Source organism: Ursus maritimus, unplaced genomic scaffold, assembly GCF_017311325.1.
Source record: "Ursus maritimus isolate PB19 unplaced genomic scaffold, ASM1731132v1 scaffold_26, whole genome shotgun sequence".
Lineage (NCBI taxonomy): Eukaryota > Metazoa > Chordata > Mammalia > Carnivora > Ursidae > Ursus > Ursus maritimus.
This window is the reverse complement of record NW_024425119.1, coordinates 38,108,463-38,235,394: the sequence shown is the minus strand read 5'-3', so window position 1 is coordinate 38,235,394 and position 126,932 is coordinate 38,108,463. Positions and strand designations below refer to the sequence as shown.

Here is a 126,932-nt window from a genome sequence, read left to right as displayed (position 1 = left end):
CCCCCCCCCCCGAAAATAAGTGGTCCCCTTTGGCAACCAAACCAAGTGCGCTAGACAGTGTGACTCACAGAGTCATCCCCCCCCAACTGGGAAATAAAAAAGTGAAATGCTTGAACATACACAAAAGCACATCACATTCTTAAAATATAAATTTGGTTTTGGAATTATAAAAAGGCATCACATTATGAAGAGTTTAGAGAAACTGCCACTTTCTCATGCTTCCTGTCTTAAATGTCATTTTTTCACGGAGGCTTCCATAACCATCCTGTCCAAGTTAGGTCTTTTGTAGGCCCGCTTTTTTATTTTTAATTGAGGCATAATTAATGTACAGTGTTATATTAGTTTCAAGTGCACAATATAATGATTCAGCAATTCTATACATTACCCAGTGCTCATGATGGTAAGTGCACGCTTTAATCCCCAACCCCCATGCCCCTCTTCCCCCACCCACCTCCTCTCTGCTAACCATCAGTTAGTTCTCTGTATTTAAGTGTCTGGTTTTTTTGTTTGTCTCTTTTTTCTTTGTTCATTTGTTTTGTTTCTTAAATTCCACACATGAGTGAAATCATATGGTATTTGTCTTTCTCTGTTTGACTTATTTCACTTAGCATAATACCCTCTAGATCCATCCATGTTGTTACTAATGGCAAGATTTCATTCTTTTTTTTAAGGCTGAGTAATAGTCCGATATCTATCTATCTATATATATCTCCAACATATGTATATATATCGTGCTTCTTCTTTCTTCATCCAGTCATCTATCGATGGGCACTTAGGCTGCTTCCATATGTTGACTATTATAAAATGCTGCAATCAACATAGGGGTGCATATATCTTTTTGAGTTAGTTTTTGTTAGGTACCCAGTAGTGGAGTACTAGGGCATGTGTAATTTTATTAGAAAAATTTTGAAGACCCTCCATCCACAAAAATAAATTCAGTTTCATTCACTTGCATGTGGTTGTCCAGTTTTTCCCAGCACCATTTATTGAGGAGATAGTCTTTTCCCCATTGTATATTCTTGCTTCCTTTGTCATAGATTAATTGACCATAGATTTCTGGGCTCTCTATTCTGTTCCATTGATCTATGTGTCTGTTTTTGCGCCCGTACCATGCTGTTCTGATTACCACAGCTTTGTGGTGTGTCTTGAAATCTGGGAGTGTAGTACTTCTGGCTTTGATCTTCTTTCTCAAGATTGCCTTGGCTGGCCCCGTTCTTTTTAAACACACCCTATGCTGGTCTTGTTAAGTTCCAGGCACTGTTCAAGGCGCTTTGCAAGTATTAACTCATTCAATCTGCACAAGAGCCTTGTCAGGTACTCTTACTTGCTCTATTTTACAATTATGGGGGAAACCGAGGCACAGAGAGGTCAGGAAAACTGCTCAGGGTTGCATAGCTGGTGAGTGGCAGAATTGGGACTTGGACCCGGGCAGCTTGGCTCTAGAACCAGTAGTCTCAGCATTGGGTTCTGCTCCCCCAATCACAGCTTTCAATGTGCTTGTCCATCGCCTCCCTCCCTCTTCGGAGGCTGAGCTCCTCGTCCTCTCATCCATTTTGCTCAGCAAAGTCAGGCGAATGAACAAATGCTGAGAAAGGGGGAAATTGGCCCGACTACTTTAGACACTAATTATGACAATTGTGAAAGACGGTAGGTCCTCACACCCTGGGTAGGAACCGCTCCTGCCAGTTCCACTGTTGTCTCTGGGAGGGCAGAGCAGCTGGCTGTGCCGACACACCTGGGGCAAGAGGCTGGTGAGAGACCTGGTGCCAGTGCCCGGCCCCTGCTCGGCTGCTCCCAGCCCTCCCTCCTGCCCTTGCCCTTGCTCACTCCCTTGCCGCCTCTCCGAACCTCCTTCTCTCTGTCTGCTTCTCTCATCCGCTTCTCTTTGCTTCCAGCTAGGCCTCCAGACCCTCCCCAAAACTACTGGGGTTACGAGACAGAAATGTTATTTGATAAACACTGTTAGGTAGCGTAAAACAAACATAAGTGCAGCTAGAAAAAAAATCTAGGCAGGTGGTTACTTTGGGATCCCAATAAGATTGAGTTATCTGTTACATTGTGGATTCAGAAGCTGCTGGAATCCTGGGTCCTGTCTGATCCCTGCGTTGGCTGCCCCTGGCAGGGGTGGTGCCAAGGGGGTTGCTTGGGGGGTTAGATGCCCCTGCATTTCCATTAGTTCCAAACAAACATGCAATATTGCCCCAAACGGTGTGTTTGCTATGAAAACATAACTACACAGTGAATGCCTAGACCCCATTTCCACCCACTGCCCATAAGTCCCCCGCTCGGAAACCTCCAAATCTCAAAGAGGGACCCATCTGCTCTCTCTTGGGCTCATCATCTTCCGTCGAGCCTTTATAACAAGTAGGGCTGGGAGGTTTAGTTTGCGCATTCATTCGTTCTTGGCCCCTTGTACATGTTGATGGCTATTTAACACATTCAGTGACAATACAAGGCAGTAGAGGGGACCCGGGAAGCAGAGCTGTGGAGGAAACGTTCAATGGCAGTGCAAGGTTAGGCGACACCACGCTGGCAACAATACCAGAGGGGCTGTGACATGGCAAAGGCACCCAGGACGGATATCAAGAACTGAGGCCACAGGCAGGAGGGATTCCTCTGGCTGGAGGGCTGAAGTCAGGCTTCACAGGAGGGTGGGCTTGCCCTGGGCCTGGAGGTGAGTGGGAGGTGGACAGTCCAGGGGAGGGCATCGCTGGCGGAAGACTGGCCTGGGGTTTGGCCAACAGAACCAGAAGCGCAGCCCGGGACTCCGGTGAGTGGCCTCGGTGGCATGTCTGACTCGTGTATCCAGGGCGGGTAGCGAGTGCGACGCTGAGTATCAGGGCTGCCCACAGACTTAAAAAGAAATGCCTGGACACCCAACGGTGGTACACAACCTACAGACCACTGTGAAAGAAAACCACACGTGGAGCCATTCTAAAACACGTTCAGCAAGAGGGAACTTGACTGAGGCAGGTCACAAGGGACCAGATGTGGGTGACTGTCTCGGGTCTCTCTCCCGGGGCACTTCTGGGCCACGATGGTATGGAGGCTGGAGGTGTGACTTCAGGGGCCAGAGGTCCTCTCGGGAGGTGACTCTAAGCCTCATCTGTGCTGGGCCAGCCGCAGGGCCCGTCCAGTTCTGGTCTTGTGCTGAAGTGACTCAGCCTTGGTTTCCCAGAGGACAAGGACAGTGGAGAGGCTGGCCTCGGCGTATGTCCCCTTCAGCAGTTCCCTGGGCCAGTCTCTCCCATTGCCTGTGGGTCCTGACAGAGCCCTCACCACCCTGGTAGCCCAGAGATGTGTGGGATCTACTTCAAACAGCAGTCTAATGCTGACGCTTCTCTGTCCTCTGTCCCACTAGAGGCCAACAGGTCTAAGAGCCGTCTGCCAGCCCGGCCTGAATCCTGCTGGTCCAGTAACAACACAGCACCAGACGTACTAGCCAGTGCTCAGTAAACACCTGCTCACGGAATTCCCATCCCCCACACTGCTGATGGCCTGCCGGCCTCCTGGATCCTTGCCCACGTGACTTCGCCCTCCATGGCCGCACTCTGGCCTCACTCCTGATCAGAGGAGGCATCTCTGCTGGTGTTCTCGTCGTGGGAATACCATCAGCCATGCACCTGTCACCGCCCCCTCCTGGGCCCAAGTCTCCAGGATCCAGCCTCCTGGGACTCCCACCTTGCTGGCTGGCCCCCTGGGAAGACTTTTAATCAAGGGTGGAAAGCCCACGTGAAAACCGAACTGGGGGAGAACCTGGAAAGAGGAGCAGCCGAGTTTTCTGTCCAGACCAGGCCAGCTGCTGTCTAAAATACCCGTTCGTGAGTTTATCTCTACATACGCATATGTGCATCTAATTTATCCGTGAGGCGTCTTTGCGGGAGTGTACAGATGTGTGTTCATACATTGGCTCGCTGGATTTTTTCACACTGTCTTATCTCCTTTCCTCCATGTCAGGGTGTCGTGGGTTACACAGTCCTGGGGTTTGGGAATCAGACCTGGGAAGCGGGGATGAGCGGCCCCTAGAGGCACGGAGGCATCAGGTGGAGGCAGGACAGCCTCTTCAGATCGTGCCGGGCTTGCAACTTCATCTGAGCAGCGGAGCCCGGTGACCGCTGAGGTCCCTTCAATTCCACCATCTGAGTGCAGACCACTTCGCATCGTAACCCGGTGTGAGGAAGTGGTTGTTGACGCGTTGTGTGCGACAACGTGGCATCAGTGCCCATTAGGTCGGCGTCTGGTGGGAAGCCCTGCCGCATAACTTACTGATGCGCTCCTGGGTGTACCTCCCAACCTTTCTGTGCCTCGGTTTCCTCCTCTGTGAATGAGGATAACAATAGTACTATTACGGGTTGTAGTGAGAGAGAAGGAGAGAGCGCATAGCAAGTTCTAGCATGTGACACCCCGGCACACCCTTAAAGTTGGCATTGCGGTTCTTGTTGGAGGACCCAGTTGGAAAGACCTGGCTCCTCAGATGTGCCCTCTGGCTCTATGGGGTCAGTGTCGACCGTCCCCTAGCTCCCAGCCTTGCTCCTGACCTAAAATTCCCCTGTTGGAGGGAGGCGCTCCTGCCCAGAAGCCCCACCCACAGGTAGCTCAGCTGGACAGTGGGGCCGCTGGGGGCCGGACTCCACACCTGTGGCCTGAGTGGGGGTCCCCCCAGTCGGGGCCTTGGAAGGCACTGTCCATCCCAAATTCTGAGGCGTTGTTCTCCTGGCCCAGCCAGTGACTGTCTCCTTTAGTCCCTAAACTAACCAGAGCCTGAGATCGGGGTGTGCGCCGCCAGCCCCCAGAGGCTGCAGGCTCCTGCTGGCCGCGGTCGCAGCCCGCCCTCCACTTGGACTTGGCCGCTGGAGCAGCACAAGCAGCCTTTCTGCTCCTACTCCTCCAACCAGCTTCCCTCCATGAAAGGGCCAGGTTGACGCATCAGCTGTGCACCTGCTGTGAGTCTCTTGCAAGGTGGCTCGCCGCAGGCTGCCCTGTCCACCCCGGAGCTCCGTGTGGGGTCTCATCTCCACACACAGACGGGGGGGGGGGAGTATTTTCCCCAACCTACTGCAACGGCTCACCCTGGGCGTGGGCGGGAAGCCCTGAAATGAACTTGGCAGGGATTGTCAGGTTCAACCCCGTCATTTCGGAGATGGGGAAACTGAGGTCAGAGAGAGGAAGCATCCCACTTTTCAGGCACACTGGCTGAGGAGGATAGCCCCCCCCACTTCACCCCTAGAGAAAAGTCACTATAGAGTAGTCTCGATGGTTCATCAATTTTGCCTTTTTATGCGAGGGTTTTCTTTTTTTGAGAGAGCGGAATCTCCATGCAGTACTCTTTCTGCAAAGGGCAATTTACTTAGCAGATTTTACCTTTAATAGGAGGGGGATCCTGGCAGCCCCACGTTGCTGTGCTTCTGCTCTCGGACTTGGGGAGGAAGGAGCATCAAGAAGCCTCACCTCCCTGGGGAGGATCCTTGGGAAGACGAGTGTAAGTAGGGGATGAAGGGAGTGGGCTCCTGGGCCCCCAGGAGAGGAAGGGTGGGTCCTCTGGCTGTCTCTAAGCCTCTCGGCCACCGCTGACCTTGTAAACCTGGAACCTCTGAGAACCTGAACCATGAAAAGCTGAGACGCTGACTCAGCAAGAGTTAGAGACTACTTGCCTACTATTTGTGGGGTGCTTCAGCGACATGCGGCTTGCTGCTAATAAGAGCGGCCCTTGTTCCTGACCCACACCTCCCCTCTCTCTCCGTGCGCTGACACTAACGCTTGCCTGAGCACTTCCCTGCTGGTCAGATTTGGAACGATCACCTTACTCTGTTCCTCATGCTAGCATCAGGAACTCAAAGACGAAGCCAGCCTGTAGCTCCTTGGAAGGTCAGGACAGTGGCCTGCAGGTAGGTGGGTGTTTGAGGGGAGCACCCAGAGACAAGTCCATCAGTGCTCCCACTTGGGACAGAGAACCCCCCAAACCAGGACCATCTTGCTGTGCCTGCGTACATGACCTATTTTCTGGCTACAGCTAGTATTACCTGTTCTAAACATCTGGAATTACCTGCCTGCTTAGTCACCTTCCCTCTGGCTTCAAACAGCTGTAGGGCCCCACCCCCTCTCCCCCTCCTATCCATCTAGGGTCCCTCCCTCCCCTTTTTCTTCCTGGAAGGATCTGGAGGTACCAGATCCACAAGTTCTGATGTCTTTAAAAGGATCAGCCTGGGCAATAAGGCTCATTTGAGAGCTGTGACATTCACCTTGACTAGTGAAAGTCCAACAGCCAATCCCCTTTTGGCTTCCAACTGGGCACCATGAGGGCCTGCGTGCCCCTGATAGTGGCCATACTCTGCAGCCTGGCCTGGGCCGGTAAGTCACTCTCTGGTGGGGGTGAAAGGGTCCTGCATAAAGAAGCAGAGAGTTAGGGAACTTGGTAGAGGGACAGCAGAGTGGGACAAGGGAGGGTCAGCTCGGTCCTAGAGCCACGGAGCACCTTAGACCTATCCCTATTAGAGTATAGTTGTCGTCTCTGGGGTGGAGGGGACTGTGTGAAGGGGGTTGCAGGGCTGATGGACTAATGTCATGGAAGCCCCTTCCTGAGTCCTTGGAGGACCAGACCCAAACATTCCTTAGTCCAACCTGACTTTTGATCTCACCAAGGTTTGTCTGTGGGACGGCTGTATGATATAATGCCGGGGCTGTGGCCTGCTGGGTTTGAGGGGCCTGGCTGCCCTTGGTCGCTCCCTCCACTGCCCTGGGGGTGGGTCGGCTTGTTTGGGATGGGACCTTGCTCTGGACAAAGCCTCAGGAGATGGGCAGGCTCAGGGGGAAACCGGAAAAGCCCCTGGCCAAGAGGGGGGTCATGCGCTCTCTGGGCTGTAGAAGTGGTCAGCGGAAGGGGCCCTCGACCCAGTGTTCGAGGAGCTAGAGCCCAGAGAAGGGTCCTGGCCCACAGTTACTAGCTGGGCGGGGGTGGGACCGGCAGGCGGACAGCAATGTTTTCTTCGGTAGCTGTGTAAGATGCTGATGCTGATGTGTTCATTGGTCGTTGGTTAATGGGCGCGGAGGAACGAGTGCCAAGGGAGGGGGCTGAGCCGAGAGGTGTGGGGAGAGTTCTCCTCTGCCCAGAGGAGAAAGAATCAGAACTTGATACCCACCCCACCGAACCCAGGTTATTCCTAAATAAAACTGCCGTAAGGATGAATTAAGATAACGTATAAGAAGCACCTCACGTGGACTGAGAGCTCGAGGAACTGGGGTTTTGGTCACGATTCTGCTTATACATATTCCTGGGAGAAACTTCCTCCTTTCCAGTCAGGTTATGTGTAAGGAGACCCGTAATGGGATTCCCAGATGGAAAACCTTGGAGGAAGAAGCTGCTCCCAGGCCCCCCTGTGCTGGGAGGGACCATGTGCCTCTACTTCGGCAGCAACTGAGGGCAGCTGGGACTCGGCTCTGTCGGGGCCCTGGGTGGTGGACAGCCAGCAGGGAGGCCGTGGGAACTTCTCGCTTAATGTGAGCGAGTGGCCGCTGGGTTGGCACATCCCACTCTCAGGAGAGGAGAGCGACTTGAGACATTGGGTCCCGGGGCAGACCTTGCCGGGGGCAGTGGCAACACTGGCTCTAGAAGTGCCAGGTGGGGCCCTTGCACCTGGGGGTGATCTGATCTGGCTGTGGGATGGATGGGGGGTGCGGGTCCCGTGGGCAATGCCTCCTTCTTCCTAACGTGGGTGGGCAGAGGCTCAGCTCTTGTCCAGCCTAGTGCCAACGTCTCAGAACTTAGATGCAAGACTATGAATCATACGGAGGAGTCACTGCCAGCCTTTGGACCTTGGTTGTTTCAGGGGAATGGGGGCAGGAAGCATGAATCTTCTTGGTCGACTCGGTCTCCAGGGAAACAACATTTGGGGCGCCTGGACAGGCACGGATGTAGGATGGTGACCCCATCCTCCGAGGGGCTGAGTGCTGGTGTAAGGGGGACATCCAGGCTTGGGACCAGCCTCTCTTGGTGGGCAGCATGGCTAGGGAGTGGGCCTTCTGGCATATCGAAGTCCTGGAGAGTGCAGAGAAATGGAGCGTCTCATGAAACAGGGGGGCCCTAAGCTTTTCAAGGGGAAATGGAGGGAAAGCCTGAGTCTGAGACAGGCAAGGCCAAAATGAAGAAGGCAGAGGCTCAGAGAGATGAGGCAGGTGGTCACTGGGACAGTGACTCAGCGCCTGGCCATTGAGCGAGGCTCACACAGAGCCTTGTGTGGCCCACAGGCACAGGGCGGGGACACCGGAGTGAGGAGTCAGGGTGACTAGTCCGCTGAGTGTCCCCAGGACAGCACAGTGAGGCGCCCACGAGGAAAAGTCCCTCCTACCTCTCCCCTCCACCCTCAAATCCCAAGGTCGTCTTGAAGCAGACCAAGTTTACAGGGGAACCCCTGGAAGGGGGTTCTTACTGGGGACAGAGTTCTTGAACAGAGATGAAAAAGTCCACTCAGTCAGGGCCGTGGGGGTGTTCTCCTGAGCTCCACAGAGCTGACTATTCCCTTGGAGCCCTTCTCAGCTGGTGCCAGCAGCCGGAACGAAGTGAATTCTTCCCTGGGGCTCTGCTGATCTGGCCCATTGTGAACGCTGCCTTGATTTGTCCGAATTTTCTCCTTTCGGATTCTGGGTGTTCTGCCAGGCTGACCGGGCAGGCAGCTGACCGAGCCTTCCTCCTGGCCTAAAAAGTTCTCCTCGAGGTCTTCGCATTCAGGTTCCAAGGGAGCATCATTTAAGATTCAAGAGGAGTTCCCCTGAGCCTGAAAGGACCAGAGGCCTTGGGCCTGGTTGTTTTTCAGGACAATCCACTGGATCAAAGGCCTGCCTCGCTGGCCACGTGGGAGGCCCTGGATGCAACTTGAGGCTGCCTCAGGACCTGCTTAACCTTGACCTGACACCTCGCTCATGTAAATACAGGCTCCCAGCAATGACGTCAGCTAGGAAACTGTGGGCAGCATAGATGCACTGACACCCCAGTCCAAGGGATGGCACGGCTGAAACCCAGGAGGGAGTCAGCTAGATGGACTGCGTGGACACGGAAGCCTGCTCCAGCCCGTCTGCACACTTGCCACACCGCAGCTGGGCATGCCCCGTGATCCCTGTCTATTTCTCTAAGCCACACACGTGCTACTATGTATCGTGCGCTGTACTGAGCACTTTACAAATACCAACTCATTTAATTCTTACACATATTCTAGGAGACGGACTCCATGGTCATGACACTTTCACAGATAAGGAAACCGAGGCACAGAAGGTCCAATAACTTGTCCAAGATCTCAGAGCTTGAAAGCAGCAGAACCAGAATTCCAGCCCCATGCAGTTTTGGCCCAAAGTCCAGGTTCTCAAGCTCTTTGCTACGCCACCCGTGTGAACACAACAGTATAAACCCTAATCCCAGAATCCAAACCAGTAACTAAGCCCACATCCTTACTACTCACCTCCCACCCCATCCAGGCTTCAGTTGAGATACTGTGCCGGTGTGGGATCACCCCCAGAAGCAAACCCCAAATCTAGTCTCAGGCAAACGTGGGATAATTTCTCTTCTGTTAATCTTGACACACTCTTCAGCTGTGAAGTGGTGTTAAACCTATTCCCTCATTCCTCAGCCCAACAGTAATACAAAATTGTTATTTTATCAGTAAATTTAACTCAAGCCCAAATCCAACCGTAGCTGTTAATCTAAATCTAACTAATCCTAACTCTGGCCCCGATTAGGTTTCAGTTTCTTCATTCGTACAAATTCCGATGCTAATGGCAACCCTGACTCTGATCTTGACATCCGCCGTCGCCCACAGCCTGGCCCCTAAACCCAGCCTTCGCGAAATCCAAACCTCAGGAACCTCAAGTGGAAACAAAGACTCTGTAATTACTCTGAAAGCTCAAAGTGGAAGGAAAGGGCCCCTGAAGCTGGCTGTCACCCTGGTGTGCTCCCCACCCTGTCTTTGCTGGGGTGGGCATGGCGGGGGTTGTGTTTTTAGGAGTGGTAGTGGGTTTGTACCATTTCTTTCAAAGTTTTTGTCTATGCCCCTTGTGACCAAAAGTTTGCTTCTGCAAGCCATGTGGCTGGAGTAAGGGATGTGGTCTGTGGTTACACAACGGATCCTATTCCAGAATCCAATTCTCACCCATACTCGCCTCGCTCCCCACCCGAGTGTAAACTAATTCAAACGCATTCCAAGGACTAGAAGAAACAGAAAGACAGGACCCGGGGGAAACAGGATGCAGGGGAGACCAGGCGAAGGGAACAACGAACAAAGCAGCAGAAGACATAAAAGGGACAGGATGAGAGGAAGGGGGTGTCACAGGGGAGAGGGCCGGCGGGATCCCTGGGGCAGCAGTGTCTCACCTTCATCTATGGGAGAGGTAAACAGTGGCCTGTGGGTCACAACCAGCCCACAGACCTCTTTCGTTGGTCTGCCTGAATTTTTTAAAAATTGGAAAACTTCACATAAAAATGAAGGCTCCTCTGGAGAAACTAGAGGCTGTAGCGACACTGCGCCTGTACCCCAACATGGCAGGAGCGGCCGGAGCTGACAGTGGCTGTCAGTTTCAGGCCGAGCATCACTTCCAAGCTTGTCACGGTCCCCACCGATTCTTACGGCCTCCTTGCTTCTTTACTTGCTTCTATTAGGGGTCTCGCCTCACTCAGCAGTTGAGTCTGTGACCCTCATCTATGTTATGAGCCCCGCAATGTAGGGTGGGGGTGGGGGTGGCGACGAGGCTTCTGCCGGCGCGTGGGAGGCTGTGTGTGTATTTCCCCCTTGCAGAGAGCAACGGTCTTTCCTGCAAGGACAGGCCCGTGCCCTGTCTGTCCGCAAACCCTACTGCAGGGGGCACCTTGATGAGGAGAAGAGGATTCTCACAGAGCTGAGTTTGTGACCTTTACTGCCCGTAGGAAAACTGGAGTCCTGTGCATCTCGCTGTAACGAGAAATTTCACCGGGACGCTGCCTGCCAGTGCGACCACCAGTGTCCCCGGCATGGGGACTGCTGTGAAGACTATGAGCACCTGTGTACTGGTGAGGCTCCTTGTGGGGTGAAGGGTCTGGGAGGCATGGCGGGCCAGGCTGTGTCCTCACCCAGACTGCCTGACGGGACGCTGGTTCGGGTGTCCAGCAGTTCAGAGTAGGGGTTGAGACTGATGACAGGGCTCCAGGGGCCCGAATGAGGACACTGAGGGGCAGCACAAAGGTCAGGGATTTAGCCACTACTTGTCCCAGGTAGTCTAGGATGTCCCCAGTGTAAAACCCCAACTTAAAAGAAAATAGATGTTATTTACCTGGAATATCTATCTGAACTTTCGGGCTTAACAATACTATTTTGGAAATTTAAGTAATTCCCCAGACAGCAGAATGGTAACAAACAATAATATAGCATGTATCCCATTACCAATTGTAATTCAACACTTTACATCACAAAAGTGTAAGAATGGAGTCGAACTTTCCAACTTGCTTGCCACCAGGAAGCCTGCACGACATCACAGTGACTGTCGTGATTTACACCACTCTTCCTATAATGAGTGGACCGAGCGGCTGTGGCATCTTCAATCTGTCATTCCCTGTCCAGTGATTAAATGGGACATGCACTGCTCTCAGAAGCCTCTCAGAAACAATTGTTTCTCTGCTACTCTAACAACATAGTTTTAAAGGAATCATTTGAAAAAATTATTTTGAATAATCCCCTTGTTTGGATGCTTCCAGTGTTTCAGACTGCCAGATAAATGGTCTTCTCCTTTGTGACATGAAGGCTTGTTAAGTTCACTGTCAAACCAGGTGCCCCGACTCTCACTTTGGAAAACATGATCACTAAAGCCATGGTAGGTAATGGCCAGCAAGACCATGGCATATATGGTGGTGCAGGTTGTGCACTGCGCAAGGGCACCTGGCTGAGAAGGCAAGTTGACCAAAATTGAGTCCATACCCTTCTGGCCAATCCATGTGCCTTGCTGAAGAGTTAGGAGAAAGGAGTCCCTTTTCCTAATTTTCCCGAAGGTGGTATCTGCTGACCCAGCCATGTGCCCACTGTGCTGCTTCTACCCAGAAGGAGCCCGCATTCAATTTACATGAAAACACCATCTATACCAGCAGAAGTTCTGCTGACCAGGCCCAGGGAGGGAAACTCGGGTCCGGAGCTCAGTGCCAGAATCAGAGCCTGCCCTTTCCCCCTGCCTTGTGCCCTGTTCAGCAGACACAGGAGAGCCTGTTCACCCTGGACCATCGGTCTGGTGTTTCATAGCACCGACAATACTTGGCTTAGGAGCCAGTCCATCTCCAAGTCTCTGATTTGCACCTCAGAATCCTTTTCCCACAGAAAAATCCAGATGATGCTTGAGACTCTAAATCAGCCCTTGAAAGTCTATTTAGCATAACATTGGCGGAGTTAAGAACCCTGTGGATTGTCGGCAGCACAAGTGAGTGATCAGAAGATGTGTGTTGGCTGAAGGAACCACCTGCCCTGTGGTTCTGACGGCAATAACACAACACAATCCAGCAAACTCACTAACGGATTCTGAATCACTTTGGAAGTGTTATTCCTTGGGGGAAATTACCCCCTCTGTTCCTTGGGGGAAATTACCCCCTCTGCGTGCCAGAGAGGAGCTCAAAGTCCCTAGGAGCACCCTGCCTCTTCCTCCCCACCCCCACTCCACCCCCGCTGCTCTGCGCAGAGTCCGGGCCGGGCCGCAGTCACACAGCGGGCAGGCCAAGGGCACAGGGCAGCACCATGAACGTGCTTTTCTGAACACTCCCCTCCCCCTCCCGGTCTCTGTGGCCATTGCCAAGTGTAAAGAAAGAAGGGAAGTTGGTATCTCAGGAAACAGCTCTTAGTCCCAGAGAGCCTGGGTGGAGTTCACCCTTGACTGTGACTGGGAGCTGGTATAGGTAAGGGATGTTCCTAAGTGAGGGCCTTGTCATTTGGAGAAGGGCAAGCTTGTCCCTCTACCAACGTACATTAAAGAAAAGTCATACCCAAATCAGGGTTTGCAATCCAGGGAGGCACACTGAGTACCAGAATGCTGAAGTGGCAAGGAGAGTTGTCACCTGGGGAAATTCTTGCACTTTCTGTAGCAGTTTTCAGTCCTGTTCCCTGCTGTCTTCCATTTTCAGTCTGTCCCCGTGTTCATTGTGCCTTAGCCCCTGTTTTGTATTTTCTTCCACCGCACTGCTTGTCCCAGAGGCTGGGGGACCTGAGAATCAGACATGAGGGGAAGGGAGCCCTCGGGGGTGGCTGGTGACTGCTTCTCTGACCTACAGTGGAAGAGGACCCCGAAGAGCCAGAGCCATTCCCGGAGCTGGAGGAAGAGGTGTTGGAGGCCCCAGCTAGCAGTGAGTCTGCCTTTCTAAAGGGGGGCCTGCAGGCTACAGGAGGAGGGACGCGAGAGGTGACAAGGAGGAGGCAGCCGTCCCAGTGGCAGCAGGCACAGGCCTGAGCCAGACGGACCCCAACCCCAGCACCGGGAGGCGTACGAGGGCCTGGCCTCGGCAGCCTGGGGAGTAGGCAGGAAAGGGAGTCTGAGGCCTATGGAGGGAAGTGGAAGAGATTTTATTTTTAGAGTGGGAAGATTATAAAAACAACAGGCCAGAAAGTAGAGTTTGGCCTCTCGGAAAGGGCTTCCTGACCGTGGAGGGTGTGCACCAACCCAGCCTGTTTGTTTTCCTTCCCCAGAGATCTTCAATAGGAGTGCGGAGGACGAGGCTGGGGGGAGGGGGGACCCAGCCGGCGGCGGCCCAAGTGACCTCTAGGGGTCTGCCCTGGACACACCTCTCCCTGTCCTCTTAGACCTGTACTCGGCACCCAGCTCCTGCCGGGACCGCTGCCACGAGGCCTTCGACAGGCACCAGCCATGCCACTGCAATGCCCGCTGCCCAGAGTTTGGGAACTGCTGCAAGGACTTCGAGAGCCTGTGTGGCCACGGTCAGTCTCCTGCTCCCTTTAGCACAGCCCCAGAGATGGAGGAACTCTCCAGAGCAATAGTTCTCCAGCTGCGGTCTCTGGAGCAGTAACATCAGTTACCATCTGGGGATATAGGAGAACAGGAAGCTCTAGGGCTTGCCCCCAGACCCACTGAATCAGAAACTCGGGGGGGGGGCCCACTAACCTGTTTCAACAAGCCCCCCCAGGGGATTCTGGTGCATGCCAAAGTTTGAGAACCTTCCCAGATGGGGGGGCAGTGTGGACATTCTACGGGCAGAGCCCTGTGCCAATTTTAAGTATCCTTTAGGCCCGAGGCCCCTGCCTTCCAACCACTAGGGTGATGAATTGCAGCCTCTTTCCCTGGCTGTTGGCTTCTGGAAGGTGCCCAGGGGAGGGGGCACACAGACTGCTCTCCCGTGCTCAGGCCTTCCTTAGGCTGAGAAACCCCTCCCCCATTCCTCCTAGAGGGCTTCTCGTACAGCAGGGACGCCATAACCAAGGAGGAGCTACAGAGCATCTCGGAGAAGATCTACAGGGCAGACATCAACAAAGCCCAGAAGGAAGACATCATTCTCAATAGCCAAAACCGCATCTCGCCCTCAGAGACCAGAGACCAAGTGGACCGCTGCCCAGAGCCGTGAGTCCCCTTCACTCTTCCTGCACAGGGCCCCTCACCCCTGCTCCCGCCCCCAGCTCCCCCCAGCTCCGCTTCTTTCCAAGCCTCAGCTCTTTTCTCCTCAGGGCAGGCAGGATCAAAGGGAGAGAAGAAAATAGGTCTCCTAAGACAAAGAAAGCCATCTTGAGGGACTGTGGGTGTCCAGCTGGGAGGGTTTCTGTGATTGACTGGGCTGCGAATAGAACTGACCTTCCAAGAGCTGGAGCAGGAGAAAAGAGCGACCTCACACACACCCTCCCAGAGGCTCTGAAGCCCCCACGCTGCTCCTGACCCCACTTTCACATGCCTGCCCTGGCCTGTCTGGCTGTCCCTGGAGGGGGTGGGGGGTTCTGCTCCTCATTCAGGCCTCCCTCGGGCCTCCCTCTGCCTCCCCCAGCCTCTTCACATATGTCAACGAGAAGCTGTTCTCCAAGCCGACCTACGCGGCCTTCATCAGCCTCCTCAACAACTACCAGCGGGCCACGGGCCGCGGGGAGCACTTCGACGGCCAGCAGCTGGCCGAGCAGGATGCCTTCCTCAGAGAGGTCATGAAGACTGCGGTCATGAAGGAACTCTATGGCTTCCTCCGTCACCAGAGTGAGTGAGCCTCCCAAGCCCCCCGAGGCAGTGCTGAGGACTCGGTGTGTCTGCAGGAGAGCCTGGCCCCCCGGGGGCTCCCAGGTGGGGAGGTGAAGAGAGCCGGTGGGGGCTGTGTGGGTGCCAGCGGACTTCTGCGAGGGGCCGGGAGGGGGCCAGAGAGGAGCCCGGGAGAGACCATGGGCCTAAGGAGCGGCGGAAGCCTCCGTCTGGCTTGGAAGTCACCCCTCTTTTGCTTTACTCTGAGCTGCCTGGTGTATCCCCGCCACTCACTGCTGCAGTCTCAGGGTCTCTGCAGGTCGGGGAGTCACCCTGCTCCACCCCACTTCACCCCTCCCGCCTGCTCCAGGTCCAGGAAGGATTGTTGGCTCACTCCACATTTTTGCTGGGGAAACAGCAACAGAAAATCACCAAAAGCTCCGAGAGGGACGTTCTCCCGGGAGGGGTTCTGGCTAGCGGGGCTCCAGAGAGGGATACATTTGAATCAGACCGAAGAAGGTTGGAGCGGCAGGAGTTTTTGGCGGAGGCTTGTGTTCCTTCTTGTCCTGCAGATTCCTCTCCTGAGCTCCAGGCAGCTGGGCTGGGCCTCATGGGCAGCTCTGGCCAGGTCTCCCCCCTGCCCGGAGTGGCTGCCTTCCATCTGCCTGCCTTCCCTTACCAGTGAGTTTTTAGGGGTTTTTAGGTAAAGTGGGTGACGTGCAGGCAGCCCCTGTAAAGAGAGCGCGATCCCGCACCGCCCCCTGGCGGCCTCTGCAGCAAACACAAGCGAGAATCTTGTGAGGACAGCCCCCCAGCTTTCCAGACAGAAGCGGAGGTCCGCACAGGCTGGCTGACTTGTCTGACACCAGGCAAGTTGTGAGCCGAGCCGGGTCTGGGACCCAGGGGTCCGATACTGAGCGTGGGCTGTTCCTTCTCCTGTCCTCACCTCTCTCCCTGTCCGAATCCAGACTGTCCCCCAAGTTCTAGCTCACGTCCCACATGGCTGACGCTGCCCCTGCCCCAGCTCACCGCAGGCTTTCAGCATCTCCTCAGAGGTCAAGGGTTGGGGGTGGGTAACCCCAAGTAGCCTCGGGCCAGAGAGCCTCTGCCACTTGTTGGTGCAACCATGGGCAAATTATCTTAGCTGCCAGAGCCTTATCTGTGAAATGGGGTCTTGGAGAATGAATGCACGAGAAACACTCAGTGGGAAGCCTAGCACCGGGTAAGTGGCAGCCGTTCAGGCTGAGAACCCATTCTCTGTTATTTTGTGTACATTTTGTCTCGTTTTCTGACTGTGTTTTAAGTCCTCGAAAGGATGGAAATGTCTGGTATCTTTTTGGTACCCACACACGATTCTGAGCGGCGGACAGCCAGTATCCGACGGCTCCCTCAATTAGAGCTCGAGCCCCGACTTTCCCGTTGGGTCCCTCTCCAACATCTCATGCAGCCGTCTCATAGCATCTACTCAGAGAACTCATGATTCCCACCCCTTCCTCCTCCCTCGGTCCTCCCCGCCCCATCAATGACGTCATAGTCGATCTCATTGCTCAGGCCCACACCCCAGGAGGTCCATTCGATTCTTCTCTTTACCTCATGGCTCCCCACCTCCAACTCCTCCATCAGTAACGTCTGCCACGCCCGCCTTCAAAATCTATCCCTGATCTGCCCGCTTCTCACCCCTCGTCCACGGCTGCCACCCCTGCTTCTGACCTGGACAAAGTGTTAGCCTCAAAACTGGTCTCTCTGCTGTGCCTACACACCTGTGCCTACACACCACTGCCTTTTTATAAACACGACCAGAGTGAGCCTTTAAGAACAAAGCTATCACATAATTCCCCTGCTTAAAGCCCATCGGTGGCTCTCTCACCTCTAGGAAACTATATAAAGTCGTTAGGAGACCAGTTACCGTGTGTCATGGTCACATGGGCTTGAGTGCCGTTTCTACCTCTTATTAACTGTGTGATCTTGTGTGAGTTACAGAACCCTGGTCTGCCTCAATTTCCTCATTTCTAAATTGGGGATAATTAGGATTGACCTTACATGAAGATTCAATGTGAGGACTGAAAGCACTTAAAACAGTCTGGGCACATAGAATGTAGTCAGTAAATCTAAAATATTTTTGTATTACTACTTTTTGACTGACACCCAACTTTCTTGCCTTGGCTTATGAGGCCTGGCCGCTGCCTACCCCTCCGACCTCCTGTCCAGATACTACCCCCCGCGCTCACTGTGCTCCAGCCACACTGACTTTCCCTTAGCTCTTTGAACACGAAGGCCAGGTCATCTTAGAGCCTTGCACTTGATGTTCCCCCTGCATGGAATAATCTTTCCCCCAGATTTTGTGTGGCTGACTCCTTATCCTTCAGGTCTCTGATTAGTGCTACCTTCTCAGAGAGGTCTTTCTGATCTTCTTTTCTAGAAGAGCCCAACCCCATCCCAACCCCACCTCCAGTCATCTTGGGATACTTTCCTTATTTTCTTCATAGCACTTATCTGCAATCATATTGTTTATTATTTGTCTTTTCCCCTGGAATGGAAACCGTGAAAGCAGGATCCTGTCCTTGCTATGTCCGTAGATCGGGCTAGTTATTGAATGGAAAACTGAACACATTCGTTGGTTGAAGCCCTGTGTCTCTTGATGTGCTGGAGCAGGCCGCCCTTCCCTGCTTCCCAGGACCTGGCCTCGCCTTCCCCTCTCTCAGGTGCTCCGTGTTCCTCCCCACAGACCGCTACAGCTCAGAACAAGAGTTTGTCAGTGACTTGAAGAACATGTGGTTTGGGCTCTATTCAAGAGGCAATGAAGAGGAGGACTCAAGTGGCTTTGAACACGTCTTTTCAGGTGGGATCATTCTGCGTGGAAAGAAGGAGTTGGACGAATGAAGAGAGACAGCCTCCCTCAGGAGTAGGGCAGCATCAGGCGCCAATGAATCGGCAGCCAAGCCAACTGGCAGGGACGGACATGTCCACTCCCTAGCCAAGACGGAGGGGTCCAAGGAGCCGTTTTTGAGGAACAGTCTCCTCTGGAGTATCTAAAGGGGAAAGGAGATCAGACACTGGGGCTCCCAAAGGGCACACATAGGAAGGGAGATGTGTTTGGGGGCAGGGCTGGCTACTTCTGAATGGTCCTCTGCTTTCCAAGAGGGCCATGGTCTTTCTCCCCACTACCCCCCCCCCAAAGCTCCACCAAGGGTGGCTTGCTACTGGAGAAATGGCTGAGAGGAATATCCCAGATTGGTCATCCGGAGCCAACCGGAAGGAGGAATTCTCCCAAGGGCTTGAGCTGAAAGGGGGTGGGGAGGGCTTTCTTAGGTGAGAGTTGGGGATGTGTGGGATGCTGGGGAGTTGGTGTAAGAGGCTAAGCGGGTATGCATTCTACGAGCCAAAGTCTGCAGAAGGGGGACAGCCTTGGCATGGGAGGGGCAAAAGGGGCTGGAGGGGAGGCCCAGATCACCCACCTTGAACTCTTTATTATAGGTGAAATCAAAAAAGGCAAGGTCACCGGCTTCCATAACTGGATCCGCTTCTACATGCAGGAGAAGGAGGGCCTGGTTGACTATTACAGTCACATCTATGACGGCCCTGTGAGTACTGAGTGCTGACCCGTGGGCTGGAGCAGCTTATTAGTACCCAGACTTCCTGCCCTCCCCCTACACTCCCGGCAGCCGGACTTGCCTCCTACCCTGACCCTCGTTGGCCGTCTAGTGGAGATGGTGAAGATGACTTCCCTATCTGCTGGAGAGTGGGTTCAGGCAGCCAGGACCCCGAGAGTCCCTTCTAAAGAGCGAAGGCTCCAGAGCCGCAGAGGGCAGGAGGCAGAGAGCACTTTCTCTGGAGGAGAGGTGGGGCGCAGGGGAGGAGCCTAGAGGGGAAGACAAGACTCAAAGATGTGTAATGACCCCTGCCCAAACTTCCTTAGAATGTGGCCTTGGCTGGAAGTTTCAGCCTGGCTAGTCTGAGTTCAACTCCTTACGTTTTATAAAAAAGAAACGTTTGCTGCCCTGTGCCAGTTAATAATTTGGGTACAAAACTGTCCTTCTGCTCCACGACTGGTGGCCACAGGAAACAGGCATGGTCCCCGCTGCCCTGGTGTCAGTCACAGGAATGCTGGCTCTGGCCTCTCGGGGAGATGCTCACCCGCAGCTCCACACCGAGGGTCCAAGGAGGGCTCAGGCACCTTAGCAGGGCAGACCGCTTCCTCGGTCCATGTAAGGAATCCAGGCTCCCCACAAAACTCACACAGGCCCCTAATGGGCCATCAGCAAATCTTGGCTGAGGGCTACCACGTGCCACCTCTCTGTCAGACTCCGCTCAGTATTCACCAGGCCCCCTTTGCTACGCTCCGCAGTGGGATTCTTACCCCGACGTGTTAGCCATGCAGTTCAACTGGGACGGCTACTATAAAGAAGTGGGCTCAGCTTTCATCGGCAGCAGCCCTGAATTCGAGTTTGCGCTCTACTCCCTCTGCTTCATTGCCAGGCCGGGCAAAGTGTAAGTACTGGGCCAGCCAGGCCTGGGGAGCAGGCTGGGGCCACAGGCTGTCCTAGGCCAGGACAGCAGGAGAGCTGGATTCTGCAACACAGTGGCTTTGACAAATCACCCTTCTGGACCTCAGTTTTCTCACTTGGGAAATGAGGTTGTTAGATAAGACTGGTGGTTGTCAAACTTTATCTTAGCGGCAGAACCACCACCTGAAATCTTATGCAGAACCTTCGTATATAAAACAGTTAGAAATGGAGTTGCCCTTGTGCTCCAAGCCTCTCTCTTGGGTCCCTAAGGCTGCTGGGGGAACCCCAAAGCCTCAGAGAGTATAGCCAGAAACCACTGGGCTTCATCTCCTCTAACATTTCAGGACTTTGGGTCCTACTACTTCTGTAACCCGAAGCAGACATTTAATTTCCGGGGGTTCAGCTCTAGAATCTGAGATTTTAGAATATTGCTCTGGGAACTATGAAGAGCAGTGTTCTTTAGGAAGACAGAAAATAAGGCGTAGGTTTTGAAGGGCTGCCTGTGCATGGGGAGCAGGAGGCAATGGCTGAAGAAAGCTGTGGCGGTTCTCTTGGGGGCTCTTCAAGTCCGAGTGGAGCCCTCCTGCATGGCTTGGGCTTCATCTTCCCAGTCAGGGGACAGACAAGGAGAGACGTGGTGGGCCCCTATGACTTGGGCATCTTTCCCCACAGGTGCCAGTTAAGCCTGGGTGGTTATCCCTTGGCCATCCAGACCTATCCCTGGGACAAGTCCAGCTACGGAAACGGCAAGAAATACATCGCCACAGCCTACGTGGTGTCTTCCACCCGATAGAGCTTGGAGCCGGAGAGAGCCATGAGGGCAGTGAGAGTTTCTGCAGGACTCAGGGGCTATCTGCTCGGGGCTGGAGGGGGCTGGAGGAGACTGGGAGGGATTCTCAAGTCTAGAAATGCCCTTATGGTTAAGAGAGAAAAGACACACATAAGACAAATGCAGAGAAACAGTCAAATCTTTGTGCTCCAGCATTTTGGAAATAGAGTCCAGACAGAGAAGATGGGAGCCCTCCGTAGCCCTTTGCCCTGATGGGAAGTGAAACCATAGACAAGCCCTTGACCTCTCCAGGCCTCATGTTTCCTTTTAATGTAAAGGGAAGGGGTTTGCCCCCTTTCTTCTTTTTGGAGTTGGTGAGAGGGCAAACCTGATGATATCATTACTGTGAAGGTGTTTTCAATTGTTCTTAAAAAGAACAGCAGATAAAAATTCAAGGTTTCTATAACGGCTGTTATCATACACAGCTTTGCAAACTGCAATTCAGCCCTATGTTGGGGCCCCAAAGAACTCTGGTCATGGAAATCAAGCAGTGGGTATTTGGTCTTTTCTAGGGTTATATCCTCTCAGAACAGGGTCTGGGAGAACCCTGAGGCTTGAAGGAGAGGATAGTGGGTTGACACAGTGAGTGAGCTTGGGAGGGAGTGAACTTCTCCAGGCCCGAGTGTTTTTGCACCCAGCTCAGTGAACGCATCAAGAAGCTTCCTGCTTGTAGATGTTTAGTGCATGTACAGAGGTGCATTTTGATCCCACATAGTTTGTGAAAGGGTTTCCCAAAATAGGAGGAAGATTTTGCACCTGAAGAAAGGACCTTATAGCTTGGTGACATTAACAATTACAAGGCTTATCCAGCAGCCATAATCTGCTGGAATTACTCTGGAATTAAAGACCAGGGAGAGTGAGGATCCCCGTTCCAACCTCAATTATGCATTTCTCCTCCTGTGACCTCGGGGAGAACCAGACACTGTTCCACAGAACTAGGCTTGAACTATGGTTTACAGGGTTCAAGTCTCTAATTAAAGTCATTAAGAAAACTTGGACTCTATCTCCTCTTTGTATATGACCGCCCTCAACTCTCTGCCTCCCTCCCTGCCTTTTCCCTGGAGCTGAGAGTGATGTCGCTGGCTTCAGATGCTCTTCAGGATGGTGTGCAGAATGTGGTAACTCCAAGTCCTGAGGACTCATCAAGTCTCTCTAGCCAAGAGGGGAAGAGAATTCTTGCTGGTTGATTTGTAATGTGAAGAGTAGAAGGAGGGTACATCCGACTTCTGGTTCCACATATAAGGAGCTTGGAAGTCACTATTCCATCCTAACAACAAGTGAAAAACTGAACAGACTGAAAAATCAACAACTCTTCTTGGATCTGCAAGAGAGGAGAGGATGCAGGCCAACCATGGCCCTGAAGACTGGAAAGTCAGGCAACTATAGATTGGAATAAGCTTGGAAAGATAAGCTTATTGGAGCAGAGACTCTCAAGCAGAAAGCCGTTGTAGAAACCAGTGCCAGGAGAGGAAAATCTGAGCTGCAATTGATGAATTGCCGGAAGGAGAGGCAGGCAGACTACTCTGAGTTCCAAACTCCAGGGGACCCTGGCATAGGGGGTGCCACCGTATTGTGAGACTGATCTCTAGCTCCACCAGGTTCCCATAGTGTGTATTAGAAAAACCCTCTTGGGCTTCTGGCACAGGGAGGAGAGTTGGAACCATTTTGAAATAGCCAGAGCACGTTGTCCTCGTTAACAAAGCCTGCCCTTGGGGGAAACTTGTTAGCCGGTGGCTAACCTGCCAGAATATTATCAGAGCCTAACTGACCTGGGGAAGGCAAATAGCCAACTCCACCCACGTTAGCCATCCTCTTCCACACAAAGGGGGCAAAAACCGGAGAAACACTTGTGAAGTTCACAGTTCAGAAGTATGGGCTCACTAAAAGACTGAAACACAATCACAGGACTGTGGAATGCTCCCCCCCCCCCACATTACCAAAGGCCAATTTACCATGCCTGGCAATCAAGAAAAAATTTACAAAGCATATCAAAAGGTAAAATAACATAATTTGAAGAGCTAGAGCAAACACCAGAAACAGGCATGGCAGGGATATTGTAATTTTCAGATAGGGAATTTAAAGTGACTATGATTAATACGCTAAGGGCTATAATGAATAAAGCGGACAGCATGCAAGAACTGATGGGCAATGTAAGCAGAGAGATGGAAATCCTAAGAAAGAACCAAAAAGAAATGCCAGAGATGAAAACACTGTAACAGAAATGAAGAATACCTTTGAGGGGCTTATTAGTACACTGGACACATTTGAGGAGAGAATCTCTGAGCTCGAGGATATCTCAATAGAATCCTCCAAGACCGAAAAGCAAAGAGAATAAGGACCGACAAACGACCAAAACAGAATAGCCAAGGACTGTGGGACAACTACGAAAGGTGTAACATACGCATAATGAGAATGCCAGAATCTCCTTCTGGCATTTGCTCCCCCTTTGCAGTTAGAAAGGGAGAAAGGAACAGAAGAAATATTTGAAACAATAATGACTGAGAATGTCCCCAAATTAATGTCAGACATCAAACCAGAGATCCAGGAAGTTCACAAAACAGCAAGCAGAATAAATGTCAAAAAACCGCTATACTTTGACATATCATTTTCAAATTACAGAAAATCAAAGATAAAGAATAACCGTGAAAGAAACCAGAGGAAAAAAAGTCTTACCTACAGAGGAACAAAGATAAGAAATACATCTGACTTCTGCTCAGAAACCATGCAAGCAAGAAGAGAATAGCATGAAATATTTAAAATGCTGAGAGAAGGTGCCTAGGTGGCTCAGTCAGTTGAGTGTCCAACTCTTGATTTCAGCTCAGGTCATGATCTTGGGGTTAAGAGATTGAGCCCTGCATCAGGCTCTGTGCTCAGCACAGAGTCTGCTTGAGATTCTCTCTCTCCCTCTCCCTCTGCCCTCCCCCCTGCTCATGCAAACACACTCTCTCTAATTAAATAAATAAAATCTTAAAAAAAAAAAGGTTGAGGGAAAAAACCCATCAACCTAGAATTCTGTACCCTGCAAAATTATCCTTCAAAAGGGAAGGAGAAATAAAGACTTTCTCACATAAACAAAAATTCAGGGAATTTGTTGCCCATAGATCTGCCTTGCAAGAAATTTTCAAAATTTCCAAATTTCAAAATTTGGAGAGAAGGAAAATAACATAGATCCGAAACTCAGATCTACATAGAGAAAAAAGAGGGTATCAAAGAAGTAAAAAGTGAAGGTAAAATAAAAGCTTACTTTCTTGTTACTAATTGATCTAACAGATAACAATTTGTTCAAAATAACAACAGCAATAATGTGTTCAATTATATATGTTATGTATACATGTACACATATATTTATGTACACTTATATACATATAGGTATTACAGAAATATACATATATATTTATCCTCATATGTAAGTGAAATGAATAGCAGGTACAAGGGATGAGAAGAAGGAATTAGGATTATTTTGTTATCATAAGGTACTCACAGTACCCATGATGTGGTATAGTGTTATTTGAAAGTAGACAAGGATTAATGTTGTAAATGTATTTTGCAAACTCTAGGACAATAACTAAAAAAAGTAAAAAAAGTAAAAAAAATGTAAAAAGTATAATGGATTTGCTAAGAAAGGAGAAAAAAATGGAATCATATGAAATTCTCAATTAAAAGCATAAAAACCAGAAAATGAATGGAAGACAAAAATCAGAACAAAGACCTAGGGTAACAAATAAAAAACAGTAATGAGTATGGCAGATATTAATTCAACTACATCAATAGTTACTTTGAATGTCAATGGTCTAAATGCAACAAATAAAAAAGAGATCGTCATAGTGGATCAAAACCAAGAACCAACTATATGTTGTCTATGAGAAACCCACTTTAAATATAAAGATACACATAGATGAAAAGTAAATGGATAGAGAAAAATACACCATGCTAGCACTAATCAAAAGAAAGCAGGCATAGCTATGTTAATTTCAGACAGACCAGACTTCAAAGTAAGGAAAGTTATCAGGGAAAAAGAAGGGCATTACATAATGTTAAATGGATCAACTCTCCAAGAAGATGTAATGATTCTTAACATGTATGCATCAAACAACACAGCCTGCAACTACATGAGGCAAAAACTGATAAAATAGAAAGAAGACATAAATGAATCCACTATCATAGTTGGAGATGCCAGTATCCTTCTCTCAGAAACAGACAGACCTGGTAGGCAGAAAATCAGTAAGGATACAGGTAAACTCAGCCACACCATCGATCAACTGAATATAATTGCCATCTATAGACTATTTCATCTAATAAGATAGAATGTACATTTTTCTCAAAGTCATATGGATCATTCACCGAGATAAACCACATTCCAGGCCACAAAATACTGCTTAACAAATTCAAAATAACAGAATACCACGATGTCTGCTGTCAGCTCACAGTGGAATTAAACTAGACACCAATAACAAAAGAGAACTGGAAAACCATAAAATACATGGACATTAAACAACACGCTTTTAAATAACACGAGTAAAGGAAAAAAACTCAAGACAAATTTTAATATGTTTTGAACTAAATGAAAATGAAAATACAACCTATCAAAATGTGTGAGATACAATGCTTAGAGGAAAATTTATAGCATTGAATGCATATATTAGAAAAGGAGAGAGATGTAAAATCAATCATCTAAGTTTCTACCTTAGGAAACTAGAAAAAGCAGAGAAAAATGAAAAGTAGAAGAAAAATAATAAGAATTGGAGCAGAAATCAAACAGATTGAAAACAGGAAATCAATAGAGAAAATAAAATTAAAAACTAGTTCTTTGAAAAGATCAATAAAGTTGATAAGCCTCTAGCCAGGCTAACTAAGAAAAAAGGAGAGGACATAAATGACTAATATCAAAATGAGAGAAGAACAACACAGCAGACTCTGTGGAAGTTAAAAGGATAATAAAGGAATATTATGAGCAACTCTATGCTCATAAATTTAAAAACTAGATGAAATGAATGAATTCCTTGAAAGACACAAGAGGAAATAGATGATCTGAATAGGCCTATATCTGGTAAATAAATAATATTAATAACCTTCTAAAAGAGAAAGCACCAGTCCAGATAGGTTCCCTGGTAAATTCTATCAAATAGGCTAGGAAGAAATTTACCCAGTTTTCTACAGTCTATTTCAGAGGATATAAAAAGAGGGAATGCTTCTTAACTCATTCTATGAGGTCAGCATTACACTAATACCAAAACCAGACAAAGGCATTATAAGAAAAGAAAACTACAGGCCAATATATCTCATGAACGTAGACGTAAAAATCCTCAACAAAATATTAGTAAGTAGAACCCAAAAAAGTATAAAAAGAATTGTATACCACAGCCAAGTGGGATTTATTCCAGGTATGCAAAGCTGGTTCAACATTAAAAAATCAATTAATGTAATTTAGCACATCAACAGACCAAAAACGAAAAATTGCATGGTCATATCAATAGATGTGGAAAAAGCATTTGACAAAATCCAACACCCATTCATAATAAAAACTCTCAGTAAACTAGGAATAGAAGGAAACTTCTTCAACTTGATAAAAATAATCTGCAAAAAACTTACAGCTAACATCATACTTAATACTGAGAAACTTGAAGGTTTCCCACTAAAATCAGGTACCAGGCAAAAATGTCCCCTCTCGCTATTCTTTTTCAACATTGAACTGGAAGTCCTTGTGCATGCAATATGGCAAGAAAAGGAAATAAAAGTTATGCATATTGGGAAATATGTCTTTATTCACAGATGACATGATCATCTATGTAGAAAATCTGTAAGAATCAACAAAAAAATCTCTTGGGAGTAATAAGTAATTATAGCAAGGTTAAAAGATACAAGGTTAATATATAAAAAGTTAGTTGCTTTCCTATATGCCAGTAATGAACAAGTGGAATTTGAAATGAAAAACACAATACCATTCACATTAGCAACCCCCAAAATGAAATACTTAAGTATAAACCTAACGAAATATACACAAGATCTTTATGAAGAACACTAAAAAATTCTCATGAATAAGATGTAAAAATAAGTAAATGGAAAGATATTCCGTGTCCACAGATAGGAAGACCCAATATTGTCAAAATGTCAATTCTTCCCAACTCAATCCCATTCAAAGCTCCAGCAAGTTATTTTATAGATGTCAACAAACCATTTCTAAATTTTATATGGAGAGGTAAAAGGCCCAGAAGAGCCAATACAATATCGGAGAAGAACCAGACTTCCAGACTTACTATACAGCTACAGTCATGAAGACAGTGTGGTGTTGGTGAAAGAAAAGACCAATAGTTCAATGGAACAGAATAGAGAGCCCAGAAATAGACCCAAAGAAGCATACTCAATGATTTTCATGAAGGAGTCAAGGAAATACAATGGAGCTAAGTATTAGTTTCAATAAGATTCTGGAATAACCAGACATCTACATGTAAAAAAATCAGTCTAGACACAGGCCTTACACCCTTCACAAAAATTAACTCAAAATAGATCATAGACCTAAATATAAAACACAAAACCATGAAACTCCTAAAAGATAACATAGGAGAAAACCTAGATGACTTTGGGTATGGTGATGACTTTTTAGATACAACACCAAAGACATAACCCACGAAAGAAAAGTTGGTAAGTTATACCTCATTAAAATTAAAAACATCTGCTCTGTGAAAAACAACATCAAGAGCATTAGTGGATAAGTCACAGACTAGGAGGAAATATTTGCAAAATACACACCTATAAAAGACGGTTATCTAAAATATACAAAGAAGACTTAAAACTCAACAATGAGAAAACAGCTCGGTTAAAAAAAATATGGGACCATAACAAACACCTTACCAAAGAAGATATACGGATAGCAAATAAGAATATGAAGAGTTGCTCCACATCATATTTCATCAGCGAAATGCAAATTAAAAATAACAAGATAGCACTACCTACCTATTAGATGGCCAAAATCTGGAACACTGACACCACCAAATGCTGGTGGAGATGTGAAACAACAGGCACACTCCTTTATTGCTGGTGGGAATGCAAAATGGACGGTTACATTGGAAGAGAGTTTGGCAGTTTCTCACAAAACAAAACATACTCTTGGGGCACCTGGATGGCTCAGTTGGTTAAGCAACTGACTCTTGATTTTAGCTCTGGTCATGATCTCAGGGTGGTGTGATCAAGCCCTGTGCGGGCTCTGTGCTGGGCATGGAGCCTGCTTACATTTCTCTCTGTCCCCCTGTCCCCCCTCCTCCTCCCACTCCCATGCGCTTGCACGTGCTCTCTCTCTCTCTCAAAACAAAACAAAACAAAACAAAACAAAACAAAACAAAACAAAACGGTATTCTTACCATATGATCCGGCAATTACTCTTCTTGGTATCTACCCAAAGGATTTGAAAACTTTTGGCCACACAATAACACCCATGTGAATATTTATAGCAGCTGCACTCATAATTGTCAAAATGTGGTAGGCGAATGGATAAACCGTGGTACATCCAGACAACAGAGTACTATTCAGACTCATACGAAATGAGTTATCAGGCCATGAAAAAACATGGAGGAATTTTAAATTCATATTACTAAGTAAAAAAAAGTCAATCTGAGAAGGCTACATACTGTATGATTCCAAGTATATGACATTCCGGAAAAGGCAAACTGTGGAAACAATAGGAAAGATCATGCCCGAGATGCAGATAGTGGGGGGATGAATAGGCAGAGCACGGAGGCTTTTTAGGGCAGTGCAAATATTCTGTATGACAGTACAATGGGAGATACATGGTTGTTATAAGTTTGTCCAGAACCACTGTACAACACCAAGAGCGACCCTTAGTTAAACTATGGACTCTGAGTGACTGTGATGTGTCAATGTAAGTTCATTTTTGGTAGAAAATTGTAGTATTCTGGTGACTGATGTTAATAGTAAGGGAGGCTATGTATGTGTGGGGGCAGGAGGTATATGGGAAATCTTGGTACCTTCATCTCAATTTATTGGAAACCTAAAACTTCTCTAGAAAATTAGTCTTGAGAGTGTGGAAGGAGCATTATACATAGATTATGGGGTGCAGTAAAAGGAGACTGGTGATCCCCAGCCCTGCTAACCAGCCCCATAGGCCACATCCACAAGACATGTAAGGACACTTCTGGATACAGCTTCTGCGGTTGTGGAAGTTGACCCAGTGAGGGAGGAGGAGGTCCTAAAGAGATAAATTAAGAAAGTTCTTACCTGTCAACAGATTACGTAGGCTACAGATGCTAGGAGAATGCCAGATATGAAGGAACATCTCAGGCAAGTCACAGAGTGCAGATGGGTGGACCAGGGCCTCATCTCGCCCTTCCTCAGGGGAGCTCACAGCCAAATGAGCAAGACAAGGAATCAGGAGAACATGGTGGTCACGGGTGCTGGCTCTGAAGCCGGAATGCCCAGGTACCTCACCAAGCTCTGTCACTTGCTGGCCGTACGGGCAAATTTCTTAATGATTCGTATCAGCTTCCTCACTGGTAAAATGGGGATAACATTACCATTATGTTGTGAGATAAAAAAATAAAATAATATGCTTATTACTTCAAATAATTCTTTTTTTTTTAAAGATTTTATTTATTTATTTGACAGAGAGAGGGACAGCCAGCGAGAGAGGGAACACAAGCAGGGGGAGTGGGAGAGGAAGAAGCAGGCTCCTAGCGGAGAAGCCTGATGTGGGACGGACTGAATCACCCAGGTGCCCCTATTTTTTTTTTTATTGTTGTTTGTTTGTTTTTGTTTTAATGCTCCATAGATGATTCCAAAGCTCAGCCAAAACTGAGAGCCACTGAACTGGATTTTGGGACTAATGTTTGAGATCATTGAGTTGTTTCAAACCGATAGGTTTGTTTGCTTCTGTTTGTTTTCATGGGCTGTTGACATTATTTTTGTTTTACAATTTTAGAGTTGTCATGAAATTGAAAGAAAGCTCACTCTTACACTAAGCAGAAGCAAGAAGCACTAAAACCTTCACATTCTTTCTTCGTTGTAAGCCAGGGCACATCTAAAGACAGATTTTTTTTTTTAAAGATTTTATTTATTTATTTGACAGAGACAGACAGCCAGCGAGAGAGAGAACACAAGCAGGGGGAGTGGGAGAAGAAGAAGCAGGCTCCTAGCGGAGGAGCCTGATGTGGGGCTTGATCCCAGAACGCTGGGATCACGCCCTGAGCCGAAGGCAGATGCTTAAGGACTGTGCCACCCAGGCGCCCCTAAAGACAGATCTTAATACTGACACACGTCCAAGGAAGACTCAGATGTAGATACACTTAAAAAAGGAGAGTTTACTTGCAAAGGCGAAAAGAGTCAGACTGAAGAACTGGTTTGCCAAATGGAGGCGCTTAAAGGGGGGAAAAACAACAACCGCGCACAATTGTCAGAGTTACAAGATTACACAGTCTGTTGGAAACAGTACCTTTCTCGGATGATCGTCATGCCTACAAAGGTCGTAATCTACAGACACCCGCAAGGCAAATATTCGGGCTAAAATTGTTTTAAGGGATTCCAAGTTAATACTCAAGATGTTATTACTTTGGGAATCAGAACGAGTCAGGATGACTCTGCAGTTTTGGGGTTATCTCCCGTGAAGTTTAGTCACGTTGGAAACAGGCAAGGCGTCAGATTTGCCTTTAACACACCTGTCAATTCTTCAACTCCACCGGGAGAAGAAAGGCGCACAGTATCTGACCTTCTGCGCACGCTCCGTCCGGAAGCCAGGGGGCGGGGCGAGGGCACGCGGGGACTTGTGGGAAAACTCGGGAAGGCGGGGCCCGGCGTGGGAAGCTGCGGGCCTGGGGTACCGGTCCTGCGGGCAGTAACGGCCTAGCGAGGTGAGCCGGCTTTGCCTTTATCGCCGGCTGCGATAGCCGACGAGGCTTTGGGGGTGACCTGGCGCAAAGAGGGCGCGCGGCCGTGGGTGCCGGGGGAGGCGGAGGGCAGGAACGCGTGAGGGCGGGCGGCGAGGGCGCGGCGGCGCGGTGGTGTCCAGGGTAGCGGCGTCCCGGGGGAGCGTTCCGGAAGGGGCTCGCCCTGCGCGCCAGGGTATGGAAGATCTGCTCCGCCGACTGTCCCTCCATCCCCGGCTACCCAGGGTTTTGGCCGATTTGCGGTGATCCGATCGCAGATCCACCCTACCTAGAGAACTGCAGGGGGGGGATACCCGCCCCCCTCTCGGCGTGGGTGTGCTGTGTTCGCCTGGATACTGAGGATGAAAGCGATACCCCCCAGCACTGGAAGTTTCTGGTTGCCTGCTCCGACTCTAGCCCCGTCGTAGGTTCCGTGGGAGCAATTGTACCTGCGGGAGCAGCAGAGGTGATTAGTGAAATGAAAAAGGGTTTCGACTCTTTGTAGCATTTCAGCGGCTTGCTGCATTATTATTATTATTTTTTTTTAAAGATTCTATTTATTTATGTGACAGAGAGACAGCCAGCGAGAGAGGCAACACAGCAGGGGAGTGAGAGAGGAAGAAGCAGGCTCCCAGCGGAGGAGCCCGACGTGGGGCTCGATCCCGGAACGCCGGGATCACGCCCTGAGCCGAAGGCAGACGCCTTAACGACTGAGCCACCCAGGCGCCCCGGCTTGCTGCATTATTATTCCTATTTTTGAGCCCCCAGAAAAGCACTATACTGGTTTCGTTTTTTTAAAAATGAGATATACATACGTGATCAAACTTGGGCACTGCCTGAAAAGAAGGTTAAACTTTATTAGGTTATAAGGGCAGGCAAGGGGTCAGAAGACCTATCTGCATTTGCAACCATCAGAAAAGTGATTTTCCTAATCTCTGCTCTCGTTCCCATGCTGCTCCCCTCGCCACTCACCTTAAACGTTGAATCCCTTCCTATCTTTTTGCGGACTTTGCCCCATTACTCATCCTGCCCCATCACTCATCCTTTTTCCTAGATCTTCTTTTACACTGATTCTGTTCGTCCTCTTCCACCAGACTATACTTGTGAGCAATCTTAGATTATTACAGAATTACGCTAATCCCCATATAATCTCATTTACTCAGCAGCTCATTTTATTTCCATTCTTTCCTTAAATCTCATTAAAACTTTCAATAAATTTTTATATGACTAAATACAGTGCACTTTCTTTCCCCTAATGCAACCTTTGTGTCATTAGGCACTGCCAACCTCTCTCATCTTGAACTCATTCTTGAAAATTCTCTTCTGTGACAGTACTCTCCAGTTTTCCTCCCAGCTCTCTAGATGTTGCTCCCCAGTTTTTCCTATATTGGCATCTCCTTGGCTTGTTCCCTAAATGGTAGTGTTTTGCAGGCTCCACCCCCGCCCCACCCAACCCAGCAGTCGCAGTGATTAAGCAGGTCCAAATCCATGATTGTAACTTGTACCTTTATGCTAATGACACTCAAATTTATAAATTTATATCTCTGCCCTATGTAACTACCTACTGGGTATGTCATCCTGATGTCTGATAAGCACTTGAGTCAGTATATCCCAAACTGAAATATTTGTCTTCTTGTCCTCCAATCCTGAAACCTCTTTTCCTTTCTTTTTTTAAGGTTAAAAAAAATTTTTTTAAAGTAATCTCTACACCCAACGTGGGGCTCAAACTCATAACCCCAAGATCAAGAGTGGCATGTTCCACCGGCTGAGCCAGCCAGGTGCCCCCCTCTTTTCCTTTTAGAATTGTGATCAATTCTAGATCACAGATCAAATCTGTGACTCAAATGGCACTGCTAATTTCACCAGGCTCCCAAGCAGGAAATCTAAGACATTGTTTATGTCCTTCTCTGCTCTCAGCTCCTCAGTTGAATCAGTCATGAGGTACTTTTGATTTTACCTCCACGATACTTTCATAGCTCTCAGACCTCAAGGCCTGGCATTTTGAGATCTGTCCCATAGCCACCTCAGCCTTCTCTTCCGTCATTCTCTTTCTTAGTCCTTCAGTCCACGTGCCCACTCCATGGTTAATCACTAGCTAGTTATAGCACCTCTGGGGACTCTTTCCTTGAACCCACCACCCTACCCACCTGATTTATGCCTGTCCTTTGTGGTCAGTCCCACAGCATCTGTATGTGCCTCTAGCGCAGTTCTCAACCAGGAGTTATGTCTCCCCGGTGACATCTGACAATGTCTGGAGACATTTTTGATTGTCACAGTCTAGAGGGGAGGGAGAATACTGCTACACACTTGGAAGATGCCAGCCATCTTACAATGCATAGGACAGACCTTCTACCACAGAGAATTATCTGGCCCAAAGTGTCCATAGCCAGGCGCCTGGGTGGCTCAGTCCTTAAGCGTCTGCCTTCGGGTCAGGTCCTGATCTCAGCGTTCTGGGATCGATCCCCGCATTGGGCTCCCTGCTCGGCGGGAAACCTGCTTCTCCTTCTCCTACTCCCCCTGCTTGTGTTCCCTCTCTCGCTGCCTCTCTCTCTGTCGAATAAATAAATAAAATCTTTAACAAAACAAAACAAAACAAAACAAAACACAAAGTGTCAATAGCCCCAAGATGAAAAACCCTGCCTAGCATAGTATTTTGTGGCTCGGTACTTGATTATTTCGTTTCCTTTTCCACTAGACCTGGGATCTTGTCTTACTTGTTTTTACAGGACCTGTCACATAGCAGAAGTTCAATAAATTTTGAAAAGGAGTAAAGGAGATAATTAGATTAATTTATAAACTGGAGATGAGCAGAGAGTCTGCTACTTGCTAATTTCAGTGATTTCCCCATCATTGCCTTTCATTCATATTGCATTGCAGTGAAGCCCAGACTTGTCTGTTTATTTTTCATTTGTTCATTCAGCAAACATTGATTCATTTAAAAAATAATATACTGATGTTTTCTTTGTTCAGCATCACTTTAGACTCTCGTCCATGCACGTATTTTTTGCCATTTATGAAGTGGTAAAAAAATCATTAATTAGCTCTGCTTCAAAAACAAACCAAATAATTCTGTTTAATTCTTGTCAGAGATTGGTTGGTCAAAAGCCTGCAGACCATAATGACTTCGACAAATAAAGCAATTGAATTACAACTACAAGTGAAACAAAATGCAGAAGAATTACAGGACTTTATGAGGGATTTAGAAAACTGGGAAAAAGATATTAAACAGAAGGATATGGAACTAAGAAGACAGAATGGTGTTCCTGAAGAGGTAAATTTCTTAATTAAATCCCACTTTAGCTTCCAGCAAAGCTGTTTAATTTAAAACAAAGCACAACCTTTTAAAATGTTTCATGAAAATACTGAAATTGAAGTCATGTGCTGCCTGTCAAACATTTTGAAAAATTCTGCTTTTTAAATGTTTGTAATAATTATATTAACTCTATTCAGACATTTTAAGGCTTAGCCAGTAGTTACGGAAAGGAAGACCGCGTGATAATTCTTAAGGTAAATGAATAGCATCTTCGATATTTAGGGGGGTGTGTGTGTATATATAATACAGATTGTGTACAATTACATATTTAATGGTATCTTAACATACAGTATTGGCATAAAATGTAGATTACTTACAAACGTTTTTCTTTTTTTTTTTTAAAGATTTTATTTATTTATTTGACAGAGATAGAGACAGCCAGTGAGAGAGGGAACACAAGCAGGGGAGTGGGAGAGGGAGAAGCAGGCTCATAGCGGAGGAGCCTGATGTGGGGCTCGATCCCACAACGCCGGGATCACGCCCTGAGCCGAAGGCAGACGCTTAACCACTGTGCCACCCAGGCGCCCCTACAAACGTTTTTCTTAAGACCGCATTTAAGTATGGGTAACTTTCAAACTAACGATATGGAGGCAGTTCAGTTTGCTGTTGTACTGCTGATTCATTGTAGTAAGGCTGACGACAAAGCAGTTTCGGAAGCGTGAATTTAGGATTGCAAATGATGTGTCTAATTAAAATTTCTAGCTAATACTTTCCTTGTGACTAAACAATATTCAGCATTTGTCAAAGAATGAATTAAACTTTTCAGGCATGAATTGTTATAAGTAAAGATGGTAAATTGGTATTTTAAGCACTTAAAAAATAAAAAGTACTTCTTACTTGAAAATATAATTTAGTGATAGTTTTAAACATTGGTAGTTATATAAAAGAGTAATAACAGAGCAGTGCTTAAACATTGTGTGCTTATTTTTTCCCATCCCTAGAATTTACCTCCTATTCGAAATAGGAATTTTAGGAAAAAGAAGAAAGGCAAACCTAAAGAGTCTTCTAAAAAAACCAAAGATGAAAACACAAAAAACAGGATAAAATCTTATGATTATGAGGCATGGGCAAAACTTGATGTGGTAAGTTAATTTGCTTCTGTGCTTCTTAGTATTTGAATAAAATTGTCTTGAAGTTAGCTAAGAGTCATGGGTTAAATGAAGAATAATGTAAAGTTCTTACCTTTGTGTCTTTCACTTATAGATTATTTTATGTGAGTCCAAATTAAATGACATTGCTTTTCAATTAACTAGATTATTTTTTTCTCCTGAAGCCCTCATTCAGTGAGTAGTGGCTAAAACAGCCAGGATCCTTTTCTTTTTTTCTATTTTTTCTTTCTGCAAAAATAGTATGTAGGGGCTCCTGGGTGGCGCAGTCGTTAAGCGTCTGCCTTTGGCTCAGGGCGTGATCCCGGCGTTCTGGGATCGAGCCCCACATCAGGCTCCTCCGCTGGGAGCCTGCTTCTTCCTCTCCCACTCCCCCTGCTTGTGTTCCCTCTCTCGCTGACTGTCTCTATCTCTGTCAAATAAAGAGATAAAATCTTAAAAAAAAAAAAGTTATTAAAAAAAATAGTATGTAGAGGTCCTGTGTACTCCCTACCCCATTTACCCCAGTGGTTGTATCTTCCTTAATTATAGTACAGTATCAAAACCAGGAAATTGATATGGTACAATGTATGTATAGTTCAATGCCATTTTACCACACAGATTTGGGTAGCCACCACTGCATTTAGAATTCAAAAATACCGCATCCCTATCCCATCTTCTTTTCTTCCCTCTATCCCCATAGATAACCACTCTTCTGATTTTTATGTTTATTATTTTATTTGCACTTGTCTGTTTAACATTTTTATTTGAGGTTATAGTATACATACAGTGAAGTGCAAAAATTTTAAGTGTACGGCTCCCTGAATTTTTACTCCTGTATATACCTGAGAAACCATGATCCACATCAAAATATAAGATGTTTCCAGCATCCCAGAAGCCTTCCTTTTCAGTTGATTACCTCCCGAAGGTAGCCAGTATTGTGATCTCTAATATTATAGATCAGTTTTGCCAGTTTTGGAATTTCATATAAATGTTCACACTCTTTTGTGTTTAGCTTTGTTTGCTGGCATTGTCTAAGATTGATCCATATTAACAGTAGCAGTAATTTGTTCTTTTTCCTTGCTGATTAGAATTCCATTGTGTGGATATATCACAGTTTGTGTATCCATTCTCCTATTGACATAGTTTGGGTTGTTTCCAGTTTGGGACTATTATGAATAAATCTGCTATGAACATTCTTGTATGTGTCTTTTGATGGATGTAAGCACCCGGGAGGGAATTTGCCAGGACATATTTTATATATACATTTAGTTTTAGAAGACATTGCTCAATAGTTTTTCACATTAATTGTATTTTTCTTAATGAAACCAAGGCTAATTGACTCAAGATAGAGCTGGCACTAACAATTAAATAGTTTGCCATCTGCTTCAGTATTGTCCTGATGTAAGAGAAGTACGATTTTAGGTCTTGGATTTATTGCTGTGGAAAGTACTTTCTGAACATGATTTTTTCTCTGCTGAGTATTATATAGTCTACTTTGATTTTTTGTGACCTTACCTGTCATTATATAGATTTTTCCTTTTCGTAAGGTGGTATGTTCTTATAATGCTTTTTCCTGAAAGCCATCACCCTCAGATCATTGCTGAGAGTGGTGCTTTCTATACAGTCATTTACTCAGTCAGCAGATACTTTTGAACTCCTGCTTTGTGTGGCCAGTGCCATCATGATGCCCTGCGTTGCTTGACGTCGTTTTAGTGTATCCATACAAGACGTAGGTGTTTACTTACCATCCCACTCTAGTTGAGATCTGAGCAGCTGCTTTAGTGTTCTGCTGCTGGTGGTGGTCTACACATGCAAGCGTAGCGGCGTTGGATAATCTCGGCTCTTTAATGTCGGTAGGCTGGTGGTATTTGTGGAATCTTCATGCTAAAACACGTAGCTGAGTTTCAGTCTATCCTTTAATGTTCATTCAAGGAAACAAGCATAGATTTTATTTTATTTTTTAATTTGTCAATGACTTGGGGTTTTTTGACATAAGTAGTATGGTATTAAAGGCAAAAAAGATTTTTTTATACAATTAAAATTTTTGTTTAAATGAGCTTTAATGAACTTTAACGCTTACTGGTTTTAAAATCTCTTAATAAAAACCATTCTTTTATCGTATGTGATAAATATGATGAGATGATTTATTACCGTGAAAGGAATGTGTGATCCAAAAGAGATGAGGAACTGTTGGACTAGCATATTATGTATTTTCTTTGGTAGAGTTGGCTGTGTTTTTGGAATTCACTGAGAGACACTCTAACACAGTCCTTGAGAGCTCTTCAGAGGAGGCAGATTTGCCTTGATTCAAATCTTGGCTTGGCCACTCATTAGCCCAGTGATCTTGAGTTAATAAACCTGTGTGTCTTCGTTCCTTCCAGTAAAAAACATGGGGAATTATACTTACCTCATAGGTTTTTGTAAGGATTAGGAGTTCATGTGCTTTACAGGCAGTTTTTCATATTTTGAGAATAAAGAAGAAAAAAGGTTTTTAGTAAAAACCTTTCTTGGCTGTTGGTTGTTTATTACATTAGTTTGGCGTTATTTCCAAACTTCGCTTATGTCAAGCTGTAAATACCTCACTACGAATAGTTTGTGATTTAGAGGGATTTGTAGGCTCTATTGACTTAGCTTACTTACTTCATGAGTTCGTAGCTAGATTCTTGAAATAGTCTGGATCTTGGTTTTCTAAACAAGGGGGCATTTTTCTCTGGAGATAATCCTAACAATGAGAGGTTATTTGGGTTGAAAGCAACCTTAAGCCTTTAGGTCCTTAGATCATTACAATGTAAGTTCTGTTGAGTGTACTTTTTTTTTTTTTTAATGACTTCTTTATTTTAATGGTCATGTAATTATGAGCACTGTTCTACTTATAATTTCAGGACAGTATCCTTGATGAGCTTGATAAAGAAGAGAGTACCCATGATTCTGTGTCTCAAGAATCAGAGTCAGAAGAAGATGGGATTCATGTAGATTCACAAAAGGCTCTTGCTCTAAAAGAAAAGGTATTCTTTAGGTTAGCATTAGTTTCCTTCGTGTAAGCAGGATATGTAGAAAATTGTATGGATCCCAGTATTTCTTCAGTGTAGTTTGGGGGATGTTCACACTTTAAGTTGTTATTGGCTGTATTCGTATCAAGAGGCAGTATAGCTTGTTGATTACAAGTATATGCTCTGAAACCAGATTGTATGGGTTCAGATCCTGTGACAAGTTCTTTAATTTCCTGTACCTCAGTTTTCTTAACTGTAAAAATAAGATTAATATTATTACTAAACCTCAATGGGTTGTTAAGAATATTAAATGAAGTATTATATATAAAATGCATGGACTGTACAGAGAGTCCTTTTAGGGTTTTTTGTAGAAGACTAAAGTAACTTAAAATCAGTGTGTGAATCTTGACATGCATATTAAATTCCACTCCTCCATATCACAGGTCATCTTTGGTTACTTTTTGGAATGTTAAACATCCCTCTTCAGAAAGCCTCATTGTAAAACTAACTGTATTTACGCTTTTCAAAAAGTGGAACCCTTTCCAGATTAGACTTCATTTTGATGCCTTTCTTTTGTTACATTTTTGTGGGTTATTGTCCATCTAAAGTATATAATGCTAGGTATGTTACTCATTTTTCTACGAAGGCTTTTTTGGCTTGTGCTCATACCAGACTATCTAGTGAATTTCAGCATTAGTCGGGAGACCATTTTGCTTAATTCTCTTTTCTTTCCTGTTAACCTTGAACACAGAGCTAATGAGTTAGTAAGAGATGCATAATATTGAAAGAAAGTGGCTCTGCAATTCTCTGCCAGTATATATCTGATTCATGTGCTTTTTCAGGGCAATAAATACTTCAAACAAGGAAAATATGATGAAGCAATTGAATGCTACACCAAAGGCATGGATGCTGATCCGTATAATCCTGTGTTGCCAACAAACAGAGCATCAGCATACTTTAGGTTGAAAAAGTAAGGGATTCCGTAATGTGTCTGACTATTTTATATGTGTGTGGAGACTGATTTTTTAAAAAAAATCTTTTGTACGTCCAGGCAATTACATAATATTCAGCAATAAAAAGGCATGAGTTATTAAGTCGTGAAAAGTCATGGAGGAAACTTAGATGCATATTTCTTCTCTCTCTCTCTCTTCTTAGTGTTACTGACTTTTTATTCTCATAACTAAGCCTAGTAAAACAAACATACAGTCATCTGCTGTCATTATAATTTCTTGAACAAAAGGCTATTTGGCAGTATTAAGGACATAATCTTAGAACAGTCTTTTAAATGAAATAATTTGGCTTTACAAGATTTTACTATATGGTCTGTCTTTTCGCAGTTTTCATCATAAAGTGGTAAAAACTTGTCCCAAATTCTGGCACTTGCATGCAGACTAGCATTTGGGAATCATACATCATAAAAAGATAACTTTCTTCTTTCCTTGAAAATGGAGATGGGCTCTTCGTTTTTTTTTTTTTTCCCTCCAAATTTTTATTTAAATTCCAGTTAGTTAACATACAGTGGAATATTAGTTTCAGTGTAGAATTTAGTGATTCATTGCTTACATGCAACACTCAGTGCTCGTCACAAGTGCCCTCCTTAATACCCAGCACCTACTTAACCCATCCCCCCACCTTCCTCTCCTCCAGTAACCCTCAATTTGTGTCTGTAGTTAAGAGTCTGCTTCTTGATTTGTCTTTCTTTTTTTTCCTCCATGTTCATTTGTTTCTTAAATTCCGCATATGAGTGAAATCCTATGGTATTTGTCCTTCTCTGACTGATTTTGTTTAGCATAATATACTCTAGCTCCACCCACATCATTGCAGATGACAAGATTTCATTCTTTTTGATGACTGAGTAATATTCTGTGTGTGTGTGTGTGTGTGTGTGTCTGTGTGTGTGTGTGCGCGCGTGCGCGCGTGCACTCATCTTCTTTACCCATTTATCAGTGATGGACTTTTGGGCTCTTCCCGTAATTTGGCTATTGTTGATGCTGCTGCTATAAACATTGGGGGGGAACGTACCTTTTCCAATCAGTATTTCTGTGTCCTTAGGTAAATACCTAGTAGTGCAATTGCTGGATCGTAGGGTAGTTCTATTTTTAACTTTTTGAGGAACCTCCATACTGTTTTCCAGAGTGCCTGCCCCAGTTTACATTCCCACCAGCAGAGTAAGAGGTTCCCTTTTCTGCCCATCCTCACCAACAACTGTTATTTCCTGTGTTGTTAATGTTAGCTCTTCTGACAGGTATGAGGTGGTATCTCATTGTAGTTTTGGTTTGTATTTCTCTGATGATGAGTGATATGAGCATCTTTTCATGTGTCTATTGGCCATTTGTATGTCTTCTTTGGAGAAATGTCTACTCATGTCTTCTGCCCTTTTCTTAACTGGATTATTTGTTTTTTTGGTGTTGAGTTTGATAAGTTCTTTATAGATTTTGGATACTAACCCTTTATCAGATATGTCATTTGCAAATATCTTCTCCCATTCTGTGGGTTGCCTTTTAATTCTGTAGATGGTTTCCTTCGCTGTGCAGAAGCTTTTTGTTTTGATGAAGTCCCTATAGTTTATTTTTGCTTTTGTTTCCCTTGCGTTTGGAGATGTATCTAGTAAGAAGTTGCTACAGCCAGTGCCAGAGAGGTTACTGTGTGTGTTCTTCTCTAGGAATTTGATGGTTTCCTGTCTCACATTTAGGTCTTTCATCCATTTTGACTTTATTTTTGTGTATGGTGTAAGAAAGTGATCCAGTTTTCATTTTTTGCATGTTACTGTCCAGTTTTCCCAGCACCATTTGTTGAAGAGACTGTTTTTTTCCATTGTCTATTCTTTTCTGCTTTGTAAAAGATTAATTGACCATAGAATTGTGAATCCATTTCTGAGTTTTCTGTTCTGTTGCATTGATCTGTCTGTTTTTATACCAGTACCATCCTGTCTTGATGACTAGCTTTGACATATAGCCTGAAGTCTGGAATTATGATGCCTCCAGCTTTGCTTTTCTTTTTCAAGATTGCCTTGGCTGTTCGGGGTCTTTTGTGGGTCCATACAGATTTTAGGATTGTTCGTTTTAGCTCTGTGAAAAATGGTGATGGTATTTTGATTATTTTGATGGCATTAAATGTGTGAATTGCTTTGGGTGGTATAGACATTTAACAGTATTTGTTTTTCCAATCCATGAGCATGGAATGTTTTTCCATTTCTTTGTGTGCTCTTCCATTTCTTTTGTAAGTGTTCTGCACTTTTCGGAGTACTGATCTTTCACCTCTTTGGTTAGGTTTATTGCTAGGTGCCTTAATGGGTTTTGGTGCAAATAATTCCTTGATTTCTCTTTCTGCTGCCGCATTATTGGTGTATAGAAATACAACAGTATTCCGTACGTTGATTTTGTATCCTGTGACTACTGAATTGCAATTTTTGTGGAATCTTTTAGGTTTTCTATATAGAGTATCATGTCGTCTGCAGAAGTGAACATTTGACTTCTTCCCTGTTGATTCGGATGCCTTTTATTTCTTTTTGTTGTCTGGTTGTTGAGGCTAGGACTTCCAGTGCTATGTTAATAACGGGTGAGAGTGAATATCCCTGTCTTGGTCCTGACTGTAGAGGAAAAACTCTTAGTTTTTCCTCATTGAGGGTGATATTTGCTGTGGGTTTTTTATGTATGGTCTTTGTGATGTTGAGGTATATTCCCTCTATTCCTACTTTGTCAAGGGATTTTATCATGAATGGATGTTGTACTTTGTCAAATGTTTTTTCTGCATCTATTGAGAGGATCATATGGTTCTTATCCTTTCTTCTATTAATGTGGTGTATCACGTCGATTGATTTGCAAATATCGAATCACCCTTGCAGCCCAGGAATAAATCCCACTCGATTATGGTGAGTGATCCTTTAGTGTACTGTTAGATTTGATTTGCTAGTATTTTGTTGAGAATTTTTGCATCCATGGTCTTCAGAGTTACTGGCCTGTGGTTCTCTTTTTTGGTGGACTCTTTGGTTTTGGAATCAGGATAATGCTGGCTTCACAGAATGAATTTGGAAGTTTTCCTTTCATTTCTGTTTTTTGGAACAGTTTGAGAAGAATAGGTATTAACTTTTCTTTAACTGTTCGGTAAAATTTCCCTGTGAAGACATCCAGCCCTGGACTTTTGTTTGTTGGAAGATTTTTGATTACTGATTCAATTTCTTTCCTGGTTATCAGTCTGTTCAAGTTTTTTGTTTCTTCCTGTTTCAGTTTTGGTAGTTTATATGTTTCTGGGGAATTATCCACTTCTTCCAGGTTGTCCAGTTTGTTGGCATGTAATTTTTCATAATATGCTCTTTTATTTTTATTTTATTTTATTTTATTTTTTTTAAAGATTTTATTTATTTATTCGACAGAGATAGAGACAGCCAGCGAGAGAGGGAACACAAGCAGGGGGAGTGGGAGAGGAAGAAGCAGGCTCACAGCGGAGGAGCCTGATGTGGGGCTCGATCCCAGAACGCCGGGACCACGCCCTGAGCCGAAGGCAGACGCTTAACCGCTGTGCCACCCAGGCGCCCCAATAATATGCTCTTTTAATTGTTCGTGTTTCTGTGGTCTTGGTTGTAAATGTCTCCTCTCTCATTTGTGATTTTATTTATTTGGGTCCTTTCTCTTTTCTTTTTGATAAGTCTGGCTAGGGGTTTATCAATTTTATTAATTCTTTCAAAGAACCAGCTCCTCGTTTCATTGATCTGTTTTTTGTTTGTTTGTTTCTATATCATTTATTCCTGCTCTAATCTTTATTATTTCCCTTGTTCTGCTGTCTTTAAGTTTTGTTTGTTGTTCTTTTTCTAGCTCCTTTCTAGGTGTAAGGTTAGCTTGTGTGTTTGAGATTTTTCTTGCTTTTTAAGGTCTGTCTGCATTGCTATATACTTTCCTCTTAGGACTGCTTTTGCTGTATCACAAAAGTTTTGGACCGTCATATTTTCATTTTTATTTGTTTTCGTGTATTCTCTTATTTCTTCTGTGATTTCCTGGTTGATCCATTCATTCGTCAGTAGGATGTTGTTTATAACCTGCATGTATTTGTGCTCCTTCCAAATGTTTTCTTGTGGTTGACTTCAAGTTTCGTAGGGTTGTGGTCAGAAAATATGCATGGTATGATCTCAGTCTTTTTGTACTTGTTGAGGCCTGATATGTGACCTAGTATGTAATCTGTTCTGGAGAATGTTCCATGTGAATTTGAAAAGAACGTGTATTCTGCTTTAGGATCAGATGTTCTGTGTATATCTGTTAAGTCCATCTGGTCCATGTGTCACTCAAAGCCATTGTTTCCTTGTTGATTTTCTGCTTAGATGATCTGTCCATTGCTGTAAGTAGGATGTTAAATTCCCCTACTCTTATTGTATTATTATCAATGAGTTCCTTTATGTTATTAATTATTTTATATATTTGGGTGCTCCCGTGTTGGGGGCATAAATATTTACAATTGTTAGATCTTCGTGTTGGATAGTTCACTTTATTATGATATAGTGCCCTTCATCTCTTGTTACAGTGTTTGGTGTAAAATCTAGTTTGTCTGATGTAAGTATGGCTACTCCAGCTTTCTTCTGACTTCCATTTGCATGAAAAATGTTTCTCCACCCCTCACTTTCAATCTGCAGGTATCTTTAGGTCTAAAATGAGTCTCTTGTAAGCAGCATAGAGATGGGTCTTGTTTTCTTTTTAATCCATTCTGGTACCTTGTGTCTTTTGATTGGAGCATTTAATCCATTTACATTCAGAGTAATTAGTGATAGATATGAATTTAGTGTCATTTTATGATTCTGTTGTTGTTTCTGGAGATTTTCTAGTGTTTGTCACTTTTGGTCTTTCTTTCCCACTCAGAGTCCCCTTTAGTATTTCTTCCAGGGCTGCTTTAGTGGTCATGAACTCCTTGAGTTTTTGTTTGTCTAGGAAACTCTTTGTTTCTCCTATTCTGAATGACAGCCTTGCTGGATAGAATATTCTTGGCTGCATATATTTCCCATTCAGCACATTGAATATATCATGCCACGCCTTTCTGGCTTGCAAAGTTTCTGTGGAGGGATCTCTAGCTAGCCTTATGGGTCTTTTCTTATAAGTTAGGGACTTCTTTTGTCTTGCTGCTTTTAGGATTTTTTCTTTCTCACTGTGTTTTGCAAATTTAACTACAATGTATGTCTTGGTGTTGGCCCGTTTCTGTTGATTCTGATAGGAGTTCTCTGTGCCTCCTGGATTCAGATGTCTTTCCTTCCCCAGATTAGGGAAGTTTTCAGTGATTATTTACTCAAATAATTATCTTCTGCCTCCTTTTCTTTATCTGGGACTCCTGTGATACGAATGTTATTATGTGTGATGGAGTCACCGACTTCCCTAAGTCTATTCTCATGATCCCTAATTCTTCTTTCTCTCTTTGGTTCAGCTTCATTATTTTCCATTATTCTATCTTCTGTATCACTTATTTGTTCCTCTGCCTCTTCCATCTTTGGGGTCATTACATCCAGTCTGTTTCGAATCTCAGCTATTGCATTTTTCATTCTGATTGTTTTTTAACTCTTTTATCTCTGTGGTAAGGGTCTCCCTGACGTCTTCTATACTTTTCTCAAGCCCAGGGAGTATCCTCGATTTTTGCTTTTTATTCTCCATCAGATGTATTACTTATATCTGTTTTGATTAGCTCTCTGGCCATGACCTTTTCTCGTTCTCTTTTGGGATGAATTCCTCTGTGTTGGCATTTTGTCTCTGTCTTCTGTGTATTAGAAAAGCCTGTTATGTTTCTTGCTCCTGAGAGTAGTGGCTTTATGGAGAAGAGGTCATATAGTGTCCAGGGTGTGGCACTCAGAGAGTGTCTGGTGTGTGCGACGTGCACTTTGCTTCTGTGCTTTGGCTCCTCTATCCCAGTTCAGTCATCTGCAGAGGTTCTCCTTGCCTGCTGTGGACAGAGTTTGAACCTTGGCCAGAGTGTGGCAAGTGTTTAGTAGGTGTGCTCTGGTCTGCTTGTTCCATGAAACCTGATGCTACTATCCCACCAGAACTGAAGCCCTGCAGAACTCTCTGCTCAGTAGACACGGTGCGTGGGGGGGTTTCTGCTGGTCTTCTGGGGAAGGGGCCTGCTGTGCTGGAACTTAGGCACGCTTGCCTGAGAAGAGCAGTACCAGTGGAGCACAGGGGGCCGGGACTTGGTGTAAGCAGGTTAGGCAGCCAGTATTGGTGCTGTACTGTTTACTGAAGTTGGTTTATGCTAAGGGCAGGGAGTGGGGAATGGCTCCTTTGTCCCCGGAGAGGGGTCTCCATACTTGCTGCTCTCAGGGAAGCACTCCCAGAAGAGCAAGCAGTTTCTCAGGGGGTTTTCGGGCCGCTGTTTTCACACTGTCTGTCTCCAGGTTGCTTGCCTGCCTGGAGCAGTGCAGTACACTTTGGGTTCTGTCCCAGCCAAGCCTGCTGACTTTTAAAACTCCAAACTTCAGGGACGTGCTGTGGCAAGGGCCTGCACTGGTCTCCTGGGGAAGGGGCTTGCTGTGCTGGGACGAATGCAGGTCTGACCCAGAAGGGTAGTTAGTGCAGGGGTGTGGGATTTGGAGCTAAGCCGGCTAAACAGCCAGTGTCCGGGTTAGCTGCCCTCAGCAGGTGTCTCTCCAGCTCTGCTGAGGGGCGGGGCGGGGGGGGAATTGGTGCCTGCTGGCTCTTTTGTCCCTTGAGAGGCATCTCTGCAAATGCCACCTCTCAGATGTGCTCCCAGAAGAGTGAACAGTCTCTCCCCGTGTGCCATAGGCAAACCTCAGATCACACCTTCTGCTCCCAGGTAGTTTGCCTGCCTTCTCTCCAGGAGCGGGGCGGCGCCCTCAGGGCTCTATCCCAGCCAAGCCCGACCTCTAAAACTGCAGTCTCTGAGCCCCGCTGGCTGCAAAAATTCACCAAATCAGCTCCTCTCATTTTCCAAGCCAGTGGCTTTGGGATCGTGCTCTCTTTGTGCATATCCCCGAGCATTCTACTCTCTCTCACCTTTCTCCTGGATCAGGGCTCCCTCCCCTCCACAGCACCTGAGATCCGTTTCTCCCCCAAACCACATCTCGGCACCTGCTACCTTCCTCACTGTGGCCCCTTCTCTCCCTCTAGTTGTGCAGTTCCGTCAGTCCTCAGGTTGATTTCTTGAGTATTCAGAATGATTTGATATTTATCTAGCTGAGTTGGAAGGACGAAGCAAGCCTAGGGTGGTCCTACTACACTGCCATCTTAGCTCCCCCTTAGAGGCGTATTTCTACGTGAGAGAAGCTAATCTGAAAAATCTATATACTGTATGATTTCATGATTTCAACTGTATGGCATTCTGGAGAAGGCAAAACGACGGAGACAGTGAAAAGATGAATGGTTGTCAGGGGTTGGGGGTGGTGGAGGAATGAATAGGCCGAACACAGAAGCTTTTTAGGGCCGTGAAAGTACTCTGTAATAATGTAATGATAGATACATGCCATTTAATACTTTTTCAGACACATAGAATGTACAACACCGAGAATAAACTGTAATGTAAACCATGGACTTTGGATGATAACGATGTGCCAGTATGGGTTCATCCCTTGTCCAAATGTACGGCTCTGATGTGGGATATTGATAATGGTAACCATGCACGTGTGGAGGCAGGGAGTGTACGGCTGACAAATAGCCGTACCTTCCCGTCAGCACTGCTATGAGCCTAAAACTGCTGTAGAAAATTTGTCTTAATAAAAAGATTTGAAAAAAAAATCTTTTCATGATAAATTGTGAAAGATTAAACACAGACTACATTTCTGTAAATTCTTACAGCTCCCTTCTTTTTGAGTTATTTTATTCAGACCATTTTAAATGGTTTCAGATGCTCGGACCATGCTCCTGTAGTCCACGTTACCAAGATATTCCTCCAATAAAAATTTGAGTAATGATGTTTTTTACCTAATTTACAAAAGGAAGGAAAGGTAGCTAGGTAAACAATTTTAGAAATTAATTTCCTTATTTTGAAAAATCATGTATCTACTCCTTACCCTCTTTCACCTAGAGACCTTTCATTATAGTAAACTTAAAATATGTTCTTATCTTTGTTTATCTTCAAGTCATACTCTCCCTTTAAATACGTACTTAATGTTGAAGAATATGAATGTGTTATGGTCTTATAAGTAGAGAATGGGCTTACCATAAGAATTTAAAAAAAGACAAATACCATCAAGATATTTCTTGAATGTTAAAATTTTTAACTGTTAAATTATTATTTGGGGGGTGTCTGGGTGGCTCAGATGATTAAGTGTCTGCCTTTGGCTCAGGTCATGATCCCAGGGTGCTGGGATTGAGCCCCACATCGGGCTCCCTGCTCTGCGGGGAGCCTACTTCTCCCTCTTCCTCTGCCTGCAGCTCCCCCTGCTTGTGCTCTCTCTCTGTCAAATAAATAAATAAAATCTTTATAAAAAAACTTATTTGGAAATACAAATTATATGGGTGTCTGAGTTTTTAATATTTAATTGACATACTTGAGTCTTTGAAACTTATTAATATCCTGAGAAATTACAGTATTTACATTTCATAATATATAATTTAGTATGTGCAAGTTATAGAAAATAATTTTAAATAAACCCACATGCACCCATCACCCAACTTAGGAACTAGAACATTATTATTTTTGAAGCTACGTTGATACTCCTTTCCATATCCTGACCCTTGCTTCTCTCCCAGTTAACCACTGTTTCAAGTTGCATATTTATCATTCTTTTGGTTTAAAAAAATTCATTGTATATGTATATATTTCTATGTAGTGTATTGTATGACTGCTTGTTTTTAAGCTTTAAGAGTGTATCATACTGAATGTAGTTTTCTGTGGCTTGCCTCTTCCTCTGAATATTATATTGCTAAGATTTGTTCATGTTTTGCATATAGCTGTAGATCTTTCATTTCATTATTATATATAATTACTTTTTAGGAATGTGCTTTTCTGTATCCATTCTCTTCCTTCCTCCCAGGGACTCCCACCCTTCTTTTCTTCCTTATTTAAAGCAGTGATACTGTCAACATTTTTGTATGTTTCTTGGAGTTGGGTCACAGGATGTATATGTGTTCGACTTTACATGGTGATGACAATTGTACAAGTAGTACAAAGGTGGTCGTATAAGTTTATATTCCCATTAGGAGCATGTAAGAATGCTTGCTCCATTATCCACCAACACTGGTGAATTGGGCTTTTTAATTGTTTTCAATTTAGCGGATGTAAAATGATAATTCATTGTGGTCTTAATTTGCATTTCCACAGTTGCTAATGAGGTTGAACACCATCCTATATATTTATTCACCACTTGTATTTTTTTTCCCCCCCTGTGAAATGCCTGCCTTGTCTGGCCATTTTTCTGTTAAGCAGTTTTTCTGTTGATTTTTAAAAATTCTTTATTCTGGATACTAATCCTTCAGTGTTTATTTATAATTATTTTTCCCAATTTGCAGATTTGCTTTTTTTCTTTCTCTGTGAAGTCTCAGTGAACAGAAATTCTTAATTTTAATATATTTCAATTTATTGATTTTTTTTATAGGTTAGCACTTCTAAAAATATGATTTGTTAAAAAAAATAGTTTCCTTCCCTGAGCTCATAATAGTCTTCTATATTTTCTTCCAAAAGTTTTTACATTTTACTTTTCACGTTTAAGTCTTTATATATGCTGAAGGTAGAATTCCAGTTTCATATCTTTTCATATGAATATTTCCATCATTTCAGTCTTTTTTTTTTGTTCTTTAGAGAGAGAGAGTGAGCGAGCACAAGCCAGGGGAGTGGCAGGCACGGGGAAGCAGGCTTCCTGCTGAGCCAGGAGCCCGGTGTGGGGCTCAATCCCAGGACCTTAGGATCACAACCCACACCAAAGGCAGCCGCTTAATTGACTGAGCCACCCAGGCACCCCTCAATCATTTCAGTCTTATTTATTGAATATCCATGCTTTTCCCATGGATCCGCAATGCCACCATCGTTCTATGTCAAGTTTGCACTGACTCTTTTTTATCACTCTCTTCTCCAGTTGATCTGTTGCTTATCCCTCTGCCCATTCCATACTATCTTTAAGTCTTGATATTTGGCATTGGGCATGTTTTCTTACCTTATTTTTCAGGAATGTCTTGGGTATTCTTGGACTTTTGCTTTATCAATGTAAATATTGGAATCATCTTGTCAAATTCCTTGAAAAATTATGTTGGGGTTTTGATTGTAATTGCTTTGGAATTAGAGCTCAGTTTGAAGAGAATTATATTCTGTTTTTGTGACTTATAGATCATGAATGTGCTGTATGTCTACTTAAGTCTTTAATGTTTTTGAAGACAGTCTTCAAATTTTCTGCGTATGGGTCTTTAAATATCTTCTGTTAGGTTTATTTCTGTTTTTTTGTTGCTTACCTCTAGCAAAGCAGCCACCTTGCAGACTTTCATTATTTCTAACAGTGTCTCTAGATTGTTTTATTTAGGTAGACCATCATATCACCTGAGAATGTTAGTTTTTTTTCCTTCCTTTCCAGTCTTTTTGCCTGTTTTTCTTCCTTATGAAACTGCATTAGTCAGGACCTCTAGTACAATAATGAAAAAAGCAGTGATAATGGGTATTCTTGTTCCTTGCTTTAAAGGGAATGTTGCTTACGTCTCACCATCACAAATTAATGCTTTTCAGTAGCCTTAAGTAAATAAATGAAGGTGGGAAACACACCTTTAATTGGGAACTAAATTCCCTTCTTGGGGATTTCAGAAACAAATTTGGACGTTTGGTTTAACAAATGAATTTTATTAACCTTAGTATTTTTAAATTGCAGATTTGCTGTTGCTGAGTCTGATTGTAACTTAGCAATTGCCTTGAATAGAAGATATACAAAGGCTTATGCAAGACGAGGTGCTGCTCGATTTGCTTTGCAAAAATTAGAGGATGCCAAAAAAGGTATTAATATTTTCCAGGTCTTTATTATCTAAAAAGATTCTTTAACAGTTTAATTTAACAGATGCTATACAAAGAATACTAGACAGTCACAGTTCTTACCTTCGGAGAGCTTTCTGCATTTGAATAAAGCTCATTTTTACTATTTAAAAGTATCTTGATACTTTGAGAAAGAATACATTATCGGCCACCAGTTAGACCTTGGTTCAGATTCTCATCCCACCGTGTATTAGCTGTGTGACCAAAGGGAAGGTTATGGATGGATCTCCTATGATTTTCAGTTTCTTATCTGTAAAATAAGGATTAAAACATTTTGTCGGATAATTTGAGGCAGAAGCACTGCACGTAAAGTTCTTAACATGTTTTTCTTTATTTGTAAATTCTAAGCCTTTTATTATCCCATAATACAGGTTTTTGTACTACAAATTACAAAAATCTGAATAAAGTTGATAATCTGGTAGGATTCTGCTGCTGCTTGGTTTTATGATGTACAACTTAGTGATAGCAAGAATCCTTCCTGGGGCTGGTGGAAGAAGGTGATTTGTCATGGGATTCTGTCAGGGTTTTGTTTGTCCTGGGGGAGAATGGAGAAAGTCCAGTAGGCTGCCGTTGGCTAGTATTTCTTACTCCTCTTAATTTTGCTGCAAGATACTTGCCTGTTTGTCACATGTAGCAAATGATTATTGTTTTATAAAGATTTGTTTAGTATCCTGTCTTTCAAATATTGATCTTCTCATTTACCTAGATTATGAAAAAGTATTAGAACTGGAACCAAATAACTTTGAAGCAATGAATGAACTCAGGAAAATTAATCAGGTAAATCATAGTTACTTAAATTAAGTGTATTACTTACCTTTATTTGATGAAGTAAAGGTTTTGGCATAGTCTTTGTACTGTAGATTATTTAATATAGACTTTTTCTAATTTTAGTTGTTTGTACTGTATAGTTTTACTAAACAGATTTGCAGGCTAGAGGAAGTAGAACGAATGGTATTTAAAGATCCTTTGGAGTCATCATCTTAAAAAGTTGTCTGAGGGGCACCCAGCCACTTAGTCTGTGGAGCATGTGACTCCTGATCTCGGGGTTGTGAGTTCGAGCCCCACGTTGGGTGGAGAGATTACTTACAATAAAATCTTAAAAAAAAAGTCATCTGAGGTCTGTGCTACTGCTTTATTTTTTCCCAGATGATAGAGTTATTTCTCTTTATCCCACTAATTTTTCTTTTTCGGCTTGTGCTTTGATTTCTGTACTAAACTTTTGCATATTCTTTGATTTTGTAATTTTTAAGTCGCTCCATCCTTATACTTTATATTTTAGCAAAAACGATACTAATTTTTTAGCAGTGAGAAAATGGTTACTACCTAGCTATAAAATTTGCTGTCAGATGACACTGTACAGTTACATATTCCTTTCAGTTTGCTGTTGAATCAGTTACAATTATTGTGCCATCTGTTGAAACTTCGAGAAAAAAATGACAGTGTTTGGGGAAAATCTGCTTTTAAATATTGCCATTACTTATTGCACATAATCTGCTGATAAATTTATCAACTTGTTTGTAATTGTGAATTATATTGTATGTTTTTGTATTTTGTCTGAGGTGAAATAATGACTGAATATTAAATTGAGAAATTTGGTGATGTGGTCTTAATTATCTGTTTATTTTTGAAAATAGTTACTTGAATGGTGCCTGGCCTGTGTAGAAATTCAATAAATATTTCTTGATAAATAAATGAACAACTACCATTAGGGGATATGACTTACTCTAATTGAAATAAGATGTATATTAAATTCACTGTTTTGTTTTTTAATTTGAATTAGACTTTGAATTAGAGTAAAAGCTATTTCAATATTAATTTGAAATGTGACAGAAATTCAAATACATTTGAGTAATTTAATATTTTAAAGTCAAATATATATATGCATCTTGCATTACTTGTTTCATTTTAGCTGACTGTTGTGTCTCCTAGGCTTTACCATCCAAAGAAAACTCATATCCAAAGGAAGCTGATACAATGATTAAATCAACTGAAGGAGAGAAAAAACAAATTGAAGAGCAACAGAATAAGCAGCAGGCCATTTCAGAGAAAGATCTGGTAATCCAGAGGGATTTCAACGTATATATGTTTTGTTGAGTTTACTCTTCGTTTCTTGTGTATCTGTTTCTGTCTTCTCTAATATTAAAATTCTTCAGTAGGGACTGAAAATTATACTGAAAAACCCCTGGAGGGTTACTAATTCAAAATTTGAATAACTGATGACTTAATACATAATTTAAAAAATAATACAGTTTAGGGAGCAAATTACTTTTGAGGATTTTAACGCATTTACGTATAGATGGTTATAAATTTAACATAGAAATGAGTTACAATTCATTCTTATATAGAATTTTTTTTTCGTTAATTCACACCGGACTGCTTTCTGATCAAAATTCCTTTAGAAACCCTGAGTTGAGATTTAGTTTAACATACTTGTAGCTTTTCTTGGAAAAATACTTATGGAACGATAAATATTTATGTAATGGTATTGATTGTGATAAACCTGACTGATTATAAATAAATGTTATAGTGAAATCCGGTATATACATTCCAGTATGGTTTAATTTATCCTATGTTTAAGCATGGTAGTGTTACCAAAGAATGAGCTGTACAATTCTGGTACTCTTTTACAAAAATTATTTGAGTTAATGAAATTCTATTGTACAGCTTCCAGTACGGCTAAAGAGTATAATATTTGGGCCTATATTTATTAAAGTGTGTTTTTAGATTTAAGCTTTTTGTAGTATTTAATTAGGAGAATAATGGTTAATGGAGCAAAGTGGTATAGTAGTATACATTTTTTTCTTTTTCGTACTGAAAAGAGAATAATGCCATTGCAAAAAACAACCTAAACTAACAGATTCTAGAACATGTATCGAGGACTAGATTTTTAACATTAAAATATACTTTAAGTACTGATACAATATTGATGAGGATTCTTGTAGTGTTTACTTACGATTTGAATTCAGCTAGTTTTTTGCATATTTTTTCATTCTTCTTTATACTTCTCTCCAAAATGATAGGGGAATGGATTTTTCAAAGAGGGGAAATACGAAAGAGCAATTGAGTGCTATACTCGGGGCATAGCAGCAGATGGCACTAATGCCCTTCTTCCAGCTAACAGAGCAATGGCCTATCTGAAGATTCAGAAGTAAGTATTGGTTATATTTGATGCTTTTCAGGATGAACATGAAATTTACCATGAATTGGCACATTAGAGAAGTAATAAATTAAAATATAATTTATTTACTCTTGAGCATTAAATTTAAATGAGAGAGAAACTGAGTGTGTATCAGTACATATTCAGTAAATGTTTGCTCTTGTTATTATTTTCCCACTTGTAATAATGTGGCATTACACAGTTTAACATTTCTTTAATTGTTTTATGCATGTTATTCTGAATTAGTGATTTAAAGATTATTTTTAACCTCAGAGCCTTTTGGGCACATTCTTATCTGGCAGTGTTTTACATATGCATATCCATACATAACAAAAGAGAATTGCTGCCATTGAGATCAGCTGACTGATGATATATCCAGCTAAAACTTGGTCCTCTGATACTAACAGCTGTTTCTGGATGCACTCAGGGGTTCCAAGTTGAACAATCAGTAGGATAATGTCTGTTGGCACAAACTGTGTCTCACAGTTCTTTATATCTTTTGTAATCATATTTTATGCACTAGTGACAGAATTTAAGAAAAAACCCTGTGAATACTTAAAATAGGGATTCTGAACTTTTTTTGGTGCCATGGACCCATTTGGCTGCATAGGGAACCTTTCTCAGAATAATATTTTCAAATGCATAATTATACATTTGAGACTACAAAGGCAGCCAATTATATTGAAATATAGTTTTTTAAAATACTACAATTTGTGATATAGTGGTATATATACTTTTTTATTGACACAACAAAACGAGAAACTATGTTTAAAATACAAGCAGATTTAAAGCTAAATTTGTTTTGAAGGCATAATATGAAAATTTAAATTTGGGTTGATCTGTGACATCTTCTTCCACATACTGATGAACTAATAAGTGTGGATAGGAAATAAAAAAGTAACACAGATGATTATGTTACCAGTATGGTGGCGTATGACTTTGCTCTTTGGTATCTGAATGACTACTAGGGGCAGTTAATTGCCTGATAGTTGGTGTCCAGGAGCATTTATAGACCGGGACGCTGTCATCCCATACAAACAGATAGCAGGTTTAATTACTATGGTAATTCGGAAATGGTGGTGAACATAGATAATACTTTGAGATATCTGCAACAGTTATAATGTGATATGAAAATATCTATGCTATTTATCGGGGCGAAGACATAGCTACTGCTTTTGCTACTACAGTTATAATGGAAAGAAAGGCCAAATCCCATTTAAGAGTTAGAATAAGGATGTAATATTTTTCCCATCCAACTTTTCAGATCTCTCAAAGGACCTCAGGTTAGGAGCTCGTGTCATAGAAGTAACTTTTGTTAGTATATTTATTCTCATTTAAACTAACAGACTCAATTAGAGATACATTATTTTGGTTACAGTAAGTGAGATGAAAAACAGGTTGAGTGTCCCGGTACAGGTTTAACTTTTCCACAGTGGAAAAGTTAATGTAACTTCTGGAAAGGGCAAGTGGTCCATATTATGGTGTTACACAGGGTACAGTGGTAGAGATAAGGCTGGAGATTCAGGCAGGCCCTTGACTTTGTGCTCTTTGGAGTTTTTTACCCTGAAAACCTGGGGGTTGGGGTGGGGACGGGGGTGGGGTATGGCTGTGTCTGGAATGAGAGAATGATACAATCAGCAAAGTAAAAAATATATTCGTGGGGCGTGGGCACACACTTTTTCTCAGACACGGACATGTTCGTTCTTTCGTTGCAAAGTGAATTAAAGAAATAAAAGATGTTTAAATTCATTAGAAATTTTGATTTTGTCCTTATGAGGTCTTGTTTCGGGGATAGGATGGCATTTTAGGTTTTGGGGAGAATGTAACCACGGGAGATTCTCTTTTTTTGGAATTTTTTATTATGAAACTTTTATAGCTTTCATGAAAGTAATATAATAAACCCCATGTACCAAATCATCTAGTTTTAACAAGCCATACCTTTGTCATTATATTTAGTTAGCTTTTTTCCCCTCTGAATTATTATAAAGCAAATCAGAGACATTATGACATCTGGTCTCTAAAGGATCTTTTGTACATAACTGTAATACTGTTATCATGCTAGATAATTTCACAGTAATTGATTAAGGTCATTTCGACATACAGAAGGGTCTTCAGGTTTTTTTTTTTGTTTTGTTTTTTAAGCTCTCCTTAACTTTCTGTGTTTTAGAGCACTACCCAGTCTGACTGAATTGATGGCTGGCTGCATGGTTGAGTAGAATTTATGAGAAGTGTTAGGTGATATGCCGTCACACATATAACAAGCCCTAAGTTTTGCGTAGGTTGGTTTTCCTTAGGTAATGTATACCTTAGGAGATCCTTAGGTGGGTAAATATTAAGTTTTGTTAGAAAATTAATGCCAATTTTAATTATCAATGTGGTACCTGTGTGTATTGAGTGTTGGAGTGGAGATGGGCTGCCAGCCAGTGGTATTCTTTTGTCTGCTCGGCTTGTATTTTTACCATCATTTCTTAACTTTCTTCCACCATACTCTTTCCAGACTTTCCTTTAACCTCGTATCTCTTCTCTCCTTCCTAGATGTTTCCTAAATTTGGTGAGAGTGAACAATTAAAAAAAAAAAAAAAGTCTTCCGCTCGAAGACAGACTTGGGAGTTTTTAATTAAAATAATATGCCTGCATTTTACGTTAGAAACTCAGTTTATGTGAAGTTTTTCTGTAAGCTGCATTTTCTAGTTGTTAATTTTGTTGCATTAAATAGATACGAAGAAGCCGAAAAAGACTGCACACAAGCTATTTTATTAGATGGCTCATACTCTAAAGCTTTTGCCAGAAGAGGAACGGCAAGAACATTTTTGGGAAAGTTAAATGAGGCCAAACAAGGTACGACTATTTTCTATAACAACTATCACTCAGACTCCCAAGTTACAGAAGCAGAGATTTTTTTTTTTTTTTTTAAAGATTTTATTTATTTATTTGACAGAGATAGAGACAGCCAGCGAGAGAGGGAACACAAGCAGGGGGAGTGGGAGAGGAAGAAACAGGCTCATAGTGGAGGAGCCTGATGTGGGGCTCGATCCCACAACGCCGGGATCACGCCCTGAGCCGAAGGCAGACGCTCAACCGCTGTGCCACCCAGGCGCCCCAGAAGCAGAGATTTTTGTAGCTTTTCCATTGTGCAAGGATACAGAACTTACAGAAGTAAATTTTCTTTCACAGTTCAGATCGTGAATTGTTTGCAGATTTGAAGGATTGCAGCTTCACAGTAGACCAGATTACCTTTTACTTTAATAGTGGACAGTCTGATCTGGCTAATTGCCAATCAAAGTTAATGAATAATTTGAATTATAGGTGAGAAGGAAAAAGGCAAAAAAGTAAAAGAAGGGGAAGCAGCCGTTAAGGGTTAGAGGATAACATGAGATCTGCAGTGATGCTTCTTTTTATTCTTGGTACTAGTTATTTTATTTTTCCAGGATCTGTCTTTTAAGTATTCATTCAGTCCTTTTGAAGAACCAACTTGGTTTTATTGTGTGTGCTTTCTGTTTCATTTATTTCTGCTCTTTCTTTCCTTCAATTTTGTTGAGGTTTATTTTATTTTAAAGACTTTATTTATTTGAGAGAGAGAGAGAGCGCATGAGCCAGGGGGAGGGCAGAGGGAGAGGGAGAAGCAGACTCCCCACTGAGCAGGGAGCTGACGCGGGGCTCGATCCCAGGACCCTGGGATCATGACTTGAGCCGAAGGCAGACACTCAACCGACTGAGCCACCCAGGCACCCCTGTTTTGTTTAGGTTTAATTTGCTGTTTTTCTAATATCTTGACATCAATACTTAGATAATTGATTTTCAGCCTTCCTTCTTTTCTGATATGTGCAATTAAATCTGACAGTTTCTCTAAGGCTGGCTTCAGCTGTAGCTCATGCATTTAAAAAATGGTAGTAAAATATACGTAACATAAAACTTACCATCTTAACTGTTTTTAAGTGTGCGATTCAGTGGTGTTAAGTACATTCATACTGTTGTGCAACCATCACCACCAAGCATCTTCAGAACTGTTTCATCATCCAATCCTGATAATCTACCCATTAATAAGAACTCCCTAGCCCCTGGTAACCATCATTCTACTTTCTGTTTCTATGAATTTGACTCTTCTAGGTACCCCATATAAGTAGAATCGTGCAGTATTTGTCCTTTTGTGTCTGGCTCCTTTAACTTAGCATAATGTTTTCAAGGATTAAGGCCGAATAATATTCCATAATATGGAATTCTCTTAGATTCTTACATTTGGTGAGTAACCCTGTCATTTTTTAATAGTGTGAGCTTTAGTAAATTAGGTGACCTCTAGGCCTCAGTTGTATCATCTGGATAGTGGGGTTCTGATGAACGTGACACGAGAATTCACGGAAAGTAACTAGAAGAGCACTCGGTCAGTGTTTAGCTCTTACTATCCTCACCTATTTCCTAGCGTCCTGAGTAAAACTTCTAGAGACAAACGTGGGTTAGTAACTAAATGTATCATGTCTTGAACTCCATAAATATTTTCACTAATTTATTCTATTTCTTAAAAATTCCCTTTAGATTTTGAAACTGTTTTACTTTTGGAACCTGGGAATAAGCAAGCAGTAACTGAACTTTCCAAAATTAAAAAGGTAATGTATTCTGTTCACCAAAATATGGTCTTATTTTCTGAAACAGAAACACATTATCTATTACATAATTAACTTGAGAATATGTTTTGGTAGTCATGCTTACAAATTTATTTTCAAGGACTTAATTGAGAAAGGACACTGGGATGATGTTTTTCTCGATTCTACACAAAGACAAAATGTGATAAAACCTATTGATAATCCATCTCATCTTGGGTCAACTGTAAGTGAAGCACTTTTCTTTCCTTTTTTTTCCCTTCCTTTTTCAATGTCAGTGTTGTATTAATAAGAGTTGGAAGCAAACTGTTGAATTAAGAAACTCTTCTTAGACTCTTTAAAAAGCACTCTTAGGATTATTGACATAATAAAAATGGGGAAAATTCAGCCGTTCAGAATTCTGGGATAATTTTTTCAGTGACTTAAGTTAGCACTATAAATTTAAATATTTCTACATATTTTCTGATATTAAAGGAATTTGAGATAGTTTTATTTTATAATAATTAAATATTTTTAATTTCTGGTACCATTTTTATTTGGGATTATGATTTTATTATAATAGTAGCCTTACATCTCATGTAGGGTTAGATCTAAAATCAGCACCTCAGCTCAGCAACAACAAAAGTAAGGTGAATACACTGCTCAGATCATTTATCAGGAGATGCAGGTGGGGATGGTGGGGTGGTCCCTGGGGCCACCAAGGGGCAGGAGGCGGAGGCGGTTCAGAGCCCATGCATGGTGATAAAGGGAGCCCATGGCACGTGCAGGATGGTCCTGATAAAGGAGGGGGTCCTCTTGTCGCCATACTGACTTGCAGAGCAGAAGTGAAAGCTGTGTTGATGTGACAGACAAAAGAGCCAATACCAACAATAGCTGAAACCCAGAAAAGCGGGTGTCAGCACCTGCCACCTTTCCCACCACAACTTTCCCAGAGAGCACATTAGTGCCAGAAAAAACTGTCCCTCCCACCGGGGGCTACCTGCAGCTTGGGGGAATAGAGGCCAGGAGGTTAAATTACTGTCACCACACGTCACTGCCCATGCCAGTGTAGAACGGCAAGGGGGTCCATCCTAGAGGGTCACCGGAAGTCATCACAGACCGATAAAGTACCGTACTGCGGACAGGCAGGCGTCTGCGCCCAGGGTAACCCTGCGTCCCTCCTCCTCCCTGGCTGCTGGAGGTGTGGTTCTTTGTATATTGAGAACAGAAGGAATGAGTGAGAATGACAAGCCCATTCTCCACACATCATAGCCACTCCTGTGGAAGAGGTCTGTCTGCCAGCCCATGACCTTCTTCCTTTGCTTCCCTCCCTGACAAAGGGGTCTTCTCTCTGGAAGTTCTGTCATGGCCTCAGAGACCTCTGGGATGTGGGGATGCCTGCAGGCTTGGAGGGGAACTGAGAGTGTTTTCTGAGAGGAACATGTTACCTATAAATGCCAATTAAGTTCAGCTACATTTATCTTACCAATTCATAAGTAATTCTGATTTTAAGTACACTATGAGACACAGAGTAATTATGTTCTATGGAAAAAGGAGGCAAAAATTCTAAATAACAGGATTAACACAAATATGTTTTGATTTCTGGTATAAAATTCCCATGCTGTGTCATGAGAGGCAGTATGAGTTCTAACAGTGACTCAGGACACAGCAGAACCCACTCAGGAACACAGCCGAAGGACTTCGTGTGGACCTGGCCCTGCAGTGGTAACTGGAAATTCTCTCTTCGTGACCTTATTGCTGGTGTACGTTTTCTACTACAAATATGTCACCTCGGATAATTCAGAATATTTTTACCCAGGGTACAACTGGAGGGATTCTGTATAGCACGTTTACCGACAGACATGGAGCAGTGATGAGTTAGTTAGGAAACTGACCTTATCTAAGACCGTTCAGAGTTGCACAACGCACACAATGTGAAGTTGGAGGGATGGCATTTCGTATTTTCCAGTTGTGAGGATTACCGCAGGCATTCTGACCAGGTTAATCACCTAACTGGAAACAGGAAAGGAGGAAACAATGATCCCACACACAGGAGTTCTGGAAGGAGTCAGCCAGGCCAGGAGGCTTCAGTGTGGAGTGTGGTGTCATTCTCTTCATGTTATTCCCAGAAAGACACAGAGCCCTAAGGTCCTCAGCCGTTAGGTACTTTTGGCTTCTGAAGGCACAGCTAAGGTGACACGCTGAAAATAGAGAAGCTGTAGGCTCTTGGGTTAAGAGTTTGCACTTTGAAGATAAATAACAGCAGACATCTCACACAACACACAGAACAGAGGTAAGGCCAGGAGAGAGCGCTGTGCAAGAAGATGGTTTCTCGAAAGAGCTACGACTGAAAATGGCCACAGCATTTACCTTGTCCTTCTCGGTGTCCTTGCTAGAGACAGAGCTGCTGTTCCTCGGGGCAGCGGCACCAGCTTCTGGATCTCATAAAGGCCCTAGAAGGAATGGAAGTTTATTTTGATTTGCATAGACTGTGCAGAATTAAAACCAACCCTCCACTCATTTCTCCACCACCTTGAACTCTTCCCTGCTCTCAGGTCCCTGACTGGCAGAGGATTTCCCACATGCTCAGGTGATCCCCAAGGATAAGGGGGAGACCTGTCCCCTATGCTTGGGGAAGACACCACAGGCCCTGGTTTAGGTGTTTTTATAACTCATCAAATAACTATGGGAAGCTTGGGGCTCAAATCAGCTGGAAAGAAAGTTACAGGTGTCCCCCATGGCTCGGAGAACCCAGCACGTGGTCTTTGCATACAGTGCACATGCACAGACGTGGTGTATGTCTGCGTTTCTGTAAACAGCCTCATTCTTTCTCTGCAAGAGACACCTGCTTTCCAGCTCAGTGTGGGGGAAATGACACAGCCCATCTTAGGGGTGTTCTGAGAAACTCGAGGATGGGTACAGTGTGCTCAGCCAGGTTTACCCTTACATTGCCAGACCCTCAGTACCATAACTATATCTTTTCAAAAAAAAAAAAAAAAAATCACCTAAGGCAAAACTCTACTATAAGCGAATTGTTTTTAAAAATATACATTGCACATTGTTTTTGGTGTACTGTACTATTTTTCATTAAGTCCAACAAAGCCAGGTTTTTCCCTGCAATATTAGAGTAGCTGGCATGAATTTAGCAATTTGTTTTGTGCTGAATTATTATCTGTAACTTTATATATATATGCAGGATATGATGTGACTGTGGTAATTTCTAACATTTACCTAATTTATACTGAAGAGTCCACAAGACAAATGAAGATTTAAAAAATATTTATAAAATGAACACCCACGAAATCACCCAACTAGGTAAAAACTGAAAGGTGTCAGCCTCCACAATCTCCCTGTGTGCCCCCCACAGGTTATGGTCCTCTCCCTGCCCCTAGAAGTGACTGTTACGCATGGCAGATGCTTTGAGAGCCGTAACAATTTTATAAGGAAGTCAGAGCAGGTATTTTTATCTTCCTTTTACAAAGGAAGAAAGTGAGGCAAAGATAGTTTTGTCAAGTTCATATTTCAGGTTGGTAACAGAGAATATCTTAGTTAAATGCTTTGTTTTTTTTTTCCCCTTCAGTTTTTCCTCCGTTCCCCATGAGTCTTTTTCTGTCGCTTTCAAAAGTTTCTTCTTTTTTTTTTTTAATTTTTTTTTTTTAATTATGTAGGCTCCACGCCCAACGTGGGGACTCCAACTCATGACCCTGAGATTTGGGGTTGCGTGCTCTACTGACTGAGCCAGCCAGACACCCCCCATGTTCTTATTGTGACTTTGTTCTTGGATTTTCTGAGATAGTACTTGTTTCATGACCAGGCATAGATCTAGTTGCTTTTATAGATTGTACTCATTTTCATACGTTATGTTAACGTGCTGCTATTCTTTTCAATTAATTGTTTAAATGATTAAATGTTTAATTAAAAGTGGTTTTAAAAAAGTGGTTTAAACTTTTACATCTTTGTAAGATATTTTCCCAAAAAATTAATTCACAAGGTTTAAAAAAGCCTTTGTCAGACTTTGTTGTCCATAATTATAAAAACATGGCCAAGTGGTATATCAAATATCTGTATGTGTGATGTCCCATGGCCAGTATATAAGGAGCTTTTATACATTGGTTGGGTTCTCTTTTCCGTCACTTTAAAAATCAATTTATGTTAATAGTTTGAAAATGCAACATGTATTTAAGTCTTTTGTGGCAAGATCTCAAAACAGAACACCTCTATGAAATGAAAGATCTGGGGTAAACCATTCTATAAATCATCCCAAACAAACAAACAAAATCAATATCTTAGCAGGAAGGGGGAAATTTGCTGTTTATTTTTGTAATAGGTCTTCATAATAAAAATGTAGGCATTATTTAAAAAATAGAAGATGCAGTTTGGTGTAATGTTTTTAAGAGTTGATTTGAGCCCCACTATAAACTTTGAAATCTTGGCAAGTTACCTAATCCCTGTGAGATCCTTACTTTTTTTCCTTGTGAGGATGATTCACAGGTGAGTTTCGATCAAAGGAAATAATATCCATTAATGCTAAGGCAGGTTTAGGTGAAATGAATATTAATTTTCTTGTCAGTCACATATTTGTGAGACAACCTGACCACTGGGGAAAGTGGTCAGAAAAGAGAGGAAGGTCCCGGAAGTAGAGGGAGTCCTAGGATTACCTGAGTCAAATGAGAGCCTAGGCCAGGGAAGTCTGTTTTAAGGGCTGACAGCCTGGGAGTACTTTTGGCGAATCTTCTCTGGAGAGAGTGTAGGAGAGCGGTGACGTGGATCACCTGGGACCCGGGGTTCCCGGATAGGTGGTAGTAAATGAAGGGTCTCCTGATCTTGTAGTCTCTGCTGAAATACTTTGTTTTATTTTCATTTTTCTGTTTTCCTATAGCAAAACTTCACCTTTCTCCATGGTCCTTCCTCTTCTCTTTCTCCCTGTTTATTTTTATTTTTCTCTTCCTTTTCTTGAAATGGCCATGAGACAGAGCTAAACAAAATGTTATGCATCTAAATCTTAATTTTGAGAAAGGCTTAGTCGAATCTTTCATATTTTCTTAAATCTTTCTGTAGTGATACCTTTTGTGTTTCACTCCTGTTAACCAGCAGACTGTCATCCGCCCCATCACTCCCGACCATCAGTAGCCCTCAGAAGCTCCCAGTACCCACTGGTCTGTGCTTCTTAGAGACCACTGATTAGGAAATTTTAAAATTAGGATCATGTTTACACATCTGTTGTCAGTGAAAGGATCTGGTGTTAAGTGGGACTGTATTGATTTAATGCAACGATGACTGCCTGTCAGAAATTATAGTCTGTGTGCAGCACTCACACATGCGCATTCTTGGTCAGTGTCTTCGGGGCAAACTGTTGCTGTTGAGAGTTCTCAGCAAGGCAAAGGCTTCAGCCTAACACGATCGTACTTTAAATAGAACTGCTTCTCGGATTCTGTTAACAATTTTGCTAATAGCTTTTAAAAATTTATGTCCGTTCATCCAGTAACACTTGGTTGTTATTGTTAGGTCTTATCTTAGCTGTGTTAATAGGACGTCTGGATTTAACAGAGTTTAATATATATGTCTAAAGTTTTTATATTTACAACTTTTTCATTTAAGATTCAGTCATACATTTGGGGGCGCCTGGGTGGCACAGCGGTTAAGCGTCTGCCTTCGGCTCAGGGCGTGATCCTGGTGTTCTGGGATTGAGCCCCACATCAGGCTCCTCCGCTATGAGCCTGCTTCTTCCTCTCCCACTCCCCCTGCTTGTGTTCCCTCTTTCGCTGGCTGTCTCTATCTCTGTCAAATAAATAAATAAAATCTTTAAAAAAAAATTCAATCATACATTTGGAATGAACACTTAGAATAAATTGCAGAAAAGTTTTTTATTAAAAATAACAGTATTATATGTAAACTTAAGAAGAAGTTGAACACGTTTGACATTTGTAATGATTGAAATAGTGAATCCTGTTTATTTTGTTAAATTAGAAACCATTATGGTCAAGTCTTAACAACTTTGTGAATATATTTGGCAAATCTTTAATCCTGGGCTGGTTTTATCCAGTAGCTACATATTTAGAAAATCTACTTAATGTTAGTTTGTTTCGTACAGAATACTGGTTACTGTCTGACTTTGTTCTGCTTGCCTTCAGTTAGCCCACTGTAGGTTTGGCCATAATTTTTCTTGGCTTTGTTTCCTCTAGGATAAAGTCCCAACTCCTTGTCATGGCGCACAATTCCTTTATAAGCTGTCTAAGCAGCCTTTCAGGCTTTGTCCCCCGCACTCCTCCCCTTGCACCAGCTTTCCACTGACCATGCTGTGCCCTTCCCCATTGCCATTCCTGTGTAGTTTTCTGGGGCGACTCTCCTGATGCCACCGTCTATCTTCCTTCCTCTGTGTTCTCTTCGCATGTGGTGCTTTCACCTTTTATGGCATGCGTCCCATTGCCTTGGAAAGATGTATACGTACATCTCTGCTTCCTCCCATTCAGACTTACATGTGCTAAGTGCCATGCATCTTTTTATTCTTTGATTTCTCGGAGTATGACGCCTGTCTATCCTGCCATCAGATTGACTTATAACTGTTAGTCTATGAAATTAAAATCTAAGTACATGCTGTAAATATGGAGCAGATATTAGTTATAAGAACACGGCAGCCTTTTCATTTGTGACCCTAAAATAGGAAACCTTTCTATGTTGGTTTCAAGAATTGATTTTAATTGTTTTAGAAACCACTCAAGAAAGTTATTATTGAAGAAACTGGCAATTTGATACAGACGATTGACGTGCCAGGTAGCACTGCTGCTGCGCAGAGTGATCCTGTTACTGTGGCCAACGGAACAGCAAGTGCAGGCTCTACGAGTAAGAAGAACTCAAGCCAAGATGACCTTTTGCCCGCAAGTGATATTCCAAAAGCAAAAGTATTGAAAATAGAAGAAATCAGTGATACTTCAGCCCTGCCGTGAGTAGAAGAAATACTCTCTCTTTTTTTTTTTAAGATTTATTTATTCATTTTAAAGAGAGAGAGGGGGAGTGAGAGCAAGGGGGGAGGCAGAGGGAGAGGGAGAGAGTCTTCTGTAGGCTCCGCGCTGAGCGTGAGCCCGACGTGGAGCTCGATCTCACGATCCTGAGATCACAACCTCCGCTGAAACCAAGAGTTGGGTGCTTAACTGACTGCACCACCCAGGTGCCCCAGAAGAAATACTCTTACTTGATACTCCTCTAGAATGGTAATAATTCACTAGAAAATTGGTATTAACTGATGAGACTTCTGGTTTGTGCTTATCACCATAATTCTTTGAACTGCCCAACTTCACATTCTAGATTTTTATTTGTACTTAGCCGTAAGAAAGGTTTTGCTTTTAAGGTATGATCACTATTCCTATGCCATAGTGGGGAATTTAGAGGTAAGAAAGTATCTTGAACAACTTACTTTGTGCATTTTTATTCTAGAACTTCAGTAAATGCATTTTACTTTTTAATTCAGCAAAAATAAGTTTTTAAAAGGAAGCTTCATAAAAAATGTAGAGTTTAGTCATCATTATTCTAGCCATTAATATTTAAGATTACTTGGGGGCTCTTTAAATTATGTGGGGAATTTTAAATAATAGTCATGTATTTGCTTAATGGTGAGAATATAAAAGATCTAGATTAATTAGGTTTATTTGGGGATGTTGAAACTTTGTTCTTACATTCTTGTATTGCCACTCAGTAATCCTATTAAAAGTTTTTTTTTATGTTTAATTTGAGTGGTTTTATTTAAAGTGATAGTGATTAGTGATTTGGGGAAAACTTAAGAGGTGGATTTTTTTAAAGGAGGAAGCATTTCTTGGTGTCTGGGATTATCTCTCTTGAAACTGTGATAATTCAGATTTCTGAAAGGCTGAGTTGTGAGTATCTGTGCTGTGATGTAGTAATGCAATACATAGAAATGGTGTGCTTCAAAAGGTGCCAGGCTACATTAGCCCAGCAGATGAGAACAGTCACTACACAGCCAGCATGTGAAAATCATCTGTCTTGCCAAAGATACAGGTGTATTTTTATCAGCTGAAAGAATTTACTACACGTAGAATACAAATAGTTACAATACTATATTAATAAAGTCAGAAATTGAAAAATGTCTCTTGATGTTTCCTTATAAAAGCTTTATTTGTGGTTCTTTTCTAATTGTTTGACTGATGGCCTCTGAAATATCTCAGACCTCAAGTCAACTTGAAACAGAACGTATGTCAGTCTTTCGGTGAGCAGATTTCTGTAGAGACAGACAAGATACCTGCTCGGTTTGTCACAGCTGTTCTTCCTCCGGTCCCTGCAAACTCATTCCAGCTTGAATCGGATTTCAGACAACTGAAAAATTCTCCGGATATGTTGTATCAGTATTTGAAGGTAAGAAAGAGGAAGCTAGTAGTTCTAGTTTAAGTAAAAGGTCAAAGAACTTCTTTTATCACTAGTGCTGTACAAATAGCCCTGTATCTGCTTTTCGTATAACACGATTGTAGACCCCTTCCTTGCCTCCTGCATGTATTACCTCGGCCAGACCGTTTTAAATGTTTGCAACTAGGAAACCTCTGGAAATAGGTTCTGTGTTAAGTTCTGTGGTTTAATATAACTTAATCTAATTTCAGAAATCATAACCTAAACCTAATTCTTCATTCTTCAAGATGGGGGAAGAAGTTAAACTACATCGAGTGCCTTCCATGTGCCCCAAGCACTGCTTGGCAATATTTAGACAATCATTCTCTTGAAAACGAGCTCTTACTTGCTTCAAGAAAAAGAACCAGATCCTATGAAATTTACCAAATAATGGATTTTAGCATTGTCTTTTTCAAGTGTGATTATAGTAATAATCCCTTATAATTTTCTAGTATACAATTACTTCTAAGTACATTAGCTCATGTAATTCTATTTTTTGAACTGTCTAGTTATTTCTATTGCTCCTTGAGAGCTCTCTCAAGATTCCTGTCTCTCTTAGGAAACATCTCTCTGTTCAAGGAGGTTTTTCTCTGCCTTGAACAGAGTGATTATCTTACAGTTCCTTTGACTTTTGTCCTTCTGTCACAGTTACGTTGCATGGTGACCCCATTATTATTCAGTAAGGACTAGTGTGTAACAGTTATTCTTTCCTATATTCACCTAAGCGGTTGTTATATACATAATTTGTGATATGTGAATGTTGCCATGATGTAATTTTCTAACTCTTTGTATCTTTTCCAAGCAAATTGAACCATCTGTGTATCCTAAGTTGTTTCAGAAAAATCTAGATCCAGATGTATTCAACCAAATCATTAAAATTCTGCATGACTTTTATATCGAGTAAGTGGAATTTTTTTGTCATCCCTGCATATTGTGATGTTATGCTATTTCTAGTGATTTGGGAAAGTCATTCTCCTTGATGTCATATTACCGTTTTCTGTATTGCAAAATTAGCTCTCTAGTAAATTTCACCATTGCAGAAGTTGTGACGAGAGGACAAGTGCAAGCAGTAGAAAGGGAAATGATTAGGTAGGAGGAAAAGGGGCTTTAAAACTTTTTCTTAAAGAAAGGGAGGTGTAGAAGTGACAAATGTGATAGCAAATTAATAAAGTCTGTGCTATATGGTGTAATGAGCACTGGGTGTTACATGCAACTGATGAATCACTGACCTCTACCTCTGAAACCATTAATACACTATATGTTAATTAATTGAATTTAACTAAAAAATAAACTATAAAAAGTCTGTGCTAAGCCTCACATTTAAGAAAATTATAGTTTCTTCAATTGACGATATAGCTCTTCATTTGGGCACTTAACGTGTAGACCACATCCAGGGAAAAAAGATAAATGAAGACCTTTTTTATATATAATGAGAAATCTAGTGTTATAAAAACTGAATTACATGAGCTACTTTTAATTAATCATTTGTTTATATTTGGATTGCTTCAGGAAAGAAGAGCCATCACTCATCTTTGAAATCTTACAGAAACTTTCTGAACTAAAGAGGTTTGATATGGCAGTGATGTTTATGTCAGAACCTGAGAAAAAAAGTAAGTCTGTGAAGAAAGCTTTTCCAGATCTCTTTATTCTGACATGTTGCTTTATTTATTCAACAAGTATAGTGGACATTTATTGAATATTTACTAAGATACATGCAATTAAATTTAAATTAATCACAATAAAGTTTAATTGAATTATAGTTAAGTAAAATCACATCTTTTAATCCTGACAATAGCATTATGAGGTTTAGGCATGATTAACAGTTCCCTTTTACAAAGGTGGAAACTGAGGCACAGAGAGGTAAGGAACCTGACCAAGCTCACCTAGATAAGAAGCCGGACCCAGGATTTAAGGTTAGGCAGTCCCGGCTTTATAGTCTGGACTCTTCTACTTGAAAATGCATTAAAGTGTAACGGTTGAGAGCTTGCTGTGGTGGAACACGTGAAGGGTACCCACCACAGACGCATGTCACCGGGCATGGGGGCAAGGGAGGTCAACCCAGTCTGTGAGAGCCTATTTCCTTGTGTTTGATTGAACCTGACTCCTCAAAGACGTGCGGGAGTCAGTGAGATGAAAGGGGTGGGGAAGAGTTTTAGACCGGGGAATGGTGTATGCGGAAGTTCCGAGGCAGGAAAGAACAAATTGACTTGAGAAAATTGCACGTACAGTGCAACTGGATTGTAGAGTCAGGGGGACAGTTGGCAGGTGACGATCTTGGAGAATTCTATTCCTTATCTATTTCTACATCTCGGTTTTTCCCATGAAGTGTCAGTTTAGGGAAACCTTAAGTAACATCGAACTCTGCAGGAACTTCAGTTACTTCAGGGTTTTGGGCTTTACTCTAGTTTTAGGAAAAAGAAAAGGTACTAGAATGCCAGGTTTTTAGTTTTAAAAATAGCAGAAACTCTATGTACCATTTTCATGTATCTCCTAACCTAAACATACCTCAGCTCCTTTTCTTGTGTCTTTATGTTTCTAGCAGCGACATTGAATGAGCCTGAATCACTAAGAAAAATACTCTTTACGTTGTACTTGGAGAAGTGGACACATCATTTTAAAAACATGAGATTTTTAAATAGGGTTTAAATTAAAAGACGTTTCTGTTTTATCTTTACTCAGAAACAGCCCTTGAAGTTCCCTGAAAAATACCAGCTTCTCTTATTACTATTCTAACCTCTTCTACTACTTTTTTTTGATTACTCTGCTCCACCACACGGACTTTATATTTTCTGATATACCAAGCTGGTAAACTTATTTTGGCCTTAGGCGCTTTGCACTTGGCCGTTTCCACGGCCTAGAATACCTTCCCCTTGCCTGCTTCTTCACTTCATTCCGTTTCCACCTCAGAGTTGCCACCTCAGAGACCCCCTTTCCTCAACAGAGCTACTCAAAATAACTGCCCGCCTCCCTTTATCACCCTCTGGCTTCTTACCCTCCTTTATTTTTCTTCATAATATGTAGTGAGCTGAAAATCTTTCATGGATTTGTTTATTATTTCTCTCCCCCTAATAGAATGAAAGCTCGACGAGAGCAGGAACCTTGTATACCTTGTTCTCTGGGCCTCACGGCGTAGATCGTTGCTTAGTGCAGAACAGCCTGTCAGTATAACTGCACCGAGTAAATGCATTTCTTGGTGCTGTAATGTGATAAGTACAAGTGTACTCAAAGAATGTGAGTTGGTTCTTTAGACTGGCTTACCAATAGTACCGTCTCGGTTGGGCCACCATTGTCAGCGAAGCCAAACACGGGGGGCAGCTGGATGGTTCCTGGAGTGTAACTAGGCACTCAGTCAGTATTAGCTGCTCTTACCTTTTTCGTCAGTAACAACCGGTAGCCAGGGTCCAGGTTGAACTATACTGAGTTTTCCAAAGTGTTGAGTGTGGGCCATGCAGTGGTATGAAAGACGATTTTATATGACTTATAGGCAAGTTTTGTAATTTTTAATAGTTATGTAGTTTATTGGATATTATAAAAATATATAGCTAACATGATTTTGCAGCTGTTGTTTCAATTACTGTAAAGTTTCAATTTACAGTAGTGGATACAACATTTTCTTTTAAAATAAAATAGTTTCAGTTTGAAAAACCGTTAATTGAAATATTAAGTAAAAAACGTATACTTGTTACAGAGGACAAAAATGCTTAAGGTAGTACAGGATGAGTTAAGTTTAATCTGCAAGATTCATGTTGTTGAGAAAGTAGGGGAAGTTTTTTACAAAATATCCTGGAAGAATCTATATAATTTTCTCTGATTAGCTTTTTAAATATCTGAATTAGAATTTGTAAATGATCCTAACGGTTATTACTTTAAAATAGAAAAAGTTTTGTTTGACAAATCAGATTACTCTCTTTAATTTTTATGTCATTTAGTTTTTAAAAAATGGAAATTAAAATGAATTTTTTTTTCTTTTTTCAGTTGCACATGTGTTGTTCAATCACATAGACAAATCGGGATTGAAGGATAAGTCTGTTGAAGAACTCAAGAAAAGATATGGTGGTTGATTTTCATTTTTACTGAAATTATTGTCTTTGACTTTCATATGTAAATTTTTTTTACCGAAAATAAAGTATTTTGCTTTTTAAGAAAATGAAATCATACAGGAAAAGATTATCTTTAGACATAAGTTAATTAACTCTACATAGTGAATTGTGACTTACGTAGTGAGAAATGTACTCAGGTGAGCTATTTGTAAGTCATTTTCCAAAAATAAAAATATAATGACGTATATTTGTAAAGATCAGTATTTTATGTCATTTAAAATTCTAAATCTAGATGCATTCTTCAGTGCCCCGTAATTTTAACATTATTTTTATATTTTCTTAAGTTTTTGTAGGCACGTGACAAGGTTGCTTCGTTAGCATACGAATAAAGTTATAGTTGTATAGAGGGTGTTAAGGAGATAGAATTTTCTTTATAAAAGTTTTAATATTGTGCTAGTTCCCTAACATAAAAATATTTATTTACAGGATGTGTATTTTTAGTATTTACCGTGAAAGGAGATTTAGACTCTTTCAGTAGGTTCCTTGAAGAGTCTTAGCATCCTTGAATGTTCATGCTGCAGTTTTTTTCCCTCATGATATCCACATTATATGTCATCTAAAGGCAAATAATGATTAAAGCAAAGTGTAAACATTTTAAAAACTAGGAACGTCTAAAGTAGTCGTTAGCATATAGCTTGCGTATATGTGTGTGTCTGAGGGTGGTGTCTGTAAGTTTTGAAAGCAGGGCTAGTATTCTCATCCTGGTTTTGCAAAGTACCTGACACAGTCCTTTGCACAGTGTTAGGTGCTCAATTGATATTTATACAACTTAATTGAATTTTACCATAGGAACCAACTTTAGCAAATGTCTAAAATAGCACCCTTGCAAATTTTGGGCATATACTGTAAATGTTAAAACCAAGTTAATTTTAGAGGCTACCAGGTTGTTAGACTATTAGGTCACTATCCTTTAGCTGTTATCAGCATCAATAAGACCGTCCAACTTAAGACTTTTATACTGTTATTTTTATTGCATCATACATATGCTTAAAATTGCTTGAGTAATAATCGTAATCTATTTACAAAGATAATTTCTCCAGTTCATGGTATAAATTACTGAAGTGGTTGTAACTTGTATAGCCTCAGTGTTGTACAATGCATTTAGGATAGAATTTTTTAGTGTTACGCGTTGCTGGATGTGTCGTATTATGACATATGAAAAGGTAATGAAATCGAGCCTTTTATGTATAGCTTATACATGGGCGATAACTATTCAATTTTGAATGACTTGAATTTTTCTCAAGTCATTAAATAAGTTGGTTTTGATGTACAGAAAAACTTCCCAAAGGCAAAAATGTTCTTTCATATATTTTGTTATGTGATCCTTAGAAGAAACTTACAAAGTAGTCAGGGCAGGTGGTGTGATTGCCATTTTTTTTTTAAAGTTTTTTATTTTAATTCCAGTATAGTCAACATACAGTGTTACATTAGTTTCAGGTGTGCAATATAGTGATTCAGCGCTTCCGTACATTACTCAGTGCTCATCATGACAAGTGTACTCTTAATCCCCTTCACCTGTTTCCCCCATCCTCCCACCCATCTCCCCTCTGGTAACCATCAGTTTTGTTCTCTATAGTTAAGAGTCTATTTCTTGGTTTGTCTCTCTCTCTCTCTCTTTTTTTTTTTTTTGCCTTTGCTCATTTATTTTGTTTCTTAAATTCCACACACGAGTGCGATCATAGGGCATTTGTCTCTCTCTGACTGACTGACTTGCTTATTAGCACAATGCTCTCTAGCTCCATCCATGTCCTTGCAAACCGCAAGATTCCGTTCTTTGATGGCTGGGTAGTATTCCATTGGAGACATATACCACCTCTTCCTTCTCCATTCATCTGTTGCTGGCTGATTGCCCTTTTTAACAGAAGAAGAGGAGATTCAGAGAGTAAATGGCTCCGCGATCAGAGCTAAAAAATAGCAGAACTGGTTCAGAATGTGCTGTCTCCTACTTGGTATCTGCAGCTCTTTGAACTACTCCAGGCTGCAATGTTTATTATTTATGTTGCGTTACTTCTGTAGAGACTGGACTGAAAACGTACAGATCCCATGGTTTACTTTAGAATTTGCATTAATTATTATTTTTCAGTGTTAACCTGTTTTCCCCCAGGGACAATTTCACATAGTGGTTAAGACAAAAGGCTTTGGAATCAGACTTCTCGTGTTTGAATTCTGGCTTCATCTGGCTTTAGGGCCTTGGACCCATCATTTTTCTGTGCTTTGGTTTCCTAAGCTGTGGGTGGGCATACTGATAGTTTCTGCCTCATTGGACGGCTGCTAGGGTTAAAGGAAAGGACACGTTTGTGTTGGCAACAGCACCCAGATACATAGTAAGCACTTACCAAGTTACTGCTGTTATTACTACAGTCACCCTCCTGTCCTAAATGTTGTTGGAATAAAGTATAGTCTTTAGGGAATGTCCTACTGTGTGTCGCCTTACTGCAAAATAGCACGGTGGTAAAGAGTCCTTTTGTACAGTCCCATGACCTAAGTGGACATCCTATTTGCACTTACCTAGCTTGTGACTTTGGACACGTTGTTCGACCTCCGTATGCCTCAGTGTCCTCTTACATAAAATTAGAAAAATAGTAAGTGCGTAGTTCAAAGATTCTCGGAAAGATAAATGTGCTAATACCTATAAGCATTTAATACAGTGCCTGCCACGTAGCGCTGTTATTTTTGTTAATGATAGCAAGATCATTAATGACATAGACACAAAAGCAGGACTTTCCCAAGTGATTTCTTTCTAAAAATGTAGTTCTTCACTGTTGATTGTATCTTCATTTAAGTCACAGTCTTGCATTATTGACAGAAATGCCATGCCTCCCATTTATTGGCCTCCTCCCAGTCTTGCTTCATTTGCACTATTTCAGCAAACGGGTAGAGTATACGCAAGTCCTCACTGTTCAGTAATTTATGCTAATGCATTTGAGAAAGATTTTACTCCTGACCTACAAATCTATTTAATCTGTGTTAACAGAAGGCATTTCTGAACACAATACCAAAGCTCAGATTACCTTTTTACAATTTCTTAATGTTTGATCTTAGAGAATTCTGTTTAAAGTGACATTAAAAAATTTAGTATTAATGAAACTTTTGTTTGATTCATTCATTTATTTGTTAATTTAACAAGTATTTATTGAGTGCACATATAATGCCAGGCACTAAAAATGGATTTTGCCTTTTAACAAAGCTCAAAGTGGCATGGGGGATACAAATAAACAGTGTGACAAATGCCATGACAGGTAATACCAGGGGGTCACAGGAAATAGCAGATGCAAAATACAAGACGTGTTTGACAACTTTTTTTTTTTTTTTAATATTTTTTATTTATTTATTCGACAGAGATAGAGACAGCCAGAGAGAGAGGGAACACAAGCAGGGGGAGTGGGAGAGGAAGAAGCAGGCTCCCAGCGGAGGAGCCTGATGTGGGGCTCGATCCCACAACACCGGGATCACGCCCTGAGCCGAAGGCAGACGCTTAACCACTGTGCCACCCAGGCGCCCCATGACAACTTTAATTTTGAGCGTGGAGTGGGAGCTAGACAGTGGTAAGAAATGAAGCTGGAGAAAGCAGGGCCAGGTCATAGGAGACATCGGGACTTTATCATGAGGGAGCTGGGGAGCTAGTGACCGTCAGGTTTCTATTTTGTGACGTTTCCTTTGGCTGCTGTGGGAGGAACAGTTGCATGGGGACACTGGAGTCAGGGGCACTTGTTGGAAGACTTTCTGGGTAGTTAAGGCAAGGGATTATGGTATTCTGAACTAGCCATAAGGAGGGAGAGAAGTAATAAGAATGGAGAAATACTTAGGAAGTAGAACAGGTGAGACTGGGCAGTGGATTCAGGACCGCCACACTCAGGGCTTAACTCCAACGAGCACCTGTTCACGCTGTCTAGTGGACGGCGTCTCCGGATACAGCGTCAGTGCTTCCTGACTCGTGCGACCCCCTGAGCTTGTGTGGGCTGGATGTTCAGGTAAGAGAGAAGTTGAGAAGCAGAAGGAAGCATTAAAGACCTTGCCCAGATTTTTTCCCAGAGGGTGGTGGTTTCGTTCACTGAAGTAGAGACCGCAGAGGGTGACACAGGGGACTAAGCACTGGGGAAAATGAGACAGAGCTGCTACCCTCAGGTAACGGCCAGTGTAGCCAGGGAGTCAGGAAGCAGCAGCTACTGTACAGTGTTACAGGTGCCCCGGGAGGGGCTTGGAGAAGGCACTGAGGGGGCCATAAGGTCCAGGTGCACAAATGGGAGGGAAAGTGTTCAGGCCGAGGGATCAGCATAGCTGAAGGTCATGTGACGTGGTCACGAGCATCCCGATTGCCCTCTGGGTTGTAAGCAATTCCATACATCATGGGAGGTGGCAGGTGGGGGAGAGTCTGAGTTGGTTGACTACATTTCCTTTCATTTTTTTTACTCATTTTCACGCAAGCATATCCTGACTCCATACTAGATTTTAAGCTAGATGAAGGTCCCGATGTTGTCTTACATGTTGGTGCTAGCATCGGCCTGAAGACAGAGGCTGAGTTAGTGTTTATCGATGGATTGATCTATGTTATTACTATTATTGGTGTGTTTCTTCTCTCACTGTGACTATTTAATGCAGGACCCTCAAATCACACAGTCCTGGTTCTGGGGAGCTACAGGTGTGTCACACCATTTGCTAAGCAGTGGGTTTCTCCTTAGTAAGATTCAGCGATATTGAAGCAACCCCATGAAGAAACTCTTGATTTAGTTTATTCTATACCATCTCCTCCTTTCTCTTCGGGCTGCTACCCGTGTGGCTTGGAGGGCAGATATTTTGTGACAGCTAATCGTTATAGAGGTAAATAAAACTTGTTTTCATGCTTTTAGAAATCTGAAATGGTGTGGAAAGATGACTTTCAGGAGCTTTTGCTTTTTGAAAAAGATGTGAGATGTAGTTGTTTTTCTGAAGTAAATTCTAAAGCAGGTGGCAAAATAGAGCAAAATTTCTAAATCACTGGCGAATCACACCATTCACAACTTTTTCAGCGTAATCACTTGAAAAGGAGGAAACAAATGAAGCTACACATGGTATATAGGTTATTCCAAAATGAGTTTGATTATATTTTGTCAAATAATAATTTGGGGCAACAAAAGGACTTGATTAGCAATCCTTTTTAACATGATTGTTTTGAATTATATATAAGTTTAAAAATTCAATTATTTCCCCCTGAGGCATGAGGATGGAAAGCCTCACTTTAAATTAGCCCTAACAGCAGCCTAGCCATAGACTTTTAACAAGATGGATCACTTTTACGTTTGTAGAGCGGGCCACGCACGCTCCTGATTCTAACCTGCTAGTGGGGGCTCCGAGTTCTCCAGCCATCTTCTGAAAATAGCTGCTCCTAAAATAGGGCCGCCTCAAGTGTCTGGAACCCTTCAGTAGCTGATGCGTACTATGGAGGTTGAGAAAGACCTCTGGGTAGTTTTATTCAATAAGCGTTATTCCATCTGTATTTCTCTTAGAGTATCCATATTTAATAACAGACACACACACACACACACCCCCTGCCAACAACACAAATGAAGCTTGTGTGTGTGTCCAGCCCTCCCTGGTGTCTCACTGTGCAGCTCTGGAGGGGACTGCAGGTCGCGGGGCGGAGGGCTCGGTCTCTGTGAGTCTCCCAGGACACAGGGCCGTGGTAGCATATCTAAGAGGACAGTTTTTGGGGCGCCTAGGTGGCACAGCGGTTAAGCGTCTGCCTTCGGCTCAGGGCGTGATCCCGGCGTTATGGGATCGAGCCCCACATCAGGCTCCTCTGCTATGAGCCTGCTTCTTCCTCTCCCACTCCCCCTGCTTGTGTTCCCTCTCTCGCTGGCTGTCTCTATCCTGTCGAATAAATAAATAAAATCTTTAAAAAAAAAAAAAGACAGTTTTTGTTGACCTCGCTGATTGCAGCCAGCCAGTCAAACGTGGGAGGTGGGACAGTCGATTCCCTGTGGCTCACGGACTCGGCACTGTGCTTTTGCCGTGACCGGTGCCGCGTTGCGGGCTGTGATGAAGGGACTGGACTGATGGTTCTGGAGCTGGAGGTACGGACTGTGTGGAGGAGGTGGGGTCTGAGCGGCTGGAAGGGCACGGAGGATCTGGTGAGGTGGAAGAGGGGTGACAGCGTCTAGCTGCCAAGGGGTTGCAGATGGACAGCAAAGTGGCAGAATGGAAACCGCTGTGACCGTTCCCCAGTAGCACAGCAAGGCCCAGTCCTGTGCCCTCCGGAGATAGCTCGGGGAGGACAGTAAGTAGTAGAGTTGTCAGCTGGTGGGTCTCCTGGAAGCTCCTGGATTTTCTCTGATGATGCTCTAGCATTTAAACTTCACGCTTCTGAAATACCAGCCTGAGGGGTCAGAGAAGAAAATCGAGGGAAGCAGACAGTCAGGCAATCGGCATGGATAAAACTATACATTGAGGCCTCATTAGAATCCTGCTTTTGGTTTATTATCTCTTCAGGGAATAGCATAGATGAGGAAGATACGTCTGAGCTCTGTTTTAATCTTCTCCTTACTGCTTGCCTCATTCACTGACAGTTAAAATCCCCAAAGCTGATGACCACATTGGCAGTGACCCTGAGGCCGCTGGTGGGGGAAAGTAGTTCCATAAAACTGGGAAACCTTTGGGGTGATGTGGGGCAGGTGAACAGGATAAGATGAGAAGAATAATAAAGGTTGGGTAGAGACAGTAAGAAATAGTGAAAGATATGTGAAATTGTCAGCAATCATAAAAGATTCTCAGCTGCCGATAAGTTACTGAAGTCTATCAGATGCTTCTGACCGGGCCTGGCTCTCTCCTAGTAATGAGTCTCGCTTCCTCCCTCAGGATGGAGACCGCTTTGCAGGGACAGAGCACAGAGCAGGCACGCAGTGAACATTCACTGAATGAGAGCTGAGGAAAGCTCCAGACAGTTGTTGCTGTGTCTTGTCCACCAACACCAGGCAGAAGTGAATTTAAAGTAATTTGATCCTACGAAAGGGAGAATTTAAAAAATGGCCATCGTGGAGCCAGAGTGAGGGAAACACGTACGAGGGTAGATGAGTCACAGTCCTTGTGCTGATCAGGCACCAGAATGGAATTTGAGTACCGCTGAGACTACGTCTGGAACTCTGTCCCAAAGAATCAGGGCCATAGGAGAAGGTAGAGTTTTTATCACAACGTGCCCCGGGTGCAGCACAGTCTTCTTGACATTCAGTTGATCCTCTGTGACCCTTGAAACTATACGTAGGGCAGCTCTTAGGTTAAAATACATGCCCAGAGTCATGCGAATAGCGACATAACTCAAAACTTTGTAGTGGTTCTAGAAATTTCTATCAGGTCCCCTCTCGTGGAATCCAGTAATGATATTATGACTCGGCTTTCAGCACTACAAACCGTTGAGTGTGGACTCTGTGGGAACTAGATTCAGTCTGCATTTCAGTGGGATTATAGACATTCGATGTGTTTCCAAGGGATGGCTTCCAAAGCACATTACTTGGCACATAAAATGAAGTTAATAAATATTTGCTGAATAAATGAATGAATGAATTCAAGTACTACGGATGAGATGAAGTATCCAGATGAATAGCCTTTTAACTTTGGCTCAAAGCCCTTCCTGAACATTAAAGACCTTTTCATCATCAATGGGGATTATTTTAATTCTATTTCACAAGATTATGTTCAGAGAGCTCCACACCTCTGCTCCAATGTTCTTTGCATTCTAAATGAGTGTGGAAAGGGAATAGGAATTTTGTTTCTCATGTGGAGCTCTCTTTTATTGGTCTTCACAGTTCCAACAGGCTTAGTGATAATATTAGCTGCCATTTATATGCGCTCTTGTACGCTAGGCACCGTACTGGGGGCTTTGCACATATTATCTCAGTCCTAGAAACAGGCTCAGAGAGAGGTTGGTCTGAGAAGCTGGGAGTCACAGGGAGGTTAGTCTGACTCAGACACTCGTACACTTCCTTCTACACTTTATCACGGCCAAGCAATCTTCACGATAATACAAAAGCAGGGTGGCTGGAGAAGCAGGCTGGCAGCTGGCCTTTCTTTGGTATCCCTGCCACCCACTGTAGCTTTAGAAAATAGCACAGACATGACAGACAGCATACTGATAGGAATCCAAGTGAGAGTGAATTTTTATTTCTTAGCAAGATGTTGACTCTTCAGTGTCTATAGAAGTCTCCTAGCACTTGTAGCAAAAGTGAAGTTCTAACCTTTGATGGTGGTGTTCCGTATTGGAACCTGGGAGGAGGATGGGGTGAAGGAATGGAGTGTGGCCAACAGTTTGTTAAGTCTGGTCCTGCATCAGTTCTTCAGCTCATTCTCTTGACTAACACATAGGTCCTGCAGACCTCCTCTGTGCTGGGCAACATGGTGGTTGGCTTGGGTAGTTGGCACACAGGAAAGGATGTTAGTGTTTACTTAGTCCCTGTTCTGAGCCAGCGGATTCACTGTCCTGGCCATAGTTGTCTGGGATCCCTGGGTGTGGTTAGGCAGGGAGTTCTGTGAGGTCCCTGGGCAAATGTCCAGCCAGGGAGCACCCATCAGAGTCAGTGCCCAGCTATGGCCACACCAGAAGCTCCATCTTCCTATACCAAGACCCTTTTTCTAGAGGTCACAAAGTCTTTCTAGGGACTAGGAGGGTGTGTGTGTGGGAGGGGTATTCTTGCCTTCAGTCCTATCGTGCACGGGACCTGGATCTAAAGTAACAGGCTGGACTTTGAAGGGAAGAGATGTCACAAAATGCAGTCAGGAAGGAGTGTGTAGAAATGTCTGTCCTTCCTTGGGGCAGAGTAGGGGGAGATGTGTGTGTGTGTGTGTGTGTGTGCGTGCACATGTGTGTAGAGTGGTGGGAAATGGCTAAGGGTCTCTATATGATACTAGGTCTGTTTTTCTTCTAGTTTCCTTGGCTCGTGTTTTCCATCATCAGTAAATTGTTTTGATTTTTCCTTTAAGGAGTCCGTATAAGTAAATAATATGTGGTGATTTGAGTATTTCTCACTGGGACACTTTCTCACTGGGATAGGCATGTCCTAAAACATCAGAGCAAAAACTATAATATCCGTGAAGTCAAGGCAGATCCTGGATTATGGTAAAGTGGTGCATTTGCCATAGGAGAAAGGCAAGTTGAGCAGTTGTCATAGTTCTGTGGTCATTGGTTCAATATCCTGAATACCATGTTCAATTCTCTTTTCTACGCTTTGTATCAAGCCTTTTGTGAGTGCTAAACATCCTTGAATTCTTTGTCATTAGTCACTGCTCACTGGGCAGGAGTTAGCTTACCAGGATGGCAAGAGGACCAAAGGGAAGGACTCATCCATTTACTGCCTAGCAATAAAGTGGTGTGCCATCTGTTTCTCTGGCTGAAGTTGCTGCTGACCCAATTTTAGCCCTAAAAGCCTATAACTTGAGACCCAGGGCAGTATTGTGGGACAAACTCTGCTTGGGTATAGGCTTGATCATGTCCTCAGCCCCAGGCCTGGATTAGACGGCCACCAACATGCATTAGAGGGCCCCTTTTGCCAAATACTTCTCCCCACTGGCCTGCTGCAGTGCCTGAGAAACCTGTTCTGGACCTCATGGAGATGCAGTTTTACCTTGGCCCAGGCATTATTGTTTGAAAGAGCTAATTGGTCCCTCAGCAGAGATGATTTTATCTGATAAAATCCATACCACCCTCAGGCCTTGGAGAGGATGCCGAAGGTATCCAAAGGCAGGCTTGGGACACCAGAGCCCATACGGAGTTCCAAGTAATCCAGAACTGAAGAGTGATCTAACTAGGGAAATGGAGGAGGAGGAGAAGAGGAAGGCACATGGATGCTGTCCACCTCCCACAGGCTCACAGTTTTGCCCGGGGCCTGGAGACACTGAGATCCGGGGCTCACAGCCTTGATGTAAGTATAGTGGGTCTCCAGGGTGAGCATTCTCCCAAGGCATTTCAATATTAGGTACTCTGTTACCCCAGTAATAATTAGATTGAGGTCAGTGGAAGGTAAGGTTCAGTAGGATGCTGTAAGTGGCCTCCATCTGCCTTTAGCCCTATTGCAAACCAAACAGCAAGGCCATCTGAAGCCCTCAAATGGCAGAATCCAGATTCAAATAGACTTCTGTACCTATCACCACAGTATCTCCAAGGGCTCCAGCTCTAGTGGGTCATCCATTTCTTTGAATCCCCCCCCCAACATAGCCTGAGCCTTCTCCTTGTGTCCCTGGAAGACATCATCTTCCCTTGGTTCCCAGCAGCCCCCACCCCGGCGAGTGTGCACACATGTGCGAACCCATCCTGTCCACTTCTCCTCGGCTCTTTTTGTGGACAGCTGCTTCAGGCTTTCCTGCCTTGGCCTTTGTAGCTTCTTCTGGCTTCTGCTCCTCCCAAAGCCTTCAACCCCAAATGTGGGCACAGACCTCTCTGTTAGCCTCCCAAACACAGGTGGTACTAGAGGGCAAAGTTTAACAAGACTTCACTGAACCCTCGAGGATGCCATCAGGGCATTCCAGGAGAGAGAACGTTAAAGCAGGCATCCCTGCTCCTGGAGACCACTGCTTCCTTGCACAGTGCCCTTCCTCAATCCAGAATTCTCTCCCAGCTGGCCTAAGCCAGATGGAGCAAAGACCAGGTACCCTCCTCTAATAGATCCGCACAGGTTCCCTCCCCGGAGGTGGCTTTTACGTTTGCGGGCTCAGCCTCTCAGTCTGCAGCCTCTGCTCCTGCACCTGGACCACACCTGCTTCCAGGACTTCCCAGGGAGAGTGTGTAACACCCAACCTTAGATCTGCTTGACCAAAACACCAACTGTCTTTCTCAGAGCAGTTGGAGAACCTTCCCAAAGGAATAAAAAAATCCAGTAAACACAGGATGCAGAGAATGCTTGTGATTCCCCCAAATGTTGGCCATTGGCTTTAAATTTTTTATTTCGTGTCTTACATTGGGTACCTAGGATTTGACTTAGTCCTCTTTACTCACCCTTTTTGCCTTCTTTTGCATCCAAGAAAGCCTGATTTGGGTAACTAGAGTAAGTCAGTAGGTTCGAATTGGGTGTATAGTCTGTCAAGCAAACATGAGCCTTTGCAGTGTGAAATGTTTCAAAGTCAGGCTGCAGTGCCTGTTTGCTGTCTCTGTCTTCATCTCACTTGATTTGTCATTGCTTTTGATAGAGCAAAGCAGAACAAAGCTGTCACTAACTGAACATATGGCATCATCAGCCACAAGAGCATTTTGAATCCAGACCTGGTAGAAATTCAGGAAAAGAATAAATGATACAAGGGAACAAGGCTCTTTAGATGAACTTGGAAGATCATGTAAACAGGTCAAATTAGCTGTAAATGATCTGAATTCAGGACTGAGATTTTCATTACTATAGTGATCAATATTGATTTTTTAAAAAATATTTTATTTATTTGAGAGAGAGAGAGAAAGAGAGAGCACAAGCCAGGGAGAGAGGCAGAGGGAGAAGCAGACTCCCCGCTGAGTAGGGAGCCTGGATGAGGGCTTGATCCCAGGACCCTGGGATGACCTGAGCCGAAGGCGGGTGCCTAACCAACTGAGCCATCCAGGTACCCAGTCAATATTGATTTTAATGACATTGCCCATAATGTTTGTTAGAAGGAAAGCAGTCTCATTTTCACGTATAGTTACTTTTTGTAGATCTGCTGCTTAGCTGGAGCTGAATTATTGTCGTTTTTAAAAGAGCTGCATTACTAACTTTGATCCAGGAGATGGCAGTGTGCTTTTTGTGTTGGGACTTGAATGTGGACTCTCTTACTTCCCTCTCCCATAAGCTGGTATGTACAATACGGTGGTGCGTTGTGAGGTCCATGATGTAATGTGTTCATTGATTCACTACATTAAAACAATAGTAAAACATTGAATTGGAGTCATAGGAATGGGGTCATATTTTAAATTAACCAAATTAACCTTATTTTTTTTTTATAAGCAAATAGTGAACACTTAATCTCTGTGCCAGATTTTCAGTGGGTAGAGTAGAAATTATAAAAAGCCATCATTGCTTTAAGAAGCTTAAGACCTAGGGGCACCTGGGTGGCTTAGTCGGTTAAGCGTCTGCCTTCGGCTCAGGTCATGATCCCAGGATCCTGAGATTGAGCCCCACATCAGGCTCCCTGCTCGGCGGGGAGCCGCCTTCTCTCTCTCCACCCCCACCGCCCTGCTTGTGCTCTCATTCTCTCTGTCTCTCTCAAATAAATAAATAAAATCTTAAAAAAAAAAGGCTTAAAACCTAGATGTGGACTCACAAGTCTAATAATAGTGAAACAGATGACAGTTTTGTATTAAATGAATTGGTAAAGAGGAAGGAGAGATTGCTGTGGTCTGATATCAGCAAGAAGACTTCTCAGAGGTGGTAATTAATGGGGTGGGTGGGTACTTCTGGATGAAGATGGTGGCTTAAGCACATTCATTTTTCTTCCCCTTTTCAGATCCTACTAAAATAGTAGTAAAAGATTACAAATGAATAAATCATGAACAGCAAAAAGAAAGGCAACAGGGCATTAGGCAATAAGATCACAAATTTTGGAAAGATGAAGGTGGAGGGAGTTATAGAAAGAATTTGCATGAAGGGGCATAAAGAAGGTGTTATGGCTGAATTGCATTCTCCCAAAATTCATATGTTGAAGTCCTAACCCCGCAGTACCTCCAAATGTGACTGTCTTTGGAGATAGGGTCTTTAAAAAGGTAGTTAAGTTAAAATGTGGTTGTCAGGGTGGACCCTAATCCAATGATTGTTGTCCTTCTGAAAAAGAGATTAGGACACACAGAGGGAAGACCATATGAAGATACGTGGAAGAAATAGCTCTCTACAAGCCAAGGAGAGAGTCCTCCAGAAGAAATCAACCCTACTGAGACCTTGCTTTCCAACTTCTAGCCTCCGGAATTGTGAGAAAATAAATTTCTGTTGTTTAAGCCATGTAGTCTATGGTACTTTGTTATGGTAGCCCTAGCAAACTAATCAGAATGTATTCTGGAATATATGCTAGAATGCTTCAGAGGCTCTGGACCAGGAAAAGGGTAGGGTAGGTGTCTATAATTACTTTTGGGAAATTCTCAGTCATTATTGCTTCAAATATTTCTTCTCCTTCTGGTATTCCTGTTACGTGTATAATATACCTTTGTAATTGTCCCACAGTTCTGGAATATTCTATTTTGTCTTTTTCTCCCTTTTTATTCTCTTTGCCTTTTAGAAGTTTTGTGTTCTACATTTAGGTCTATGATCCGTCTTGAGTAAGTTTTTGTGAAAATTTCACTCGCTAATTGCACTGGTTAGATCTTCTTGCATTATGCTGAATAAGAGTGGTAAAAGGGAACATTTTGCCTTGATCCTGATTTTAGGGTGAAAGCATTCAGTCTTTCATCATTAAGTATAATGCTAGGTGTGGTTTTTGTTTTTTTGTTTTTTTTGTAAATTCTCTTTATCAAGCTGAGGGAAGTCCCCTCTATCCTCTATTTTTATTTTTGTAAATTTTTTATTTTTTTAACTTTATTTTTTTTAAAGATTTATTTATTTGAGAGAGCGAGAGCGACAGAGAGAGATAGCACAAGTGGCAGAGGGAGAGGGAGAGAGATTCTCAAGCAGACTCCACACTGAGCGTGGAGCCCAATGGGTGCGCGGGCTCAATCTCATGACCTTGAGATCACACTTGAGCTGAAACCAAGAGTCAGAGGCTTAACCAACTGTGCCATCCAGGTGCCCCTGTAAGGTTTTTGGGTGTTAAATTTTTTCAAATACCTTTTCTGTACTGATTGATAAGATCATGCAATTTTTTCCCCATTAGCCTTTTTATATGGTGGATTACACTGATTATTTTTCAAATATTGAACTAGGCTTGCATCCTTGGAATAAAGCCCATTCATGGTATAGAATTCTTTATATATCACGCTGAATTCCATTTGCTAATATTTTGTTAAGGATTTTTTACATTTATATTCAGGAGGGATATTTGGTCTTTCTTTGTACTGTCTTTGGTTTTGGAACCAGGGTAAAACTAATTTCATAAAACAAATTGGGAAATGTTCTCTCCTCTTACATTTTTTGGAAGGGATTATGTAGAATTGGTGCTGATTCTTCCTCAAACATTAGATCATATTCTCCAGTAAAATAATCTGGGTCTGTATATTTAATTCTTGGGAGTTTTTAGATAACAAATTAAATTTCCTTCATACTATGGAGCTATTCAACTTATCTATTTCATATTGAATGATTATGGTGGTTCGTGTTTTGATCCATTTCTTCCAAGTTGTCAGATTTGTATGTGTAGTGTTGTTTATAGTATTCTCTTACTATCCTTGAAATAATTTCAATTATTTTAAATTTCTTGAGGCTTGTTTTATGGCCCAGAATATGGTATATGATTCGTGGGCACTTGAAAAAGCTGTGGATTCTGCTGAAAACTTAAATAATTTGTATTTTATAAATGCTCAACCTGTTGGTTGATGGTGTTGAGTTCTTCTATATCTTGCTGATTTTTTTGTCTAGTTCTATCAATTGTTGAGAGAGGAGTGTTGAAGTCTCCAACTATAATTGCAGATTTATCTATTTCTTATTTCGATTCTATCAGTTTTTGCTTCACATACTTGGGAGCTGTGCTGTTTGGAACATGTACATTTAGAATTGCTATGTCTTCTTGGGGGATTGGTCCTTTTGTCATTATGTAATCTCACTCCTTTTTTCTAGTGATTTTCTTTGTTCTGAATTCTAGTTTACTTAGCACTCCTTTGATTGCGTTCCTTTGATTAATGTTTGCATGATATGCCTTTTTCTATCCTTTTTCTTTCAGACGTCTTTTATCATATTTGAAGTAAGTTTCTTGTAGACAGGCTACAGTTAGGTCATGTTTTGTAATCCAATCTGTTGATCTCTGTCTTTTAATTTGTATATTTAGGCCATTTATATTTAATGTAATTATTGATACATTAGAATATAAGTTTGCCATTTTTTTTGTTTTCTGTTCTTACTGTTTTTCATTTCTGTTCTTTTTCTTGCCTTCTTGTGTGTTACTGGAACATATTTTAAAATTCCGTTTTGATTTATTTCTATATGTTTTTTTAAAGTACATATTTTAATATAGCATTTTTATTGCTTGCTTTAGGTATTACATTATATATACATAACTTATTGCAGTCTATTTACCAGTTTGAGTGAAGTATAGAAATCTTACCTCCCTTTATGTCCTTTGTCCTCTCCTATTTGTAACAGTCTTATATATCTTCTCTACATATATTTAGAACCATATCAGACAATGTTATAATTTCTGCTTCAACCTTCAAACATGGTTTAGAAAGCCTATTGTAGAAAATAATGTTATATAGGAAAAATGTAAGAAATTGTTTTCTTTCTGCTTAGAGAACTTTCTTTAGTCATTGTTTTTGGACAGGTCTCCTGGTAAGACCTCAGTTTTCCTTCATGTGAGAATTTTTTTTATCTCCACATCATTCCTGAAAGGTATTTTCACTGGAATTCAGTAAGTCTATTAGATTCTCGGGTGATAGTTCTTTCTTTCAGAGCTGAAAAGTATTGTGTCCCTTCTTTTTGGTCTCCATGGTTTAGGATGAGAAATCCACTGTCATTGTAATTTTCTTATAGATAAGTTGTCATTATTCTCTGGCTGCTTTCAAAGTTTCTAATCTATTAATTCATTTATTCTGTAGTTTCTAATGTTCTACTTTTCAGTTCATTGTTTCTCCCCTATGTTTCCTCTTGCTATTGAGCCCATCCCCTGAGATTTTTATTCCAGTTATTGTATTTTTCAGTTCTCAGATTTCAACTTGGTTCTTTATATCTTCTGTTTCTCATTTTTTCTTTGTTTTAAGCATGTTTGTAATTGCTTGTTGAAGCATTTGATCATGGCTGCTTTAAAATCTTTGTCAGATCATTCCAACATCTTTGTCATTTTGGTGTTGGCATTTATTGTCCTTTTTTTCATTCAGTTTGAGCAATTCCTATTTCTTTGTATAACAAATGATTTTTAATTGAAACCTGGGGATATTCATGTTATGTATGAAAGTTTAAACTGATTTAATCTGGCACTTCTCTGGCAGGTATGTGGGTGGGGGACACCACCACTCTTTGTATCAGGTGGAGGTAGAAATCTGGGTTCCCCACCCAGCCTCCGTTGACACCTGGGTGTGAGGGTGGGGATTCCTCATTACTGATGGTGGAGATGGGAGTGTCGTTTCCTCATGTGGTCTCTGCTGACACTGTGGTAGGGGTAGTCTCTCTCTCTCTATCTTTTTAAAAGATTTATTCATTTATTTTAGAGAGACAATGCATGGGGTGGGGGAGGGGCAAAAGGAGAGAGAATCTCAAGCAGATTCTCCACTGAGCATGGAGCCCGACACAGGGTTTGATCCTATGACTCTGACATGATGACCTGAGCTGAAATCAGGAGTTGGAAGCTCAACTGACTGAGACTCCCAAGCTCCGTGGGGCAGTCTCCTTATTGCTGAGTGGAGGACAAAGTCTGATTCTCCACTAGGTCTCCTTTGACACCATCCCATTTGGGAAGGGGAGTGCACACCTCATTATTGCTGCGTGGAGGTAGAAGTCCAGTTGCTCTGTGGTGTCCTTTGACACCATAAGGGATTGGCATGCCGTTACTGGCCAGTGGCGATAAAATTCCTGGCTCCCTACTTGTCCTCTCATACCAGCCCCCTTCGGTGTTGGAGCTCCTCATTACAGCCTCACGAGGGTGGGAGCCTGGGCTCCTACTTGGCTTTTGCTGGTATGAATGAGAGTAGAGTCACAGATTTTTCTGTGGCATTTGTCTGGAGCAGTTTCTGGGTGCTGGAGTGGCTCAGTTGGTTAAGTGACTGCCTTTGGCTCAGGTCATGATCCTGGGGTCCTGGGATCAAGTCCCACATCAGGCTCCCCCCGCTCTGTGGGGGGCTGCTTCTCCCTTTCCCTCTGCCTGCCACTCCCCATGCTTGAGCTCTCTCTCTCTCTCTCTCTCTGTGTCAAATAAATAAATATAATCTTAAAAAAAAGAACCTCTACATTTTTTTGTATTGCATTTTGAATAAAATGTGAATTCCTTTTCCTAGTCTGTGAAGTGTCCGAATGATCTACCTCTTGACTACCTCTCTAACTGCATCTCTTTTACTCCTCCTAAGTCAAAATGATCCCATGATATAACCTCACTTTTCCTCTTTAGTACTTCTATCTTGTACCTGCCTCAGGGCCTTTGCACTTTCTGTTGCAGAGCCCAGAGTGCTCTTCTCCTAGATCTTCACTGGGTTCCTTTGCTCATGTGGATTCCAGCTAAACATCACGTTCTCTGAGAAGCTTTCCCTACCACCTCTCTTACCTAAGTAACTTTCTGTATCAACACCCTGTTTAACTTTCTTCAACACATCGATCCCTAATATTTCCTGGTGTATTTGTTTACCAGGTGTCAGTTGTTTTCTGCTTATGAGATATAAACTCCATAATCAGGGTTATTGCCTGTCTTGTTTACTGAGATGCACTAGAGATACAGGATCTGAATATTTTTAACTGGTTGGTTGCATTTAATCAACCTCTAGCGAGCTAATTATGTACAGGGGTCTATGTTGGGTATAAGATAATTTTTCACATCTGACATAGAGACTCTGAATGCTGACCTTTTGTGGTGGGTATCTCGGTCACCTTTTATAAAGGAGGTGGAGGACTCTGAGACTTGAGGACAGTCAGCACTTTCCCCAAGGTTAAGGGAGTCAATTCTACCATCATTTCCTGAGGGCCAGGCACGGTACATGATCCCAGGAACACAAACATGAGTAAAGCAGGGCTCTTGCCCTCGAATTTCTCACGGTCTGGTGTGGGAGACAGAGCACAAACCAGTAGCTGTACTACCATGTGATGTGTGAATAAACTGTGGGAAGCCTTATTCTCAAGGTGGGAACAAAACACTAAGAGAGAAAGAATTGTGTGACTAATTTTGCTGGATGGTTGGATGAAGATTTTGAAAAGCTTTACAGAGAATATGGCATTTGAGCGAGGCCTTCGAAGATGAATAGGATGTTGCCAGGTGCAGAAGGGGTGATAAGAGCTTTGCAGACAGAAGAAGAGATGTGAAAGCGGACAGGCTAGTTAGCGGTTTGGGAGCAGGCTGGGCTTTCACAGCATTGATTAAAGTCCGCATTAAATCTGGCCCAAGAACTGCATGAATAGCCTTCCATTCTTTTCTGAGTGAATGAATTTTTGATCTATCTCTAGGAGTCAATAAAAGTTTGCTTTGTCTAAGATTTCACTTCCCAAGTTGGATGTGGTTTTCCCTCAGTCAGCCTCTTCTATTCGAATGAACTGTGGTTGCACCGTGTGGAAGCAGGGATAAGATCATGGTCAGCTCACAAATACCCTGCTTTGCTTTTCCCGTAGGCGTGGCGTGGTGTGCCGTAGCTGGGGAAGGCTCACGCTCAGCCGGTGTGACCGCATAGCGGGCAATTCCCGAACTAGGAGCTCTTTGCTGTGGATTCAACCCTGCTGGTTGGGTCACAGATATCACTGGGACGAGGAGGCGCCTGGGTGGCTCAGTCAGTTAAGCGTCTGCCTTCGGCTCAGGGCATGATCTCAGGGTCCTGGGATCGAGTCCCGCATCGGGCTCCCTGCTCAGCGGGGAGTCTACTTCTCCCTCTGCCCCTCCCCCTGCTCATGCTCTCTCTCTCTCTCTCAAATAAATGACTAAAATTTAAAAAAAAATACATCACTGGGAAGAGAAGCATATAAAGCCATTATTGAATATTAACATCTTTGTGAGAATGAATCGTGAGCATCTTCTGTCTGCGCTAGCCGGTGTCCGTAGGAAACCACGGGCATGGGCATTTGGTTGTGGGGGAAGGGCGAGAAGGAGAAGGATGAATGCCAAATAGTTGCCCAAAATATACAGAGCTGGGTGCTCTGGTGTTAATTTTCTCGACACTAAGCTTAAGTTTACAGATTGGGTCACTGAGGCACATAAAAGCTGAGTAGCTCAACTGAGATCACACTGCTAACAGCAGTAAAACTGGAATTCAAAACTAGGTCTGCTTCCAAAGCCGTGCTGCCTCCCCGCAGCCGCCTTTTGTCGTCTACGGCAGGTGGCCACGTCGGGGGAGTGGTGAGGGGGTGCGTGGTAGGGAAAACGTGGCAAAGATGCAGAGTGGGGAGGCCAGAATTGGCTCAGGTCACAGTCGCACTTTGGGCTGACCCTGAGGTTAGTACCGTCTCTCTAGTCCCAGAGTTGCCTCTTGGACCTTGTTCATGTGCTGTCCATCTAGAGCGGTTGGAGGGGGTAGCAGCATTTTCTGGACAGGCTGAAAAAATTCTTGGCAAAAGAAAATGTACCAGATAACCCTTTAAAGTGGCCTGTGGTTTGCTTCCTACAGTGAATCTTGGAGATAATCAGAAAAACCTTTTCCATCGGATGTCACATCACAGATGAGAAAGGCAGTACGAAGGAAGGCAACACGTGAGTCAGGCAAGCAGTGCGAGGTACAGGTTGGCTTAAACCCGTTGTCCCTCATCCTTTGCGAGGCTGGTGTGAATCTCTGCCACGTTCCCTTCCAGCTCATCCCTTGAAAGCAGCAAGCACGGCTTCAGGATCTGCCACCCGGAAAGGAAGACTCCAATCCCCAGGGAAATGGCCTCCTCCTGTACGTTACACACATTTGTCCTCCAGAGAGTAGAGAAGATTGTGCAGGCAGGCGAACAGAGAAGCTATTGTGTAGTTTGTGGGGAGGGGCAGCGTGCGCGCACACACACGCACACGTGCATGCACACCTACGCACACACATACATACACACGTGTGCGCACACACCCCCAGCAGCAGCGTGCCGGTCTCCTACTCCTTGTGTTGCATGCAGGCCGCTGGGCTCTGATGGACAGTTGTCCACTCTGCAGTTCTTCTGGAGAATCCAGCCAGCCAGCCAGGCTCTCCCAGCGTGCAGTCGGCCGGGAGCTAGAACTCTGCACCGCGGCTTAGTGGCAGGTGTCCGTCCACTCCGGGACAGACCGTTGTGTAACTTCTTAGAACTGGAAGCTGGGTAGTGTTCGCCCTGTCACTCCTCCTAAAAGCAACAAGCATCTTCTTCAGTGACCGTGACATGTCCCTCGAACATATCAGTGCTGTAGAGTCAGTGGTAAAGGAGATGTTGTTGGCTCCTTCTGACACGAACATAAATTCTCACTTTCAGCATCGGATGCAATCTCCTTATTCATTTCACTCCAGCCACTTGGGCCTCCGTTGTGTTTCTCAAACATGCCTTAGGCCCTTGCCTGGGACTCTCTTCCCTCCTCATCTTGCAGGCCTCGGCTCAGGGGTCACCTCCTAAGAGAGGGCTTCCCTCATCATTCGGACTCAAGTGAACTCCCTCCCTCCCTCCCTCCCTCGCACCTGCTCTGGGCATTCTCTAGCCAGTGTATCCTCGCCTTTTGTTATAGTCTTAGCATTTATCACCACCTGATTGATCCTTTTTGTTTTATCAGCTAGTTGTTTCTTGTCTGTTTTCTAACCTCTAGAATGTTAACTTCCTGCAAACAGGGACCTTCCCTGTTTACTGTACTCTTAGCCCTTAGACTCTCTTACACTAGCCTGTAGCTGTCGTTCAGTAAATATTTGTGAATGAATGAGTGACACGTTCCTGCATTTGTGCTTGCGTCTAGAGAGGCAGTTGAGCCTCCGAACCTAGACCCGAGAGTCAGAAAAGCTAGCAGTTTGAATCCCAGCTGTGCCGTTGATGACCCAAGGTCCCCGAAGTCCAGATTCTTCGTCTGTGAAAAGGAGATAACAATAGCACGTACTTCAGAGCTGATGTGAGGATGAAATAAAATAATGCATCTAAAGTGCTTGGCATTGGGGTCGTGACTTAGTGACGACAAGTGCTGTGTTTTCTTGTTACTGGGAGAGACTCTAATGAGAATGCAATAAAATGTTAGGGATGGGGGGCAGGTGGCCTCAATGACATCTAAGGTGAGACCCGTTTCAGAAGGGTTCATTAAGGAACCGTGTCCAGCCAATTACGCCTGTGACCCAAATTGACAGATTTGAAGGAGAGGCGTGAGTGAGGGTCCTCATTGTCCTCATAGTACCAGAAGGACCTTACCCGAGTTCTCCCTGCCCCCAGTAGCTCTTGTCTAACTTATCTGCCGCCTGAGTCAGTTCCTCCTTACAGGGGAGCAAGCACACCCTGGTTAGTGAAGCTAGTGAGTGACGTTAATAATCTGATGTGGTTGAGATCACTTTCACTCATTTAGAGTCTGGGTCACGTATTAGAAGGAACATACTAGCCCTTTATCTACTGTCAGTTCGGATTTCGGGCTGCTTTCTGCATGTGCTATCTAAATTAAATCTGGACTCCACGGGGGAGCCCTCTGGCTTCTAGCTTCTATTTTCGGAATAGTAGTTAAGACTTGGATCTCTAGGAAAGGAGGCTCTAGGGCTCCTGCTGGGGTCTGGGCTCCCCCAGGCTCTGCATGTCTGAGGGTTAGTGTTTCTCTTTTTCCTGCCACTGGGATATTGTTCAGCCAGTGACACCAGTGACATCTTGAAGATAAGGCCTCGTCCACCAGTAATTCCAGGACCTCCCCCCACAGGCTCTGAAGCCAGAGTCAACAAGGACAGCATTGAAGTCCTGCCTTTCGTGCTTGTCTGCCTCTTTTTTGCAAGAGACTCCCAACAGAGAACGACACTTAGCAGCTAGAGATCCGCAGGGGGAAGAGATGAGTGTGGAAGCTCCGATTTGCATACTGGATTAAGCATGTTGCCGAAGGCCACCGCTGTTAACAATGCTGGGCCTGTTGCTATTTTCAGTAACACCCGTGGGTAGAGCTGGGGCTGGGGGACGCTCCCGTGGACCAAGTATGTGGAGGTGTCTCTCACAGGGCTGAAGGGACCTGCCGGAAGGGGACGTGTGGTGGGACTAAGGGGCTGTGACTTGGTTCTCCCTTGGGGCACTCATCCTAGGATGGCCACTGCCCCCGCGGGCCTGGCTCCCAGGCTGGAGGGAAAATTTGGGCCCATGAACAGATACAAACCTCTCTCTTTAGTTCCCCTCAGCAGTGCTCGGACAAATTGGCATTTTCAAGAAGACTTTACTGAATTCTAAGAGCAAATGTAGAATATAAATGAGGTAGATTTTAGAGGCATAAGAAGTTCGGCTCACACAGTTCCTGGTCTCACGACACCTGGGCAGCCTGTAGCATTGTGCTGTGTCCTCCTGAGTCCCCTGGTCCCCTAGTCCCAGCTCCGAGACGGCCTCCCCGTGGACCACCCCTTCATTCTTCCCTGAGGCCACGATCTGGTTTCCCGGACATCAGCACCTGGTTTCCCTGACACTTCTAGTTCTTCGAGATCAAGGCCAAGGAAAAATGCTACTGCTGCCTGTCTCGTACGGACTTCCCACTGCGTTTTAGATTCTGGTCTGAAGACGGGTGCTTCTCTAGCCACCCCAGAAGATGATGCATTTCGGGGGAGACCTTTTCTCCACTTAGAAAAAGCAGTTTGTGATTAACCTGTCCAAGGGGGACACGATACACGTAAGCATTTGTTCAAGAACGACAGCCCACGTACAGCTTCGTGGAGGAAGTCGCTGGTAACTGGTGCTCCACTGGGGGCACATCCGAAGAGTGAGGGCCCGGAAAGACACAGCTGGGCAAACTCTCACTCTTCCTACTGCTTTTCTCAGAGTGTGTGTGCTCCGGTGTCACACATTTGTACATTTCTGCATCGTCACTCATTACGCCTCCGGGCTTCCGTAGGCTTCTCAGCAGCTGTGTATGGAGTATGGAGTACCGTCCTGCACTGGGCGGGAGGAACCTCATCTGGGGGTGCTGGTGGGGGCGGTGGAAGGTATTTCCTCAACTGTGAGAAGAAGGGTGTGCTGAACGGGTGGGATGGTCTTCAAGGGGCCTCAGTGAGACTTCTCTTTTTCCAGTCTTTTCTGCCAAGCCTTGCTTTCTCAGTTTTTCTGGATCCAGGACTTGGGTAGGCACTGGTTTCTATGACGTAACCTGTGTGACTTGCATTGAGGTGGTATGATTCTAGTGCAAAGCAGAGGAATTGGACGTGTTAGTTGACAACTGTGTGTGCCAGCATGTGTGATCCCTGCCCCTCATGTTTCGAAATCGCAGGGTATCCTTCTCAGAGTTGTTTTTTTTTTTAAGATTTTATTTATTTGACAGAGACAGAGCGAGAGAAGGAACACAACCAGAGGGAGAGGGAGAAGCAGGCGTCCCGCTGAGGAGGGAGCCCGACGTGGGGCTCGATCCTAGGACCCCGGGATCATGATCCGAGCTGAAGGCAAATGCTTAATGACTGAGCCACCCAGGCGCCCCCTTCTCAGGGGTTTTAAAGGGACACCAAGTGAGGTGGTTGGAGGAAGAGCTGGTTGATGTGGGCTGCAGTGGGTTCGCCGGGCTGGCGTTGTCGAGGGTGGTGGGATAGGAACCCCAGTGTTATGTTTGACCAGTTTGGAGAGGCAGCAGGGGGGCAGGGGTGGGCCCTGCAGGAGGGTAACATGGGAGTGGGATTGTGAGTGGCTGTGTCAAATCGTGGAAGCCGGAGTTGAAAACAGAAGGGGCAGGTTGTGGATGTGCTCAAGCACCAAACCCAGGAGTCTGGACTACGTTCTGGAGACAAAGGGGAGCCTGTCGAGGGATTTGAGCTCTGAGGTAATCTGATGAAATCGGTCTGGCTGCAGTGTGTAAGACGACTGTATTCATTTTAATTACAGAGTTGTAGCCAGCAGTGTATTGAACGAAGAAACCATAACGTATAAATATTTTATTTGCAAAAGCCCAACTCTTCCATTATGTTGTAATGTAAGACAGGAGCATATGGTAAGATACTAATGGATATTTTTTTTTTCTCCTGGAATTCACTTCTGTCTCTTCCCCATTTAGGCCATTAGTTGGTCCTGAGCTCCATACCACAGGGAAGGGGATGTGGTAGAGATATAAAGGTGTGGGAATCTTCTCGAGCGTGGTTTTCAGAAGTTTAAACCTCAAGGAACAGGGAGAAGTTTCTGAAGAATGGCCAGAAACTGCAGGGAGGTGTGATTTCTCAAGGACCAGAAAAAGAAAACTCTCCATGAGAGGGTAAGAGGTGATGAGAGCAGAGAGCCTATGGCCTGCTGCCCAGGCAGAGCCCCCCAGAGCCTCATAGAACCCCCACAGAACCCTGCAGGACCCTAGAGAGTGTCCAGTCTCCCGGAGATGCTGCAGCAGGAAGACGTGGCCACAGCAACTCCCCAAAGGCCTGCACCTCCGTGTCATCGCAGCATCAGGGTTGTGGGACTTGAAGGGTTTCATAGGCGGCACCCTGTGTGAGCAGATGACACGGTCACCAGAGGGAACCCTGCCCCACAGCAACCTGGCACTGGTGAGACTCCAGAACTGGGGCTGAGCAGGAAGACTCCACTTGCCCTCCTCGTGTCTCCTTGACTCTCACACCATGAGTGCACCCACAGCACTGCTGACGCCAGGTGTGGGCAGGTTTCCACAGCCAGCAATTCTCTGATGCCAGCTGGGTGTCCTACCATTTAATGCAGTCCTGACACCTGCTCCCTGGAGACAGCGTCCCATCTCACACGGTAAGGGCTCGGTCGCACGAGACTGCCCCTACCTCAGAAATAAGATAATAACTTATATGAAATAAGTTTCACTGGTATCCTGTGTTTCTCCCCCTAGTCTAGCAACCTTACTTTGGGCAAGTCATTTAAACTCTTGGAGCTTCAGTTTCCTCATCTGAAAGACAGAGAGAAGGCTACCCACTTTGGAGTGCTGTGCTTAGGATCAAATGGGGTCCCGGCAGCAAGGGGGACGTTTTCTCCACCTGCTGAGGGTCCCTGGCTGGGTCCAAAACTGGAAATGACAAAGATAGATTAGCAGGAGGAAATCATACAAATTTATTTACAGTACGTTTCATGTGACATGGGAGCCTTCGTAAAGAGACGAAGACCCAATGTATCAGCTAGAACTATTTTTTTTTAAAAGATTTTATTTATTCATTCGACAGAGACAGAGACAGCCAGCGAGAGAGGGAACACAAGCAGGGGGAGTAGGAGAGGAAGAAGCAGGCTCATAGCAGAGGAGCCTGATGTGGGGCTCGATCCCATAACACAGGGATCATGCCCTGAGCCGAAGGCAGACGCCCAACCGCTGTACCACCCAGGCGCCCCTGAACTGAGTATTTTTACACCAGTTTTGATGGGGAGTGAGTCGTCATGGAGGACTATGCTGGATTAAAGCTTATGAAGGTAAGTGGAGGAAGCTGGGGAAACCAGCAAGGCCTGTTTGCTAGGACTCTTCTCCATGTCCCTTTGTTGTCAGAGATAAGGACATTTCTGTCCTCCAGGTATAGGGAGGGTGCCTCTCACATGAGGGTTCTATGACCTGTTTCGGGGAGAAGGATGGAGGGAAGATCGAAGTGACTTTTCTGCTTCTATTTTCTCAAACTCCCTCAGCTTAAACTATTTGATATGCCGGGGAGCCATATGTTAGGGGAGCATGTCCTGGACCCCATCATTACAACCGTTATAACGATTTACCATCTGTAGTCCTCTGCGCTCCTAGAACAGTAATAAATAGTTAAGTCTGGGTGAAGTAGGACAAACGTGGGTTTTAATTCTTCTGCTTAGTAGACGTGTGTTCTTGGATATCCGTGCTATGGGATCATAGTGGTATCTACCTCGCAGTGTACTTATGAAGCATCAGTGAGTTAATGAACGTCAAGTGCTCAGCTCCGAGCATGGTGCGTTACAGGTGCTCGATAAAGAATACTTAGTACGGCACTTGTGCAAATATGATGTCACGTTCTCAAGGTAAGTCAAGAAGACTTGGAAAGGAGTCATTGAACTGAGGACCCTTTATGGAGTGCTTGCCTGCGCTGAGTGTTGGTGGGCAATATCTTCTCCTTTTCCAGTTGGTCATCAGAAGGGGACAGAAATTGGCAAGGTTAGCAGAGGAAGAAATTTACACCTTTCCCCGATGATGTTAAGGGACAGAGAGAACCCCTTTGTGAGCATTTTTGAAGAGTCTAAAAAACTTTCCTGACTCTCGGTCCACTCAGTAAACTCAGAAGAAATCAACAGCGGATGCCTACATTTTACCGCAGGCAAAAACATCCCCCTAAACAAACGGGGTGCGCTGCAGCCTTAGATGTATCACTAGCCCGAGGCTAAGAGGCTCCCCGCTTATTAAACCAAGCAGACGCAATCTGGGTCACAGCATCAGCCAGCGGCGAGCTGGCCTCGCCCGGTCCTCTGGATCCCTGAGCACAGAGGGAGAAAAAGGAATTAATCAAACAGCTCATCAGGGGAGTTTCAAGGGCGGCTCGGACACCTTCTAATAGAGGAAAACAGTACGAGGTAACCACACGGAAAGGTAGAAATAGGAGCTAGGGAGCAGGGCAGCAGGATCAGCTTTGAACAGTTGTTGAGCTCGTGTAAAAACTGTGAGTATTTGGGGAGCTGCCTCTCATGCTCGCATCAGTGTAGGCTTTCGGGGACCCCAGAGACTTAATGGGTATGGTGCCCAACCGGCGGAACCCGCAGCTGGCAAGCAGAAAACCGCTTCCTCCCCAGCCCCCTCTCCAAGACCCCGAGCCCACCCTGCCCACCCCGACGCCCCGGCAGGTTTCTTCAGCCACTCTCCTTTCTCCACATCTTTCTAGGGTCTTCTTTACCAAGCATTTCCTTGCTGAAGCTCGCACAATCCGATCTCCACGTTTGCTGCCTTTTGAGTCATTTTTTAACATTGGGCAGTTTTCACTGCTGAAATCATCATGCCTTCCTCTGAACTGAGTGGAATCAAGTCTCTGTCTATAGGGTGAAGAACACCTTCACATCAGTCAAGCTGCATGGTCTGAGCTGATACAGAAGATGCCCTTTGGGAGTGACTGCCCCGCCCCCCGCTTTTTTTTCAGTTGAAGTACTTGTCATTTCATTTCATGTTTCTTTAGCTGCAATCAAGGCCTGTTAGTGCAAATGCAGGAGTCAAACATTTCTTTTTTAAAAAAAAACAACTGCTTTCAAACATTATGGCCTGTGGAAGTCAGATGTATTTTCTTATGATAAATATTTGCCAGCGTAGAAGCCTTGTTATGTAAACCCATCTGCATATGCAGTGGTAAATAATTCCTTGAAACCATCGGTTGGGTGATGAAATCGTCTTACACGTTGAAAAATAAATCACACTTTCTGCTAAAAGTATATATTTTCCCTCTTTCTTACATAAGATTCCTGTAGAGCAAAATCCAAGGGTCGTCTGGGAAGCCTCCTGCCTTCATTATGACAAACCATAGTTTGGTTTCCCTGGTGACTCTCTTTAGATTACCTTGTTATCGCCAAGCCTCTTTCAGTTTGCTCTTTTCTCATTTTCTCTTTCTTTCTCCCAGAAAGCTTACATAGAAAAGTCCATCATTAGTGAGTGAGCACGTGTTGACTGTGTCCCCTTATTGGCTCTATGTGGTCTGGAGTTTGGGAGATGCGGATTGAACAGTGGGGGTGGCAGCCCGGTTAAGCAGGTGGATGGAACCAGATCGGTCACCCTCCCACCCTCTGCCCTCCCACTTCCTCCCAGGCGCCCAGGACTTTAGACAAAGGCGCTAGAAAGAGCACGGATTTTGGAGTCTCACAGACCTGCCTTTGCATCCTACGTCGTCAGCCAGGTAAGGCACTTGGTACTGCAGGCCCGGGTTTCTGTAGCTGAAACACGAGCACGGTACCCTATGCCCCGCTCGGCCCGGGGCCAATCTTGGTTTATGCTTTGTGTCCTGGCACACTTTTGCATAGCGTCTCCTTTCAGTGTCTCAGTTGTCCCGAATAGGTTATATGGTAAGAAGGCTACCTCTTACCTCCTGATGTTGGGGTGAGGTGGCGTTTTAAGTGTCTACTATAGTGTCTGGGAGATAGAGTCTCGAGATGGTACCTTTTGTTATTATTAATAATGATTTGAAATGATGCTCCCACCTGATCTAAGTGGTTCCCTGATGTGGTGAGTCCATACACGAACTTGGGACAGAAAAGTCCATTTCTGTTTTGCGTTCTGGAATCCATTCAGATTTTATGCTTCGCATCAGAAATGGAACGAACTCCCGCCTCGGTGTTTTAGGACCCCAGTGAAATGTAACTCACAAAAATGAATTCACCAAACTCAGAAGCAGTAACGATCAGCTTGGGTTGGAAAGGAGAAGAGAAATTAGGCACATTTTATTTCATTTTTAACAGGAAAAAAAGTGCTATTTAAAACAGAAACAAAACAAATAAAGCATTCCAGGGAAGGGTGGAATTAACCACAGCCATAGATTGCTTTTTCAAAAGTAATTTCCTCAATGAACTGTTTGGATAGAGGGGAGAGCTGAACACCCCGGTAACAAAGTCTGGAGGTCAGAGAACTTCGAGAAGATGGGTGAGGTGTCTTAGCAGAGAGAAGGGAGTCCCCCTGATGCTCAAGGTAAAACATACATTTGAGAAATTCTCTATAGTGGAAATGGCAGAGGAGTTTATGGGATAAAGTTTGTTAGGGAGAAAGCCAAGGGTTGGCCCAGTTTGGGTTTTTTTCAGAGTCATGAACCAGCTGCCAGACATATTAACCTCACCCAGGTGCCAGACCCTGGACTAGACCCTAGTATTGTGGGGACATGGCCCAGGGCGTGCAGACTACAGAGAAGGAAACAGACACATGGGCGAAGCAGGACTGTGGACCGTGGTAGTGGAGTGCTGTGCAGGTTAGGGTGGCCTAGTTGCTGTAACAAACAGCCCCCAGCCCATGACTCAGCTCAGTAGACAGTTATTTCCCTCTTGTATTACAGACTCTTGCAGGTGTTTGAAAGGTGGGCATCACATGGCTCCGACAATCTCCATGGCCTTGGAGTTCTCTTCTGGATCCTCGGCATCTAGTCAACAGATGGAAGAAAGAGAAAACGAGTGTTGCACGGGAAGGTTTTTGGGGCTAGGTTTGGAAGTGGTCCCCACAAGCCATTTGTCAGAGTTTAGTCACATTGTCTCCACAGAATGCCATGGCTGGGCAGCCACTTTCTGGCAACAATTCTACACAATGGAAGGGGAGTATTAGACCTCTGGTGAACAGTCCACTGTTTCTGGGACTTACACGCAGAGGAGGAGTGTAAGAAGAGAACTCGGAAGAGAGATAAAACTAACTGTGTGTGTGGTGGAGGAGGGAAGGGATATTATAGCAATGGATGGCTTCCCAGAAGAATTGATATTTAAGCTGACTTTTAGAGAAAAATAAGATTTAAGTCAGGAAGGCAGTGGGAAAGGACAATTTAAATAGGAGAAGCAGCATGTGCAAAGGCACTGAGGTATTCATTCATTTGTCTAGCCAACAAATCTTCATAAAAGTGCCTTTAAGGTGCCAGGAATCATTCCAAATGTTGGGAATGCTGCTATACATAAAATAGACAAGTTTTTCACCCTCATTACCCTATATTCTAGTGAAGGGAGATAAACTATAAACAAACAAACAGAAAAGTACACAATTTGTTATGGGGGGGAGAACTGCATGTCTTTAAGTAGGATTGGAGCTAACGGTGTATGTTGAATGTGGTGGTGCAGGGAGTGAGAAATGATGGGGAGATAGAAAAAGCCAGCCAGAAAAGGGCCTTTCATGCATGAAGGGGCATCAGGAAGAGGAGATGGGCTCAGCTTTGAATTGTGGAAAGGTTGTTTTTTTTTTTAAAATATATTTCTGTAACATCACAGAGAAAAGCCAAAAAATTAGGATTTCTACTCTGTATTCTTTTATTAGAAAGTAGTGGGTACAATTTATTAACTTAATATTATTTGATTTATGCATTTCAATTAGTTGGCTTCACTATTTCCATTTCTTACATCCTCCATCTGTCTTGGTTGGGGGTGGCCCTTGATGTTGCCTGACCAGGGAGCTAGAACAGCATAGGGAAACTCCTGCGAGCCTTCTGTCGGCCTCCACCACCATCTCCGAGCCGGGCTGGAGCCAGCACGCCGCTGGGGTGCTGCTTTCTTTTTACCTCTTCACATTGCACTTTCTTTCATCTGTCAAATGAGATGGCTCGACCTTCTTCACGACGAAGCTGGAATTCTAGATAACATCTTTGATTTCGAACTAAAATGAAAAAAAAAATCAAATAACAATGAATAGTTTAGAACCATTTGCTATTCTAATAGAAGCGTACAGATACGTTTGAGGGATTAGGAAAGAAAAAGAATATGCAGTTATTATTACACAGAACAGCTTTCTTGAAGACCAGAGCTTCAATCTTCACATGTTTTTAAATGAACTTACAAATGATGTGACTAAACGTGCCTATTCTCTGATTACAGCTCTGTGTGCAGCTGTGGCTTCTGGCATTTTTAGCATGCAATTTTATAGTAATGCTTTGTAATAGGAACATGGCTGTCTTCTAACAGAGATTTAAAGTATTTCTCGGGAGAAATGTGACCATCACCTGGGCAGGAGACTGTTAGAAAGAGAGTTTGGTTTTCTAAGGTGTATCATTAGTAGCAGTGGTTTTATGTTTAAGAACGTCCCCAGTTAGGTAGAAAAATGGAACCACAATAGTCAAGGCAGGACATTATGCTTGCCATCTTCTAGATTCAAATGATTGGGCTTTAACCGGAGTGTAATGAAATTTCAAAGATGAAGTGAGTTGCCAGAAGTGCAACTCCTTAGAGCTCGGAGGGAGGGAGGAAAAGCATCGGAGAGCATCCCATGATAACTCCACTCACTCCAAATGTTCTGGAAATGTGACAGATGCTGCTGCTAAGGCAGGGGTTCGGGTTGCGGAGCCTTCCCTCTGCGCAGCACCACAAGATGTCGCTGTGGAAGGAGCTGGGCTCCTACACCTACCCCCTGGCAAAGGAACGGAAGCAGGGAATTTGGAGACTGACTTGCTTCCTTAGTGAAGCCGGCCAAATCTAGGCAGAGATCAGCAGCCTGAAATAAACAGTCCTTCCAAGTTCAAGGTGGCCAAGAAAGAAAACTCATTTCCTTTCTCTTGTGTGTTTTTACTGAGAAACAATGTGCTAGATAGGAGTATGAATTGAAAACCAGTGTTATCGATTGCTTATTTATTTATTTATTTATTTATTTATTTATTTATTTATTATGTTATGTTAGTCACCATACGGTACATCCTTAGTTTTTGATGTAGTGTTCCGTGATTCATTGTTTGCGTTTAACACCCAGTGCTCCATGCAATACATGCCCTCCTTAATACCCGTCACCGGGCTATTTATTTATTCAAACTCACACTTACTATCTACCATGTGCCAGAAAGTAGACTTGACCCTAAGGCTCGAAGATAAATAAAGTATAGTGTTTTACCTTCCAAGGCTCAAAAACCCAGCAGGATGTCATTTAAACAAATAGGTTTTATTTGGTAAGATAAGTGCTAATAGAGGTATGTACAAAATGCCAGAGGACACCACGCTAAGACCAGCTCAGTGAATTTGGGGAAGTTTTCATAGGGATATGATATTTGAGTAGATTAAGCTTATTGTCCCTTATCTATCTAAACTCCAGTGAAAATCAATAATCATGAACAGATTTACTAGTTCAGCACTTCTTAACTACCCAAACCACAAAGGACAAGAACGCAGTTTCCAAACCTGGCACCCATCAGATTCACCTATGGGGCTTAACAAAATTTCTGTGACCTTTAAACATGTGAAAAGACTCCCAACCACACTCACAATGAAATAAATGCAAATTATTTGTTGGAATGGTAAAAATCTAAGACCCAAGACCCATTCTGTTTGTGAGATTTGTAGGGGAAATAGATCCTTTCATGTGGTGTTGGTGGGAATGTACCCTGATACTAAGCAGGGGAATATGGCAATACGTTATAGAATAATAAATTAGAGAAGCATTTATTCTTCGGCTCAGCAATTTCAGTCCTGAAAATGTATCCTAGACATATACCTGCGTAAGTACAAAATAACACACATAAAAGTAATTCATTGTAGCGCGGTCTCCCTTCCTTCCTTCCTTCCTTCCTTCCTTCCTTCCTTCCTTCCTTCCTTCTCCTTTCTCTCTTTCTCTCTCTTTCTTCCTATAATTTGAAAATATTGGAAATAACTCAAATGAGCATCAGTAGAGGGCTGGAGGATAAGTCCTAACACAGCTACTCAATGGAGCACTGTGCAGCCATGAAAGGAATGAGGAGGATCTCCAGGTACTGATGTGAAATGCTACCCAGAATGCTTTGTTAAGTGTAGAAAACAAACAAACAAACCAGAACGAGGAACGGTGTGTGCTATACTACTTTTGCTCAAGAAGGGAGGACCTAAGAATTTATGTATTTTTTTTCTTAATTTTGCTCCACAGAAACCATTGGAAGTTTAAATCAGAAACTAATAAAAATGGGAACCTTTCTAAAACTTAAAATAATCTCAAAATTAAGGAAAAGTTGCAAGCCTGGTGCAAATAACTTTTTTTGGGAATCATTTCGAGTAAATTGTCAAAATGGTGCTTCCTGCACCCCCCCCCCCAAATTTAGTGTGCATTACACTCATCGAATCAGGACATTAACATGGAAATATAAGTGTGGAATCCCTAGACCCCACCCAAGTTTCAGTCTCTGAGTGTCTTTTAGAACAAAAGAATCCCTGCTGAGAATCATGTGCTACATTTAATGTCAGGTTTTTTAGTCTCCTGAAGTCTAGAACAATTCCTCAGTTTTTTTTTTTTTTTAAGATTTTATTTATTTATTTGTCAGAGAGAGAGTGCACGCAAGCAGGGGGAGCGGCAGGCAGAGGGAGAAGCAGGCTCTCGGCTGAGCACGGAGCCCGATGTGGGGCTTGATCCCAGGACCCTGGGGTCATGACCTGAGCTGAGGGTAGAGGCTTAACTGACTGAGCCACCCAGGTGTCCCAGTTCCTCAGTCTTTACTCCATGACCTTCTGAAGATGTTGAAGATTGATGACCCATTATGTTGAAGAAGATCCCTTGATTTGGGTTGTCTGATGTTTCCTCAGGATTAGAGTCAAGGCCGTGCACTTTGGGAGAAACATCACAGAAATGATGTGTGTTCTCCTTTCATAATTTCAAGTTGTCCCATTACGGACGATGTCGACTTTGATCACTTGATCAAGGTGGTCCATTGATTATGATTAATGAGTAGGTGGTGGGAAGGGACTTTGGAAGTGTGTAAATATCCTGTTCCGCACAAACATTGGATTACTTAACTCATATCATGGTTTCCTATTCTACTGATGGATTATATTTTGTGACTATCATTATTTTGAGGCTCAAACTCTGCCAGATTTGACTAGTGGGAGACTCTTTAAGATGGCTTCTGTGTCCTTTTGAGATGGTTTCATTATTCTTGGAGCACTTCCTTGCTTTCTGGCACAAGGTTATTATTGTGCTGCCTGCTCTCAGGCTCTATCAGTGGACAGATGAATATATATATATATATGTTTGTGTGTGTATAAATTTACATCCATATTTATTTCTATGTCTATGAATAAATTTTGAAAACTGAGGTCACCTTAATAGCTCTAGTTCCTGTTTAATATCACAAGATTCATTCCAGTTTTGTCCCTTTCTATTATTTGTTGCTTCTTTCTCTGATACTGAGTAATCTGGCTCCCATTTTCCTTAATAGAGTCACTTATTTTCCTAATCCACCTTTTGGCAATCAATCTCCCATCACCCATCTCATTAAAGGCAAAGCTCTGTATTGTTAAATTTGAATTGGAAATTTCCATTTGAACATATGATTTAAAAATATGCACATGTATATTTCCTCCTACCTTTATCCACTGAAGGGCCTAGAAACATCGACAATCCAGGGGCAGTGAGTACACCTAGCAAGCAAATTTTGGTTTCTAACTACCATTCTCACTGAAAGGAACCAGGACTCTTTAAAAAAATGGCTGATTCTGGGTCTGGGTGAAGGATGAGACTGGGATAGCTTGGGCTAGAAAGAGAGCAATTTAAAGAGGAGTCTTATAGGACAAAGATGGAGAAATTTGAGCTTCAAAAAGAGTGACTGCAATGGGATGAAACATGCTGACTATATAAATCTGTAAGTTTATAAAATAATACTCAGAAAAGAGAAAACCAAAGACAAAACAAAACAAACAAAACCCCATTTTTCACCTAATCCTTAATCTGAAAAGTGATAATTCAAGATAAATAATTATTTACTTTGCCTTTCCAGAACGAGCAGTTGATGAGACAAATCTCTTGTTCTTCCTCTCTCTCTCTCATAAAGATCATCAGCTAATAAATATAGAATGAATGATAGAAATAGAAAAAAAAATCACCATTTTTCAACCCCTGATGGAGGAATTGATTAAGGCAAGAATCCTCTGTGGCTGACAAAGCCATTAGGTGATATAATGATGGAGAATTGGATACTGTAGTGCAGCCGAAGTATTGCTCCACCGATGGTCTGATGGTTTAAAAAGAAAATGGAAATTTACAGTGGAGGGAGGAAGCCAGGTCTGGTTTACCAATAATGGTTCAATTAGATATGATATTCCTCACAATGGGTTGAATGTCATGCAGCATAAATAATGATATCCTGCTTAAAATGTTTAACTTGCATGGAATCCAGCCTCTAGCTCCAAACCCGAATTTACAGGGAATGCATGCATGAGTGGAATCAATCACGTGACACTACAGATACAGAAAGTGGGCCATTCTGAGGGACTCCTGCCCTGGTCTCTCCAAGTTAATATCATGCCAAAGAGTGGGGCAGGGAGAGCATTGCTTTAGGTTATAAATGACGAAAGGGATAAAACAACCAAACATAAAGTCAGTTGGATCTTGGTAGGACTAAACTGGGAGAAACATACATTTTTGGAATAATTGGCAAAATTTGAATACGGATTAGGTATTAGAAAATAATAATAAAGAATTATCATGATTTTTCAAAGCAATAATGGTATTGATTTTAACAAGGAAAATATTCTTTTTTTTTTTTTTTTTTTTTTTTTTAAGATTTTATTTATTTATTTGACAGAGATAGAGACAGCCAGCGAGAGAGGGAACACAAGCAGGGGAGTGGGAGAGGAAGAAGCAGGCTCACAGTGGAGGAGCCTGACGTGGGGCTCGATCCCATAACGCCGGGATCACGCCCTGAGCCGAAGGCAGACGCTTAACCGCTGTGCCACCCAGGCGCCCCAAGGAAAATATTCTTATTTTTGTGATGTCCATATAATTTATTTAAAACACTTTAGTAAAAAAATTGATGAGGCAAATATGATAAAAATATGAGCAACTATTAATCTAGATAATAGGTATATGGATGTCATTATACTCTATTTTTCTATATGTTTGAAAATATTCATAATAAAAAGTTAAAAATAATTCTGATTCCCAGTCCCCAACCCAGACCTACTGAATGAGCTTAACCCTCAGCTGGCATCTTATTTTATCAAGTGTGCTATCTCAGTGAGGGACTGGATGAAGAAATGTCCTTTTCACCTGTGTAATCTTCTTCAACAAATATTGATCAGGTCCCTACTGAGGACCAAGTACTTTTCTAGGTCCTAAAGATTCAGCAATGAACAGACAGATACAAGGGATCTTGAACCTATGGACTTAGCATCGTGCCTTCTCCATTACTCTTTAAAACAAACAAACAAGCAAACTTTTAAGAATTGTTAAATATAACAAAAAACACAGAAAACGGGCAGCTTAATGACTTGTTGGACGGTAACCACCCCTGCCCCATACAGGACCCGGAACCCTCTCAGTCAGCCAGGACTCTTCCAAGGCCCCCAGCCCCTGAGTCACACAACCCTCTTTCTCCCCAGAAGAGCAGGTTGGAGAAGGCTATCGTAAGTTCAGAACCCTGCCCTTAGTATTCTGAGTAGCACTCGACTCCTCCAAAGTGAGGTTTTACATTTTTCCTTTGGTTCAAAAGATTTTCATCTCAAAGTTTTACAGAACAGTACCATTCAGACATGCATTATTAGACATGCGATTTTCACTTCATTTCAGGTAAATGGAGCAGCTCTGGGGTAGACTCATTCCGGATTCACAGCGAATTCGGAGAACATAATGTCATCAGGGATCTTCAGAGGCAAACGCATAATTCTTTCGGATTGGGATGAAGAAATTAAAATGTTATTTAAAATAACCCCAGGGCCAGCTTCAAATGAGTAAAGTTAGGGTCTCGAGAGACTGTCTGCAGAGTCATTATGGTGCAGTGCTGTTAAAAGGTGACCTGAGGCATTGCTCGTTACCTGGGCTGCCCGAATCAAACAAGAAATAAGCTTCTCTCCTTACAAAAAAAAAAACACACACACAAAAAAACCCTAAAAGACATTCAGAGAACTTTAATCTTCTCCCCGTTTTATTTGATTTTTTTTTCTCTTCTAATTTAAGTCTTTCAGTTCCAGACCTGAAATACTGTAAAAATGGGCGATGTGTTCCCTGCCCCACTGTTCTCAGAATGCCCAAATCTTGGTAACAACAAGAAGGATGGAAAAGTAGAGATAAGGGCATTTTGTCTGGAAGTTTCAAAGCTCTCATCCTAGGTAATTTTAAATGCGCAATGACACACCATCTTCTCCAGGCTGTCGTGTGCACTGAATAAGATAATAAGCACATAGTGCAGTGTGGGGCATCCCCCAGGAGTGCAGGAAGAGTTCGCGGGGAGGCTGGGATGGCAGGAAGGGTTCCAGACTGGGTGCGCACTGGGCTCCCCTTCCAGAAACTCTCTCTCCTACCTGGATGGCTGTGGGCCCATCTCTATGTGGTGAAGCCTCAGTGCCCTCCTGGGCAAGTGGAGGCAGATTCCTCACAGGGACGCTGTGAGGATTCATGGTGACCCCTGCCATTGCCTTCATGCTTACTGTGGGCCACCGTGCCCCTCACACCTGCTGGCCCCCCGTATTCTCAACGTTCCCACCCGCCCCCCGTTACTGGGGAGCATTTTGAAAAGGGTGCACTTTGCCCCTTCTACCCCCAGCCGCTCAGAGATGAGGCCACTGAATTGCATCCCCAGGCCTCAGTTCATAGTTTTAATCTCTCTCCAATTACTTGATCTCTCTAAACCTGAATTTCCTCACGTAAAAACGAAGATGAAAAGAGGACCTCCCCACTGGGTTGTAGTGAGGATTAAATGAGATCATGAGTTTTTGCTTGTCTGAGTGGTGAGTCAGGAATATTCTGCGAAGTCTGGAGCCTGAGGCCCAGCTGCCCGTGTGGCAGGCTTCGCTGGGCTGCGAGACCCCCATCTCACGCCTCCCGGTCTGAAGGAGGGGGAGATGACTTGGAAGGAGCAGCTGGGGCTACAGGATGACAAATGTTGTTTTCAGTGTGTGACGGGAACTCCTGCTACGGCCCAGGCTTCCCACAGCAAGCCCTGGAAAACATCAGTGAGAGATGGGGAGAACGCAATTGCATTTCCCTCTCTTTCTATCTATCACTGCCTTTCTCTAGTCAATAAATGTCTCCCAGCTACTGCCTCTCGGCAGCTTCCTTGGGGTTTAGAGCCTGACACTTTAAGTTTTAATGAGGAATAATAGCCACATTGGGCTTTTTTTTTTTTCTTCCCCTTGCGCAAAGCCTTCTATTTGTTTGCTTTCTGGAAGAAAAATAAAAGTGTATCATGTTGTCAGTCTTGGGCTGGACATTAGATAAAAAGTCAAATTGAAACAAAATGTCAGCGATAGGCTCTGGGGTTTCAGGGAGCGGGCTTCCTGGCCGCTGAGGCGCAGGGAAGGGCGGCCCTCACAGAAGGAGCATGGGCTGTTTTCTTTCTGAACGTCTGGAAGCGCCTGTTGTATCAGAAAGCCGATGGGCTCTCTTCCCCAGTCGTGTACTGTCTACATTTTCTTTCTCTTCATGGTGCTCATTTGAATGCAGGATGTGTGCCCTTGGAGGAGGGGCTGTCAGGCTGCGCAGGGGACCCTCATCTCCCCTGACTGTCCCCTTTGGCCACTGGCTTCAAGTTTGTCACTCGCCGTCATCCCCAGAAGGCCGCTGGTGAGGGGCCACCTAGGAGGTGTCCCTTCCCGATGGCAAAATCCAGAAGAGAGCTTGCGTGTCCTAAAGGTTCTCTCTCACCTTAGAATTTTAAGCAGTTCCTGCAATTTCGTCGGAAGGGATGGTCATCAGAATGTCACTGCTCCCCCTTGCAGGAACACGTCATCACTTGGAGAAATAGAAAACCTCAGTCTTCATGACATCCCCGTGCAGCAGGCTGGCAAGGAGACACGATTCCAATCTCATAAATGCGAAAATAGCCTGGGGCTTGAGCAACTTACTCAGGAACACATGGTGGTCCGTTTTGCGTCAGCAGAATGGTCAGACCAAGAGCGTAAACTTGTTCCTAAATTCACCCTGGTATCCAGTGGCTTTGGAGACAGAATCTCTGCTTGGATGGAAGGAAACTAATATTTATTGAATGCTTACTCTGATCAGGGCACCAATGATAAATCAATTTACCTGATTCTTTCACGGTGGGTGGCCTCCTTCCCGTGTTGTTATGTATGAATTATACCCACTTTACAGATGAGAGAACTGAGGTTCAGGAAGTGTATGTGACTGGCCCTTATGGGAGGTGGAGATGGATTTGAACCTTTCTTCTCTTACTCCAAAGCCCAGAATGGCCAGGGATTGTGGAACACAGCTCCTGGCTAGACTTTCCTAGCGGGGCCATCATAACAGAGCTTCCCTCAAGCAAGGGTGGTCTTGGCTGGGTGTGGCTATGCAACCGGGGCCCGACTGTCCCAAGAGCCACAAACCTGTGATGAACTGGGCACACCATCTATATGGAGGTTCGTGGAAATCCTGTGTTAATGTCACTGTTGACAATTTAAAGTATTTATGCTTCAGGCCGTATTTCTTCATGTAGCAGTCAAATCATTTAAAAAGGCATTTAAGTAGGCCTATTTATTAGTAATGCTCCATCTGACTGATAAACACAATCTGTTGGACCGGCTTGAACTAAAAATGTATTTATTATTAAAACATTACCGAAATATGACCAATTTTCTGGTTTCCTGGGTTTACATGAAATCTCATGGTGTTGATATATTATCCACTCTGATATTTAAATGTTTAGTTAGGCTCAACATAAATCATTTTTTCTCTCTTCCTAACTCTTGCTTTGTCATGAAGTTTGTTTGGCTTAATGGCTGGTTAGATATCCCCATAGCGAACTCTTTTATAACTCCGTATTTTTTTATTTCCAAAAGAAGACAGAAGTTATAAATATGCATGGAGCAGGAGGCTGGGGGAAAGCAGTTCGCAGCTCTTGGTAACTTTGGGCGAACCACGCACAGCATCAGAGAACGGAGAAAAGTTGTCCTGTGTGTAAATGAGTATGATTGTTTATTGGAAAATCAGCACTGGGGGTAAAAGTCCGATGGATTAAAAAAATTCCCACTGAATCCTTTTTCTTCCAAGTTTTGAACTGTTTGATTCACAAAGAAAATATATTTAGGTAGGTGTAGCTGAATCGGGTTTTTAAATGGACGCTTATGGAAAGTTTCTTTCCTGGTTAGGAATTCTGAGCTTAGGAAGATGTGTAGAAGAAATCTGTTTCCATCCTCTTCATAGAGGTCCAGAAGGTGACGTGACTTGTCTCAGGACACAGAGCTGGTTATGGCAGAGGTAGAATGGATGCGGTGTCCTGACTCTGGACTGTTGTTCCTGCTGCAAATGGGGTGAGCTCGTCTGTGCAAGAAACAGGAAATTCACACGTTGGTTAATGGAAAGTCGGGGCACATGAATGGTAACCCACACACGGGTGACTGACTACGTATATATTTGTAACGCTACGCACCTGTAAAAATTTCAAATAATATGAATATGTATAAAGTATGTAAAAGTGAGAGCCCACCTCTTCCTGGCCCCTTCTGGTCTCATTTCCCAGGGCTCACCACACTAGCCTGGTCTATAGCCATCCAGATTTTTCTACGCACATTTAAAACTCTTCCGTCTTCCCCCAAACACACACAATTTACTTTTAGAAATTAAAATTAAATTATTTATAGATACATAATCTTCTGTTACTTGCTTTTTCATAGCAAATTTTTTTTGAAAAGTTATTACGATCTATTTTATCATCTATTTCAAGAAAATGGTTCACGGGCGTCTATGTCAATATAATAAGCCTATCTCCCTAACTTGCGTGGTATTCCAGTAGGTAGGACAGAATTTATTTAACCAGTTTCCTACTGGTATAAAACTTGCTGTGTTCTATTGCCAATTTTAAAAATTGCAAATCATGGCCATGGTATGTTCTGTCAGCAGAGCACACCACCACCTGGCCTGCCTCTTCCCTCCCCTTGTAGTTGTAAGAGTTCTACCCACCTCTGACCGTCATTCAGCCTTTGGTTCGATATTCCAGTGAGGCATTAAAGTCACTACAGTATAGCTGGGCACAGGGCAGCACGCAGCTCTCAAATGCAACCTAATTTGTGCTCCTGCAGGGACTTCGCGTTTTGCAGAGCTGTAGGCTCATGACTACGAATACGAATGGCCATTATTCTGTAGAAGCCAGACAGTGCTGGTTATTAGAAGCTCGGACCGAGAAATGTCACAATCAGTCATCAGCAACTGGACATCTGAAAAATGTTGCTACTAATTCTTTCTTTTCTTTTAATATGAGAGTAGAGGAAGTTAGTGTCTAAAATTAATAAACTTAAAAAATTCTACCTACGATCCCTTACGTCATTCATAATTCAACATTTATTGAGCCCGTGCTCTCTGGCAGATTCTGTACCCGCCCCGCGGCTTCGACGCGCATCTCACCTGCTTCCGCCCCGAGGTGCTCCAGGCGCGGACGCCTGCAGAGACTGCGTGTTCTCCGGTAGCTATTGCATGCTTTGCTAAAGTTAAAAAAAAGGAAAGAAAGTAAGAAAGACAAGATGCACAAGGAGAAAGAGGAAGAGAAGAGGAAGAGGAGGAGGAAGAGGGGAGAGGAGGACTTGTATGCCTGGAGCAGTGGTTTACAAATCTCAGTGGGTATCAGAAAGGCTAGCGGGCTTGTATTCAAGCTCCTTGCCTAAGTTACTAAGAAGGAAGGAAAGAAAGAAAAAGGAAGGAAGGAAAAGAAAGAAAGGAAGGAAGAAGACAAAACTCAGCTCACAGCAATCTTCCTTTTGTCTCCCCACTGCTTCCCTCCCCCAACCTTCTGCTCCTGCGGGGCTCCGCCCCAGGGCTTTAGGGCGGCCTGCCCTGCCCCCAGCCGCTCTCCAGGGGGTGTGAAGGGACCACATCTGCCGGAATTCAGGCTCTCTGCTTCTCCTTGCCTGCTTGGTTTCTTGGACTTCCCACGTAATATTTTATTTTATTGAGTCCCACTGCTAAAAAGCAGAACAAACAAACCAAATTTGAAAGCCACTGGTCTGGAGGATGAAGCCCAGGCCCCTAGCCTGGCACTTAAGACGGGCCCCTGTCATCTGGCCTAGTCTCTCCTTCCCAATTCACCTCCAGCTGCTCCGCAGTGGGACCCTCCTCTCTTTGGATCTTCTTTGGAAGAGAAGAACCAGACACCCTACTATCTGGCTGCTTTTCCTTGTGACAAGCGCATCCAGTGCCCGAGCCCTCAGCTCCAGGCCCCCCCAGATTCCACCTCCACCCGCCTGGGGGAGCCAGCGAGGGCAGCCTGCTAGGTTCCTGCTGGAGCCTGCTTTCTGTGATGTCCTTCGTGTGGGTGTTAAAACCAAAATGAGGCCCTGTGGCCTGAGGACTAGGGGTTTGGACTCTGAATTCAGAGCACCTGGGTCCTTCCTCACAATCTGTGACCTTGGTGAGCCAGCACATGAGCTCTGCGAGATTTCGATTCCTCACCTGTAATCATTTCGATTTTATAGGGTTACTGTGCGGATTAACTCTCTCCAGTGGCTTCCCATCTCACCCTGAATAAAAAAAAAGCTAAAGTGATAACAAAGCACCCCCCCCTCCCGCCAAGGTCCAACACAGTCTGCCTCCCTCCCATCCCACTCCCTTATAGCTTCATTACCTTTCGTGCCTCATCTACACTCTTTGTTGCTCATTCCTCTTGAGTTCTTCCTTAAACATGGTGAGCACCCTCCTACCCCAGGGCCTTTGCACTGGCTATTGCCTTTTCCTGGAATGTTTTTTCCCTCAATATCACATTGCTCTTTCTCATCTCCTTCCAGAATTTTCTCAAATGTGGCCTTCTCATTGAAGACTTCCCAGGCCACTTTCTCTAAAATGAGCCCCCCCCACCCAACACTACCAATGGCACTCTCTTTCCCCCTGTTAGGTTTTTCTCCTCCACCATGTTATAGTACTTCTCACTATCTAACGCTATAATTCTATTTATCATATTTTTGTCTACCTGGATTTTTGTCTCTTGTTCATTCTGGCACCCAGAACACTGCCTGGCACACAGTGGGTACTCAATAAATATTTGAACACATTAATGAATGATGAAATAGATAAGGCAGGCAGATCATTTTGAGGGACATGAGCTTTTGATGATCTGGAGGCTCAGTTTGCTGGTTATGCAGCCTAGTTGTATTTGTACACATGTGGAAAATCAGATTTGGAGGGACTCACAAGAACTAAACTCACAGGTGTTGTCCTGTCCTACTTATTTTTTTTTAAAAGATTTTATTTATTTATTTGAGAGAGAGAGAGTGAGCAAGAGAGAGGGTACATGAGCAGGGGCAGAGGAAGAGGGAGCAGCAGGCTCCCCACTGAGCAGGGAGCCCATCACAGGCCTCGATCTCAGGATCCCGAGATCATGACCTGAACTGAAGGCAGACGCTGAACCGAATGAGCCACCCAGGTGCCCCATCCTACTTATTTGTTTGCAGTGAGCCACACCTGGCCCAGGTCTAGCTCCTGCCACTGGGGAAAGGAATCCTCTTCCTGGTGTACATATCTGTGCGGGAGCCCAAAGACTCCTTAGGAGACTGCCTGATGCATGAGGAAGCAGAGCAGAGAGAGCTCATTATTCTCCAAAGACCCTTCCTCATTTATGGTTCATCTGTGTTTATGGTTACTTTGGTCTAAAGATTAAGGAAATGTCAGAAGGTCCTTTCTTTGGAAGATCCAGAATAACTGTTACAACTTTTTACTCTCTGACTCTGCTTTTTCTGTTCTGTGGGGGCCATGGCCTATGCCTACGAGCCAAGAATGCTTCCTTCCTTTCATCATTTCCCCCTTTTGAGTTACATGTCTTCAAGGTTACACACCATCTTTTATTGGTTTTACTGTAGGTTGTTCTTCCCTAAGGGACCTTTCTTTCTTTCTTTCTTTCTTTCTTTCTTTCTTTCTTTCTTTCTTTCTTTCTTTCTTTCTTTCTCTCTTTTCTTTCTTTCTTTTCCTTCCTTCCTTCCTTCCTTCCTTCCTTCCTTCCTTCCTTCCTTCTTGTAGCCTCCATGCCCACCATGGAGCCCAATGTGGGGCTTGAACTCATGACCCTGAGATCAAAACCTGAGCTGAGATCATGAGTCTGATGCTTAAATGACTGAGCCACCCTGGTGTCCCAAAGGACCTATTTCTTAAGGCCCTTGGGAAGGTGATTCAGATGTGATAGGCCCCATGCCCCTTTCAGCTGAGATCTGGTAACATTCCTCATTGCTTAAATAAGATGGTGGATGAATACCTTTCGCCACTAGAACTAGTCTGCAGTTTTTCATACTGATAAGCACTGATCCTTATCAACCGCATAACTTAAACGAACTTCACAGATGTCTTGCTCATTCCGGCTGCTATGACAAAATACCACTGCCTGGGTGGCTTATACACGATGGAAATTTATTTCTCACAGTTCCGGATGCTGGAGTGTCCAAGACCAAGGTGCCACATGGTTGTGTTCTGGAGAGGGCCCTCTTCCTGGTCCATAGCTGCTACTTCTCCCTGTGTCCTCACATGGTGGAAAAGGCTAGGGGCTTCTGTGCAGCCTTTTCTAGAAGGCTCTGATTCTATAAGGCGGATACCTCATGACCTAAACACCTTTAGAGACCCTGTCTCCTAACAACATCAACTTTGGGGGTTAGGATTCAACATATGAATTTTGGGGGCACAAACATTCATAGCAATAGACACAGTTCCATCCAATTAGACTCAAAGAACATGGGACCCCATTTTTAAAATGACAACCATTTCATGCACAGTAGGCATTTCACCTCATTGTCATAACTTTCTTCTCTCTATCCTGCAGTCTGGCTTTCCAGGCCGACATTTTGTGTGAGGAGTGAACGAGCTTCTCTTTGCCTTTTCCATTCATGGTCTTGGTGCATCCTCCACCTTGCTCGAAACTTTTACCGACCTCTCCTCAATACGTGGCTCTATGACAGTAGCCAGCTTTGGCTCAGGCTGAATGAGTTCCATATGGATTCAGAGCTGTTGATATCCATTCAAGTCACGATCACTATTGTAGTGACCCTTAGCACCTCTGTCACATCACATAATTACCATTTCTTTTTTTGTGGTGGGAAAAATTAAGATCTAGTCTCTTAGCAGGTTTGATGTTCATAATACAGGGCTGTTGTCTATAAATTACTACACTGTGCATGAAATCTCTGGGACTTACTTATCCATGAGTTGCAAGTTTGTACCATTCAACAACATCTCTCCTGTTCTTCCACCTCCAGTTACTGGTAACCACCATTCTACTCACTGTTTTTATGAGTTCTGCTTTTTTAGGTTGCATATATAAGTGAGATAATACAGTATTTGTCTTCCTTTATCGAGCATAATGTCCTCAAGGTCCATCTATGTTGTTGCAAATAGCAGGATTTCCTTTCTCATGGGTGAATAATATTATATATATATAACATATAATATATATGACACATCTTCTTTACCATTCATCTATCGACAGACACTTACATTGTTTCCGGCTTATCTTTTGATGATTCAACTAACAGTGTCCAGTAGCACAAAGCAGGGCTGTGCTCTGCAACCCCTTTTGTATTACTTCAATATTAATGATTTGAAACCGACTTTAGTAAATGTGGATGCCTGTTCGTTGGCTGTAGAAAATAGTTAAGTGAGTTTCTTCACGTACACTAGCATTAATATCACAAACTGGAAGTGGCCTGTGTGGGTGATGCATTCTGTGATTACACCACTAACACTAAGACCAGTCTTTTTTTTTTCCCTACACCACTCAGAAGTGTTTTATTAAAAAAAAAAAAAAAAAAAAGAATGAAACTACAAAAAACCCGTTTAAATCAGTAAGTCTGATTAAATTCAATATTAACTCAAGTTCTCAAAAGCCCATCAGGGAAAGCCAGCAGGTACATCAGAGAAAAGCAGGCAGCTGCTGACAAGCCTTCAGTGGAAAAGTCAGTTGCACACTTACACAAGCTGCCCTAATGATTATCAAGCCCAAGTTTTGTTTTTCAAAAATAGGTTTCAAGATATACCAAAGAAACCACGCGGACACCCCCACCAGTACAAAGATGTGACAATGAAGTTCAAGGATATAGAAGAAGCCAAATATGACAATACATACCAATAATCTATAAAATAAGCCTTTCAATCCTGGAAAAAAATCGGAAACCTCATGAATGTAACACATAAAAAGAGAACTAACCTCACAACCTTAAACATGTTCTCAATGACTAAGCCACAAATGACAGCTTAGGACACCATTAACATATAGTTTTTACATACAATACATATGTAAATTAGAGTAGTTTTTTTTAACTAAATTAACATTTTTAACTAAATTAACATTTCTTTCTTCCTTTTGATCATTTCGCTAATTTTCTCTAGCAACATTTTTCCTTTGGTTTGACCAGTTGAACTCAAAAGTTTTGGAAACTAAAGTGAGTATCAACTCTTATTCAAAAACAACTTGGGAAATGCAATCCTAGAAAAGGCAAATTTTAACGGAAGTGGCTTGGCGAATTTAAGCATCTGCTTTCAATGTGACAATGTCCGCCATGTTAATCACTAGGCGAATGGCTTCTCTTGGCTGGATCACATGACCCAGAATGACAATGGTGTGCTCCGAGGTGAGGTATTGGAGAACCATGTGCATAAACACCCACCTATTTAAGCTTTTAGTAAATACAAAGCATTTTAAACCATTTAAAACCATTTCAGTAAAATAAACTAAACAATACTGCATTTCTGTTGGCCTGTTTTGCCTCTTCAACTAGCTTGGAGTGTTGTTCATGACAGAAGACACAACAATTAATAGCTACTCCAAGCTCCTTAGGCTTCAATACTTCTTGCTTTTCAAGCCTCAGCACCTTTTTTGCAACGATAATGGTACTCTTCACTAGCATTGCTGCTGTCATGGGACCAACACCCCCAGGACTGTAGTGATGTCACTGGTTTTCTTTCTGACTCCTTCAAAATCCACCTCTCCGGGGCGCCTGGGTGGCTCAGTCGTTAAGCGTCTGCCTTCGGCTCAGGGCGTGATCCTGGAGTCCTGGGATCGAGCCCCACATCAGGCTCTTCTGCTGGGAGTCTGCTTCTTCCTCTCCCACTCCCCCTGCTTGTGTTCCCTCTCTCGCTGGCTGTCTCTCTCTTGCTGTCAAATAAATAAGTAAAATCTTTAAAAAAAAAATCCACATCTCCAACCAACTTGGGGTTAACTGTTATGGGATCCTGAAGCCCATTTATTCCCATATTGGTGACTGCTGCTCCCTCCTTTAAAAAAAAATTATTTTATTTAAATTCAGTTAATTAACATATAATGTATTATTAGTTTCAGAGATAGAGTTCAGTGATTCATCAGTCTATTATAACACCCAGTGCTCATTTATCAGGTACCCTCCTTAACGTCCATCACCCAGTTACCGCATCCCCCATCCCCCTCCCCTCCAGCAACCCTCAGTTTGTTTCTTATGGTTAAGAGTCTCTTATGGTTTGTTTCTCTCTCTGATTTCATCTTGTTTTGTTTTTCCCTCCCTTCCCTTATCATCCTCTATTTTGTTTCTTAAATTCCACATATGACTGAGATCATATGATAATTGTCTTTCTCTGATTGACTTATTTCACTTAGCATAATACCTTCTAGTTCCATCCATGTCTTTGCAAATGGCAAGATTCCATTCATCTGTAGATATTCAGGTTCTTTCCATAGTTGGGCTACTGTGGACATTGCTGCTATAAACATTGGGGTGCAGGTGCTCCTTTGCACACTACATTTGTATCTTTGGGGTAAATACTCAGTAGTGCAATTGCTGGGTCATAGGGTAGCTCTATTTTCAAGTTTTTAAAGAACCTCCATATACTGTTTCCCAGAGTGGCTGCACCAGCTTGCATTCCCACCAACCGTGTAAGAGGGCTCCCCTTTCTCCACATCCTCGCCAACATCTGTTGTTTCCTGACGTGTTAATTTTAGCCATTCTCGCTGGTGTGAGGTGGTATCTCATTGTGGTTTTGGTTTGTATTTCCCTGATGCCGAGTGATGTGGAGCTGCTCCCTCCTTGATCTTATCTGCTGTGATCAGATTTGGTCTGCCTGCAGCAGAGACCACAGTATCTGCCAGAACTGTATGTTTGGGTGTGTAGAGAGCGTATGGATGAGCTGTTATAATCTCATCCTCTCCAGGTCATTCATGCGCCCCATCTGTGCGTCGTGGCATCGCGATGGGCATTCCAACATTTTTGACCTTCCAGCCACAACCACATTCTTCCCTGGGGTGGGAAGGCCAGTTTGCTTAATTATTTCCTAGACATTCCTGAGGTCGTCAGTAACATGGAGTACTGGTCTGGACGCACTCGCCCTACATGAATGACGTGAAAGCCATCCACATCCTTGTCTGGAGAAACCGCATTACAGATCTCTCCCTCGGCAGCATGCTCCGGAAGAGGCAGCTGAACAAGGAGGCCACCTACATTATCATTATTTAGTTTATGGGTTCAGTTCAACAGTTCTTCCTCGGAAACTGAAGCCAGTGTCACAGTGCTGCGGTGATTCCCACACCTGCAGCTGCCCTGGTTTTGTTGAGGATGGAGGAGCGAGTCGCAGCGTTCTCACCAACCAGAACCACACTCACAACCCCCTTGGCAGCATGTGGCCCAACGCCACCCATTCTTCCCTCCCGCCACACTTCCTGCTTCATCTGCCGGGCACGTCTCCTTCCAGAAATGACGGAGCTTCATTGTGAGCTACCGAGAGGCAGAAGGGGCCGTGGTGGAGGCGGCTGGTCTTCACGGGCCCCGGGGGGCAGCCGGGTGGCCGATGTGGACACGGGGGGAAGCAGCTGCCATCACCCACGCCGGGGAGACGAGTCTTCAGTCAACTGTTTTCATATGAAAATAATTATTATGTGGGTGTTCTCCAAACATAGTGATTCTAAGTTTAAGAAGCCCATTCAACCAGCTGATTTCTAAATGAAAGCAGCAGTAACCCAACGGTTCTAATTACATCCCTCATGAATGAAAAAATGTATCTGCGTGCTCTCCCAGTCTGTATGGATTTATTTATAAATTAGATGCCTATGCCGAGATATCAATACATTATCTATAGTAGAAAGCATGCGTAAAATGGCAATTTAAAAGGATGACATACAGATAAAAATTAGTGACTTTTTTCTTATTTTATTCATGACTAGAACAGTATCCCTCAATTATGATGATGGCTGTTGAAGCTGCTTCCCTTTAAAAATGCCTTGTAATCCTGATGGCTTCATGCTCCCGTAGCTAATGGAACAGGCACAATGCAAACTCAAGGCGAGGCTCATAACTGACAAGAGGGGAGTTAAATCCATATTTTAAGTGTCTTTCTATTACGTTTAAGTTTGGAGGTCGACGTTTGGTTGGCTAGATCAGAACCGTGCTTCACCTCACAACGCGGCTGAGAAAAAGCTCGCCCACCTGAAGGATCAGAGACAGGCAGGTTGTGCCATTTCCTTTTTGTTCGCTTGTGCTTATTATTTGGGGGATTTGTCTTTAATCCTCTCCGTTTGGGAAAGATAGTTTAGTTGAAGCCAGATGCTCCGAGCATCACACCCACTGAGACACCTCTGAACTCCGGCGTGTCCATCGGGTGAAAGCGACCACCACCAACAAAAAATGTGTCAACTCCTTGTTTAGGGAACTTCCACTCCCCCTCGGCCCCGCCCCGTGCCCAGATACCTAGAGAACCACGGGGGGTGGGGGATGCCCCAGGGAGGGCACACCTGGCAAGCTGACCAAGCAGGGGAAGTACCTGTATCCATGAGAATATTTAAATAGTAGTAAAACTTGACTCATTTCATATGCTTACACATAAATGTAAATATAAGGGCGTACCATCTTACAGGGTCCCTACGGTGCACAGACTCTAGGCAGAGGGGTATTTGCTACTAACTTACCCTGGAAAGTTCTCTGGGAACCACTGCTGCTCATAAAGGGACATCCCAGAAAGCTGCTTCTCAGACGTCAGGTGCTCACGGCATACCTGCCCAAGTTTGCCTTACCTATGTATCGTCTGTGCCCTTGATATTGATATCGATGTTGACTTCTTTTTTTAAAGTTAAATTTATTTAAAAAGGAAACTTTGTGTCACTGGCATGAACGGAGAAATCCGTCTCACTTCCCTTCCTCTTGTTTCGTAAACCCCGGTTCTTCTGACCACAGTCTGCACCTCGCAGCTGAGAGCCCAGGGCCCTCCCTGCCTGCCTCCCAGCCATCCCGAGCACTCCGTGCAGTCTGGCGAGACCACGGACAGGAAAGTGCCTCACACTGCACCTGCTGACGGGCTTCTCCGCAGTCAGTGCCCAGAGGGTGGGGAGGGCAGGTGTGCTGGCAGGCTTGGGCCTTCATGGATCAACTTACATGCCATACTTGAGGAAACACATCTTTTTTTGTTTTCTTCTAGGAAACACAGAACCAAACATAAGACTCGACTACAGTCGTGATATTGTCCTTATGGCTTGAGTATTTGGGTTAGTGTCCCTTACCACGCCGAACCCTGGGTCTTGATTTCCTACTATCAATTGTGTTTTTCTCAGTTCATATTCATCATTTGTATTTATGGTATGCTGGCATTTTTGTGCATGAATTCTTGCACCAAGCCACCGCAAAGCTTTGTGGAACGGGGCAGAAGCACGTAAGATATCTCACATGACATTCCCTGCCCCCAGATGTCATTACTGACTTCATCTCTCGCGAGGATATAAGTCTGTGTATCTTATGGAGGACAGAACTAAGACAGGATGTGTGGGATGTCTTATTAGATCTACTTCATGACATTTCACAATTTACTGTATAAATTCTACAAAGAGACTGACTCGCTTATTACTCAAAACAAATTTGTGTAAAGGGCACACCAAAAGAATGTGGTAGAGGTGTTAGACGGCCAGTTCTCTCAAGAGACCATATTCTCTTTCTGTCTTTGTCTCTGTCTCTCGCTCACTCTCTCTCTCATTCCCTCTCTCCCTCTCTCACTCTTTCTCTTATCCCCTCTATTCTCTTCCCTTCCCTCCTCTCCCCTTCTTCCCTCCTCTCTTCCCCTGTTTCTCCCTCATCCCCCCCACCCCCCACCATAAGAACAATCTTGGACTAGCCTGCTGGAGGTGGAGATAAATCTGAAACGGAACTAGTTTGTCACAACTGAAGCCATCTTAGAACTGCCAGCCCCCGGGGCACCTGGGTGGCTCAGTCGTTAAGCGTCTGCCTTCGGCTCAGTTCATGATCCCGGGGTTGTCGGATCAAGCCCCGCATCGGGCTCCCTGGCTCAGCGGGAAGCCTGCTTCTCCCTCTCCCACTCCCCCCTGCTTGTGTTCTTTCTCACGTTGTGTCTCTGTCAAATAAATAAAATCTTAAAAAAAAAAAAAAAACAAAGAACTGCCAGCCCCCAGATGAGCTGCCAGTGGACCCCAGCTGAGCTCAGTTGCACCTCTCCCCGATCAGCAGAACCACCTAGGTGTAGATCTGTGAGAAAGGACCTAGAGACTCAGAGACTGAGGTTACGTGACAGTTTGTTGGTGGCAGAGCTAGGAGTAGAATCAGGCTGCCGCTACTCCCGGTCTAGGTGTTTGTCTACCATAGCATACTTTTGTTTTTTTTTTAAAGATTTTATTTATTTATTCGACAGAGACAGAGACAGCCAGCGAGAGAGGGAACACAAGCAGGGGGAATGGGAGAGGAAGAAGCAGGCTCATAGCGGAGGAGCCTGATGTGGGGCTCGATCCCATAACGCCGGGATCACGCCCTGAGCCGAAGGCAGACGCTTAACCGCTGTGCCACCCAGGCGCCCCTACCATAGCATACTTTTGAATTGATCTGCCTGCCTGCCCCTCGAGGAGCTGAGCTCTTGTCCACGGAAGACTGGCCACTGGTGCATTCTGTCCCATCATGGAGTCGATGGCAGTCTCATGGATGCCTGGATGACATCTTTATGCAAAGAAGGTCCATTTAGATTTTGTAGAACGAACCTCTGTTTTAGAAGACATATCAAACAATCTTTGGTTGTTTCTGGAACTATCTGGCATCTCCATCTGCTCATTTTTTACATAAAAATTTCATAAACCAAATCAAATTAGCTCTATTTGTCCAACTTAACATGTAGTGGTAAAATGAAACATGGTGCATTGTCATCTAGAGGTCACGGATACATCAATTCCCCATGTTGTTGTGACTCCGAGATGCCTTCAGGGAACGCTTGGAGGTGGCTCTCACTCCCACTGCACCTTGACTGGCTGCTTCACTTCTGGCTGTGGTACAGAATGTCAGCCTATGGCTGATACTAGGCTTGATTTCTAAGACCAAGCTCATTCGCATGCTTTGTAAAATCTCATATCAGCATAGTAAGAAAGGTCACTTAACAATGAGACAATCAATATGTTTCCACCCCATGAATGAAGTTTGGTGTAAGAAGAAGCAAAAATAGTGCCAGAAATAAATTATCAGCTTATCAACATGTTTATTAAATGCATCATACTTGGAGCACCAGATGTGAGAAAGACAAAGGCTAAATGCCAGCAGCAGGGTTGCTAAGTAAATTATTTGGCTTGTTGCTGGTAATGAGAGGTTGTACTTGGTGGGAGTTGCCAACGAAATTATATGTTTCTGCTGTTTTGTTCCTCAATGAACCGTGATCAACTCTAGGAATTGTTTGGATAAGTTTTCTCTTTGGCGTTGATACAAAAGAAAATTCTCTCTAAAAGAAAACCTTTATAAGCTCCAAATTTTTTTTCTGAATTCACAATTTCCTTATATCTTCATTTTGAGTTGTTGGTGACACAGCAATACATGAATTAAACTGATGAATACATGTATCAAATGTAATTTCTGATTACCTCCAACTCTCCCTTTTCTTATCCCTTGCCAAAAAAACTGCTGTTGACTTGAGTTATGCTCAAGACTTAGAATGGGCAGAAAGAAAGAAGATCCTAGAAACGTGAGACTTTTCTTAGCATTTTCAAATCAAATTTCTGCTGGGGAAATGGGCAAATCTTACAATAAAGCTGCTGATTTGATTAGGGAGACTACTAATTACACACTGTAGCAACACCCTCATGCACAATCTCCTATTCATAGATCTGGCATTTCCCCCATTTCTTGTTTAGAAAAACATTTTCTGGCTTAGTGGAGAAGAACAAGTCATTAGAAGCTCCAGTAAACAATTCTGTGTGGGGCGTCCATTTGAGCAAGCAGCTGTCCTTTGAAAATTGCCCTTATTGTTTGAGGCTCCCAATTTTGCAGTCAGGAGGTCGTATAAAATCAATTAAGTCAGAGGATCTCTGGGTAATCAGTTCCAAGAACTGTTGCCCCAGCTGCGATTATTTGCCGACTGTGGCAGCTTACGCCCTGTTCCCGTGTCACTGGCGCCCACGCCTTAGCCTTCACCCCCTGGCAGCAGTGTGGGCCCGCCCCCCTGAGCTCGTCTCCTTTGCCGCTGCCACCCTTGCTGGTTGGGTGCAGGCTGCCCTCTCCCTGGGTCTCCCCGCTCCCGCCTCCCCGACTGCACTCTCCAGAGAGGCCAGGAGGATGCCCTGCTGGGTAACAGGTTGTGGCTTTCACTTCCTCCTCCCTGACAGGTAGGAAGCTGGAAGGAAGTACTGCCAAGTGCTGCTGTTGCTATGGCAACCAGGGCTGCTCCTCGGGAAAGCTGTTGAAGAGAAAAAGCTGCTCTACTCTTCTGATTATCCTTCTGTATCTTCCCCCTTTCTTCTCCCCTTATTAGGTACCTCAGGCAATCATTTCTCCTAATAACTCCGTACACCTTCCCCTAAGGAAATCACTCACGCCGAGGCGTAAGCAACTGACAAGTGTTCATCCTTTAATTTAAGGCACTCTTACATCAAAAGAAGAAACTCTCATAATATTGAATATTCTGATTTTATGCATCATTTGGCTGGGTGAAGAAGTATTTTGACGTAGAGGGTAGAAACTTCACTCATTCACTAATTCATTCACCAAGCACGCATTAAATACTTGCCAATAAGTACAGGCGAAATGCTGAGCCCTGAGATTCAGAGACGAAGAAGACATTGTTTCTATCTCAGTCTGGTGGAAAGGCAGATATGAAAATAAATAGTCACAATAAGGTAGTGCTGGTGTCTGATAAAAGCCCATCTGGCCCCTGTGGGGCACCAGGGATGGGGAGGTCGCTCTGCTGGGGAAGGGCGTGAGAGTCAGCAAAGGCCCAGGACGCAGGCGAGTTGTGAGGCAGGCACAGGTGTGTAGCACGCACCTCTTAAATGTTCTCCTGAGTTCATTCTCTCGGTTTCATTTACTGGCTAGTGGGTCGAGACCTTAGAAAGCCCAGGGAGTTTTTGTGAGATAAAGTATAAATATGATACAAAGAAAGCTGGGGGTGTGTCACTTGTGGGTGTTTGGCAGGTGGAGATGGTAGTGACGGAAGCCGGGAAGGTGGGGGCTGGAAATAAGGGGAACCATTTGGGGACCCTCATGGGGGAAAGTCCTGGCTAGAACATTCAACTGGACCTGGAGTGGGGGCAGAGTGGGGACAACTGGAAGCTAGTGTGGGAGGTGTACTTGGTGTGAGGTAATGCAGCCCTGGGGGCATGGATGCCTGAGCTTGGTGGGCACACTGATGAGAAAAGATCCATCTGACTATGACGAAGGGCGGTAGTGTAGTGCCATGGTTAACAGCTGGGCTGGGGAACTCAACAGATGTGAGTTGGTCTCCACTCTACTACCACTAGCTGGAGACTTTGAACAAACAGGAATCTTTCTGGGCCTATCTTCTCAGCTGTTATGGATTGAATTGTGTCCTTCTTCCCCATTCACATGTTGAAGTCCTAACCCCCGGCACTGTGTTTGGAGATAGGGTCTCCAGAATGTGACTATATTTGGAGACAGAGTCTTTAAAGTTTAAATGAGCTCATTAGGATGGGCCCTAGTGCATATGAGTGGTGTCCTTGTATGAATTCGGACACAGACACATACAGAGGGAAGATGATGTGAAGACACAGGGAGAAGATGGCCATTTACAGCCAAGGAGAGAGGCCTGGAGCAGCTCCTTCCCTCACAGCCCTTGGTAGGAGACCTTGATCTGGGACTTCTAGCCTCCAGAACTGTGAGAAAATAAATCTGTCTTCTTAAGGCTCACCCGGTCTGTGGCGCTGTGTTACGGCAGCCCTAGGAAACTAACAGAGAGAGTAGTCCTGGGGATTAAATAATTTATATAATACAGCAAAACATGTGATAATATTCAATATGTGGTAGCTATTATTGTCAATAACAATAAAATTGGCTCTACTTTAAACAAAAATAAATCCTAACTCCCTTGAATTATTGGACTGATAAGGCTATCAAGATTACTCGATGTCTCTGAGTGCCAGAGGGTCCTTTGTTTCCATTCTGATGTTTAAACTTTTTAAATATGCCTCATTCATCCTTACACTGATTAAAAGTAAACCTCTTTTTTTTTGACTTACAGGCCCGAGTGCCTCTCTTTAATTGCAAGAGGTTGAAACTGAACGTGTCCTGCTTATAGAAAGAAGTTTTGTTTTGTTTTGTTTTTAATAAGTCAGTGGAGTTGTCAAGGTTTTCTAATGACTTGCTTCTTTTTTCTTTCACAACGGAGTGCTGAAAATTCCAGTTAACTTTTAGGTTCTAGGCAATTGAATAAATCCAATGTGTCAACATTCTTTGCTTTCCATGGGCGCATTCTGCAAAACAGAGTCTTACATAACTGCTCTACATTGTAAGGACTCAACCTTGTGTCTGGAACTTTAATTATAATAAAAAATATGCAAATTACTATCATTGTCTCTATTTATTTTGGACCAGCTGCTTCTAAACAATTAACAAACAAATCATGTAAATGTAATTAGTTAGGAGAAACAGCAGGCTCAGAGCAGAAAACAGAAAAAACTGAATTCTGTTTACAATCATCCAGATTATGCTTCTTCATTGCATTTACAAGAGCTGGTACCAAACAGTAAATTAAATTGCTCTTTATCATCGCACAGATCTGACATTTCTGCTTATCTTCTAAGAGTGAAATTTTATTTAGTTTCTTTCTCTCCCTTGAGAAGAAGGTTATAAACCACAAAACAAATGATCTTTATTGGTTCTTATCTGCCCAAGAAAATTCTGTGTCCAGAATTTCAAAGAAAGAAGAACGGGGAAGGAAGATTATGGGAAGATGTAACTCAGACTCTCAGGAGGAGGGAATACAGGACCTTTAATGGGTATGGTGGATCAAAATGCCACTTCTCCAAACAGCAGGTGAAGCCTCGTATACCACCCCTTGAATCTGGGCTGCACTTTGCAACTAGCTTTGGCAAATTGAACAGTGCGATTTCCAAGCAAGGCCTCAAGAGCACTTACAACTTCTGCTCTAATTTTCTTGCATCATTGCCCTGAGATTGCCATGTAAAGAAGTTTGCTTGAGTCACCTGGAAAATGACAGATCACATGAAAAATACCCAGCTGACAGCCAGCACCAACTGCCAGACATATGAGGGAGGCCATCTTAGACTATCCAGCTCCAGTCCCAGGCAAGCCCAGGAGAAGAATAATCTAGCCGAGCCCATATTGCTGACCTACCAAATTGAGAGTCAGTAAAAGGAATGTTGTTTTAAGTCACTAAGTTTTGGGTTATTTGTGACACAGCAATAAATAAACAAAAGCACATAGTATATTGACAAAACATTTTACCAAGTCCAACATTGTTATGATAAAAACACTCAACAAACTAGAAATAAGAAGGTAATTTCCTGAACCTGAAAAAAGCTATCTATGAAAAACCCTTGATGAACATCATAACTGTGAAAGACTGAATTCTTCCCCTCCAAGGTCATAAACTAAACAAGCTCTCACCACTTCCATTCAACATTATATTGAGGAGTCTAGCTAAGACAATTAGGGAAGAAAAAGAAATAAAAGGCATCTGGATTGTAAAGGAAGAAATAAGATATTCTACTTGCAGATGATATCATCTTCCATGTGGAAAATCCTAAAGAATCCACTAAAAAATTATTAGAACTAATAAATGAGTTTAGGAAGGACCAAGATGCCAGATCGATGTACAAATATCAATTGTGTTTCTATACACTTGCAATGAATAGTCAGAAAATGAAATTAAGAAAATGATTCTATTGGGGCGCCTGGGTGGCACAGTCGTTAAGTGTCTGCCTTCGGCTCAGGGCGTGATGCCGGCGTTCTGGGATCGAGCCCCACATCAGGCTCTTCCGCTAGGAGCCTGCTTCTTCCTCTCCCACTCCCCCTGCTTGTGTTCCCTCTCTCGCTGGCCGTCTCTCTCTGTCAAATAAATAAATAAATAAATAAATAAAATCTTAAAAAAAAAAAAAGAAAATGATTCTATTGACAATAGCATCAACAAGAATAAAATACTTACATATTTGTTTAACATAAGAAATCTAAGACTTATATAATTAAAACTGTAAAGCACTATTGAAAGAAAACAAAGATCTAAATAAATGGAAAGACATCATGTTCATTAATGAGAAGACTTCACATTGTTGAGACGGCAATACTACCCAAACTGATCTACAGATTCAGTACAATCCTTACAATCCTCATCAAATCACAGCTGACGTTTTTGTAGAAATTGACAAGCTGATCACAAAATTCATAGAGAAATGCAGAAGACCCAGATTAAATCCAACGATCTTGAAAAAGAAGAGCAAAGTTAGAGGACTCACTTCCAGATTGAAGAAGTTACTACAAACCTACAGTAGTCAAGACAGTGTGTTACTGGCGTAAGTATAGATATATAGGTAAGTGGAATAGACTTACGGGTCC

The 126,932-nt window shown here is 43.4% G+C and overlaps 2 protein-coding genes, 2 long non-coding RNA genes and 1 pseudogene across 4 annotated transcripts; 3 read left to right on the top strand and 2 right to left on the bottom strand.

Moving 5' to 3' along the window:
* Positions 1-6,203: 6,203 nt before the first annotated feature.
* ENDOU (endonuclease, poly(U) specific) lies at positions 6,204-21,480 on the top strand. The gene is made up of 10 exons (XM_008704495.2): positions 6,204-6,348; positions 10,904-11,026; positions 13,259-13,330; positions 13,785-13,919; positions 14,385-14,556; positions 14,972-15,171; positions 17,876-17,989; positions 18,625-18,731; positions 19,496-19,638; positions 20,328-21,480. The coding sequence occupies exons 1-10, from the start codon at positions 6,294-6,296 to the stop codon at positions 20,446-20,448; spliced, it is 1,242 nt and encodes a 413-aa protein (XP_008702717.1). The 5' UTR covers positions 6,204-6,293; the 3' UTR covers positions 20,449-21,480.
* A 5,955-nt stretch (positions 21,481-27,435) lies between these two features.
* On the bottom strand, positions 27,436-30,215 carry LOC103675424. The gene is made up of 3 exons (XR_571848.2): positions 29,924-30,215; positions 28,714-28,985; positions 27,436-27,516 (listed from the first exon to the last, which is right to left on the bottom strand). It is a non-coding gene; the product is annotated as an uncharacterized LOC103675424 (long non-coding RNA).
* A 36-nt stretch (positions 30,216-30,251) lies between these two features.
* On the top strand, positions 30,252-70,080 carry RPAP3 (RNA polymerase II associated protein 3). Its single transcript, XM_008704494.2, has 17 exons — positions 30,252-30,338; positions 33,441-33,624; positions 34,608-34,748; positions 37,637-37,759; positions 38,587-38,714; positions 49,518-49,639; positions 50,382-50,452; positions 51,605-51,730; positions 52,696-52,823; positions 55,549-55,670; positions 57,363-57,433; positions 57,552-57,653; positions 64,114-64,346; positions 65,584-65,770; positions 66,600-66,697; positions 67,307-67,407; positions 69,773-70,080. Exons 2-17 carry the CDS (start codon positions 33,472-33,474, stop codon positions 69,856-69,858), a joined length of 1,992 nt encoding a protein of 663 aa, XP_008702716.1. The 5' UTR covers positions 30,252-30,338; positions 33,441-33,471; the 3' UTR covers positions 69,859-70,080.
* Positions 70,081-88,701: 18,621 nt separating this feature from the next.
* Positions 88,702-90,049, top strand: LOC103675422. The gene is made up of 2 exons (XR_571847.2): positions 88,702-89,322; positions 89,421-90,049. It is a non-coding gene; the product is annotated as an uncharacterized LOC103675422 (long non-coding RNA).
* A 25,235-nt stretch (positions 90,050-115,284) lies between these two features.
* Positions 115,285-119,380, bottom strand: LOC103675593 (annotated as a pseudogene).
* Between the last annotated feature and the right edge of the window lie 7,552 nt (positions 119,381-126,932).

Coding starts and splice junctions, on each gene's coding strand:
- ENDOU (XM_008704495.2), top strand. CDS start 6,294: ATGAGGGCCTGCGTGCCCCTGATAGTGGCCATACTCTGCAGCCTGGCC. Junction 13,920..14,384: donor CGAGAGCCTGTGTGGCCACG/GTCAGTCTCCTG, acceptor CATTCCTCCTAG/AGGGCTTCTCGTACAGCAGG. Junction 14,557..14,971: donor GTGGACCGCTGCCCAGAGCC/GTGAGTCCCCTT, acceptor TGCCTCCCCCAG/CCTCTTCACATATGTCAACG.
- RPAP3 (XM_008704494.2), top strand. CDS start 33,472: ATGACTTCGACAAATAAAGCAATTGAATTACAACTACAAGTGAAACAA. Junction 52,824..55,548: donor GCCTATCTGAAGATTCAGAA/GTAAGTATTGGT, acceptor TGCATTAAATAG/ATACGAAGAAGCCGAAAAAG. Junction 66,698..67,306: donor CTGCATGACTTTTATATCGA/GTAAGTGGAATT, acceptor GGATTGCTTCAG/GAAAGAAGAGCCATCACTCA.